Source organism: Phoca vitulina, unplaced genomic scaffold (assembly GCF_004348235.1).
Source record: "Phoca vitulina isolate PV1807 unplaced genomic scaffold, GSC_HSeal_1.0 scaffold29, whole genome shotgun sequence".
NCBI classification, from domain to species: domain Eukaryota; kingdom Metazoa; phylum Chordata; class Mammalia; order Carnivora; family Phocidae; genus Phoca; species Phoca vitulina.
In genome coordinates this window covers 9,516,157-9,660,335 of record NW_022589732.1, presented here as the reverse complement: position 1 = coordinate 9,660,335, position 144,179 = coordinate 9,516,157, and the positions used below count along the sequence as shown (strand labels likewise).

Genomic DNA, 144,179 nt, shown 5'->3' with positions numbered 1-144,179 from the left:
ACTGAAACTGGACCATATCCTTACACCATACACAAAAATAGACTCAAAATAGATGAAAGACTTAAATGTGAGACAGGAATCCATTAAAATCCTAGAGGAGAACACAGGCAGCAACCTCTGTGAACTCGGCCGCAGCAACTTCTTGCTACACACTTCTCCAAAGGCAAGGGAAACAAGGGCAAATATGAACTATTGGGACTTCATCAAGATAAATAGCTTTCGCACAGCAAAGGAAACAGTCAACAAAACCAAAAGACAACCGACAGAATGGGAGATGATATTTGCAAATGACATATCAGATAAAGGGCTAGTATTCAAAATCCATAAAGAACTTATCAAACTCAACACCCAAAGAACAAATAATTCAATGGCCAACAGACACATGAAAAATGCCTAACATCACTGGGCATCAAGGAAATACAAATCAAAACCACGATGAAATACCACCTCACACCCGTCAGAATGGCTAAAATTAACAAGTCAGAAACGACAGATGTTGGTAAAGATGCAGAGAAAGGGGAACTCTCTTACACTGTTGTTGGGAATGCAAGCTGGTGCGGCCACTCTGGAAAACAGTATGGAGGTTCCTCAAAAAGTTGAAAATAGAGCTACCATATGACCCAGCAATTGCACTACTGGGTATTTACCCCAAAGATACAAATGTAGTGATCCAAAGGGTCACCTGCCCCCCAATGTTCATAGCAGCAATGTCCACAATAGACAAACTGTAAGATGAGCCCAGATGTCCATTGACTGTTGAATGGGTAAAGAAGATGTGGATATACACACAATGGAATACTGCTCAGTCATCAAAAAAAATGAAATCTTGCCATTTGCAACGACGTGGATGGAACTAGAGGGTATTATGCTAAGCAAAATAAGTCAATCAGAGAAAGACAATTATCATATTATCTCACTCATATGTGGAATTTAAGAAAACAGAGGATCATAGGGAAAGAGAAGAAAAAATAAAACAAGACGAAATCAGAGAGGGTGACAAACCATAAGAGACCCTTAATCATAGGAAACAAACTGAGGGTTCCTGGAGGGGAGGGGGCTGGGGGGATGGAGTAACTGGGTGACAGGCATTAAGGAAGGCATGTGATGTAATCAGCACTGGGTGTTATATAAGACTAATGAATCACCTGACCTCTACCTCTGAAATTAATAATACACTATATATTAATTAATTGAATTAAAAAAATAAAAATAAAGGGTTTTACACCTCCCTGGAAGGAGCCCTCCACCCTTTCTCATGTGATAGTTAGATGACAAAAACTAGATTGGTGACAGGTGCCTGGAGGGTTAATCAGATTAAAACAGAGCCAACAAGCTGCTAAAACCCCTAGACTTAGAAACTCTAGTGGCAACCCTCTCGGGTCCCCTCCCTCTTCAGGATCTCTGTGCTAAAGCTCAATAAACTTTGCTTTGCTGCCCACCACTCTTTATCTGGTCTACCTCTTCATTCTTCGTGCAGTGTGACCAAGAACTGCGAGAACTGAAGGAAAAGAAATCTTGCAACACGTCCCCTTGGACATTTCAAGCACTTCATTAAAAACATAACCTAAGCTAGTTTGGCTACTCTAAGAAATGATATGATTATGTTCTTAAGTATACATTCAGTATAAATATCAATGCAAAATTTGAAAATTAAATATCCTATTAATCCAGTATTTTATTTTATTTTATTTTAAGATTTTATTTATTTATTTGACAGAGAGAGACACAGCGAGAGAGGGAACACAAGCAGAGGGAGTGGGAGAGGGGGAAGCAGGCTTCCCTCTGAGCAGGGAGCCCAATGCGGGGCTCGATCCCCGGACCCTGGGATCATGACCTGAGCCGAAGGCAGATGATTAACGACTGAGCCACCCAGGCGCCCCTCATCCAGTATTTTAAAACAAATTCAATTTAGAGACTTAAATATTAGGGGATCACCTATCTTTAAATGTAGGTGTACTGGAGTCATTGCTTGACCTGGGTCGTTGGTTGCTTCTGTACACCAAGTAAAACATTAACTTCCTGATTTTTTGCAACAAGTAGAAGTAGAGCAGGGTACCAGCAATTTTGAGAGCAAGAACAATGAAGCTCCCTGTTTTTGTAGTAGATGCATTTACAGCAAAAGCATTTCGTGGGAATCCTGCCGCTGTTTGCCTCCTAGAAAATGTAAGTACTAGGTTTTGAAGTGCAGTATCTGAAATTCTAGATTCCTGTAGAACCAAATATTTCCTACAAAAAAAAGAAATTAGATCCACCAGTTTGTCTTTGGTTCGTGTTCTTTGTCAAATGATATCAGCAATGTTCATGCCTGCGAGTTGATTTTGACCAAACTGTATGATGAGAATGCTTGCACCCAGATACTTCAAGTCTGGAAAAAGAAAGATTTATGTAAGGAAGAACTAAAACCAATTAAAAAAAAAATACACAGAACTCTTTGCTAGCCATCAGGTTTTCATTTAGCGAGCACCAAATGTGAAGGCAAATGAAATTAGATGAGTTTTATGTGACTGAACATTGCTGATATTATATTTAACGTAAAAGATTTTAGCTGGATATCTTTAACCTTACCTATTTCAGACAATTAGAAATTCTTTTCAGGACAAGCAAAAAACATTTTGCAAGGAATTAAGTTATTAAGTAGAAGGAAGGAATTAAGCTCTAATATAGGGAGAACTGTTTCCTGAAAGTCTCATTTTTAAAAATGGCTCTTGAGGGGCATCTGGGTGGCTCAGTTTAAGTGTCTGACTTTTGATCTCAGCTCATGTCTTTTTTTTTTTTTTTCAGCTCAGGTCTTGATCTCAGGGTCATGAGTTCAAGCCCCGGTGGGGCTCCATGCTGGGCATGGAGCCTACTTAAAAAAAAAAAAAAGAAAAGAAAAGAAAAAAAAAAACAGCTTTTGATTAGGATAAGTATTAACAGAATAGTTAAATATTCATTTGTGTTGGTACCTGGCTATTAGGAAACAAGCCAAGGAGCCCTTCCACTCAGAGCAATTAGTTCAAGAGTAGATTATCTGAGAATTATTTCAGAAATACAGTAAGCAATTGATGGTTTTAAGTAAGTTTTACTAATTTGGGTAAAGTGTGTGTTGGGGACTTCAAGTGCAGTGAATGTCAAGCTGCACATGAAAATCACCCAAGGAGCTTTAAAATTCCTATGCCAGACTCTCTGGGGGTGGGAGCCAGGCAGCACTGTTTTTTAAAGTTCCCCAAGTGAGTCTAGTGTGCTCTCAAGACGGTGAATGGCTGGGGTTTTACTGAGATGGATGAATACTGTTGGTTGAGTCCTTGGTACACTTATTTTCTCCCTCAAGCAGAGCAGCAAAATGGTGATGAAGAGTCCTCGTCTCACCTTAAGAATACATTCATTACACAACCTTGCAGCTGGCATTTTCCAACCATAAAATGTGGAAAGTAATAAAGTTAATAGGCTTTATCAAGTAACACAAGAGCTTGGGAGGATTAGTGAGAGAATGATTAACAAGCAGATTCTGAATCGTGAACATTCTTTAGAAACAAGCTGGCAAACAACTTCATGTCAAGGAATTGTGGAAATGACTGAAATTGCTTGTCAAGAGTCTTAGTATATTTGTTGCATGTCTCCATGTAGTATTCTTGAAGAGTTCTGAAAATAATTTCAAGTGATTTTCATATTCAGTTTTCACCAGATGACAAGAATTAGCATTATTCTTCAACTTATTCCTTTTACTTTCAGTACACTCACTGCACACCAGAGCCTTTCTCTCTCTCTCTCTCCAAATATATTTTATATGTTGTTTATATATTTGGAAAAACTAGGATACAAAAGTTTTTTTTTTTTTTTTAAAGATTTTATTTATTTGACAGAGAGAGACACAGTGAGAGAGGGAACACAAGCAGGGGGAGTAGGAGAGGGAGAAGCAGGCTTCCCGCCGAGCAGGGAGCCCGATGCGGGGCTCGATCCCAGGACCCTAGGATCATGACCTGAGCCGAAGGCAGACGCCCAACGACTGAGCCACCCAGGCGCCCCAAAAGTTTTTTTTTTTTTTAAGATTATTTATTTATTTATTTGACAGAGAGACACAGCGAGAGAGGGACCACAAGCAGGGGGAGTGGGAGAGGGAGAAGCAGGCTTCCCAGTGAGCAGGGAGCCCGACGCGGGGCTCGATCCCAGGACCCTGAGATCATGACCTGAGCCGAAGGCAGATGCTTAACAACTGAGCCACCCAGGCGCCCCAGGATGCAAAAATTTAAGCAAAGAACTTAGCATAGTTCAAAGCGATCTGCCTCAGTAAGAATGGAAGAAAGAAAAAGAAAATAAGGAAGTCCATGATTCAGGGATACTTTCTAGAGAGTCTCCCAATTCACTTCCGAGCTTTGGATCTATGGTACCAGGCTAATTTGGTGGCCTGTCAGGGACAACTGAATAGATAATCTTTGGTGGCCTGTCAGGGACAACTGAATAGATAATCTAAAGAATAATTCACTAGTTTTCAATTCTGTGGATATGAGAATCCTGTTCTCCTGGAGGCTAATTTGGCACTTTCCCCAATTCATAATCAATAAAAATTCTAGTGGAAGGATAAAATGTGGTTTATGCCCTTGGATTCTTTTTTTTTAATTTTTTATTGTTATGTTAATAACCATACATTACATCATTAGTTTTTGATGTAGTGTTCCATGATTCATTGTTTGTGCATAACACCCAGTGCTCCATGCAGAATGTGCCCTCCTCAATACCCATCACCAGGCTAACCCATCCCCCCACCCCCCTTCCCTCTAGAACCCTCAGTTTGTTTTTCAGACTCCATCGTCTCTCATGGTTCCTCTCCCCCTCCGATTTTCCCCCCTTCATTCTTCCCCTCCTGCTATCTTCTTTTTTTTTTTTTCTGGGCACAGTGGACGCCTGAAACACCTAGAGAGAACACAAGTAAACTCAGGAAAATATCAGAGACAAATAAATGCTAAACCTTATAATGTTGCCCACAGTTCAGTAGGTGTTTAGCCTATCATTACCGTATTCTACAAATATTTATCGACATCTACCACAAGCCAGCTTTGGGGTAGGGAGAGGAAGTACAAAGATTAGTAAGTTTGTCTGCCCTTGAGGTGCTCAAAGTCTAGTGAGAGAAACAGACACGGAAACCTGATCATTATTCAATAGTTACCACAGAGGTTAAAAGATCTAATGGTACCAGGTACAATAGGGACTCAGAGAACAGAACAGTGTTGGATTTTACAGAGGAGAAACTACTTCAGATTCTAAGTGAAGGGCTTCAGAGGAATATTCTTTTTTTGTTTTGTTTTGTTTAAAATTATTTAAAAATTTGACGAGATGAGACTAATCACAAAAAAAAAACTTGGTGGGGGCGCCTGTGTGGCTCAGTTGTTAAGCGTCTGCCTTCGGCTCAGGTCATGATCCCAGGGTCCTGGGATCGAGCCCCACATCGGGCTCCCTGCTCAGTGGGAAGCCTGCTTCTCCCTCTCCCACTCCCCCTGCTTGTGTTCCCTCTCTCGCTGTCTCTCTCTGTCAAATAAATAAATAAAGTCTTAAAAAAAAAAACAAAAAACTTGGTTGTCAGACTAAAGACAGGCAATTGCACTTTGAGTTGTTTGAATACTTGAAAAAAGGACCTCCTCCTCCTCCTCCTTCTTTTTTGATAAAAGACTTCTGGAAGGAAAGGAAAGTAAAAAATTCTGGGTAGCAACATTCCAAGAGCTTCTAGGATATTATAAAGCTTGTTCTGTTTTCTTTTCTAGACAAGTCCATTTTTAAATTTTCACATGAGTAACATAACACTGTACATTAGCTGAAAATAAAAACAGATTAAGGGCTAAATGGAACATGGAACAGATATTTGAAAAAAAAATTAAAACCTTAAAAAATTGATGGTGTCCTCAAGTGCCTGAAAATCTATTTGACAGTAAAGATCATGTAGAGGCATGGAAAATATATAGAAACAATATTTAAAAAAAATATTTTTTAGGGTAGGAGGGGCAGAGGGGGAGAGAGAGAATCTTAAGCAGGCTCCATGCCCAGCACAATGCAGGGCTCAATTTCACAATCCTGAGATCGTGACCTGAGCCAAAATCAAGAGTTGGACGCTTAACCAACTGAGCCACACAAGTGCCCCTAGAAATGATATTTTAAAAAAATATTTTATTTATTTATTTGAGAGAGAGAGAGCAGGAGGGAGAGGAGAGAGAATCTGAGGCAGACTCTGCACTGAGCTCAGAGCCCGACATGGGGCTTCATCCCACGACTGTGAGATCATGACCTGAGTCGATACCAGGAGTTGGAGGCTCAACCAACTGAGCCACTAGGTGCCCCTAGAAACAGTATTTTTAAAAAGGAAATAGATATGTTACTTTGAAGGCTATATAAAAACTACAGGAACTCATGACCAACTACTTGAATAGGTCAGAGGGCTGGGGTAATGCTAAAGGGTGATATGTTGTTTACTTCTCTGTCAACCAGCTTTAATCAGTGAAAATAACAGGGGTAGGGAGCCCATCTTTATTCTTCATATTCTACAAAGCCTCAAGTTGTTTTGTTTTGCTGTTCTTGTTCTTGCTGTTGCGTGTCTGTGTTTATGTATATGTAGGTGTGTGTTTAGGGTGGGGTTTCTCAACAGCGGCGGTGTTGAGATTCTGGACGGGGTAATTCTTTGCTGTGTGCGGCTGTCACGGGCAATGTTGGCGGAATCCTTGGTCTCTGCCCACTAGATGGCAGCAATCTTCCCTTCTCCCTCCTGTCACGACAACTAAAAATTGCCTCCAGCTGAGAACCACCGTGTCAGAGGACCTTTTCTTTTCTTTTTTTTTTTTTTTTTAAGATTTTATTTATTTATTTGAGAGAGAGAATGAGATAGAGAGAGAGAGCATGAGAAGGGGGAGGGTCAGAAGGAGAAGCAGACTCCCTGCTGAGCAGGGAGCCCGATGTGGGACTCGATCCCGGGATCATGACCTGAGCCGAAGGCAGTGGCTTAACCAACTGAGCCACCCAGGCGCCCCGAGGACCTTTTCTAAAGATTTTATTTATTTACTTATTTACTCATTTATTTAAAGAGCATGAGCACGGCAAAGGGCAGAGGGAGAGAGAGAATCTTCAAGCTGACTCAGTATCGGGCGCGGAGCCTGATGTGGGGCTTGATCTCAAGACCTTGAGATGATGACCTGAGCCGAAACCAAGGGTTGGACGCTTAACCAACTGAGCCTCCGGGGCGCCCCTCAGAGGATCTTTTCTAAACACCAGTTTATTCTTGGGTTTTCCTGTTAAAATTATCCATAAGAACAACTTCGCTGTGTGCCTACTGTATACATTTGTCCCAATTCAGCTGGCATTTACTGGCTATGTACCATGTGCTGGTCGCTACGCCAGGATCAAATATAATACTCACATCTATGCATTTTTATTCTTTGAAACACTAACCCAATAATTTCCAGAGACAGCAAGGAGGATTGGCTTTGCACTTTTAGAGGAATGCCTAGTTTTAGTTCCTAAACTACTTGCTGTTCCAGTTTTCCTGGTTAAATTTAGAGAGTAACAAAAGCCTTAAAAAAAAAAAAAAAAAAAGCGTCTTTGCAGCTTGGTATGTTACGTATTTAAGGAAAACCGAGTATATAGCAACACTGTGTTCAGTTTGTGCTTTAACTCATTTGGGAAAGCTTATGATGCAGTGGCTATTTCCAAACTTGGTGCCCTTCCTTAGAGGATCCCTGGCTCTGTGTGCTTACACTGGGTCAGAGGCTCCTGGAGGTTCTAGGGGGCTTCAAAGTTATATCCCATTTTTATGCCCAGAAAAGGCATGATGAAGAGTGCAGAGAAGATTTTTCCAGGGCATTGAAGGTTTTCTCTTGCCCAGTATTTGAGGAAAAAGAGCAGTGCAAGGGAGGGGGAGATGCTGATGTGGGAATTTACTTCACTGGCTTCTAGAACATAACTCTCAGCTATGGCTATGGGAGCAATGACTTCAGGCAAGTTCAGCCAGATACTGTGCTAAAGTGCTTTTTATATGTTATCTCATTTAACCCTTACATCGACTCTAAGAGAGGGTCTTTTTTGTTTTTTTTTTTTAAACTAATCTCCATGCTGGGCTTGGACTCACAACCCTGAGATTGAGAGTCAGACGCTCAACTGACTGAGCTACTCAGGCACCCTTAAGTTTAGGTCTTATTATTATTATCATCCCCATTTTACAGATGAGAAGACAGGCAGAGGAAGGTTAAGTGGCTGACTTCAGGATCCCACCACAGGTCTGTGTGACTGCAGATCCCATGCTTTTAACCCATTGTACTTACTACCAGACTAGGTGTCCTCCCCTTTTATGTTCTCCCATGGCATCCCTTACTTTCCAGTTGGTAGCATGCGTTGCTCTTGGTGTAATTCATTCAGTGCCTGTCTTCCTCACTAGACTGCATATTCTATGAAATCTTACCCTATTCTTATTCCATGACACATGGCTTAGCACATGAGAGGCACTAAATAGCTATCTGTTTAATGAAAGTAAATCTATTAATTAAATTATGGCAAGATCTCTTTCTAAGAGTTCTAGCTGACTAACAACTACTGATCTTTTATTGTCATTGGTGAGTTGGGGTGGTGGGGTGTGCAAAGTGAGTACAAGCTTTGAGTTCTATGATGGAGCTAGAGAGACTAGGCACCCATAAGAATCATCAGGAACCACTGAACACGGCCTGCAATTTGAGTGCTGCGTTGTATGGACATAACTTCAAAATAGGAAATCCAAGTGCTTCAGAAGGAATTTTCCATTTCTTCCTGGATGATTTAGATCTTTCTATATCCAAGTGCTTTTCCTTTGCTGGGATCTATTTATAGCAGAGGGACAAATGAACAAGGACTGATAGCAGGACGGTCATGTTTAGGCTGTCATATTTCCAAGCTGCCACAAGATGGGAGTATTTTAAAACTTTGCTCTGATTTTCTGATCATTAATGTTTGTGGGCCATATGATGATGAAACCTCAGTGTCCCAATGCAGCACACTGGAACTCAGAAAAACAAACATGGCTCTGTCTTTGCTGTCGGAAATTTGACTCATGAGATTGCCAAAGGGAAATGGATATTAAAGCAAGAGAATTCACAGTTGTTGGTGTGTAACTGTTATGTGCTGCATTTGAAAATAAACAACTTTAGTGTAAAATGAAAAAAATGACTGAAACAAAAATTTAGTTTTTTGCCTGAATGCAGTCTCTTTTGTTTCTCAAGCTCCCAAAATTGAAGCAACTTTAGTCTTCTAATGATTCACCATTATCTTGGCCTTTGGTTCCAGTGTAGAAATTCGGCTGCCTGTGATGCATATTGAGGACGGCTACTATCAAACTTTCTACGGTGTCTCTGGTCCCTCAGGCAAATAGCAAGTGCGTTTTAAGTGTCCTGGGACAGAGATTAGTTACAGAAATTCAAATTGCAATTGGTACAATACACCAAGGTAGAGAGGACGGAAGAGCTGATGGCCAGTGAAGTGTGTATTCTAGCCGATGTGCAAAAAAGCCCAACTGCAAAGAAATCCATTAACAATAGACGGTGAGCTTGGCTACAATGGGGGATGCTTTAATGCTTTTTGAGACTCTTGTCCTAAAGGTGGAGGGAAGCAATAGACCAGGAAAGGAAGGACGAGGATAGGGAGTTTGGCCAGATCACAGGAAGGACTAGCAAGCACTGCAGGTTCCTGCAGCCACAGCGGCAAATCCAGAAAGACCAACACAGGCTTTTATTTATCAGCCCTTCAATCACCACCGAGGCCTGTGATTGCACACTCTGCAGGAGGGACTTAATTGGCTCCCAGCTTCTCTCAGGTGTTGTATGCCCAGGCACGTGGGCCAGGTTCCACACAGAACATTCAGTGAGCCGAGAGAAGTGCTTCTTAACATTGTTGCCCTGTTGGCTGGGATGCCCAGCAGATCCCAGCCCCTCTACTCAGGGGGGACGACTCACTCCCCGGGCCCACAGGTGTGGCAGATGTTCATGCCGCTTCATTCCTACCATCCTGGTTCTCCTTACCTCCGCTCACAGAATCCTAGCGTGTCAAAGATCTAACAGAAGGAGAACAGAAGCGAGGTCAAATGACTTGCCCAAGAAGCAACCTCAACTCAAAGCTCTCTGCCCACATTTTCCTGTCCAACTCAGCCAAATATGCTCTTTTTCTAAGTCCACCTCACAGCTTCATCTTTAAAGTCCTAGAGTATTTATTGTCAAATCTATGTGTCTCAATTACATACTCTCTGGTGTTGCTCACTGGTACTTTCTGATTCCCTGCAAGATGCTAAGCCCCTTGAACACGGGGTCGTATCATAACCACCAGGGCTTCTAAACTTTAATGTGCACATGGATCACCTAGAAGTCTAGTAAAAAAAAAGGAAATTCTAAATCAGAAGGTCTGGGGTGGGGCCTGAGACCCTGCTTTTCTAAGGCGTTCCTTCCGTAGTGGTGTTCTACTTAGCACAGCACTTGGTAGCTGACTGCTGCTTTCCTTTAGAAACGCTGCAGGAATCCGTCTTATCTGATAGACATTGGTTTTCCTGTCTGCAGTGTGTTCAAGGGGTAATAAGAGTTTGTCTTTGTTATGGGGAGGCAGAGTGGTGTGGCTGCTTAAAACATGGGTTTTGAGCCACTCGAAGTAAAAGCTAATATTTACCAAGTACTTGCTTTGTGTTAGGCACTGTGATGAGCACTTTATATGCATTATTGGATTTAATCTTTTGAAAGAAAAATGCTAAGTAAAACACAAAACCATTGTGTTATGTTTGGGCTTTCAGACAGTAAATATCAGTTGCTTAAGTCATTTCTCTCTCTCTAGGACTCCACATCGTCTATAGATTTTGAAGACAGTGCCCTTTTAAGAAAAGCTTAGTAAGTCCGCTAGGATTTTTATATCAGCTGATAGTTTATTTATTTAAAGATTTTTATTTATTTAAAGATTTTTATTTATTTGACGAGAGAGACAGAGTGAGAGAGGGAACACAAGCAGGGGGAGTGGGAGAGGGAGAAGCAGGCTCCCCACTGAGCAGGGAGCTTAACGACTGAGCCACCCAGGCGCCCCTCAGCTGATAGTTTAAAAATCATGACTGATTTGTCACAATAACCAGCGTTTTGTGCCTTATATGAATATGTGGAAAGTGTTTCAAAAGAATTTGAATCAACTGAAAGATAATGGGTGTTTAACTTGCATAAGTCAGTTAAGTGAATTATGAATTTATTAGTATAAAGTTATAAATCTTATTTCTGGGTTTCAGGGGCTCAAGAATACTAAACTTGGCCAAAGCAAAAAGGCATTTGTCTTGAGACTTCTTTAGAATTCAAAATATAACTAGCGAGTATTTGTTGATTAAAAATTTGATTTTCGGGGCACCTGGGTGGCTCAGTCGTTAAGCGTCTGCCTTCGGCTCAGGTCATGATCCCAGGGTCCTGGGATCGAGCCCCGCATCGGGCTCTCTGCTCAGTGGGGAGTCTGCTTCTCCCTCTCCCACTCCCCCTGCTTGTGTTCCTGCTCTCGCTGTCTCTGTCAAATGAATAAATAAAATATTAAAAAAAAAAAAAAATTTGATTTTCATTCTCTAAAGGAAAACTCATATTTCTGACCCATTTTTTTTTCTTGAGTTAAGAGGAATGTGTGTGCATGTATATATATGTATTTGTGTGTCTCCACAGGAACTCTTTCACCTAAGTACTATTGTCCTCATTTTAAAGGTGTGGAAACTGGAGCTCCATGAGATTAAATGACTTGCCCACTCTTGCACTGCTACTAGGACCTGACCCAGGATACAAATTCACATTATTTTCTTAACCATTTATTTTGAGAAATTAAGAACTACAGAAAAATTTCAAGAATGGTACAATGAACATCCTATACCTTTCCTCTAGATTCACTGGTTGTTACCATTTACAAAGCCCACATTCTTAACCACTCTACCATTTATTTGGCATATTGTGACCTTAGGATATTACACAACCTCTCTGTGATTGATTTCTTTATATGCAAGCGGATAAAAATATCTATATTGAGAGTTTTATTTTTTTTTAAAGATTTTATTTATTTATTTATTTATTTATTTACTTATTAGAGAGTGAGCGAGAGAGAAACAGCATGAGAGGGGAGAGGGTCAGGGGGAGAAACAGGCTCCCCGCTGAGCAGGGAGCCCAATGCGGGACTCAATCCCAGGACCCTGGGATCATGACCTGAGCTGAAGGCAGTCGCTTAACCAACTGAGCCACCCAGGCACCCTATATTGAGAGTTTTAAAGATGAAGATGAAGTGGGGTACCTGGCTGGCTCAGTCGGTAGAGCATGTCACTCTAGATCTCAGGGTAGTGAGTTCAAGCCCCATGATGGGCATAGAGCTTACACATACAAAACAAGTAAAAATGAAGATGTAGTGAATAATGTATTCTCCCAGCAAATGTTTATTGAGCTCCTACCATTCTGGGATGAATACAAGGTATAAGTCAGAAAAAAGCAAGATAGTACATTGTATGCCCTCATAAACTCAGATGTTGGGGGACAGACAGTGTAGGGACACAGTGGGTAAATTCAGGTGGTCTAAGCACTGGGAGGAGACAAAGCCTTTAGACAGAGCAGCTGGAAGGCTTCCTGGTGGAGGTGACCTCTAGCCTGAGGCTTGACTCATAAAAGGGAGTGAACCGTGTATAGATGGGAGCAGAATGGGCCAGCCAACCTAGAGTGGATGCTGAAGATCTTTTTATTCCACAAAAAAGGGAGATTGTGGAGTTTCCCTTTGTGGAGATTGTTTAGAAGAGAACATATGCTCTCAGGTAGACGAGATAATAATCTGATAAAAGATAGGGCTGGCCGGTAGGTTTTTCAGAGTCTGTTCTAGCTTTGTGCATCTACAGCTCTTCATGGAGAGCTACAAGCATAGAGTTCTGAGAAACAATCTTTGTAAAAGTGTCTTGACTTCCTTGTCAATTATTTCCTTTGAGGCATGTAACTTTTAATATTAATAAGCTGTGTTATTAACTAATGGCAGTTGCTGTCCAAGGAAGTCTGATTTGTGTTTCTGGAGTCTCAGTGAACTTTTGTTTCTAATTTAGAAATTGGATGAAGACATGCATCAAAAAATTGCAAGAGAAATGAACCTCTCTGAAACTGCTTTTATCCGAAAACTGCACCCCACTGACAACTTTACACAAAGTAAATATGCTTTTTTTTTTTTTTTAAGCCATTCTTGGACGGTACCAGAAACTGCTTTTCCAGTGGGGGAATGATATTTCAGAGAGATTTGCATGCAGACAGGAGAGAAGGTGGGGAGATTCTGATTTGGTTTTCAGTTCGTCTGGGGAGAGCAGATGTTGAGTAATTCGAATGTTTCAGCTCCAGATCTGGCACCGGGGAGCCCTAGGATGCTGGCCTAGACTTCACTCTTCCTTCACAATGCATTTCAGCTATTAATCATGCTAGGGAAATATTGAGAAAAGAATAAGAAAATGAAAAGTTTGTGACCCACTTGTATGGGAGTGATCTCGTCTCTCGTTGGCTTTTCCTCCTCTGAAGGTTCCTGCTTTGGATTGAGGTGGTTTACGCCGGCGAGTGAGGTTCCCCTCTGCGGCCACGCTACCCTGGCTTCCGCGGCTGTGCTGTTTGACAAGATAAGTAATGTGATTTTCTTTTATGAACCTGTCACTGAGCAAATAGCAAGTATTTTTTAAAATTCTCACTCTTTGTGATGAATCAAAGTCCCTGCTATCAAGACATTACAGAGTCTATTCATGTCATTCATGATGCTGAAACAAATACAGCCCCCTGAAACTTTGGCCTTTCTGACTATGTGCCAGGCCTGTTGGAAAGCTCTGGTCGTTGCTCCCTAGAATGCCATTTTATTCTGAACGGGAGCTCTCTGGTCTCTGACCAACCCAGGAGGGGAGCTTGCAAGACACAATAGGCGTCTCACATGATGTGGCATCGGGGAACCATAAGTCACATTTTGCTCCAAATATGTCCCCACCCACACTGAGATTCATTTCACAAGAGCTGCTTCTTCTTCTTCTTCTTCTTTTTTTTTTTTTAAAGTAAACTCTACGCTCAACATGGGGCTTGAACTCACGACCCCAGGATCAAGAGTCACATGCTCTATGGACTAAGCCAGCCAAATGCCCCTCACAAGAGCTTCTTTACTTTGAAGTTTAAAGATTCATGAGCCATGGCTATATACATTTCCCTTGTGAAGAGAGGATGCTGCACCTCAGTCCTACCAGTTTTCATCTTCGCTACATTTAGCATAATAAAGATCAGGGCTCTGTGGCAATGAGGCAGAGGAGAGATGCCCAGAAATGCCCTAAAAGTGGAGACGGAAGCAGCCATGAATAGGTGTAGACTACAAACAGAAAGTTAAGCAAGGAAATATACAGGATGATACGACAGAGTGTAAGAGTGTAAGGGAGAGCGGCATTGGAAAAGGAGGTTCTCTGGGGAGTTACTTAGATGGGGAGGGTACGGGGAGGTGTTACAGGGCAAGTTCCCCTGGGAAGCACATTGCACGCTGGGAGAATTGTGGGCAGTATTCTTGGAGTCAATATTGGCAGGGAGAAAAGAAAGCAGAATAGAACAGAGGGACACGTTGAACTGCGAAGTGGTAGCAACAAAGAAAGGCGCAGGCCAAAGCCACAGGGAGATCTGAAACTGCAACGATCCTTCAAGTAGTATAGTTCCAAATAGAAACAAAGGTGCAGGCCTTTATACCCTCCATTGATCAGCCTCCGATGCCCAGAAAAGCAGCCTGACTTTGGGTAAAGTAGCTCTACTCACCCAAGGGCGATTCGCAGAGTGGGACTCAGCTGAGAGCAGTCAGTCACCAACACCCCTGGCAGCTGGGGCAGGGCCTTCAGGCTGCGCCTGAGAGCAGGTGCCTCCTTAGATGCAGGCCTCTGTATTTCCTTGCCTCGCTAGTCCTGGCCTTCAGAGGGGAAGGTTGAGATGCTGGACCGCAGCATCCACTAGAGAAGGGGACCGTCAGGCTGAAGAATATCAAGCCATGTGTGCAAAGAATTCGAGTGGGAGGAGGAGTATTTGGGCAGAGGGAGCAGCAGCAAATGCAAAGCTCCTGAGGAGTAGTCTGTATACCTGGAGAGGCTGGAGTTTCCCTGGGGTGGGGGGGGGGGGTGACCGGCAGGAGATAACATTGAGGCCCCTCTATAATGTAATCCATGATATGTCTTAACAAGATAATTTTGGTTTCTGTGGATAGGGGACAAGAATGAGGGCAGGCAAATACCCTGAAATATTGCTTAGGAACTCAGTCTTGAAAAAAGATTTTACTGAAGTTGGATTGAGTGCCTTTTGAAAACCCCACATTGTTTGGTGTGGGGCAGAGATTTGGAATAATAGCCTTCAGATCGATCCCCCACAGGGTGGTCTTAAGGTTTGATAAGATAAAATATGAAAAAATGAAAAATTGCAAATAATGATGTCTTCCACCATTTATAATGAGAACAATTAAACTTTGGGCTCTGGAGTATACATTTTATATTCAGTGAAAGTTAATCAACAATGCCAAATTTCCTTACCTTTTAGATATGGTTAAGTTTTACAGAAATATTAAGGGGGGAAAAAGAATTAGGTCACAGATCTTTGTTTTCACTGAAAATGTTACCCACACTGAGGTCAGATAAGTGGTCCAAGTTGTATCAGTAACATGAAGGGCTAGTATACCAGCATTTGCGGTCCAATTTTTAAATAAAAATTTTATGTGTAGCTTGGTTTATTTAGGGTAAGCTTGATTTGTTTCTAGTAGACTGTCATTCATAATTTGTATATTCTATTTGTCATCCCCTTGGCATATTTTAGACTGGTATTGTTTGTAACAATCTAGTATTATAGGTGGATATTTAAAATCTGCATTAGAAAACACTGTTTCATCCCTATGAGGTAGGTTTAATTATTACCCCATTTTACTGATGAGGAAATTGAGGCTTAAGGAGGTTAAATGATTTGCTTAAGGGCACAGTTAGTCAGCATAAAGGAGCTGGCCTTTGAAGCCTTGCAGTATGATGTCAAGTCCAACCAGTTTTGTTCTTGGTTCTCAAGTGAGAAGCTGGTGGGGGCTATCTCTACTCTGGACCCCAGTAACCCAAACCTGAACCCCTCCTTTCAGGAAAAGCCAGGGAATCTAAGACAATGCAGTAGTGATCAAAACAGATGTGCAAATATATAACAAAGTTTATTTTCCTATTTCTTGATTTCCTTTCAGAGAGTTTTCTGATTGACAAAGTAAGACTTTTTTTTTTTTTTGCCAGAAAACGTGAATAACACTCTAACCTTTGTCACTCTGAGTGGGGAACTGAAGGCCAGAAGAGCAGAGGACAGTATTATCCTGGATCTACCTGTTTATCCTGCCCACCCCCAGGTCAGCTCTTTCTAACTATTGCCATGAACCGTATTAACTGACAGCTTGCGTGCCTTACAGTGGTCTTGTCTTTTTCCCCACCTAGGACTTCCATGAAGTGGAGGACTTGATAAAGGTTGGTGAAAAGAATTAAACCTAAGCTCGTGTGATTTGGTCATTTATTGTTTGAACACAAAGGTTCAGTACCATTTGGGGGCACCCGGGTGGCTCAGTCAGTTAAGCATCTGCCTTCGGCTCAGGTCATGATCCCAGGGTGCTGGATCAAGCCTGGGTTGGGCTCCCTGCTCAGCAAGGAGTCTGCTTCTCCCTCCCCCTATGCCCCTCCCCCTGCTTGTGCTTTCTTTCTTGCTTGCTCTCTTTCTCTCAAGTAAATAAATAAAATCTTAAAAAAAAAAAAAAGATTCATGGCACCTGGGTGGCTCAGTCGGTTAAGCGTCTGCCTTCAGCTCAGGTCGTGATCCCAGGGTCCTGGGATTGAGCCCCGCATCTCCCTCTGCCTCTTTCTCTCTCTCTCTGTCTCTCATGAATAAATAAATAAAATCTTAAAAAAAAAAAGATTCAGTACCATACGACCCCCAAAGATAGGCCTTCTATCAGTATAAGCGTTCCAGCCTAAGCTTGGATGAAAAGTGCATGGTGCATTTGAGGTGTGAATTTTAATGTTGAATCTATTTGGTGAGAAGCTTGAGCAGTCGTCCCTGGCTCTTCATTGCCAGATTAGCCTCCATGAAGGAAGGGGGAGGAGAGACTGCTGTGTGGTGGGCCGAGCGTGAAAGCAATGGAAACTGCTGGGCAGGGCGACCTGGATTTCTGTGGTGGAGAATGAGGCTGAGGTGAGGGGCTGTGCTTTGATGGAGGAGGACAGGAAAGCTCGGGCAACTTGATAGAGAAGGCGAGATTCATAGCCTGGCTTCCTCAAGAGGTCTAGGAAGGGGTGGGCCTTCATGAGAATAACAACGATCATGCTAATGAACATTTTTGAGAGTTGCCCCTGGGCAGTACCAGGTGCTAAGCTTTTCACATGCATTATCTCACTTAATACTGTCACTGGGTGAGGTAGGCACTACAATCGTTCTATGGGGATTCCAAGGGGCCCGAGCAGCCCTGCATGACCCGGTTCTTAGTCTGTAGAGAAGGAAGGGCCCCATCAGGATCAGGGCAAGGGCTGCAGTGAGAAAACCAATTCTCACTAAATGGTCTACCCTGGGTACCGCTGGGGTGTTTCTCAGTGAATGTTCAACTACAGCATTTATAATCTCTTTAGTGTCTTGCATTATCTATGTTTTTCAAAGAGTAGAAGCAAGCATTACAGATTCTGATTTTACACTCAGCTTGGGTTTTGGAAGACAAGCCAACATTCATAAATGAACTGCTTTAAGCAAGTTGACAAGAAAATGGACAATATTCACAGTACAGACCTTGTTCATGGTAGAAAGAACCTAATGCGGTGTCTCTAAGCCTCAGGGTCAGCATTTGTAAAGTGGGGATGATAAAGGGTTATGTATCTTGAGTATTGTTGTTTTGTGTTCCTAGAAACTGGTCATAAGATTCTCAGCTGAGAATTAGACTTTCAAATTGACATCAGAATTCATGCAGAGGAGGGCTGAATGACCCCTTGGAGAAGCTGAAAGGCCCAAGAACAGACAGGCTCTGGCTGCAAGAGTTTCCATTTCCAGAGGGAGGGACATTGTTCAGCTGTGGTCGCTGGGGTAGACAGCCGAGGCACCACCCAAAGCGGAGGGAGTCTTGGCTTTGGGACCCGGAGCATCTCAGTCCCTAAAGAAGATTAGAGAACCTGAAGCAACCTAATGATAGCCAGACAACTACCATGTAATTCTCACCTGCTCTGCCTACAGCCAGTGGGGGTGCCAAAGGGTGACTTGGAGGGGCTTCCCCCACTCATCATCCCCCTCAGCACTCCAAGTCAACAAGCAAACAGACAAACAAGTGAGCAAGATTATGTGCAGTCTCAGGTAAAGGGTGAATCCAGGAATCTTTAGAAAATGTTGCTACATTACTGATTTGCAGCATACAATCTAAGTGAAAACAGTGCTTGCCACGCAGAGCAGCATTAAGATGTGTTCTAGTCCCCAGTTCCATTCAAACTGCTGGCCCTGGGTCCTTGCCATGTAGAATCTTCTAGTTACTGCTGCTGCGACTCCACATATATTATTTCATTTAATCCTCACAACAATGCTAAGAGGTGGGCCTGAGGCCCCCATTGCTACAGACAGTAGACAGTAGTGATTCAGAGCTTTGACTCCAGGGCCCCTCAGACCTGGGTCAAGGTGTGTGTGTGTGTGTCTGTCCCTGTCCCTGGGCCTAAGTCTTGCTCCTTATTTGTGAGGAAAATGCCCATTTGAAGGATTAGCGTGTTGAGGCACATAGTAATACTTGTGAACAATGCTTGTCTTCGGCTCTTAGAGGGTGAGCTCAACCCCCTTAAGGGTCTCTGGTCTCCAGAAAACTGGCCTTCCTTGGGCAACACCTTGAGTCCTGAAACTGAACTAAAACTCTTGGGATTGGGGACATTGGGTATGCCTGGCACACAGGAGATGCTCATGAGAGGCTGTTCCCCATATAGAAGATCAATGATTTGACCCAGGGCGCACTCCTGAGGAGTTTTTGGTCTGTCTCCACAGACTGCCATAGGTGATACCCTAGTCCAAGACATCCGCTATTCTCCAGATACCCGAAAGCTCCTTGTCCGGCTCAGTGATACTTACAAGAGGTAAACAAGATTTTTGGCTTCGGCAGCACTTTGGGGAGGGCTGAGAACCCAGATTTATAGCCCTGGCTTTGTCTGGCCGTGCTAGGTCCAGTCAAACCATGATTTATGCAGTCAGAGAGTTTTGTTCCTAGGGAGGAAGATATTCTACTTGTTCTCTCCTCCCCTCCTGCTGAGCCCTTTGGGCAAAAGCTGCACCCTCGCTTGCTCTACAGAGTCTGTGTAGTGGTCTGTGAGATGGGTTTGTCCTAATCCATCCCATTCATGAACCAGGTCATTCCTGGAGAACCTGAAGGTGAACACACAGGATCTGCCGCAAGTGGAAAACACAGGGAAGGTGAAAGGACTCATTCTCACCCTTAAAGGAGAGCCTGGAGGGCAGACCCAAGCGTTTGATTTTTACTCCAGATATTTTGCACCGTGGGTTGGTGTGGCTGAAGACCCTGTAACAGGTACTTTTTGACTTGGGTCCTGGGGAGGGTTCAACAGTGGAGGAAAGTAACAAATAACTCTTTAAGTGCCCTTCACACGACCTTTCAGGTTGTTTGGGTTTTGAGCTGTTTTTGTTTCCCTATCTTCCCCTCCCCATTCTTTCACTGAATTCTCGAGTGAAAACTACAGAATTAAGGAGACAGTATATATAGCAGGGTTAAACCTTCACGTCCGACAGCCTGGGTTTTCGTCCTAGCTGCCGAGCTGTTGACCTTGGGCAAATGACTTAACTTTTTTTAAAGTTTCTATTCCCCTTGTTGTGATGAGCCCTGGGTGTTACATGTAAGGGATGAATCACTGAATTCTACTCCTGAAACCAATATTACACTATATGTTAACTAACTAGAATTTAAGTAAAAAATAAAAAAATAAAAAAAACAAAGTTTATATTCCCTCCTCTATAGAGTATGAGTAATATTTCATAAGGTTATGTAAAAACAATGCATGGTAAATGCTTACCACAGTGCCTGGCACATGATAAGCACCCAATAACTCTTAGCTATTTTAATAATAATGACAGAACTGGTTCCCTGAACCAACGCTTCCAGATCTGCCATTTGCAAAATTCAGGGGCCAATTTCCACTATAGTCACAAAGCCTTTTGTTTTTTTTAGTGACCAGCCTGTGTGATCATTGGCACCTAAATAAGATTTATTTTTTGAAGGATAAATTCCTGGGTCGTAGGTGGGAGATACAGACAGGAATAGCTTTCCCAGACCTGCCCCCAAAGTGGGTGGGATGGGTTTGGGAACATAGGTATTCAAGATCTACCAACCAGAAGCAGAGGGATGAAATCAAAGACGGGCAAGAATGTGAAGCTTCCTCCTTTCATCCTCTTAGAGAAGAGTGGGCTGAGCAGAAAAGGGGGGGATGCTTGATGAAGGAGGTTGGCGGATGGGATGGTGGTCAGGGCAGAAGGAGGCTGGGAAGAACCTCTGAGGCTCCTGCTCTGAACAGAAGACAGAGACTGGGATTGTTTCAGGACTTTGACCTAGTTACTCTCTGAGAAACAAAACATGAAATTCAAAGCTCAGCAAAGCATTTTCTTAAAGACTCAGGAAAATGCCCAATGACATCCAAACAGTACAGCTTGACCCTCCCCCATGGAAAAGAAGTTTTGAGTGGATTTACATATGCTTCACAAAGATTTTAACTGCTACAGAGAGAAAGTGTTTTCCCCTGTAATAATGCTTTTCTAAAGTGGGAAGGTCTTTGGACAGTGGTGATCAACCATCTCAGCTTGCTTGAGACTGAAGGATTCCCCAGCATACAGGACCTTTGGTGCTAAAACCAGGACAGTCTTGGGCGAACTGGGATGACTGGTCATCCTAGGTGGACCTCCCATAATATTTAGTAAGTTTTCCTGAAGAAAACCCATCCTTTTCTCCCAGTTATGACTTTACATTTTGTTTCTTCATTTTAATATCTATTCACTGATCTAAAACTAGGGCACAATCAAGTGAAAAAAAAATGCCTCACTAAAATAAAGTTCTTTTGGCACTAAAAGCCTAAAAATGTTGGGTTGGTGGAAAATTGAACCTTTTGTCAGAGTTCCCAGTTTTCCTTGCATGTTCATCGTTGGAGGAAGGAGATATTTCCCTTGAAAGATTAGAGAAAGATTTAGGTGAAGCACTTGATCTTCCTACCATGGCCTGACAATGAACTGATAGACAGGACAAGAATTAAAAACTGCAGTTTAACTAATTCAAAAAGATATGTGCACCTCTATGTTTATTGCATTATGTACCATAGCCAAGATATGGAAGCATTATGTACCATAGCCAAGATATGGAAGCATTATGTACCATAGCCAAGATATGGAAGCATTATGTACCATAGCCAAGATATGGAAGCAACCCAAATGTCCATCGATAGATGAATGGATAAAGAAGATGTGATGTGTGTATATACACATACCTACACACACACTAGAATATTATGCAGCCATAAAAAAGAATGAGATTTTTGCGATTTGCAACAACATGGATGGACCTAGAGGTATTATGCTAAGTGAAATATGTCAGACTGAGAAAGACAAATACCATATGATTTCACTCATGTGTGGAATCTAAAAAGCAAAACAAATAAACAAAAAGCAGAATCAGACCTATAAATACAGAGAACAAACTGATGGTTCCCAGAGGGAAAGGGGTTAGGGGGATGGGTGAAAAGGGTGAAGGGGAGTGGCAGGTACAGGCTTCCAGTCATGGAATGAATAAGCCACAAGAATAAGAGGCACAGCGCAGGGAATACAGTCGACGATATTGTAATAGCATTGTATGGTGACGGATGGTAGCTACACTCGTGGAGAGTATAGGATAACATACAGAGAAGTTTAATCACTATGTTGTACACCTGAAACTAAGGTGACATTGTGTGTCAACTAGACTCAAATTAAAACATTAGAAAAAAAAGACCCTGCAGTTTAATTCGGCCTGCAGAAAGTATAAAACATAGCAGATACATTATTTGGAGGAACTTATCCATAAACTCTGTGTCTTCCTTTCTATGTCCATTCATAATTCCACACTCTGCTGTGGCCCTGGCCAACATCATGATCAAGTCATTTAAGGTTTAGTCAAACCAGATAGTTGGTTGTAATTGCTTATAAATTTACCACAATGCCACCCCTGTTTTTGTATCATAACTTTTCACTTCTTTTAAGGGTCTGCACATGCTGTTCTCAGCAGCTACTGGTCCCAGCAACTGGGGAAGAAAGACATGCATGGTAGGATAGTTTTTTTTTTTATTTTTAAAAAAATTTTCTAACTTTAAGCTAGCATTCCTTCTCATATGATATGTACTATTGATTTGAAGATGTAATAAAATGTCATGTATCACCCATATGAAAATGAAATGTTTTATATTGCTTCACTCTGAATCCTCTACTCAGAATATCTTCCACCCCTGTCCCCCCCAAAACACAGACACACTTCTAATACAGTAAGTGCCTAAGTATTGTTTGTTGAATAAAATTAACTGGCTGTATAACTTTGGCCCAGTGAGGTTATTTAGAATGTCACAAGTTGAGATGGGATGATCGCCAAAGTTCCTTATTGCCATTGCTAGTCACGGGATTGAATCAAACAAATTGCTTTTGAACCAAGTCCCCTAATGACTTTGGGGGGTGGAGAGGAAATAGATTGCAGCCAATAGAGGCTACACAGTTCCAATAGTCAAAGTAGGAATCTGACCCTCCGGGATGGGAGGTCTTACCTAGTGGGAGGGTCAGGCCTCTGTGACTCTGATTTGGGGATAGCAGGTTGGCTGGTCTTTCTTTGGTGAGCCTAATTTCTCCCTTATGCCCCGAACTCCAGGAAGGTGGAGACTGGTCGGTTGCTTGATAAGCACAATGAGTAAACAAGCTCCCTTTGTCCTCTTCAGACCTGGAAAGATGGGGCTCTCTCAGGAGGGCCAAGATCACCCCTCTTTATCTTTTTAAACTTCTAGTCCGTGCCTCTGTCTTATCACAGGTCCTCACTTACTCCCAGACAGAAGCGGGAAGGAAGCTATGCGTGGGGTGTGTCCGGGACATTACGGGAAGGGACAGAGGAAATGACTGAGGAAGAGAAGATGTGGAGCTGTGTGTTTTGTGGCTCAAATTGCGTTTGTGGTCCCTCGGTCCTCAGAACAGGGCAGGCTGAGCAGTGCTACGGACAGAGGAAGGAATTTATTCTTTCCACTGAGCTGGGAGGGTTCTGGAGCTTGTAAGAAGAGAGAGGTCTTCCACTATGTTCTGTGAATTAGAAAGGGTGAAGACGAACAATATTAACTCGTGACTTGTTTTATGTTTTCTTTAGCCTTTCAGTGTTCCCACCGAGGAGGAGAGCTGGAGATTTCTCTGCGTCCTGATGGGCGGGTTGACATCAGGGGCAGCACTGCTGTTGTTCTAGAGGGCACGCTGACAGCCTAGAGGTGGCTGTGGTTCGATGCTGTGATTTTGAATGACTAAGTGTTTTCTGCACAAAAAGAAATGGAAGCGGCTGCCTTTACCAAACTTGCACAGCAGTTCACTTCATCCTCACGTTAGAAATAGAAAAATGAAGACATATTAATGGAAATTTCATCATGCTTCCTGACTAATTAATTAATGGAGTTTTGGCTTTGCCCGCGAGTGTATTTGACATAGAAGTAACCAGTAACAAAGAATGATGTTGTCACCTTCAATTATGACTACCAATCACAGAATGAGGAGTACATTTATGAGGAGTAAGATCAAACCATTTAAACTTAGGCGTGAGTATCTGATAGACAATTTTGTAGCCGTTAAAAAGACGCAATAACTATGTGGAAATATTGAAAAGTATCTCATGACACAATACTAAGAAAGGGAATTACAGTGGACTACAAAATGTTAGCAATGTTATATCTATGGACAATATGAATATATATATGGACAAAGATGGGTCATGAAGATAGAAAGGTGACAACTGTTCATGTGTGTGTGTGGGGGGGTAAGATTGGGAGTCATTTTAAGGCACCTAAAAAATTATTTCCCTTACTGGAACACACTCATGTTCAATAACTAAAAAATTAGGACATATAACAGAATAACCCAAAAACCCACATATTTCAAAAAATGTATATGTATTACTGTGGTGATAAAATTAAACTCTAAAAGCAATATAATATCTTTATCTTGATGTATAGTTTTAGAGTGTAACTTAAAAAGCATTCTTCTCTTACCTTAATAAAATTGGTTCTAACATATTTTCAATTCAGTTAAATCTGTAATGTTGAATACCTATAGTTGACTTTGGGATGGGGACTTTTTCAAGTCATTAACAGTGTTTGTTTAAGGTGATCTCATTGATGGCAATTCCCAGCCATATCAAAAACTGCAAGCTAATCAGTTAGAAATGCCCGTAGTGTCCCAATTTTTGTCACCTTACTGCTACCACGCTTTCTATTTTTATTTTTTTGCTAAGGCATGTGACAGTGAATTTATTCTAGCAGTAATCTTGTGTTTCCCCTAATATGCAATGAAGTAAACAATTCACTGGCTTCAGGGCTTTAGCTTAATGAGTAACCAATGACCTGCCACATAGCTCACCCCTTCTCCCAACTCATCAGTGGGTTACACCACGGGTAAGAATCACTGGAGGGTTTTCACAAAGTGCAAAGTTTTCTCCACCTTGAACTGAACTGTATGAATGATTTTATATAAATGCATAGTTGTAAGGGTCTGAATTTTATCTCCCCAATGTATGCTAAGTTCTTTTCAAAAATTATTTATTTTTAAAATTCCAGTATAATTAATATACAGTGTTATATTAGTTTCAGGTGTGCAATATAGTGATTCAACAATTCTATATACCCAGGGCTCATCACGATAAGCATACTCTTAATTTCCTTCTAAGTTCTTAATAGATATTTTTGGGATACAAGTCCCTGAGGTGATTCTGAATTCTTTTTGCATGAAAGTTGCTATTTCAAACATCTGAGTTGACTTTTCATCCTGTATTTTTAAAGATTTTTATTTATTTATTTGATATATAGAGAGGGAGAGCATAAGTGGGGTGGGGGTTGGGGAGGGGCAGAAGGAGTGGGAGAAGCAGACTCCCCACTGAGCAGAAAGTCCGACTCGGGGCTCGATCCCAGGACCCTAAGACCTGAGCTGAAGGCAGATGCTTAACCGACTGAGCCACCCAGGTGCCCCTTCATCCTATATTTTTAAACTCTATATTCACTTTTGTAAGTGACTTTTAAAAAATTGTCCATTTAGAAATGAGCAGTTGAGTCAGAATAGCCAGGGCAACTGATCATACTTACTGTGTTACTGGGTCAACCTGGTCAAAGGTTGAGAGGCTGTAGGGGCCATAGAGCTCCAGAAGTAGCAGCCGAGGAAGCAGGGGTGAGGGCGGGAGAGGCATACCTAAATAGATAAATAAGAAGAAATGAAATGACATCTATGGGTAGCAGGAGCAAAGAGCTTCTAGAATTAGCATACTGTGCAGAGTGAGTTTTTTGCTGATATAAGTAGGGCGGGTTTCAGGGTACAGTTTTCCCCTGTTTCTTCTGCTTCTGCCCACCTCTTACCTACCTGATCTTACTAAGAGTGGGCATAGGGGAATGTGTAGGGAGATTGTTAGAAATGTATCCCAGCACTCAAGTCTAATGTTGCCATTGCTTGAAAAAAGTGCTCCCATCAAAGTCGGCATCCCCTGGCGTATTGAGTTAGACTGAGTTACCTCCATGTAGGAAATACCTACAAAATCACAGAGGCTTAATATAACAAACTTTTATTTTCATTCCTATCACTTGTCTAGTACAAATCAGGAGGGGTTCTGTTCCATGGTCCTGCAGGGGCCCAGGCTGATTTTGCCTTCTGCTATTTCAACATGTGACCTCTGTGGGTGCTGCGGTAGGAGGAAACAGTGTATGGAAGTCTCACTCCGTTTGCCTCAGAAGTGATAGGTGTCAATTCTACTCATAGCTTATTGGCTGCAACTGGTCATATACCCCCATCTAAGCGCAAGGGAACTGAGAAATGTGGGGGAGCTCGTGGATATATTCTGCATATGGTAAATATAGCTGCCACACTTGGGGGAGATTTTTAGGCTACTCAGACAGTACCCGCTAGGGTGGCATTACTTAGGTAAATTCATCACAGTCCAGGGGCTCAGGGGTGCAGGCTTAGAAGGCTATTATGTAAATGTACCAAGAGCGAATCTATCTTTCAGGCATAGATTCACATTTAACTAGCGCATAGAGACTGATGTATAGAGCCAGAATACCAATATTTTATATGAGAAGTGTAATCACAGAATGGATTAGATTAGAGCATTTTCTCTCCATTTGCATATCTGTTTGGGAAGCCAAATTATAATTATAAATAAATAAATTATAATCAGAAAGCGGCTTTATGACTGAGGAGCTGAAATGAGGAGAGTCAGCAAAATGGACCTAAATGGCAGATGTCATCAAGACATAAGCTTCCCCACTTTAACAATGCATTAGAATCCCATCATAATGCAGTTAATTTACTTGAATTTAACTATATATGCTCATGGCATGGCCAAATGTGATTTTAGTTTTAAATACATTTATTTTTGGGGGCGCCTGAGTGGCTTAGTCAGTTGGGCGTCTGCCTTCGGCTTAGGTCATGATCCCAGGATCCTGGGATCGAGCCCCACATCAGGCTCCCTGCTCAGCGAGAAGTCTGCTTCTCTCTCTCTCCCTTCTGCCCCTCCCCCTGCTTGTGCTCTTTCTCTTTCTCTCGAGCGTTGTCTCTCAAATAAATAAATAAAATCTTTTAAAAAAATAAAAAAATACATTTATTTTTGGAACAACCATGGTCCATAATTCAAGCCAACAACTTTATCTAGTACTCAACAAAACAGTGAGGTGTTCCAGCACTAGAGAAAAACCTGGCAGTATTGGGCTTGTGCACTGGGATATCACTCTACTATGCTTTATAGATTATTTACAGGATTTTCAAGGATAACTTGGACAGCACTCAGTTTTTGCCTTATGCACCATGTATGGTAGCTTGCCTCAAAAATGGCTCTCAACAATCCCACCTTCTGCTGCTCAGACCCTTGTGTAGTCTGCTCCCACGTTTCACCAGGGTTGGTCTGTGTGACCAACAGAATATTCAGCAGTGACGGTATGTTACTTCTGAGATTAAATTATAAAAACTGCATTTTATGTTTTGGTAGATGTGTGTGTGTCTTTCTCTCTCGTCACTTGCTCTGTGAGAAGACACCTACCCCTTGTGAACTGCCTTAAGGAGAGGCTGATCAATAGCGCCATGAATGGGCTTGGAAGCAGACCCTTTAGCCCGTCAAGACTCGGATGCCTGTAGTCCGGCTGACACCTTGACTCAGCCCTCTGAGACCCTGAACCAGAGGCACCAGCCTAAGCTGTGCCAAATTCCTGACCTACAGAACCCGAGATAATAAATGTTTATTTTAAATGACTACGCTGTGAGGTAGTTTTGTAGCAATAGATAACTAATACACATACTGTCTCTTTATTCATTTTCTAATTTTATTCTGAAAATTTCAAACACATACAGAGATATAGAGAATATGTAATGAGCTCTGATGAACTATCACCCAGGTTCAACAATTTCTCACTCATGGCCAATTATTTATGCCTCCACCTACTTCTCCTCCCCCTCTGGATTATCATGAAGCAAACCCATTGCTTTGAAGCAAACCCATTGACAGACATCATATACTTTCATTGGCAAATATTTCAGGATTTAGCCCTAAAATACAAGGGTTCTTAAAGAAAGTAACCATGTCAACTATACTTCAATTAAAAAAAACAAAGTTACTTTAATACCAGTATCACATCTATGGTACGCAGACTCTAAATGTGACCCCATAATTCCTGCCTCCTTGTTTATGCCTTTCTATAATCACTTCCCTTTGAGTGTGACTTGCCTCTAACCAAGGAAGTATGACAAAGATATATCCCATTGGGATATATGTGATTACATGTACATGATTCCACGATTGTGCTACTTACATAAGGCTGTTGCGCCAGTCTTGCTGGAAACTCTCGCTTGCTCACTCAGAGGAAGCAAAGTACCATGTTGGGGAAGCCTCTGCAAGCTGAAGGCAGCCTCTAGCCAATAGCCAGGACCAGAGGGAGGCTCTGAGTCCTAAAACAGCAAGGCACTGAATTCTGCCAACAACCTGAGTGGCTTGGAAGCAGACCTTTCCGACCAGTTCAGAGAACCCAGCCCTACCTAACACCTTGATTTCAGCCTCGCAGAGGATACAGCTAAACCATGCCTGGACTCCTGACCCACAGAACCAGTGATAGGACAAATGTGTGTGTGTGTGTGTGTGTGTGTGCTTAAGATTTTATTTATTTGACAGAGAGAGGTGGGGGTGGGGGAAGCGCACAAACTGGGGGAGAGGCAGAGGGAAAGAGAGAAGCAAGCTCTCTGCTGAGCAGGGAAGCCCTGTGTGAGGCTCAATTCCAGGACCCCGAGATCATGACGGGAGCCGAAAGCAGACACTTAACCACTGAGCCACCCATGCTCCCCAAATGTGTGTTGTTTTACACCATTAAATTTGTGGTAATGGTCACACAGCAATAGAAAACCATTACAGCATTTAAAAAATTAGAAAGTTACTTAATATTTTTGAATGTCCAGTTAATGTATCTATTTCCCTGTCTTACAAATTTTTTTTATAGGAGATCTCTCCTAGATCCAACTTGGCTGGGCCTTGCTGATGCTTGTCTCCCTGAGCAACCTTTAACAGGGCCTCCATTGCTGACCAGCCCTGTCTTTTCACTTCGATCAGATCAGATTATAGTCAAGCTATTCCATTCCTTTAATGTTGTCAGACATTGCCCAATACCCTTGAGGTAGGGGCAGGGGGCAAAATCAATCACCCTGGTTGCTTTAAGTTGACTTTGTTTTTTCCTTCTCTGATTTGCTTTAAAATTTTTTAATTTATATATATATATATATTTTAAAGATTTTACTTATTTCTTTGAGAGAGAGAGCATGAGCAGAGGGGTGGGGGAGAGGCAGAGGGAGAGGGAGAGGGAGAAGCAGACTCCCTGCTGAGCAGTGAGCTGATGCAGGACTCCATGCAGGGCTCAATCCGGGGCTCAATCTGGGGCTCGATCCCAGGACCCAGAGATCATGACCTGAGCCGAAGCCAGACACTTAACCATCTGAGCCACCCAGGCACCCCTTATTTTATTTATATTTTTTTATGGTTTAACTCTCAGAGGGTAGATTATTTGCCTCTTTCCAAGTTCTTCAGGGTGGAAATCCCCCTCGCTGTTGCTCCTTATGCATTTTCTGCAAGTTAGGTGCCCAGCAGGGATCTGATTTTGCAGCCTGTGGGTCAGATCTGCTGTGCAGCAATCTGACATGGTTGGTAAAAAGCAATTTGCTGTCTCCTGTGTATAAAACACTGTGCTAGAAGCTGGCGAGGTGGAGAGCGGGGGTTGGGGGAGCAAGCTGCAAAGGAGATTAGAGAGGGAGCTTACAGAGCTCTCTGGGGACTCTAACTGGGGAGACCGGCTCATCCTTTCATGACAAGATAATGAGCACTTGTGCTGGTCTGTGATTAGGACCTACATATGGCACAGACCCCGAGTGCTACGGCATAGCCAGAGGAGTATTGAAGAGCAGGGCTTAGAAAGACAGGGGCACGAGCAAAGATTCAGAGATGAATACGCAAAGCATGTCCGCATTTTGTCGACAAGTTTCTACATCTAGAAAGTAGTTGTTAGGTTTTGTGGGGAACAGAGAGAGAAATAGAAGAAAGTAATTCTTACATTGTCAATCCAGTTGAAGAGATAGCATGTAAGCACAAGGACAGATAAATAATATGGAAAGCTATTCTTGTTGTTGTTGTTGTTTTAAACTATTAAAATCTATAGAAAGGACTTGGGGGTTGTGGCCATTGTGAGTCATCCCCCGTGTATGAGAAAGTGTAGAACTGCGTTCTCCAAGTGTGGTTCCCTGGACAAGCGGCATCTGCATCACCTGGGAGCTTGTTAGAAAGCAAATTCTCCCAGCCCCCTTCCCAGACATACCGAATCAGAAGCTCTGGTTTTTAACAGGCCCTCCAGGTGATTCCGGTGCATACTGAAGTTTGAGAACCACTGGTGTTCAGGCTTCCAGACGTAGCCACTGCTTTCTTCCCGCCAAAGCGGTAACTGTCTACGCAGCTCAATCACATCCCTTGCAAATGTACGTGGCTTCAACACCCCCTGACCGTACCAATATACTTGCTGCTCTGTGCAGTTCTGGAGGAGCTGTTGTGTGGTGGTGGCTTTAGTAGCTTCCCGTTCTGTTCAACATAGAAAAATTAGCTGTGCTCAGGTGGGAGCTGTTCAGTAATGTGTTGGTAATAAACAGATTAGTTAATCAGCCATGATTTATTAATGATGAATTAATTATACCTGATTGTGCAGTTCTGCTAGCCAAATGGAGCTTTAAAGGAGTTATTTTATTAATCATCACCGTGCTAATTGCAGACACTTACAGAAGGACCGCTAATTAAACATGCAACCATATGCAAAACAAGTTGGGCCGCTGAGACCTGCAAGAATAAGAAACACCGAGTTTTAGGGGATCTAAAACAAACTTTGTTTTATGCAATATCAGGGGGTTGGCTTGGTAATGTTAATCATTCATTGCAAATAAATATTGTAATCTTTTCCAGCAGGAATTGATCCTCCTATCAAAAAAGCGTACAGTACTCTAGTGAGATTCTGTTAAAGGGGAAGACTGTTCAATCTTCTCTTCTGTTTTGCACACATGCAAACTGCTATACTGTACCAGTCCTTTGTGCCAGAGAACATCAGGTGAGTGGGGGGAGGTTGTGAACTCTTAGAGACCAGGAACACCCTGTGTATTAAATCACAGTAAGCAGATTCACAGCCTTGTGCTATTGGAGCAGAAAAAGAAATGAGACTGTTCAGTCAAGGGGGCATCAGGAAAAATTAAGGATAGCTAAATAAGGGGAGATGGTTTTAAATTTTTAGCTCAAGATTGATTAAAGCCATTTCATGACTTTTTGCTGTTATGCAGCATCCGAACACCATCCTCCTTGGATGGGAAATTGTCATCATGAGTGGTCAAGGAGGTAGTGCCCAATTTTCACCAAGGAAGCCAAAGTGGCCAGATGCTACCTCTCCCTGCAAATCAGGCTGTGGGCATGCTGCTCAGGCTCAGCCAAATCCGAAACGATCTCCTGGGAATTTGGATCCTGAACAAAGGCAGCAGTACTGTGGAGGTGGCTGGAAGCCCTGGTCCCTGCAGTGGCTGCTCCATGAGCTCATCTAGAATTCTGACAGTTTGGAGAAGGTGCTCGGAGTAATGGCTACAGGAATACTTGTGTAATTTTGGCCCCATAGGTAATACAGACAAGTCTGTATGGTAGGATGATAATGAGGATGCTGATGACACCATCAGGTTGTCCTGATTTCTTGGACACCCCCCCGCCCCCCCACTTCCTGCACATTCCCTAGTCTGTTCATTAGATTAGGATTGAGCATGTGATACAACTCTGGCTAATGAGACACGAAGGTAAGTTTTCAGTTCAGGGTACATAGAACCTGGAGTGGGGTGACCCAGCATTTGGCATGCATAGGTTTACTTAATCCCCCAGGTTTAGGTATGGCATCCCTCCCTCATCTGTGCTTGGTGTCCCTGAGTTCAGAGATCTTCTGTTTTATATTCTCCAAAGAAAAAAATCACCAAGTTTTCCCAGAGTGGGGAGAGGGAACTGCCCAGTGTGTGAAATTGCGCACATCCATATTACATGTTTTTGATTTTATTTATTTTATTATTATTATCACATGTATTTTAACGTATGTATACAATGTGTATCTACCATCTAGATCATGACATAAAATATTTCCATCACACAGAAGATTCCCTCATTCCCTTTCTCAGTAAAAAAAAAAAATCTCTCATTCTTTTTTTTTTTAAAGATTATTTATTTATTCAAGAGAGAGAGAGGATGCACACAAGCAGGGGGAGCGGCAGGCAGAGGGAGAAGTAGGCTCCCTGCAGAACAGGGAGCCCGATGTGGGGCTCGATCCCAGGACCCTGGGACCATGACCTGAGCCGAAGGCAGACACTTAACCAACTGAGCCACCCAGGCTCCCCTGCTTTTTAAATTAAAAAAAAAAAAATTTATTTATTTATTTGACAGAGAGAGACACAATGAGAGAGGGAACACAAGCAGGGGGAGTGGGAGAGGGAGAAGCAGGCTTCCCACGGAGCAGGGAGCCCGATGCGGGGCTCGATTCCAGGACCCTGGGATCATGACCTGAGCCGAAGACAAGCGCTTTAACGACTGAGCCACCCAGGCGCCCCCAACTGGATATTTTATAACCACTTTTTTTTTTTTTTTTGAGATTAGGAGCGGGCGCATCCCTGAGGTGGGGGAGAGGCAGAGAGAGAGAGAAAGAGAATCCTTTTTTTAAAAATTAATTAATTAATTAATTAATTAATTTTGATGTAGTATTCCATGATTCATTGTTTGCGTATAACACCCAGTGCTCCATTCAACACATGCCCTCTTTAATACCCATCACCAGGCTAACCCATCCCCCCACCCCCCTCCCCTCTAGAACCCTTAGTTTGTTTCTCAGAGTCCACAATCTCTCATGGTTCGTCTCCCCCTCCGATTTCCTCCCTTCATTTTTCCCTTCCTACTATCTTCTTCTTTTTTAACATATAATGTATTATTTGTTTCAGAGGTACAGGTCTGTGATTCATCAGTCTTACACAATTCACAGTGCTCACCATAGCACACACCCTCCCCCAATGTCCATCACCCAGCCACCCCATTCCTCCCACCTCCCACCACTCCAGCAACCCTCAGTTTGTTTCCTGAGATTAAGAATTCCTCATATCAGTGAGATCATATGATACATGTAGAAAGAGAGAATCTTAAGCAGGCTGCACACGCAGCAAGTAACCCGTCATGGGGCTAGGTCTCAGAACCCTGAGATCATGACCTGAGCCAAAATCAAGAGTCTGACGCTTAACCTACTGAGCTACCCAGGCCCCTCTCTATAACCATTTCTGAAACACCTTTCAACCAGTCTTGTTCTTTCAGCACCCTCACCTTATCTTATTTACAGCACTCCCACCTTCAAATTTCACGGGTACTTAGTGCTGCTGATTCCTGAGCCTTTTGAGGATCCAGTCACGGTTCTTTTCTTTCCCTACTGCCAGTATAGAATCTGACCCTCAGTTCATTTAAGTTGATAACCACTTGTTCATTTTTAGCTTCTAAATTTGTATTGTTGTTATTCCTCACTATTCTCTTGATCCTTGTGAACTTTGCCTTTAAAAAAATTATCTTTCCCATATGACCCAGTAATTTGATTCCTAGGTAAGTACCCCTAAGAACTGAAAACAGTGACTCAGCACATACCTGTATAGCAATGCTCATAGCAGTATTGTTCACCCTAACCAAAAGGTGGAAACAACCCAATTGTGCATCAGCAGATGAATGGACAAACCAAATCGGCATATACAGAAAATGCAATGTCATTCAGTCATAGGAAAGGAATTAAGTTCTGATATGTGCTACAGTATGGGTGGACCTTGAAAATATTATGTTAAGTGAAATCAGCCAGATGCAAAAGGACAAATACTGTGTCACTCTACTTATATGAACTATCTAGAATAGGAACATTCATAGTGACAGAAAGTAGGTTAGGTTACCAGGAGCCAGGGGAAGGGGAGAATGGAGAGTTATTATTTAATGGTGACAGTTTCTGTTTCAGGGTGGTGAAAGAGTTTGGGAAATAGGTAGTAGTAAAGGGTTGCTGTCTTAATCATCTGGGGCTGCTGTAACAAGATATCATAGAATGGGCAGCCTCAAGAACAGAGGTTTATTTCTTCCAGTTCTGGAGGCTGGGAATTCCAAGATCAAGGTTTTGGCAGATTTGGTTCCTGATGAGAATTCTCTTCCTGGCTTGTGGACAGCTACCTTCTTGCTGTGTGCTCAACATGCCTTTCTTCCATGCATGCACATGGAGACAGATCTCCCTTCTTCTTGTAAGGGTGTTAATCTCATCACGAGGGCCCCAGCTTCAAGACTTAATCTAATCCTAATTACCTTACACCCCAAATACCATCATGTTGCTGATTACGATTTCAACCTATGAATTTGGAGGGAACACAAATATTCAGTCCATAACAGTTACACAACATTGTGAATGAATTCAATGCCACTGAGTTGTACAACTAAAATGGGTTAAATGGGAAAGTGCCAATGAAGTGTGCAAAATAAACATTCTTTAAAAAAGAAAAAATGGGGTAAATGGCAAGTTTTATATTTATGTTACCACAACAAAATATTTTTTTTTAAATATTTTATTTATTTATTTATTTGAGAGAGAGGGAGTGAGAGAAAGAATGAGCAGGGAGAGCAGCAGAGTGAGAAGGAGACCACTCACGGAGCAGGGAGCCCGAGGCGGGACTCCATCCCAGGACCCTGGGATCATGACCTGAGCCGTAGGCAGCCGCTTAACCAACTGAGCCACCCAGGTGTCCCTCAACAAAATATTTTTAAAAATACCTTTATTCTAATTTAGTGGAGTTTGGAATTGAACTAAATTAGAGGCCTCTGTTTGTTATTTTTCCCTCTCTTTGGCATTATCCTTTTTCCTGTCAAAATAAACTTACAGAAAAGTTTGTAGTATAGCAGAAAAATGTTCCCCCTGGGGAGGCTGGGTGGCTCAGTCAGTTGGGCATCTGCCTTTGGCTCAGGGTGTGATCCCAGGGTCCTGGGATTGAGTCCCGCATCAGGCCCCCTGCTTAGCGGGGGTCTGCTTCTCCTTCTGCCTCTGCCTGCTTGTGCCTCTCCCTCTCTCTGTCAAATAAATAAATAAAATCTTAAAAAAAAAAAAGAAAAATGTTCCCTCCATGAACTATTCAAGAATTAATTTGCTAATCTGATACTCCATTATCCCAAATACTTTGGTACGTATTTCCTGAGAACAAGGACATTTTCTTTTTTCTTTTTTTAAAGACTTTATTTATTAATTTGAGAGAGACAGAGAGAGCACGGGGCAGGGGGTGCAGAGGGAGAGGGATAAGCAGACTCCCCGCTGAGTGCGGAGCCCCTGTGGGGCTTGATCCCAGAACCCTGAGATCCTGACCTGAGCTGAAGTCAGACACTTAACCGACTGAGCCACCCAGGCGCCCCAACCAGGACGTTTTCTTAAATACATATAATAAAATCGTCAAAATCTGGAAGCTAACTTGGATACATTACTACTCATTCATCTTCAGACCTGATTCACATTTCAACAACAGTCCTTTATAACAATATGCCCTTTATAGCAAAAAGGATCCAGTCCTAAATCACATGTTCCATCGGTTTTTCAAGTCTCTTCAGTCTCCAGTCTGAATAGCTGTTCAGTCTTTCCTTGACATTCATGACATTGACACTTTTGAGGAGTGTAGTCTAGTTTTTGTGTGGAATGTCCCTCAGTTTGGATTTGCGTGAGGTCTTTTTGTGGTTAGATTCAGGATGGGCATCTACGGCAGCAATATTGCAGAGGTGACACTGTGTCCTTGTTGCAATCCTATTGGGTGGCACATGATTTTGATCAGCCTTAAGACTGATGACCGTCACTCTGATGATTTGATTAAGGTGGTGTATAGTTACTCTTTCCCGCTTTGCAATTAATAAGCATCTTGTGGCGGAATACTTTAAAACCACTTAAATATTCTGTTTCTCAACAAACTTTCAACATATTCATTCATTTTTTAATATTTTTATGGATTCCTGGTTTTCTATATTATACGATGGACTATAATTTATTACTGCTGGTATTTGCTTTGATGCTCAAATTATCCCAAATTTGGCCAGAGAGAGCCCATTCAAGCTGGCTTTTGTCCATATCATTCTTTGAGCACTTCCTTGCTTTTTGGCACAATAAGACATTCCAGTTCATTTTGTACATTCTATGCCCCAGATTTGGAATCAGCCATTTCTCCAAGGAGTCTTGATTCCATCAAGTGCAAAATTACATTTAGAAGCCAGGATCTAGTTGTTAGGTCTACTGGGTATTGCTGCTTCTGCCTCTCAGTGGACAGAGTTAGGGAATAAATGTCCCCCCCCCCCAGTTTTACTGATAATTAACATATATCACTGTATAAATTTTAAGTGTATAGCTTGATGATTTGATTTACACATATTGTGAAATGATTAAGGAATATATGTTTATACATACATATTTATTTCTGTATCTATATATGTTGAAAAGCATGCAGTCAAATGAATACTTCCAATTCTAATCCAACATCACCAGCCCTTTCTGTATTTGTAACTCCTTTCACCAACTGAAAAGTTACTTTCATTATCCTCAATATATTTATTTATTTGATCAGTGCCCCTGTTTGTAACCATCTCCTATCTCTCCACCCCATATCCTGCAGGGAAGTCCCTGCTTGGACTCTGACTCCCATTTCAGGTTACCACCTTTATTACATGGATACTCTCCTTCCCTTGCTTGGATTCTGAACCCTGGGTCCCATCGGTGTCTCTGTGCCCTACATTAGGCATATGTCACCCATTTGTAGTGACTTACCTCCTTCTTATCTCAGGGCTTTTACTGAGTGCTGAGTGCTTAGTTTTGTACTCATGTACTTGTTCAATGTTCTATCTGATAAATACTGAGTTGTTAGAAGGTGGAGGAGGGTCAATAATGTATCTTTCAGACTGAGAAGTCACTTTAATACTGAAAAACGAAGCAAGTCACTCCACATCATTGACACAGAGTTTTATTCAGGATAACTTAGTGACGGGGCAATAGAGGGGGCAGATGGATGATTGAGGGCACTCTGAAACCATTCTCTGTCCCTATTCTCTGCTACTATCTGGACCTTAATCCCCAGCCTTTATGGAGTGAGAGGCTTGGTGGTAAGGTCATAGGGTAGTTATCTGAAGTGGCGCCATCTGTGACCCAAAGGGGATCTCTACTAGTTATCTAAAGTGGTGCCATCTGTGTACCAGAGGGAGCCCAAGAGAGGGCCAAAGATGGAGTCAGTACTGTCAGCACTCCTACATGAATCTTCTTCCTTTTCTCTCCACCTGTCACTCCTTGCTTCCCCAACTAGTACTCCTCCTTCCCCATTCCCCATCACAGGAAATTGTTATTGATAACCTGGTATATTCTTCCATACTTTTCTCCATGATCATATAATCCATCAGCTTATGTACACACACATATATAATTTTGGTTTTGTATGTTTGTTTTAAAATAATCTTATACCCCTCTGCATCTTTCTTTTTTTCATGGAACAGTCAACTGCTTTAGATCTTTTAGCTCATCCTCCAGCTTATTCTTTCTAATGGTTGAACAATTTTCCACATAATAGCTGTTCCACAATTTATTTGATCAGTCCTCTCAATCTCCTATTGAAGACCTTTTACTTTATTTCCAGATTTTTACCATTACAAGCTGTATTACAGAAAGCAAATTTATTTTATTTTTTATTAAATAAATTTGGTACCTTTGTTTCTTGAGGGTAGGTTGAGAAAGGCAATTCTGGTTTGAAGAATGTGTGTATTTTTCATTTTAGTAGATATTGTCAGATAGCTTTCCAAAAAAAGGCTGTAGCAGTTCACATTGCCACTAACACTGCATCCTTTTTACCACAAGCTCATTGGCAGAATTTTGCTAATCTGATAAGTGATAGCTCATTGTTACTTAATTTGCATTTACCTGATTAGGGAAGTTAAGCATCTTTTGATATATTTACTTGCCATCTGTACTTTCTCTTCTCTGAACTCTCTGTTCATATATTTTGCCTATTTTCAATTGCATTTTGTTATCAGTTTGTAAAAACCCTTTGTATATTATGACTTTTACCTGTCATAGGTATGGAAATCTTTTCCCCAGTATTTTGTCTGAGTGACTTTCATCAAACAATTTTTTAAAAGATTTTATTTATTTGAGAGAGAGAGAGAAGGATCAGGGGGAGGGGCAGAGGGAGAGGGAGAAGCAGACTCCTCAATGAGCAGGGAGCCTGATGCGGGACTCGATCCCAGGACTCCAGAATCATGACCTGAGCTGAAGGCAGATGCTTAACCGGACTGAGCTGCCCAGGCGCCCCTCATGAAACAATTTTTAAAGTATTTATGTAGTCAAATATGTATTGCTTCTTTTACAGTTTCTGAGTTTCCACTTTTGGTTAGAAAAATCTTCCCTACACTATAGGTGGTATATATTGTCTCCTAAATTTTCTCCCAAGGTTTTTTAATATTTTAATTTTTACATTCAGTTTTTAAAAATCCATCTGACATTTATTTTTGTACATAGAGATATTTTATTTTATTTTGGCTGATTGCCACTTGTGCCAGTAACATTTACTAAATCATCCATCCATCCATCCTGAACAGTTTATCCCACTGAACAGAAATTCCTCTTCTGTCATATATTAAAATTTTCTGTAGATTCTGTGTTCTATTTCTGGGCTTTAAACTTTTTCACATTTTTAGCAACCCATGTGTCCCCTGATAGATGAATGGGTAAAGGAGATGTGTACACACACACACACACACACTGAAATATCACTCAATAAAAGAATGAAATCCTGCCATTTTTTGCCAATCTGGCTGGTAGGAGGGTTACAATATCTCATTGAGGCTTTAATTTCCATGTCTAGTTTATTAGTGAAGTTTAACATATTTTAGTTTATTTATTAGCAATTTCTACTTCCTTTTATTGTGAAACATCTTTTCAAATTCATTGCTCATTTTTCTATTGGGCATTTTGCTTATTGATTTGTAGGAGTTCTGAATAATAAGTTTTCCTCCCACCTCTGATCCTCACTAGTCTGTCTACCCTCCCCCTCCTCAGGGATAGCTGGACTTCCTCCACACCAGCTTGGTCCCCCAGGCCCTGAGAGAGTCAAGTGGAAGCTGTATTACCTTTTATGACCATATTAGTCACATGGTTTTACTCCTGCTACATTCTACTGGCTGAGGCATTTACAAAGGTATGCTCAGGCTCATGGGGCAGGAACACAAATCCCACCCCTTGATGGCGGATTGTTAATGTCACATTATAATAAGAACCTATGAGATGGAATATATTTGGCTACAGCCATCTTTGGAAAAATACAAACTATCTACCACATGGGTGTTTTGGAAAATTTCCCATATTCTTGGGGAAATTAGGACATAAATGGTTAGTAGGAACAGGAATACCTTCATTTAAAGGAAGGAAACTTGGTGTAAATCCTGAATCCTAAAAAAAAATTTTTTTTATATAGAGGAAAACCAACTCATTGGACTATCACCAACTAACCTATGGATGTGCTTATAGATCATCATCAACGACTTTTGAAAATGTTCTTAGCCTACTGAACCAGAAGATACTTTCCAGGAACCAGAAACAAACACTTAAGTGTCAGCTTTTAAGGACATCAGGCCTGTCAAGCATACTCTGCAAAGTGGATGGGCCAGATTGGATTTGTACCACACTTACAGAGTGAAGCAGTGCTCCTTGGCTTAGCTCTTTGTCTGGTTTTTTTTTTTTTTTTTTGGCTGCTGTAATAAAAATGCCATAGACTAGGTGGTTTACAAACAGCAAACATTTATTTCTCATAGTTCTGGAGTCCAAGATGAAGGTGCTGGCAGATTTGATGTCTGCTAAGAGCCTGCTTCCTGGTTCATAGATGGCAGTCTTCTCATCGTGTCTTCTTACTGTGTCCTCACATGGTAGAAGGAGCAAGGGAGATCTTTAGGGTCTCTTTTATAAAGGCACTAATCCCATTCATGAGGGCTCTATCCTCATGGCTTAATTATCTCCCAAAGTCCTCATCTCCAAATACTATCATATTGGAGATTAAGTTTCAACATATAAATTTTGGGGAGACACAAATATTCAGTCTATAGCAGACCTTTTTTTTTTTTTTTTAAAGATTTTATTTATTTATTTGACAGAGAGAGACACAGCGAGAGAGGGAACACAAGCAGGGGGAGTGGGAGAGGGAGAAGCAGGCTTCCCGCAGAGCAGGGAGCCCGATGCGGGGCTCGATCCCAGGACCCTGGGATCACGACCTGAGCCGAAGGCAGACGCCCAACGACTGAGCCACCCAGGCGCCCCTATAGCAGACCTCTTAAGGCAATACCTTGAAGTCACTGTTTCCTGATGCTCTCAAATGCTTCTGGAGAGGCCAGAGCAGCTTCTGTCAAAGTTGAGTGGTTTATGACTTTGTGCAAGAGGCAGTTGAGGTTATCACAATACCTTTGGGCCAGGTTATTTTAAGTTACAGTAGACAGTTTGTGAATTTCATCAACCAACTGGAGGCTCTTTCTAGCTAAAATCATGATTTCAGCATAAAAGAAAAGAAGAGGTAAGTTAAAAGTGAACACCTGTTCTTCTAAAATTGCTCTACTGCAGGTACCAACCCTAGAGAGTTGGCAGATGGTTTTGTGTTTCTAAGCCTGACCTTAGCAGCCCTTCATCAATCTTGCACTGATTGATTCTCAGGAAAGGGGAGACTCCGACTTCCCAGGGTACCCAAGACACCTTTGATTTACTTACTACCTGAAGACCAATTAATTAGCCCACACTGGTTCTCTCCAGTTTCCCTAACAAAGCTGGTTCTCTCCAGTTTTCCTAACAAAGCTAGGAAACACTGGCTGGGGCAGCTTTCTGCTAGCTCATTAATTGCTGTCACCCCAAACATGGATACTTCTAAAAGATAAAGAAAAAAAGCATCATTTTGTATGAGGGATGATGGGTGATCTCCAAAGTCTGCAGCTATCGTGTACTATAATTCCTGTAGCCAAGGGGCTCCTTGTCTTTCAGAAATCTCCACCTTTAGGACTGAAGCTACCAACTGCTTCTCCCATTGCATCTTAACTCGTGGAAGCCAAGGCAGGCTTGTTAATCATGAGAGAATTTACCCTTGACTATCAGGCACTTTTTATTTTTAAAGTTTACTTATTTTTCTTTTCTTTTTTCTTTTTTTAAAGATTTATTTATCTCTTCTGAGAGAGAGAGAGAGAGAGAGAGACAGTGTGGGGGGCTGGTGGAGGGGGAGGGGCAGAGGGAGAGAAAGAATCCCAAGCAAACTTCCAGATAAGCGCAGAGCCCACGACCCTGAGATCATGACCTGAGCTGAAACCAAGTCAGATGCTCAACCGAGGTGCCCCAAGTTATTTTTCTTTTTAAGTCAAACGGGATTGTATTGGTTTTTTATGACATAGAATTAATTCATAATCAACTCTCAGTTCTCCTCTGGATAGATTATCTGGGGATCTCACTTTCTTTTTTTTTTTTTAAAGAGAGTGTGGGGGGAGAGGCCGAGAGAGACAATCTTAAGCAGGGCATGGAGCCTGAGGTGGAGCTCAATCTCATGACCCTGAGACCATGACCTGAGCTGAACACTAGAGTCAGACACTTAACCTACTGCGCCTCCCAGGCTGTCCTGGGGATTTCACTCATGATACCCACTCAGCCAGTTTCCCCTTGTCCGTCTCTCACCTGGCCCCATTTCTCTCCTAGTCTTTCCTCAGTGCTTGCTCTTCATTCCCAGCTAGGGCAAAACTAGGAAGAGTCAGGGCTGGATGTGGGGATGTGTTGGGTGTGATAAGAAGTACCAGAACAGGGGCACCTGGGTGGTGGCTCAGGTCATGATCTCAGGGTCGTGAGATCAAGCCCCGAGTTGGGCTCCATGCTTAGCCAGAGTCTACCTGACATTCTCTCTTTCCCTCTCCCTTTGCCCCTCCCCCCACTCTCTCTCTCCATAAATAAATAAAATCTTAAAGAAAAAAGATGTACTAGAATAGCATACTCATTTTTAGGATTAGTTACTCTGACTCTTCTCCTTTAAGAGTAGAACCATTAAGTTGATTTTGGCTACTAAGAACTTCCTCCTCGTGGTGGTAGTTACTTTTTGGTAGTTTTAAAGGATAAACTGAGGCATATTAAAATTTTAAGAGTTTGAGCAAAAATAAATTCCAATCTGGCAGTGCCAAACCAGAAGTGGTTAGAAATGCTCCACCAACAGGAGCTACGGGCCACACTTTTATAGAAAAGACTTGGAAGCAGAGCAAGTAAATTATTTGATTGGCTATAGCTTAAGCAGCTGCATTATTTGGGAAAGCCTAGTTGGCTGTTTATGATTGGTTGTCCTTAGGTTTTGGTTTCTTAACCTCGAGACATTTACAGGCTTAGGTCTTGGTTTGCTTATATAGGGGGCTAAGGCATTAGAACCATCTCAGTCTTGTGGCCTCTGTTTAATTAATTTAACAGTAGTGTATGCATTAAATTTTTTGTATTATGGAAAATTTCAAAAGTGCACAAAAGCAAATTAATACTATAATTACTCCTTCCAGTCCCCTCCACCCCGTATTCATTATGCAGCTTTGACATTTATCAACTCATGACCAATTTTGTTTCACATACACCCTCAAACCCAGGTGTTTTGTGCTCCGCGTCTGGATTCATCTGAAACCCTGTTTCCTCAGCTGAACCTGCCCAGGAGGTGACCCTGGGTGCTGCAGACTCCTGTTGGTCTGTCTTCCACTCCATCTTGTGGACCAAAGCTTGAGAACACCTCGAGTGTCACATTCTATTATACTTGATGGGGAAACTCGAGGCGTCCTGGTGGTGGGTAGGACAAAAGGACAGCTGTGCCGGGCTGACCACAAATTAGGGCATCTTTGGAGGTTGTCCTCCAATTCCCAATTAATTTTTAGGAGAGCTTTAATTATGCCATCAACAGTCCTCACTTAAAACAATCACAGGCACTCTGGCTAGGGGGGACATGAGTGGCAGACTAGATTTGCATAACCATTTACCCTAATTAGAATGTCAAAAGTTGGTGGCAAAGAGGCCAAGTTGTGCTGTGACTAAGTATCATTTTAATTTAGTCCAATTTCCTATTATTACAACTGTCTTCCTCTTTGCCTCTCAGGTCCTCTTTCCTTTCAAGTGATTTGTAGCAAAAACAGAATGGAAAATGGAGCAACTAATAACTCACTTGTATGCTGAACACCTGAAAAACTCTAAAAGGTTTCTTTCCTTAATCCAAGCCATGATTTTAGTTTCTAAATAAACATAATTGCATGGACATTTAGATGTAGCACTAGTAATTTAGGTAGACACTTAGCTTTGAATCCAGAAACCTGCTCTTTGTGTACATGTGTGTGCACGTACAAGTGTGCGTGTGTATGAAGGGGTAGAATCATCTTCAGGTTGTCACAGGAGAAAAAATAGTGTCTTTGAATAGTCACTTTTATTCCAATGCTTTAACACAAGGATTGGTGTGTAATAACAACTGTAAGATACACCCATTAATAATTTTATTTTTAATAACGTGTAAAGCTTCTGTAATAAACGTTTTGGACTATAAGATTTGAAAACTACAAAGCAGCCTGAGAATAAACAGAACTCCAGGTCTCAGGCATAGGAACCCCCCTAACCCATTAGAGACCGTTTAGTCACGCATCGGTGATTTCTGGGTCCGGGCGACTGAGCTACTTACCCAGGTCGTAGTTAAATCAGGCATCCTCTGTCTTTCCGCCCTCATTCCCTTTTAGCAGCAGGAGGCCACCTATTTAATTAGTTGGGGGTGGGAGCGTCTGTAACCTCCTGGGGGCAGCTTTAGTCCCAGGGTTGGATAAGAGGGTGAATCCAAACCTGGGCGTGGCTGGCCTCTTCCCTGCAACATATGGGGAACCCACCATGCCTTCAGCCCAAGTTCCAGTGGCAGGCATTAGTGGAGAGGCCTTCCCTGCTGGGAACACACCCTGTAAAGCCAAGGGCAGGTGGCGTCACTAGTAGAGGTCAAGCAGTTCTTAGACCAAACAGCATCTGGCGAACTATGCCAATTGGAAATCAATGTCCCTCCCTGGGTGGGTTTAATTTTATGGTTGTTTGCACAAACTTACAGCCCCTAATGGGAAGGGCAGAGCTCAGAGCAGCCTCCCAGGGTTGTTCCAATGGACTGATGTCTTCGCAGCCCATCGATAAATTGAATTAAAGAGTTTGTTTACTAGAGGCTAGGGTTGGAGCCTGGTTTCAGGCTAAGCCAGACTACAGTAATGGTGGGGTTAGCCACTATTTATCCAAGGCCTGGAGGTCTGACCACAAATGCAATACATGTAAGCCCCCAAAGCCTACCACATCGCCTCCAGCCTGAGGGAGACATGTGGGTTCCTCTGCGTGTGGCAATACTGGATCGTTATGTTCAATGTTCTGACGCCAGGTTAAGCAGACCAGTATTCTTTGGACTGACACAGATTTTATAGTGGTTAAGACGCTATGTTCTGCAGTCAGACAAATTCAGGTTCCATCACTCACCAGCAGAAGGACCTTGGGACAAGTTTCTAACCCCTCTGGTCCTCATTTTCTTCATCTGTAAAATGGGGACAATAATAGTACCCATCTCGCTGGGGTGCTGAGAGAATGAAATAACATAATATGTTGCAAGGGTTTAGTATGGTACCAGGTACATTAGTGCACTTCTAATAAATCTCAGGTACTAAAAATGACAATAAAGATAATAATGAAAATTCCAGCCAAATATGAGTAAGACAGACATGTTAAATAAATAGGCAGGAACCAAGTGAGTAGTGCTGGTTTAAAAATCTTGAATGTTAACATTTTTACAATGGAAGTCCATAGTCTTAAAGTTGTATGGGGAGTCTTTTAAGTTGCTCGTTTCTCCCGTGTTCGGACTCACTAGCCTCTCTTGTTTTTCAAAGAAGAGATGAAGATCCAGGCACATATTTTGATTTACCCTGTAATGAATGGGTTCTTGCGTTAGGAGCACTTCATGCCAGTCTCTGGTCCTATCAGAACCAGAACTCCAGGGAACCCAGCAGTAGTCATGGCAACAACTTCTGTCGTAGATCTCAGGTAGATCACTCTCCCGAGAGAGCTGGGTAATCAGGATCAAGTGATGACTCAAGGGAGAAAACTTTTGTGTAGCTGGGGATGGGGTTGCTTTCTTCAGGACCAAAACTCTGCTGGAGGTGGGCCTGCCTGGCCATCTGTACCCCAAGCTTTCCTTCCCCCTATCAGAGGCAGTTTCATTGAAATGGACACCAAGGGAACAGGGGCGAGGAGCCCTGCTTCTGGGTGCGGCTGGGGGAAGAAGACAGGGGAAGAAGGGCCAGTTCTCCCAGATGAACAAAGAGCAGGGGTGGTCAGAGAACTGTGCTACAGCCCAAACTGCAGCTTTCCTGAGATGCCTGGTTACTCTTCCCCTTTATCTGCAGCTTCAGCTGAATCCCCATCACTGGGGCAGGAGGAAAGGGTACCCCTTTCTCTAACAGACACAAACTGCAGTGGCTTCTGGCTCACAACCAAGCCCCCGATGACCCCGTTGCTGTTCCCTAGCCATAGCTAGAGACACTTGACAGGCTGGTCAGTCCAATTCTCTCTCCCTGGTATTTGAAAACTTGACTGGAATAGACACGTGGGCTGGAGCACGTGTCCTAGTGTTCTAGGACCAAGAGCAAGGGCTCCTCAGGTCTCAGGTCACCCACATTCATTCATCTGCCAGAGAATTGGTTCAGCTTCCTTTGATTTAGTCAGCTACTCCTCATATCATTTCTTGTCTCCTTTTCACTTAAAGACTGGTTCTGTTTTCTTTTTTTCTTCTGCAATAACTTTAAGCGATGCTGTTTCCTACTGAAAACTTTTTAAAAAGAGGTAGAGAGAGGTGAATTTTGTACAGCAGGCTTGTGATGTTTGCAAGTGGTTTAACTCAAAACTTCTGGGTTTTCCAACCTTGAGAATATCATCATAACACAAAATTTCCCTCATAAAAGGTGTCTTCAGCCATGAGACCTATAAGACTACATGGAGATGCATGTACCAGGTGGTTAACCAGCTGGACTTGTTCCTTGGCTAAGTGACTTACATCTATGTCTGGAAACCTGGGATTTAAGTTTGTGCTTACACAAAATGACCAAGCTGGCTTCCTCAAGAATAGGTGACATTGGAGTGTTAATTCTTCAAATGTCAAAGATCTCTGAAAAAGGGTCTTAGACTCATCTAAGCTGCACAAATGCATAAAACCACGTACATTAAAAAAAATTTTTTTTTAAAGAAAGTTTTTTTTAAGTAATCTCTACACCCAACATGGGACTTGAACTCATGACCCTGAGCTCAAGAGTTGCATGCTCTTCCGCCTGAGCCAGCCAGGTGCCCCCATTTTATTCTTTATGAACTACAATATTACCTTCAGTGATTAACTGGGACAGTCTCAGTATGCCAATCATCTAGTGAAGCAGGCCATGGGTTTCCTACAGTTATTATTAGAAATGGCTTCTTCCATAGGATCCATCCTTCTAATCCATGTTTGGGTGTTGATTCAGACTGGGAAGGCTCTAGCCCCATCTTCTCCAAAGAGCTTCCCCTGAGGACCCAAATATGAGTTTGGGTCCTTTTATGAATGACAACTCTGAAGCTAGGTAATATCCCAGAGCAAGAGATCAAAGTTTCTCTCCCAGCTCCCTCAAATAGGGAGACTTTCCATACGATATCACTAAGGGTTGGTTAACTCCGTAGCACAGCTAAAGACACAAGTCCCTGTTGGGGCCAGTTCAATCTCTTCTCTTTTCTGGCCGTGGAGTTCATCCTCTCCCCATGGCCATGATTAGGCTCCTCCCAGATGGTTACCCTTGGCACAATCCATCCTCACTTCTGCAGGAGCCACTCAGAATATCAGTGATACTGTTTTAGCTTCCCATAGACCACATGATTCACCAAAACTTCCTCCACGCTTCCTGGAGTTTTCATGTTTTCATGTCATGAATTAGCAGTTAGAGCCCTCTTAAGGAGCTCCCCCCTTGATGACTCCAGTGTTCCATTTGTCTGTCTCCCACCCTCCCTTTCCTCCCCACATGGTAGATAAAGGGATTGGGAACAGACCAGGCAGCTAGGTGCATCTCCAGGCAAGTCACGGGTAAAGCCAGAAAAGGGTTGGATTAACTTCTGGGAATCCAGAAGCAGACTCTGTGGTTTGAAGTACAAAGAGGGTCACCTCCTTGACCCCAAAGTACTGATGCTGACCACCAGCACCTAAAGATACACACTACTCCTGTTCTGTCCCCATTTCCAAATATTCACCCAATATAACCCTGAAATGGAAATTTTCTACTGACTAATTTCTTTCTAATTTCATGAGCTCATTGGGTGTGATCAACTTGTGGCACAACCCCCCCCCCCCCCGTTTTTTAAGTCTGTATTTTGCAGAATTTCAGACAGGAAGAATAGTATAATGAACCACAATATGCCTATCACCAAGCTTCAATAATTATTAAGTCATAGGCAATCTTGTTTTACTTACACTTCTACCTATTTCTCTCTGTCCTAGATTTCGAAGCAAATTCCACATATTATATAATTTCATTTGTATTTCAGTATGTATCTCTAAAATATAAGGACTTAAACAATGTAGCCGTGATATCTATTACATCTAAAATAACTTCCTAATAATAAATTATTATTAATTCCTTATTATTAAATATGAAATCAGTGTTCAAATTTCCCCCATTGCCTCATAAATATTTGGGTTTTTTTTTTTTGCCTCATAAATATTTGTAAAATTGGTTTATTTGAATCAGGATCCAAACAAGATCCACACATTGCATATGGTTGATATGGTTCTAGTCTCTTATTATAATTCCATAGATTCCCACTTTGATGTTTCTTTTTTTTTGGCAGCATATTTGTTGACAAACCAGTAATTGTCCTATTGAGATTTTCAATTCTGGATCTTGCTGACTGCCTCCCCATGGTATCTCTTAACATGTTCCTCTGTCTTCTAATTGTCATGCAAATGGATTGCTAGATATAGAGGTCTCATAACATTCAGGTTCAATTTTTTAGTAGATATACTAGGTGCTGTGTTTGTCCATCAGGAGGCATACAGCGTCTGCTTCTGTCTCTCTTAACTTTTTTTAGTGGGTTAACTGGATAATAATTAGAAGCACTAAAATAATAGAGGCAGGTTATTCACAGGCAGAGGTCTACCAGCAGGCTTTGGGCAATAAACTGTGGGTTAGGACAGTTTGAATCTGACCCTGCCACCAACGCCCTTCTCTCTACTGGCACTGCCTTCCTTTCCTGGGTCCCTTCGTATACAGTCAAATTCCGACCCGGCTGAGCAGTGAACCTCTGATCATCCTCCTTGACAGCTAGTTTTTTGCCCTGAAAATTTTCCCAGCCTCAACGTACTTCTCCCAGCACATCCATCTAACCATTGGCATTGCCAGAGAATTTGCATACCCCCTAGTAACTATAAATCTTCAGGATTCAACAGAATGACCAGAATATAGTGGAGAAGGAATTAGTTCATTAATTTCAAAATTGCAAGTTAGACTTTTGTGTGTAAAGATATACAGATTTTTAAAAGATTTTTATTCATCTGAATGAGAAGGAGAGAGCACATGAGTGCACAAGTGTGGGGAGGGGCAGAGGGAGAGGGAGAAGCAGACTCCCCACTGAGCAGGGAGCCTGACTACTCGACTACTCGGGGCTGGATCCCAGGACCCTGAGATCATGACCTGAACTGAAGGCAGATGCTTAACCGACTGAGCCACCCAGGTACCCCAAGATATATAGATATATATTTTTTAAATCAAACACTAAAATGTTTTAAGATGGCTTTTTCCTTAAATGTAAGATTATGAATTCAGCTTGCATTTTCCAAAATTTTTGTGTGTGGATACTGCTCTCTCGATATCCTCTGAGATGAAGAGTTTTCCATGACCACATAATTTGGGAAACTCTGTATATCTCATCCGGAGAAGGACCACGATCATAGTAAAAGGTCTGAAAAGTCCTGTAGTAAAAAGCCTATATAGCTTTGTTTAAGCCAGAATTTCCTTTTCTTTGTTGAAGGGTAACAGTTTCAGAATACTCTTTGGGAAACCAATAAAGCTGATCTTCTGGGTAAAGTGAGGCATGAAAGAAAGGGGGTACTGGGGGCTAGAGTCAGCACTCTGGAATTTCTCTGACACACTTGAGTCTGGGGACACAGGGGAGATTGAATTGGTAAGAGGTTCTCATAATGGGCTTCTGCAGAAAACCTGTGTTCTAGGGGTATTTCTTGGCCTAAAGTTATCAAGTATTTCAGTAAACTTTTGGTTTCCATCTGAGATGACTTACCTGTATCCTGCATACCATCAGAGGGCATGGAGGCATGGCCACAAAATGAAGATTATAACACCCCCTACTCAAAGGGTATTGTGAAGATAGGAATTAACACCTGGTAAGCATTTGGCATTTCCTGAAGGCATTACTTTATTTATGGTGATATTGGTTTCTTTAGCTTAAGGTCAGCCTGAGTAAAAACTTCAGTAAACCAAGTAGCAAATACATATTTATCGAACACTCTAGCAAGACCCAGGTATCTGAAATTTGCCCCTTCCCTCAAAGAACTTATAACCTAGGGGCGCCTGGGTGGCTCAGTCATTAAGCGTCTGCCTTTGGCTCAGGTCATGATCTCAGGGTCCTGGGCTCCCTGCTCAGTGGGAAGCCTGCTTCTCCCTCTCTTGCTTCCCCTGCTTGTGTTCCCTCTCTTGCTGTCTCTCTCTCTGTCAAATAAATAAAATCTTTAAAAAAAAAAGATTTTTTTGTGCCTTTATTGAAATACGGGGATTTTCCAACATTTAAGGAATAACAGGCATGAGGTACTTGAGCCAAACAAACCCAGGAAGGGAATTCAGAAGAAAGAATGGTGGTAGCAAAAGAAAACTTTAAAGAAACTATAACGAATACCTCAGAGATAAAATACAGGATGCCATTTTTAAAAGGAAAAATGAGTAAATAAGGACCTGCTGAATATTAAAAATATGGTAGCAAAGGGGCGCCTGGGTGGCTCAGTCATTAAGTGTCTGCCTTCGGCTCAGGTCATGGTCCCAGGGTCCTGGGATTGAGCCCCATGTCGGGCTCCCTGCTCCGCAGGAAGCCTGCTTCTCCCTCTCCCACTCCCCCTGCTTGTGTTCCCTCTCTTGCTCTCTCTCTGTTAAATAAATAAAATCTTTAAAGAAAAACCTTATAACCTATTTGGAAAAACAGGCAATAAATTCATAAGAAGATACCAATGATACCAGTTTTAAATATCCACGAGGGTAGGGATTTTTGCAGTGTGGTCAGTTCTATTTCTAGTACCTGGCACATAATAAGTTCACTAAATATTTGAATAAATGAGTGAAAGTTGGAAACAATGAAACAAATTGGTACATGGCTGCCAAAGGAATAGAAAAGCACCTATACTCCTATGGCTACCAGTGTTGGATCCCATTTAGAGACAGCCAGGAATCTGACTGGTACAGATATCTGATCAGCTAGGCATGACATATTCTTGCTCCTGCTCAGTGAAGGTCAGTAGGAGCCTGGGGCACAGACAGGGAAGTAAGAATCGAACGTGATGGTGAGGAGGAACAGGAACACAGAATTAAAAGACCCAAGTCTTCAGACATTAGAAAAACTTGTTCAGCCAAGCTGCTGAAATTGCACAAGGAAACAAAAAAGCAACACCAACTAAAATCGAGAGAAAACCACTTCCCCCTGGGGCAGGGAGCGGGTATCAGCGGCTGGCCTGGGCCAGTAAGGCCTCTGGGCTTTGACTCTGAGCTGACTCAGGTACTGCCTGAAACCTGGATTGTAATGAGAGCCACCCTTTGGGGAAGTAAGCCACCTGCTCCCTGTGAAACAGCAAATACCACAATTTCAGAGCAGAAACAAAAGCAGCAGGTCTGTTGCCACTGCTTTTGGAGGGCACCCTCAGAAGGGTCCATATGAGGAGGAAGAAAAAGAGCTGTGTTCCTAGGGGAACAGTGTCTACTCTCCCTTTGTGTGTGGGGTCCCTTCATCTACCTTTTCCTCCTCCCTTTTTTTCCTTCAACCAATATTCCTTGAGCCTCTGTTATGTGCTAGACACAATTCTAGGTACTGGAGATACAGCTAGGAATAGTATAGAGGAAACCCCTGAATTCCTGGACTTGTCAAACAGCTAAGGACATAAAGCATTGGGTAGAAGAGGAGCTGAATGACACAACCAAGCCAGCCAGGGAGGATCTGGGGAAACTGCATTTGAGGCCAAGGGAGCAACCAGGGAAGGAGCCCCAAGGTGGGGGGAAGCATGGGAAGTGGAGGAGGAGCAGCCTTTTGAGGGGGCAGCAGTAAGAGATGATGTCAGAGGAAGGGGTCAACAGCCGAAATCCTTCTTCCTCCAGAGCACAGTAAAATCTCTCTGCTCTGTGCTCCTCATGGCACTAATCATGTATTGTTTCATGCCTAGGACAGTGGTCCCAGCTTTTCTGATCATGCACTCTTACCAGAAAAAAAAAAGGACTAGTATATACTCATATATAAATATATGTTTTTGTATTTTGTATGCTACAAATACACCCCAAGATAGAAATTTTAAAAATGAGATAAAATAAACATCAGCAGAATTTCTAATCTTTTCACATACTCTAATGGACTATCTTGTGTGCTGTTTGGGGAATATAACCCTGGTTTATGACTCAGGGTTAGCTTTTTGATGGGTGTTGGGTCTTATCTCCACAACTGGATTGTGAATTCCATTAGGCTAAAGGCCATCATTCCTGATGTTGTCTGGCACAGGGCTGAACAGATGGAAACAGTAACTACTGGTGGACACACAGACAAGGAGGCACCCGTGTAGAGGGTCTTCGCTGGGAGGCAGGGATTTTGCTGTTGCCTGGAGAAAAGATTCCTTGTACCAGTCAGGGTTCAGCCAGGAAAACGGGGCCACTGTACGGACTATGGAAGAAGGAATGTATTCTAAGGATGAGGACTTACACAATAGGGGAAGGAGCTAAGAATGTAAGGGTCCAGAAGGGGTTGCTGAAGCATCAGGGCATAGTCACTAAGCAGCCCTGGCTTGGGTGAGTGAGGAAGAGCTTGCAGGAGGGTCTGGGAGGCATGTACTTCCAGCGGCTGAAATAAGACTGGGTTGGGGAGGTGCTGTCAGCAGAGCTGGCAGTCAGGAGGGAGGAGTAGATACACAATGAGAAAGTTCAACAAACTGGAATCCACCTGCACCCCTGTGTCTGTCTGTCATGGCCTCTAACCTGCAAATGATGTTCAGAGCATGGTGGCTTCACTTCTGCTTCCCAAAGCTCATATAACTTCCTTTTGCCCACCTCAAATCCAGAACGACACAGGGAAAGGCATTCTGAAAAACACAGCTTCTGGTCCAAATTTACCATAGAACAGTGCAGCACATCCCTCGGATTGATTCCCTTTGTTCTGCTTCTAGACTCATGAAAAGAAACCGTAACTGATTTGTCTTCTCAAAAACCTCAGTACCAGGAAGGGAAGGCCCTGGATGGTGAATGCAAATATTCCAGTCACTGGAAAAACAGAGCATCCCCTGAAAATTAACGCTTTAAAATATGTGTCTATAACTATAAAACTGAACCTCAAACTATAATGCAATCCCTAAATTTACTACCCAGTAAGGCCCTGAGCAGCAAAAGGGAAAGGGAACTCCTCTCAATTTACTCTTCTCTCCCTGTTCCTGCTCCCTGTATGGAAGAGCAGGAAAATAAAGCAAAAATGAGCAGAAAGGAGGGGTAGCTAATCTACATCTTGAACAATTGCCACAGGTCATTTTACTTACCCAAACAAGCGCCTATACTGCATTTAATTGTATGTCAAACACAGATCTAAGTGCTTACAAAGAGTAACTATCTAATCTCATACCAAATCAATAAGATTGGTTCTATTATTAAACCTCTTTTTAACAGATTAAGAAGTATAGAGAAGTTAAGCAAGTTGCCTAAGGTTGCGCAGCTGGGATTCGCATCATGACTAACTGTAGCTTTATGTATAAAAGATTCAAACAATGATTCATTAAGTTTTTCATTATCATTGTAAAATTTTCATTATCATTTGTAAAAACTACTCACAACATGTAGTATTAGCTGTCATTTAAAGAGTGACTTCCTTAGGGACCAGGCAGGGTCCTTTACAACTACAGTCTCATTTAATATTCTCTACTGCCCTGTAAGGTAGGTATTATGATTCCACTTTGCAGATGGAAAAATAGAAGTGATTTGTGCAAGAGCACAAAGCTAGCTGACAGGAGATACAGGACTCAAAACTGACTCCAAAGATGGTGCTTAACCCAGACGCTAAGAGGAGGCTAAGATCCACTATGGAGAAGAGTAAATGCAGAGTCCAAACCATGCAAGTCAGTCTGGCTCATGGTGACTGGAGAAACGAAATCAGGCTGTCAAGCCAGAATTCTCAAGCAGTGTGTGAAGTGATGGGGGTTGGAGAATCACCTGGGGCACTGTGGTGAGCCCATACTTTCTGGAGATAAGTGATCACTTCTGGGGCCTGGGACAGGAACTCCTGCATCCTTGTCATTTTTCCTCTAAAATAATATTGCTCCTATTTTTCTACTCCTACAGGTGTAAGCTCCTTCTACTTCTCCTTCTCCCCCCCCATCTCCATCTGCCAGTTTTGATTTCTGGCCAACCCTGAGATATACAGTAACTGCCAGTTCACCTGGTAGGATCATACCTTCAGTACAGAAACATTGTGGGAGTTTCTGACACGCATGTTCTCCTGACTCAAATGGCTGTATTTTTTGGTAAGAAAGAATTAATTTTGCATTCAAAATGTGGAGCTAATGTGTGTGTTCTTTATAAGGCGAGGGAATGCAAATCATTCATATGGGTTATTCACTAGGAATGTACTCATTCTGTAGCATCTCTCTCTCATTTACCTGATTTATTTTTCTAGCCATTCAGTTTGTGTCATGTATTACCCTTCATTGTCTAGGCACTGTGCTAGACATCAGGGTTATAAAATAAGTAACACTGTCCTTTAAGCACAAAATTTCTAATTTTATTCCTGAAAACTTTACTAGTGACTTGTCTGACTTTGGGAAGTCACTGGTGGATCTCAGTTGCCCCACTGTAGACTGAGTGGCTTGTATTAAGTGATTTTATAATTCGAAAGTCTCTAAAATCAAAGGACACAGGAGATTTTAATATAGTCATTAAGTTGCTCAATACCTCTGAGCGTAGTGTTTAGTTTCTGTATCTTACCTTCTCCTCTATAAAATAAATGGGAGGTACTAGAGCAGGTTTGAAAAAGTGTATTCCAAGGAACTTTGTGAACAGGATTTTCTAGGAAAAAAGCATTCTGTGTTCAAAAAGGTCTAGGAAATGCTAGAGTCAGTAGGTTTCTTTACCTTAGAACTTCTCAGAAACTTTACTATACCAATTTTGCTTCATGTCTATCCAAGCAGGAGGCAGTAAACATGTTTCCCAAACTTACTTGACAATGAAATCCTTTTCCCCAATAGCCTCTTCGTAGTACTAATAAATTGCCCTTCAGAATGCATTTGGGAAATGTCTTACTGTACACACTATACTCCTAAGGCCCTTTATTATAGCAATGTTCTCTATCCTGGATCAATTTCATGTCATAGATATCTGCTAGTTTATGTTTTTTTTTTTTTTTTTTTTTTTTAAAGATTTTATTTATTTGACAGAGAGAGCACAAGCAGAGGGAGAGAGAGAGAGAAGCAGGCTCCCTGCTGAGTAAGGAGCCCAGTGTGGGACTCAATCCCAGGACCCTGGGATCATGACCCGGGCCAAAGGCAGCCGCTTAACTGACTGAGCCACCCAGGCGTCCCTGCTAGTTATGTTCTTATGTGCTGTGTGCATACTGCTATTTTTCCTTTTTCTCTCTTTTTTTTAAGATTTTATTTATTTATTTGACAGAGAGAGAGCGGGAGAGCACAAGCAGGGGAGAGAGGCAGAGGGAGAAGCAGGCTCACTGAGCAGGGAGCCCAACGCGGGCGGGGCCCAATCCCAGGACCCTGGGATCATGACCCGAGCCGAAGGCTGTCGCCCAACCAACTAAGCCACCCAGGCGCCCCTCCTTTTTCTCTTTAAGTTGTGCTTTTGCTTTTCTTAGTGCACAGGCTATAATCTCTCCAAACATGAATATATGGCCTGCAAAATCATGCATCTTATTAGCACTTTGATCAGTAGTGCCCAGAACAAGTGCACAGTATGTTTTGTGAGGGAACATTCCAAAGAGTATCACAGAGAAGGCTCCTTCGGGGAAAGGGATGAGATAAGTGAACATGAGAAAGAATAGGATTAATAGGGCAGATTTCCATAAAAATTCAAAAAGTATATTTGACATTTTGATGATGAAATAACATAGCCTTTCCTGTCACAGGACTACCATTCCTGACCAAGACTATTAGGACTCAGAGTAACAGAGCTGAGTGGCTCCATGTAAAAGTCTGTGTTCAACATCTGTCATGCTGGAGACCATTAATGTTCAATTGCATCCTATTGTCTTCATGTTACTCAACTTCATTTCACTGTCATTGTTTCAGCTGGGGATTAATCAACTATTTATGGGAAGACTGGACTTGGGAGTCAGTCTGAGGCAAAGGTGGGGGAAGAAAGTTACAGTAAAAAGACTCCTGCTTTGTGAGAGGTTGTTGAAAATTGAATTTAACAAAAATATCTGGGAATAATGCTGACACAATCCCATTTCAAAAGGAGAAAGAACATACTTGGTGTTCCTGAAGAATCCAGAAATGATCCTGGCTTGAATCTATTTGGATCTGGTTTCTTTGCCACTTCACTCTTCCTTAAGAACCAGAAAAAAGTTGTGATGAGAGAATCAAGTTAATGGGTTCTCTGTATAAATCAGATCATTATCAATAGTGGAAATCATGCTTCGTTATTGTTCCTGAGGACAGCTGATACAACTAAAACATCCATGGAGTATGAAATATTTATAGCTTTATGAGATGGGGATAAATCTTCCATTAGAAATTATTTTTAAAAATCTCACAAATTACTTAGATGTTTCCATTTTGCACATATATGTGCATTATGATTAGTTTTATTAGATTTAAATGTCAGATTAAATAATTATCATCTCAATATATGTCCCCAAAACATTTATGAGCCTCTTTCAGGGGAAATGGAGTATAAATTCTGAGTTAATTTGCCTAAGTATCCAAACTCATGCAATCCAACTATACAACTAGAATATTTTTTTGATATACCATTAATATCTTTTGATATGTTACAGTAAGTTATTCTGCAGAAAACAGCCAAATTATTTGCACAGTAAAATTCCAGGTCTGCAATATTAGGACCTACTAATTTGTCCCAACTTATTTAATAGCTAAAAGAAAAACATCAATATACTAGATCGGCATTAACCAAAATTGTCATTCATCTTGACAAAGGTAAATCTTCTTAAACTTCTAATATATCTCATAATTCCAAGACCAACATGTTCACACAAATAATTTCTAATAATTGTAAAACCTTGGTTAAGTTTTTGATATGTAAGCTGCCCGTTGATATGGGAAAGGATGGACCAAGCTCTTTCCCCACCCCCCACCCTGTTATTCTTTTGGGGACAGCCAGGCCACTCCAGATGGTGTGTTACTGTTGGACATAGCTTTGGAGAAACTTCAACAGACGATGGCTGTAATGTCAGGATTTTGCTGTGCGTCGTTCCCCTTCCCCCCGCCTGCAGTTCCCAGGGTAGGAAGGTGCTGAGATGGAAGCCGAGGGACGCCCGCCCACCTGCCACCACCTGTTCCCTCCCTCAGCCCTCTGCTATAAATTCTCCTCCTTCAAAGATTCATCCAGCACTCTCCGACAGCTACTGCGGAAAAAGCGCTCCTTCTCTGAGCATCTGAAAAGATCTCGTCTTCCTGAAAAAGAAGTTTCGGGCTTTCCCAGAGGACTTGAAAGACCTTGCCCAAACCAGCCACACCAAATTCTGCAGCAAGAAGGTTCCCTTCTCTTTTCCAACCTCACGTTGGGAACATGACTTTCTCTTCAGCACCTCAGTTTCCCCTAAATTTGAGCAAGTGAAGAGACATCAATCTGGTTATCCAGTAGGACGGAAGGCGGGATCCCGTACTCCCCACTGTAAACTCTGATTCCACACGAGTTGCTTTGTGTATGACTTACTCGCTCAGAAGAGCCACGTTGGGGAGCGGCTCGATAGACCGGCTCGCGCGCAGGTTCCTAAACGGGCGAGTGAGCTCAGCGCCTCCCTCCTTCCGGCGGGGGATGAAGTCCTGCAAGCCCAGCAACCCGGCGGCGGGAGCGCGCGCCGCGCCCCCGTGCGCAGGCGGCGCCGAGTGCGCGGGTGCGTGCGCCGGGGCTGGACGGCTGGAGAGCGCGGCGCGCAGGCGCCTGGCGGCCAACGCGCGCGAGCGCCGTCGCATGCAGGGTCTCAACACGGCGTTCGATCGCCTGCGCAGGGTGGTGCCCCAGTGGGGCCAGGATAAAAAGCTGTCCAAGTATGAGACCCTGCAGATGGCACTGAGCTACATCATGGCGCTGACCCGTATCCTGGCCGAGGCCGAGCGATTCGGCTCGGAGCGGGACTGGGTCAGTCTCCACTGTGAGCACTTTGGCCGCGACCACTACCTTCCGTTTGCGGGCGCGAAGCTGCCGGGTGAGAGCGAGCCCTACGGCCAGAGGCTCTTCGCCTTCCAGCCGGAGCCCTTCCAGATGGCCAGTTAGGGCGCGCGGCCCTGCCGGGGGGAGATGCCCAGTGATCGATCGAGCTCCGGAGCCGTAGCCCTGTCCCCAGTAGGTGGCCAAGGATGCAGTCATAGAATAAAGTAGCAAACTTTCAGGTTACTTTTATTCGCGTCAGCGGTCTTACGGACACGATTTTATTGCCTTTCTCTTCCTCCTTATCAGTATTTTGTAGATTACATTAATGGATCTTGTGAATGGTTTTGATTGCTGTGAAAATAATGCCCCTTCCTCCTTTTTTGGGACGACTTTGAGGGAAAACAATCTTAAGAAAAAATAGGATTAGGCTATACTGCAGTTTTAGTCCTCAGAGAAATAATAACTTTCTTAAACTTTGTAAGTTTGACCTGTTCGGGTGAAGTTACAATATGCATTACTTGTGTACGCTTAAAACAGCTACCTACCCGTCGTGTAAATGCATTTATGCTTAGTGCATTGTGTGTGTATGCATGAAGTAGTTATAGTTTTTTTTTTTTTTTTCTAGAGTACAGGGCGTGAGTGCTCTGTATTTTTAAATGTATACGTTATTAAAATATAGATTTTGTAATATATAAATAAAAATGTGGGTTTGTTCTTCGTGCCAAGTGCCCTGCTAGTTTCCTGATGGCAATAAAGGCCTCTTTGGGAACGATGATTTGAGTGCTTCTCTCAGTGAAGATATGGAATGTTGAAATCTAATTGCACTGATTGGCAAATGTGCACTTTCGTAATACTTCGTTTAAAAAAAAAAAGACAAGCTGATGAGAATACAAATAATTAATTTGAAAGCTTTCTCTGTGAACTTGGAAATATAGATACATTTTTCATGCTTTTTTAAAGGTTAAAGTAGTTGAAATAACATTTAGCTTTTAAGTAACTAGATATACAATTCCTCAATATTTTATTTAAGCCAATTACTACTAATTCCTTACAAGTACCCAAATATATATATTTGTTCCTATATAGGAATATATATATGTTAATATATATATAAATGTAACTAGCACTGAGAACTTAAAAAATGTTGCTTTTGTAAGTGATTTCCTTTAATCAGTACAAGCTAGCAAAAAGGGCATCACCACCATCAAGACTAATCAAGATTAGAGCAAAATAGTATGCATGGTATTGGTTTGAATTATTTTTATAAATTTGCTTAACCATTGGATGAATAAACCAAACCCTTAATGTAAAGAGTGACTTGGTGGTCAACAGCTCTGCGTGCATTATTAGAAATAGTAATTAGAAATAATAACTAGAAAAAACAAGACTCTAAGTTATGTGTGCATTTGGCATTTTTCACAAGTCAACAGAAACAATAGTGACATTCCCCAAACTTATGGATTCCAATGCCTAACATCAGAGGCAGCCACCTATTGGCAATTTATATTTATTTCTATAGAAAGTCTCCATAGAAATTTTACTTTCTTAGTTATCCCTAATTATCAAAATCCATTTGGTTTGTAAGGAATGAAAGTGTCTTCCCCAGGGCATAAACTTAAACTTACAAAATCACAAGTGTATCTCTAGAACTCTTTGAGAAACCAATGCTGAATTTCCCTTTCCTTCTAATATCCGTTAATAAGAAACTGAGGAGGGCTCAGGGCTTTGCTTCCTCACTGCAGATTAGAGGGTAAAATGTTTAGCCTCTTAGAAGACACTATAGTTTACACTACACAGCTCTAGAAGAGACGATGCCAGGTTCTCTTTCTGGCCACACTCCACACTGCAGTGTGTACTTGAACTAACGGCAAGGCTCTGGGCATCTGCCTTTCTTACTATTTGGGCACAATAGTTAATTGTTTAGACTCATAAAGCTTCATTAATAATCCCCGTAAATTTGTAGAGTTTGAGAATGAATAAAATCAGTACTAAAAATGTATTAATTAGGACAGTTCTCAAAAATGTATTAAGATGAGTCCTTTTCCCAGTAGGGTTCATATCCCACTCTCTAGACTGTAAATACCTTGTAAAAGAGAACTGTGCTTTTCGTTTTATCTCTATAGCTTTTAGTATAGAGGGATAGATAGAATAAACTCTCAATAAATATTTTTTTTGATTAACAGTAGTTTCTTAATGAAATCGAACAATTTAATTAAAAAGGTAGGATCCTAATCCTGTGTCTCTTCTTCCCCATCCCCATTCTCCAAAAAGAATGGGAATCTGTCCTTTAAATATTTTGCCTATAGCTGCCTGTTCTGTGTTTTTAAAATCTCTGGAAGCAATTTAGCTCTTACCAAATCCCTAAGCTATCCACCCCACTTGATGTACTATCTTTTTCTGGAAGACATTTGAGGGAAAAGTAAATGGGTTTCAGTGATCAAATCCAGTCTTTGATAGGGGCGCCTGGGTGGCTCAGTCGTTAAGTGTCTGCCTTCGGCTCAGGTCATGATCTCAGGGTCCTGGGATCAAGCTCCGCATCGGGCTCCCTGCTCAGCGGGGAGCCTGCTTCTCCCTCTCCCACTCCCCCTGCTTGTGTTCCCTCTCTCGCTGTGTCTCTCTCTGTCAGATAAATAAATAAAATCTTTTTTTAAAAATCCAGTCTGTGATAAAACTCCAAAAACTGTACATTGGGAAATCCATTATGTTTTATGGAGTAAGAGCTTGGATAGCATAAGTGCAAAATCTTTTTGAAGTTAAGATTCATGTATTATTATACATATAACAAAACACTTAAGAGTTGCTACAGTACTCTATACTGTCCACATTTGAAAAATCTGTGTCCTTTCTAGTTTGACAGCAGGGCATATTGAAATTCAAAAATATTCTTTTACCTGGGTTCCCTTTTTAAAAAAATCAACAGGGGTGCCTGGGTGGCTCAGTTATTTGGGCGTCTGCCTTTGGCTCAGGTCATGATCCCAGGGTCCTGGGATCGAGCCCCGCGTTGGGCTCCCTGCTCAGCGGGGAGCCTGCTTCTCCTGCTCCCCCTGCTTGTGTTCTCTCTCTCAAATAAATAAATAAAATCTTTAAAAAAATCAACAAATATTATCAAGCACCTACCCACACCCAGGCTTGCTTAACACCACCCTTGTCCTTGGGTATGCAGCCAAGAAGAACACACATGTACTAATCAAAAAGCAGTCCTAAACAAAGCAGAGCTGAATGCTTCAACAGTGTAGTACCAGTAACCTATGACATAAGAACTATTAAGAGGGGACATTAAATGATAAAAGAAGACTCCCCTGGGCAGGTTTTCAGTTTGACTAGTTATTATATCTGAGCTCTTCCTAGGTGCTAGCTGGAGGCTGAATACCCAAACCCCAGGATCAGAAGTCTTGAAGAACCATATACAAATGAACAGGGCTATCAAGATGCAAAAGACCATCCAAGCCAGTGGTTCTCAACCCTGTCTGCTCATTAGAATCACTAGGATCATTAGGAGTCTTGAAAAAAAATACCAAGTCTGGAGCCCCCAGCTCAAGAATTGATTTAACTGCTCCAAGATGAGGCTTGGACATAGTTTAAAAATTTCCCCAGGTGATTCTAATAGGATGTCAGTGTTAAAAACCACTTAACTGAACAATATGTACTATAACACCGTTAACCTCATTACAAAAAAGTGATTATATTGACTTCCAGCTTCTGGTATTTGCAGATGTTAAGAGGATTGGGCTATCTTTTTTAACATCCAGTACAGCCAGTTTCTTAGTTAATGAGGTGGCCTTTATATTAATGAAGATCTAAAATTTCTGTTAGATGTGAACCAGATAGAATATATTTGTGTTGTGGTTAATAAAACTGTAGGATTCAACAATTGAGGCTCAGTTACTTAAATTTTGCCAACTTATAGTAAAAGCATAGTGCTGTTTTTGGACTGAATTTGGCTCACCTCTGCTCTCTGCTTTTTGCTACCTACGGGTGAAAACAATTTCAAAGTGCGTATAAAACCATAAATATATGACCTGTCTTCATACATGGATATAACCCATTCCGCTCTCTGGTCATGAATACAAGTGGGTACAAGCTCTAACAATTGTTTTATTAAAGTAAGATAGGTCTTTAAGATTGCTATTTTAAACTGGCAGTGTATCCAAAAAATACCTGAGCTGAAAGAAAACCACTGAAAACAAGAATTTACCTATCTCACATATATAGTCTGGAACCAAGATACAAAGCAAAACAAACCCAACAATTAATTGAGAATAAATAAAATTTTATTTAATGAATAAAGAAACAGTCCATCACATCCTCTAAATTGCTTTTTAAAATATCCAGGTTGAATTAAATACTGGTTCTTAATTCTTATTTTTCTTCTTCTAATTGCAAAGTTTCCAAACAAAACACAACCCCCAACAAATCCTTAAGAAAGCACGACTAGGAAACAGTAACAATGTCATGGAGATGCCTGGTCTATGGGAATACAGTACCACATACCTTTTGAAGAAAGACACAGTTTATGCTCACAAACATTTGGGCTTAAGCGATCACTTGTTTTCAGTTCCACAGAATATCTAACATGCATGATGCAGAAGAACAGGAGTAAAAGCCAAGATCCATTAATTGCTTTTTAGTAATGGAAGCAAAACATACAGTTTATATAATTCACACATTTTAAAATGGCTGCTATAATGTTTTTTCCATTAGGATTTCAATAACCAAAAAAGTACTTTAGAAAATAAGTTGACTCAAGCTTCCTAAGATGGACGCATACCATGTTTGTAAGAAGCATCTCTTGATTCTGATTGAATTATGTTAAGCTATGGGTGCTCCATGCCTCAGCTGAAGTGTGTGTGTGTGTTTGTGTGCTGATTCTGATTGAATTATGTTAGCTATGGGTGCTCCATGCCTCAGCAAAAGTGTGTGTTTGTGTTTGTGTGCATGTGTGTCCATGCCTGTGGGCATATGTACATCCTTTGTCAGTCCTCATGGCTGAAATGAATCATTGGGGTTAAATTCAGACTTGATGTAGCCAAGAATGCAAAAACAGTGGCCAAAGGCTATGCTCATTTTTGTGGGTCCATATCTATCTGTTATTGTAAAGTTGATTCATTTCAACATAAGGCCATTGACATGCTAGCATGGAACAAAAGTTTTTTCACTGGGGTCTGGAATAGTTCAATGAAGTTGTCCTGAACTGCTTAAGCCAGAAATGAATACAGGAACTCCTTTGCTCTTTCTTCGTGGGTTGCAGTCATTATTTCCACTAGCTTCAATCATGGACACAGGAGTCAGAATTCCTGTAGGCTATTCTACCTACGCCAAAATAAATTTTCCTGGAATCTGCCACAGAAAGCGCATAGAATATTTCTTGAATTCATTTGATTTTTCTCTAGATTCTTCTTTTAACTGCATACCATCTTAGAAGAAGATTCCACCATTTTGTACTACTCCTCTAAAGAAAAACAAAGTAGTGGGGCAGGAAAGAAATATGAACGTTTAAAGCAAATTTAACTACTTACTTCGGAGAAAAATATTTTAAATGTTTCCTTTGGAATAAAAAAACTGCTATTACTTTTTTTAGGGTCTCCAAAGTAAATTCTTCATAAACGTTTATTTATCCTAGCCTCCATCCTGGAAAAGTTTCAATCAAGTATTTTGTTTATTTTGCAGATAAAGAAACAAGAGACCTCAGAGTTATAGAAAAATCAGAGAATGTGTCTGAAATTCATCTGAATTATTAAAATCCCCCTTGAATTCCTAGGAATTCACCTAAGAATGCCTAGAAATAAGGAGCTTTCCTAATGCTATTAAGTATTTTACAGATTTTAAAAATCTCAACAGAAAGGTAACAAAGGGAAAGGGTAGGTTTAAGAAACTTAATGCTAAAGGGGTGCCTGGGTGGCTCAGTCGTTAAGTGTCTGCCTTCGGCTCAGGTCATGATCCCAAGGTCCTGGGATTGAGCCCCGCATCGGGCTCCCTGCTCCATGGGGAGCCTGCTTCTCCCTCTCCCACTGCTTGTGTTCCCTCTCGCTGTGTCTCTCTCTGTCAAATAAATAAATAAAATCTTAAAAAAAAACAAAACTTAATGCTAAAGATTGGAAAAGTAAGTGAAAATCAGAAAAGAAGATAAGGTGTCTCTGAAATAAAAATACTGAAAAAGTAAAATTTAATTTACACATGTGCATTAAGACAATGCAGTTGCATGCAAATGATTTCATTTGAATTATTTTAGGGTTTTAACTCTCCTTAAACACAGTAAAACCATTTATACTCTGTACACATGTACATTTAGTAATCTTTTGGTAGTGACTGCTATAGTCAATACTAGCATATAATTCACTGAATTCTCGCGCTACTAATTGCGGGAAAATTACAAGAATCTGCTAGTTTGCAGATAACTCACTGAATCTGTGAAAAACATCAGGATCTCTGGAGTTTTGGAACATTGTACAATTCAGTCTTACCATACTATATGAAAATAACTTATGTTTCTTACGGGTATTAAAACAGCTTTTTTCTTTTCTTTAAGACTTTATTTTTAAGTAATCTCTATACCCAACGTGGGGCTCAAACTCACAACCCCGAGATCAAGAGTTGCATGCTCCACCAACTGAGCCAGCCAGGTGCCCAAAACACCTCTTTATTGTATCTCCATTAATTTTCAATCTAAACTGGTCAAGCCTCTCTACCCCTATCTTTCCCATCTTTAAGTTGCATTTTTAAATGTGTCTCTGTTTTCAGTAAGGAGGCAGAATGAATTTTTTTTTTAAAGATTTTATTTATTTATTTGCTAGAGAGAGAGAGCGTAGGTGAGAGAGAGTGAGCGAGAGTACAAGCAGGGGGAGCTGCAAGCAGAGGGAGAAGCAGGCTCCCTGCTGAGCAAGGAACCCGTTGCGGGACTCGATCCCAGGATCCTTGGATCATGACCTGAGCTGAAGGTAGCCACTTAACCGACTGAGCCACCCAGGCGTCCCCAGAATGAATTTTTATCTTAGAGAGTTAAAGAACATTTTATAAGAAGTCTACTGGATTTGCTGGATATTTTAGGAAGATTAAAACCTAGTTATCTTTCTGTTGTTCTGTTGATATTTAACCAGATTATAATTCATGTTGTAATTTATACAATTTGAATAAGAATAATTTTTAAAAATCACTTCCAAGTGTCAAATATATTTGTACATTAAAAAATTGGTTGGATCTTCATCAAAAAGTTTAAACCTGGAAACTAGAACTGTTTTCTTCATTTTAAAGAAAAATATACATTTATTTCAGCCTTGAAATATTTATTGTCAAATAGTGTTGAAATCTTTTAATTTCTATTCCTAGGGAAACATTTTCTATTCACTCATATGTTAAAATCTTCTAGTAAATTAGTATTTATATGCCTCTACAGTACAGCCATTCTCTTTATGCTTTCAGCATTTTTGGCACAATTCTCAGAGGATTGAAAAGTGTGTTCTTTCTCTATTTCTTGCGATTTCAAGGCTATTGCTTTTTGGAGTTTGAGGTGGCCATTATTTACAGATTAACAAAAGGCAGCCTGTTTATCATTCTTTAATACCAAGTATGCTAACTAATATAATTAGAAATAAGAGGCAAACATATTTTCAAAAAATATGCGTTTTTTTGCACTACAAAGATTTTTAAAAACATGGTATTAGCAACTATTTTTAGCATACTGATGACCACTGCATTGTCAAAGTTGAAGATGCTTGGCATTCTTCAAGCAGTGTTTCAGTAATTAACTTTCTGAAATATTGATCCACATAAAACAAGAAAAGGCAATTAGTGATGAAAAGGACTTCAACAAGCTTATTGTAATCTAAGTAACTGTTCATCTTACTGGTAAAGCACATTGATTTTCTACTCAACCATCAGCAGAAATGCTTTGAGGCCAGGTTACCCAAGGACCCTGGAAGGGACCTTGAATAAAGGTCATTATTAGGAACTTTGCCTTTGAGTTTACAACCAATTCATAAACAGCCCAGATATAAACAGACTCAGGCCAGGATCTCAGCTTGGAAGGTACTTTGGGAGTTTGTGGGGAGGAAGAGGACAGAAGGAGGCTGTGGTCAACAAGAATTTTGATGTCTGACCCAGTTAGTTTTCTAGACCTCTCCTCCCAACCTGATTTTTTTTTTTTTTACTTTGTCAACAATTCTGTCAATTAGAAGTTGATGGGAGTAAGAAGGCAACTGCTTTAAAAAAAATGCAGCCCCTCTGTGAAGTTAAAAGACTCTCAGGCATTCAGACTTCATTCAGTTGGACTGCTTTCTTCTGACCATCGGGCCCAGATGCCTGGAACTGGAGTCAGGTCATTTTGGAGCATGAAGCATGCTGACAGGCTGAGATGGGACGGGTTACCACAGAGGGGGATTATAGAACATGGAGCGCAAGGTATCTGGGGAGGAAAACACAGAATGGGGGATAGATGCAAAGGACCTTAGACACGCTTTAGCTTTGACACATCATAGATACAAAAAAGGAGGAAGTAGTCTCTCTTTTCCTCTTATTGGCTGCTTTGCCTGGATCCTGTTCTTGGGACCATAACCCAATCAGGTGTAATGGATATTGTAACTCAGTCAATTAGTAAAGTACAATTACAACAAGTAGACCCAATTAAATGGGCTTTACTGAGTTCACTTAGGAAATCTAGCTTTGTGTGTTGTATGTGTAAGGAAATATATTTGGAGTTTTAAACAACCAATTTATAAGTGAACATCTGGAAAGCAACCCATTTGTCATTTGAGGATTATCCAAGTTAATCTGTCCCTATAAAAGTCAGCTTTTGACTCCTCTGGGAATTATTCCCCATGGTATGTTTCCTTCAGAGTTCTGGCTCTATCTACGGCTAGTCTCTCAACTATGTGATTTCTCATTGGATGCTTACAAAAGTTAAGTTAGGAATAAAAAGAGAAAGATGCATTGAAACCAGTTCCACTATTTGGCAATTCTGATTAAAACCTTCCTTTAGCGAAGGGTGCGATGTTTCAAAAAGGCTATTTCATTTAAATGGTGCATTTCCTTTCTCCATTTTCCCCTTTGATCCCCATTTCCATGACTAATCAAATTATGAAAAGCCCTTCGAGTTGTTTGGAGAGAAGAGTGCTTATGGGACCTGTATGGCTTTTAGAAACAAAGGGTCAGACAAATTGCATCAACTCCCCCTCTTTCCCTGGTCCATTTTTGCAGGTTTTTGAGCTTCCTCTGGGGGCTTCATGAATGCTACATGTCTAATGAGTGTTGCACAAAATAGTAGGGTCCAATAAGGCCAAAGTGTGTGTTTATTTCTACTTTCTAGGCATGCACTGCATGTACCACAAGGGGGGGGGAATATATTCTTCACCAAGTGCCAAAACTACAGCTTTATGCCATCTGCATCCCTTTGGACCTTTATGGGTAAGTTCTGAAATTATTATTCTTAATCTCAGCTGCTCTTTGGAATCACTCGGGAAGCTTTAAAAAATACTGATGCTTATGCCACAATTCCGGAGCTTATGACTTAACTGATTTGGGGTTGTGGCCTGGGTATCAAGATTTTTAAAAGCTCTTTAGGAGATTCTGATATGCAGCCCAGGTTAAGAACTACTGCTCTAGACTCAATTCACTTTATATAGAAACATACCGATTTACATAGACATGTAAAGTTCAGTTTAGGTCAGTGGCTACTTACTGAATGCCTGCTCTGTATAAGGTACGTGATGAACTTTTGACACAGCCCATACCAACAGCAGCTAAAACCTAGTGTGGGCAAGACTGGCTAGTGCAGGGGGAGGGGACAGGCAGGTGCACAGAGCCTATGTTTTATATAAAATACTATACAAGGTCATCTTTTTTTCTTCCAGATTCAAGAAACTTGCTGTAAGTTTTCAAAGAAAGTAGAATTGTGTTTGGGTGGGGTCTGGGGGATCAGAAAATAGTTCGCAGAGGCAGAGGCATTTCAGATGGGCTTTAAGGAACAGATAAGATTGCCATAGGTGGAGGCTGGGGAGAGAGCCTTCCAAGCAGAGGCAGCAGAAAAGCATGTAGCTGGAACCAGGGGCCTGTGTTAGGTCTGTTGCCGTATTGGGTGTGTTTTCTGAGGAATGGGTTGAAAACTTTGGCATCACATTGGAGTGAGCCTTGACTACCACAGAGCAGAAGAGTGGGTACCTGATTTGGCTCCGGGGAGCCACTGGGGGTTTGAAATTGGGGAATAGTAGACATGGAGCAGTACTTCAGGAAGAAAGAGATGGCACTGAGATCTGGGCTGGATTTGGGTGGGAGAAATGGCAGGAACAGAGGCAGAAAGGCCACTTAGAAGGCCTTTATTATGGTTGAAGTCAGAAATATTGAGGGGAATTAATAAAGTAATGCAAGTCTGAACTGGAGAACTGCAGGGGGATGGAAAGGAAGGGCTGAATGTAAAAGAAATAATAAAATTAATGGGATCTGTTGATTGATTGGCTAGAGGAAGCAAAAAATGACTTGGATGCTTTTTATTTGGATTGCTAGGAATGTGATGGTGCCATTAATAGAAATCATTAAGCGAGGCTGAAGAATGGTTTATGAAAGGGAAGATGATGAATCTGATTTTGGACATGTTGAGTCCAAACATATCCAGCAGAACCAAAATTTCTTATATAAGTATCCCTCATTATAATTGATTTCTAATGGAATTCTTAAAGCAGGGCACTGATTCGTTCAACAGGAGGATTCTGCCTCCTAGGAAGCATATGACTGTCTGGAGACATTTTGGGTGGCCACAACCTGGGGATGGGCCACTAATAGTACCGGCATCTAGTTAGAGGCCAGTGATGCTACCAAACATCCTACACTGCACAGGACAGTCCCCTGCAATGAAGAATTATCCACCCCAAAATGCCAACGATGCTGAGGTTCAGAAAGCCTGCATTGACATAATCCAGTATCTCCAATTTCAGGGATTTTTAGGTTTCTTATATTTTAGGTTAGACAGCGCCATCCAGTGGTCAAATATAATATTTATCCTAATTCTCCGGTGAACACTAGAAGGCAACAGATTAACAAGTATCCAGAAAGCTAAGACATATAGAGGTGAAAAATATCCTTCCATGGGAGGACTATTTAGGGTTTACAGAAATAGATGTGATGGGTAGGTCAGGTGAACGACCAAGAAGGCACAATCCTGGAGTTAGAAAATTCTCTTTGGCTAGAAGAGATTTCGTAATAGAAGCCACCATGGCAACAGAACATTTTAGAGGACGTATTGTGCATGAAACATACACTATTTCATTACAGTTGCCTGTATTTTTGGTATTTTTCCTGAATACATGAAAAAAGGAAACCAAATCAAATAATTTCACTGCATAACTGACTGAAACCTTCATTTCTTAATGATGTAACCTACGGCATTTTGTTTCATTAAGAAATAAAGATTGAAAATATTAAGATGATTTTGGAGTCATAAAAACATAGGATGAAAAGTACGAGAAACTTCTATTTGATAAAGAATAGATTCCCCCCACCCCAAAAGCAGCACTCTTTATGCCTTACATCTTACCTCCCCTACTAGATTGTAAGCTCCCTGAGGTCAGGGACTGTGTCTTATTCATAAGTCTCTAGCATAGCATCTTATACAGAGTAGACACACAAATGATTTTTTTTTTGAGTGAATGAATTTATTTTTGTACTGGAAATCCTTGCCTTGAAGTGAAGAAAATTTCAAGCCTTTCTAAACAACAACTATTTGTTCACTGGAGTAAGATGCCAGTTGAGGGTGCCTGGCTCAGAGAACACCAGACACCTGGGCACAGGGAATTGGTAACAGACACCTCCAATTCATTTCACAGGTGAGTCTGGAGCAAGCTGTGCTGTGATGACCATTCCCAAGGCAATTTTTGGAGTGCTGTGTGAATTGCAGATTTCCCTATCTAATGTAAGATTCATTCATCCAACAAATATCTATTGAATGTCTATGCGGTGCTAAGCACTCTTCTAGGCGCTGGGGATAATCGCAGTCAACTTATGTCTAAAAATTGCTTAAGTTAAGAGGCTTTTGAATAGGTGGGTTAGAACAAAGATGCACATTCCCCTTTCCTCCTACTTTCCTGGTTAGCATGATGTTTTCTATATAGAAAATGCAAATTAATTATCTGAAAAACAAGACGTCTCCTTCCACACCCACTGCTCTTCTAGGGCAAGTGAAAACAACACTCGCCCATCACTTCCTCTCCTTGTTTGCATCTCTTCCTCCCTCACTGCCTCATACACTTCCAGACTTTTGGGGAGTGGGGAGGGGCAGATGATGACGACTCTTGCATATTTTGCAAGTGGCAATTGAAGCTAGTAGTTTTAAAAGCGACCCCACAGAAGATTTCTTTTTGGTTGGTTTACTAACAACCTTTTAGTTCTAGAATTTCGGGATGTATAAAGTCAGAAAGAAAAACCACTCACCATGATATCCAAAAGAAAATGGTGCAAACAGGTTAATGGGGCCTTGTTTGGCTATAGAACTAGTGCACTGTGCAATATTGAGTGTTTCAGTGAATTTTTTGTATCTCAAGCACATTTTGGCACCTTATAATGTGGCTCAGTACACTCAGGATAAGTAAATCAAAAGTGCTTCTCCACATCTGTGAGTTGTATGGCACGATCTCTTAAGCTTAAGTAGAAGCTGATTAAATGAATCCATCAAAACTACTGCTATGGATGTAATTGATGAAAGGTGATGGAGACCGCCCACCTTTTCCCTTTGCATTGTTTGGTGAGTTGGTGATACCTAAGGTCACTACTGTCTACCTCCTTTCAGCCCAAGCGTATGGCCACTCATTGCTCCTAGTAGGGCCTAAATATCCCTAACATAGCAGGGGGCAGGGATCATGCTAGCTTTTTCCCAAAGCAGTGGATGACTTCATGACATCTTTGGTTCATCTGTATCGTCTTCTCACATTTTTGTTGGAATCTTTAAAAGGCACAGCCCTACATCTTTCCCCCAGCTGAGACTGCAAGAGTCCCCAGCTGACTTATTCAAAGCACTTCTTGCCACGGGTCCAGCAGCATGGGAACTTACTCAAATCCAGTTGCTTGGAAACCACTATGTCTGGCTTGTCCTCCTTCCCCTCCACAGTCTGCCCCCTTACGCAGCAGGCACCCAGACATTCCTAAAGTTCATCACTCTCCACTACACTCCGAGAAGAGCATGAATACACCATTGTGCTTTCCATGGAGGAAAAGGCAGAGAAAATGTCAAGTCCTTTACTGGTGAGAGATCCGTAGCGACTGCCACTGGGCCGGATGGACATGGGCGGTGGGATCTGCTGGTGCCACTGAGCTGGAAAATGGACCAAATAACATGTTACAATCAAAGGAATGCAGTCAAGTGGGTACAAGGCAGGGGTATATTCTGTCCTCATTCAAACCCTTTCTGTGAAATATATCTGGGTCTGAAATGCGTCATTTGCAAAAGAACAATGAAATCTCTCCTCTCCTGCCAGGAATAGGCAAACTGGGCTGGCGAGCTCTTATGCTCCTAATTCCAAAACCCACGATCTGGGACTATAAGAGTAGCTGTAGTGGGATGCCTGGGTGGCTCAGTCGGTTAAGCATCTACCTTCGGCTCAGGTCATGATCCCAGGGTCCTGGGATCGAGTCCCGCATCGGGCTCCCTGCTCGGCGGGGAGTCTGCTTCTCCCTCTGCCCGCTGCTTCCCCCTGTTGTGCTCTCTCTCTCGCTCACTCTCAAATAAATAAAAAATCTTAAAATAAAAAAAAGAGTAGCTGTATAGGGTGATTTGTCAAAATATCTCCTCTTATGTTCCCTCTCACTGACCTAGCATGGAGTCTCCCAGTGGCAGTGTAGAAAGAGCTGCAGGCTCTCAAGGGCAGGTATACCTCAGAAGGTAGAGACAAGAAACCTGAGGTAATGGAAGCCAAAAGATGGGTCCAGAAGTACCTATTTCACACCCTAATCACTAATCAGCCACTACCTACCCACCACCCTAATCAGGTTCTAATGCGTTGTAGCAAGAATACTGAAACATAACTTATGTGCAATCAACCATGGTTCAGGGACAAAAGAGAATGCATTAGAATTTTCATGTTCAGCAAGCACTGTCTAAAGGAGACCTTGTTTTTAGCAGAGATGATCCTTAGACTTGAACATGCCTGAATGAAATATCCATCCAAACTGCTTTGTCTTGCTGTTGTGTCTGATTCAGAAATTACCAAGCAGTCTTCTGATTAGGTTTCTAGGGACTTGGCGTGGAAAAGGGGGAGCACCACTTGGGGAACATGGATGCTCTGGATCCTAGAAAGCTATGGACCTATTTAGCATTCTTATTTACAAACTGGACCTTTGTTGATTTCATTATTTTGAATCAGTTTTTTTAGAGTCTAAATACCTCTGAATGGATTGATAAAATCAAGTTTTGAAAGCTACAAAAGTGAGGACAAAACTTACAGTGATTCCACTAAAGAGCAGGCACTCAGTGAGGCCACTGAATAGTCAAGTCTCTGCTCCAGACCCCTTAACCAGACTACTGTAATTGCTTCTATCAGAAGCCCTACTTTGGATGAGAGAGGGGAGCCCATCTGCTGTCCCGGTTCCTTGGACAGGCAGGAAATGGTAGTGGTGGTGGTGGTGAGGGGGTAGGGGATTGATTTTAGCCCAAGTCCTCCATTCCCTCCTCCACTCCCAGTCCCAGTCGAGGAAACAGCACCCCCTATTGTTGGTGCTGCTCAATCAAGACAGGAGCCTGGGAGAGGTGAGCCCGGAAAACTGAACTGGGAAGTGGAGAGCAGGATTGGGACAAGACTTACCAGTTTCAGGGCTTGTTGGTACTGAGTTTCTTAGCTGGAGAACTATTTCCCTCTGACATGGGAAAGTGGATGAAATGAACAGGGGACTTAGACTAGGTTAAATATATCGATGGCCTCTCTCTCCCCACTCCCTCACCAGGGAAAAGTACATTAGAGTCAGCGTCCCTCACAGTTGAATTTCTTTTCAAGTCCAAGGATAAAGGAAAATAATCAGAAACCTATGTATTTCCTCCAAATATTAGACCTAGGGAAAAATGGAAGGCCAAGGGCCCTCCTGTATGGTATACCTAAGGGTGTATCTAGTATGCACCTATGAATAGCAGGGACCTCAGGTTCTAGACACAGTGACTCTTAGTTGTTATTCTGGTTAATCATGTTGAACCAGTAATGAGTAAGAAATTTATTAATTATTAAATTATTTTTAAAAAAATTTTTTAAAGAAGAGGAAAAAAAAAGAATCACCCTTTTGGATTAAGGAATATATCTCCAAAAATACCAGTTAATGTAAAAAGTATAGAGGAGAGGAGCAGGATACATTACATTACATTAATAAAGATTGACTTGTTAAATTCTTTTTTTTTAAGATTTTATTTATTTATTTATTTGACAGAGAGGGAGACAGCGAGAGAGGGAACACAAGCAGGGGGAGTGGGAGAGGGAGAAGCAGGCTTCCCTGCAGAACCAGGAGCCCGACGCAGGGCTCGATCCCAGGGTCCTGACCTGATCATGACCTGAGCCGAAGGCAGACGTTTAATGACTGAGCCACCCAGGCACCCCTAACTTGTTAAATTCTTTTGAAAATTAGAAATACGGCTCAAAGGAATGATACAAAAACCTATTTGCATCCTGGCTATAGATACTTAACCTCCCTGAGTCTCAGTTTCTTCAGCATTTAGATGAGGGCGACAACAATTACAATAATTGTTTGGGGGGGTCTAAGGGTACCATTTTGTAAATTACAAGTCATTATACAAACATCATTTGATATTAGGACAGCTCTCTATTATTAGTCTGGTTGTTGGATTGGCACAATAAATATTTGTGAAATGAATTAACAGATGAATGGGGGCAGGAAAATTCTGCTGGGTGGAGGTATGTCTGGGGGGAATGACAGGCAGTGAGGAGGGAATTCCAGTGGGTGGCCCATGGTATTAAGGAGACAGCATGAGATGTTGGATGATCAGAAGCATAAACACAGTTAAACTCTGAAAGAGCTGTAATTCCTAACATTATAGGACATTTTTTTTTTTTTTTAAGATTTTATTTATTTGCGAGAGAGAGAATGAGAGACAGAGAGCATGAGAGGGAGGAGGGTCAGAGGGAGAAGCAGACTCCCTGCTGAGCAGGGAGCCCGATATGGGACTCGATCCCGGGACTCCAGGATCATGACCTGAGCCGAAGGCAGTCGCTCAACCAACTGAGCCACCCAGACACCCATATAGGACATTTTTTTGAAGAAGCTTAAGCTCATAGTAAAATGCAAAAGTGTACAAAAGCCCTGAGGTGACTAGGATGAAGTGATTTTTAAAATCCATCGCTTTAGCACTAAAATATAATCCAACCAATTCAGTTATGGAAACACACTACACCTATCCTTTAAAAAACTGTTTTCAGCTATCTATCACACACAGATGTTTAGCCGAAGACATTACACCTACCATATATATCCAACCTCGCGGTGCACGACACGATGCCGGCTTCATTCTTGGCTGACAACGTGTACCATCCAGCGTCGGATTTCTTGGCTGGCTGAATGAGGAGGCAGACATACCCTGTTGTGTCCTGGTGCATACTGGAGAAAAAAGAAAACACATCTGCATTGTACCTGGGGGCAGAAAAGGTCTTGAGCAGTTCAGGGCTCAGGGAAACTCTTGCGGCAAATCCAGCAGTGCCGTGCATCCTCTCTCCTCCCTGACTCTACAGGGAGGGATGGGGGAATCGGCTTAAAGCAATTATCAAAGGCAAACTGAACAGTGGAAAGCAGTCACAAAAGAGCAGGAGTTAACCCAGTGAGGCCCAGATGAGGGTTGACAGCCTAGGCTGAGACCCGTTCTTGCCCTCCCCACTGCTTCACCTCTCTTGGAGTTGTACTCCCCACCAGAGGGGCCCCCACTTGTCACAACCAAAGTCCAGAAAAATCTCTCTTCCAAACCAGATTGGACATTTCAACGAGCACTTTGCTAGGAAGCTAAAAGAAAGTAGACCAAGATGAGAGTCATGTTGATGTACAGTTAGCATGGAGGGGTTATTTCTTAACGTAACCAATTGGGCATGTGCAGCATTTAGTTAAATACAGTTCAGGAGAAAATTCCTTCTGTTTCCTCCACATCATTAGTTCTCACCCTTGGCTGCACATTGCAATCTTGGATAATTACACTAGAACTTCAGGCTGGGTTTAACATGTTATGTTAATTATTATTATTATTTTAAATAAACTTTATGCCCAACATGGGGCTTGAAATCATGACCCCAAGATCAAGAGTGGCATGCCGTACTGACTGAGCCAGCCAGGACCCAACATGTTATATTAATTTAACCTGAAGCATTAACTCAAGAATATTTTCTGTGCTTGCTTTAAGTTTTACCAGAGAAAAATCTTGACCTGTATATGTAGGCTTCTTAGATGCCAAAATTCTGTAAAGTTTGACAGCTACAACATCCTCTGGGACAAATTCAGTTTACTGTGAAGAAATAATTCTCAGTAGAAACTTTTGTACACAAGTTGCTTTTGTTTGCTTGCCCCCTCGTGGCATACAACGGAAATGGCAAAGGTAAGGTTGATGAGAGGAAATCTAGCAAGGTACCCACTTTTGGAAACTGGATTCTTAGTTACTTTATTTTTTTTATTTTTTTAAAGATTTTATTTATTTATTTGACTGAGAGAGCGAGAGAGGGAACACAAGCAGGGGGAGTGGGAGAGGGAGAAGCAGGCTTCCCACTGAGCAGGGAGCTCAATGCGGGGCTTGCTGTGGGGCGCGATCATGGGATCATGGGATCATGGGATCATGACCCGAGCTGAAGGCAGATGCTTAAGGGCTGAGCCACCCAGGCGCCCCTCTTAGTTACTTTAAAAATAACCATGTCATGATGGATAGAAAAGGAGTTACTGCCTTAATATTTTGTTCTGCTTTATTTTATGTTAGCTTTTTACTGTCAAAGGGGTTTCCTGGGTACTAATATGACTGAAGATATGTGACAATATGCAGGATCTTCACAAATTCCTGATATATTTTTATTTTTATTTTTTTTATTTTTAATTTTTTTAAAAGATTTTATTTATTTATTTGACAGAGAGAGACACAGCGAGAGAGGGAACATAAGCAGGGGGAGTGGGGGAGGGAGAAGCAGGCTTCCCGCCGAGCAGGGAGCCCGATGTGGGACTCGATCCCAGGATCTTGGGATCATGACCTGAGCCAAAGGCAGACGCTTAACGACTGAGCCACCCAGGCGCCCAGCTGATACATTTTTAAATTTAAAAATTAAAGTTTTAACAAAATCAGAAATGAAAGAGGAGAAATAACAACCAACACCACAGAAATACAAAGGATTATAAGGGAATATTATAAAAAATTACATGCCAACATTGGACAACTTAGAAGAAATGGATAAATTCCTAGAAACATATAACCTCCCAATACTGAATCAGGAAGAAATGGAAAATTTGAACAGACCGATTGCCAGCAATGAAATTGAATCAGTAATCAAAAAACTCCCAACAAACAAAAGTCCAGGACCAAATGGCTTCACAGGTGAATTCTACCAAACATTTAAAGAAGAGGTAATACCTATTTTTCTCAAACTATTCTAAAAAATAGAAGAGGAAGGAAGGCTTCCAAATTCATTCTATGAGGTCAGCATTACCCTGACACCAAAACCAGATAAAAACATTACAAGAGAAAGAAAGAAAGAAAGAGAGAAAACTGCAGGCCAATATCTCTAATGAACACAGATGCAAAAATCCTCAACAAAATATTAACAAGCTGAATCCAACAATACATTAAAAAAATTCACCATGATCAAGTGGGATTTATTCCTGGGTTGCAAAGGTAGTTCAATATTCATAAACCAATCAATGTGATATATCACATAAACAAGAGAAAGGACAAAAACCATATTATCATTTCAATAGATGCAGAAAAAGCATTTTACAAATCATTCATGATAAAAACTCTTAACAAAGTAGGTTTAGAGAGACTATACCTCAACATAATAAAGGCCTTATGTGAAAAACCCACAGCAGACATCATACTCAATGGTGTAAAACTGAAAGCTTTTCCCCTAAGGTTAGGAATAGGACAAAGATGTCCACTCTCACCACTTTTATTCAGCATAGTACTGGAAGTCCTAGCCACAGCAATCAGACAAGAAAAAGGAATAAAAGGCATCCAGATTGGTAAGGAAGGAAGAAGTAAAATTTTCACTATTTGCAGATGACATGATACTATATATAGAAAACCCTAGAGACTACTAGAACTGATAAATGAAGTTGGTTAGGTTGCAGGATTCAAAATCAATATACAGAAATCTGTTGCATTTCTTTCTTTCTTTTTTCTTTTCTTTTCTTTTCTTTTCTTTCTTTCTTTCTTTCTTCTTTTAACAGTTTTTAAAGTCAGTTCTATGCCCAATGTGGGTCTTGAACTCACAACCCCAAGACCAAAATTTGCATGCTCCACTGACTGAGCCAGCCAGGCACGCCCCCCCTCATTGCATTTCTATATACTAGTAATGAAGCAGCAGAAAGAGAAATTAAGAAAACAATCTGATTTACAGTTGCACCAAAAATAATAAAATACCTAGGAATAAACTTAATCAAGGAGATGAAAGATCTGTACTCTGAAAACTGTAATACACTGATGAAAGAAATTGATAAAACAATGATGAAAGAAATTGAAGATGACACAAACAAATGTAAAAATATTCCATGCTCATGGGTTAGAAGAACCAATATTGTTAAAATGTCCATACTACCCAAAGCAATCTACAGATTTAATGCAATCCCTATCAAAATACCAATAGCATTTTTCACTGAACTAGAATAAATGATCTTAAAATTTGTATGGAACCACAAAAGACCCCAAATAGCTGAAGCAATCTTGAAAAGAAAGGCAAGGTGCCCTTGGGTGGCTCAGTCGTTAATCTGCCTTTGGTTCAGGTCATGGTCCCAGGGTTCTGGGATCGAGCCCCACATCGGACTCCCTGCTCAGCGGGAAGCCTGCTTCTCTCCCACTCCCCCTGCTTGTGTTCCCTCTCTCGCTCTGTCAAATAAATAAATAAAATCTTAAAAAAAAAAAGAAAAGCAAAACTGGAGGTATCACAATCCCAGATTAAAAGTTATACTACAAAGCTGTTGTAATCAAAACAGTATGATGCTGGCACAAAAATAGACCAATAGATCAATGGAACAGAATAGAGAGCCCAGAAATAAACCCACAACTGTATGGTAATTAATCTTTCACACAGGAGGCAAGAATATGCAATGGGGAAAAGACAGTCTCTTCAACAAATGGTCTTAGGAAAACTGGACATGCAAAAGAATGAAACTGGACCACTTTCTTACACCATACAGGAAAATAAACTCAAAATGGATTAAGGACCTAAAAGTGAGACCTGAAACCATAAAAATCCTAGAAGAGAGCAGACAGTAACTTCTCTGACTTCAGCTGTAGCAACATTTTTCTAGATATATCTCCTGAGGCAAGGGAAACAAAAGCAAAAATAAACTATTAAGACTACATCAAAATAAAAAGTTTCTGCACAGGACGCCTGGGTGGCTCAGATGGTTAAGCGTCTGCCTTCGGCTCAGGTCATTGTCACAGGGTCCTGGGATTGAGCCCCACATCGGGCTCCCGGTTCGGGGGGGGCCTGCTTCTCCCTCTCCCTCTGCCTCTCCCCCGCTCATGCTTTCTCTCTCTGTATCTCTGTGTCTGAAATGAATAAATAAAATCTTTAAAAAAAAGTTTCTGTACAACACAGGAAATAATCAACAAAACTAAAAGACAACCTACTGAATGGGAGAAGGTATTTGAATATGACATATTGGATAAAAGGTTAGTATCCAAAATATATAAAGAACTTAATATAACTCAACACACAAAAACCAAATAATTCAATTTAAAAATGAGCAGAAGACATGAGCAGACATTTCTCAAAGAAGACATACAGATGGTCAACAGACATATGAAAAGATGCTCAGCATCCCTCATCATCAGGGAAATGCAAAGCAAAACCACAATGAGATATCACCTCACACCTGTCAGAATGGCTAAAATCAACACAAGAAACAACAAGTGTTGGCAAGAAAAAGGAGCCCTCATGCACTCTTGGTGGGAATGCAAACTAGTGTGGCCACTGTGGAAAACAGTATGGATGCTCCTTAAAAAATTAAAAATAGAGTCACCATATGATCCAGTTAATTCCACTACTGGGTTTTTATGCAAAGAAAACAAAAATACTAATCTGAAATGATATATGCACCCTCATGTTTATTGCAGCATTATTTATACTAGCCAAGACATGGAAGCAACCCAAGTGTCCATCGACAGATGAATGGATAAAGAAGATATATATGTGCATGTGTGTGTACACACACAGAGGAATATTACTCAGCCATAAAAAGAATGAAATCTTACCATTTGCAACAATACCGATGGATCTAGAAAGTATAATGCTAAATGAAGTAAGTCAGTCAGAAAAAGACAAATATCATATGATTTCACTCATATGTAGAATTTAAGAAAAAACTAACAAAGGAAAAAAAGAGACAACCCCCAAAACAGACTCTTAACCATAGAGAACAAATTGATGGTTACCAGGAGGAGGTTGGTGGGGGAGGGGGGGCGATGGGTGAAACAGGTGAAGGGGGTTAAGAGTACACGTAACAGTAATGAGCACTGAGTAATGTATAGAATTTTCGAATCACTATATTGTACACCTGAAACTAATATAACACTGTGTGTTAACAAAACTGAGTTTAAAATAAAAAAAAAAAACCCTGCTAATTAATCCTGAAAAAAATTAACATTTTAAAACTGTGGGACATCCATACCATGGATTGCCCTTCAGGAGCAAAAAGGAATAAATTCTTGATACGCACAATAACATGGATGACACTCAAATGCACCATGCTGAGTGAAAGAAGCCAGATTCAAAAGACGACAGACTTATTTGGGTGCCCAGCAAGTCCCACTGAGCTTGGAAGTCCCTTTGAACATGGGAGCGGACATGGGAGCGGACCGTACCTGATCCTCTCTCGGGTGGAAGGGATGGTCTCGTTGTCCTTCTTCCAGTAGAACACGGGCGGCGGCATGCCTATCACCCGGCACTCCAGCCTCACTGGGTGGCCTTCGGGAACTCCGCTGTTCTGCAGTTTCTCCAGAATCACAGGGGCTTTCTTCACCTCTTTGGCTGAATGGGAGAAGGGCCGTTCTTGTTTGAATTGTAAGCGCCTTGGGGTTCATGCTTCCAACTCATTACAGTTCTGGAATTTAGCAGAGTGGGTGCCCACCCACCTCACCTCCTCTTCAGAGCACTTCTCACACCTCTAAGGGAAGATCATTGCTTTGATAAAAGCTCCGGAAGTGATGAAAAAAAGGAATGAGGGAACCTCTTTGCATATTGTGTGAGAGACAACACTCCAGGATCTGGGTTGCATACTGGGGGACTCGAATGGTGGGTGTGGAATAACTCACTCCTTAAAAGAGTCTCTTTTATTCCCAGCAGTAAATTTTGAGAAACAACAGATTTTATGTACTGAACCTACCCTTTTTCTTTTCTAGAGGAGTTGATTTTGTAGAAGGTATATTCATTTTCCCTCAACTTTTATTTTATTTTTTAAAGATTTTTATTTAATTTAATTAATTTATTTATTTGAGAGAAAGAGAGTGACAGAGAGAGCACAAGAGTGGGTAGGGTCAGAGGGAGAAGCAGACTCCGTGCCAAGCAGGGAGCCCGATGCAGGACTCGATCCCAGGACTCCGGGATCATGATCTGAGCTGAAGGCAGTCGCTTAACCAACTGAGCCACCCAGGTGCCCTTCCCTCAACTTTTATTTCAAAGAAGTTTATAACTACAGAAAAGAAGTACATTACTTTTTTTTTTTTAGTTTTATTTATTCAAGTAATCTCTACACCCGATGTGGGGCTCGAACTCATGACCCTGAGATCAAGAGTCACACTGTCCTTTGGGCCAGCCAGGTGCCCCAGAAGTACACGACTTAAAAAAAACAACCGCCCCCCCCCCCAAATTATGCTTCCTAAGGAAGACTTTTTGGGGGGAGGGCCAGAACCAGATAAGGCAAAGATACCTCATATTTCAGGATTCCAGAATCAATATTTGCAAAATATTGGGGGGAAAAGTAAAAGCTTGCAATCAATATATCCTTGCAGGATGAGCTTTTCCTACTCTGTTGGGCATGAGAAAATTAAGAGTGAGAAAAAGAAAAAGATATATGGGGCGAGCAGCCACCAGCCTATAGAGAGGATAGCATGCCAAAGCCCCCCTGGTTTCCGGTAAGGGCCACATATGGGAGAAAGCTCAGCACTAGAATTCGTATATTCTGAAATCTAATTCTGGCTGGACTCCTGGCCTGAGGGCGGTATCAACCAAGTGATAATGACTTGTCCTTTTTTGTAGCCATTACAGTGTTTTGTTCATGTCGTCTTATAAAGTAGAGGTTCATTTGTTTAGTTATCAACTCAACGTTTGTTGAGCACCGTGCATGTTCCAGGCACTGAGTCAGACACTGGAGATACACAGAAAAAGTCAGAATGTCTGACTTTAGAAGCTTTCAGTCTCTTCAGGAAGACAAAGGAGATAATAGTTACATGGAAGGCTGCAAGTGCTCTGGGGAGTCTCTCCTTTCCTAAGTGCTATGAAACAGAGGAGGATGTGCCTTGGTGGTGACATTTGAATTAAGCCTTAGAGAAGGAGGGCAAAGAAGGGCATTCCAGGTAGAAGGATCAGTGAAGCAAAAGCATGGGAGCTTGGGGTAGGGGCAAGATCCTGGTGTGTTCCAGCTGTGATGAACTGTAGGGCAAGTGACTTGAAGTTAGTGTAGTCAACATACCAATTAATTGATTAATTAACTATTACAATGGCTCCCATTTATTGCATGCATATATGCACCAGATATTACGTTATGTTTTTATTGATAGGTCTTTGAAAACAATGTAAGAAATATGGCCTTTACTACAGTGAAGGAGAAACTGAGATGAAACTTGGTGGGGCAAATGACTAAAGAATTCTGTCAGAAGCTGTGCCTATTTGGGCAATAACTTTAAAGGGAGTTATTCTTGGGGTCCCAGAAACAAACCTTACCTACTACAGTGAGCTCCAGACTAAAGGAATTCTGTCCGGTTTTGTTGGTAGCAACGCATGTATAGGTCCCCGCGTCACGTTGAGTGAGCGGGTCAATGAGCAGAGAGTGGACTCCAGTCTCCCTGACCAACATCTTGTGCGAGGCGTCTGGTAGCACCGGTTGGCCATTGAGCAGCCACGTCAGCTCTGGGGGCGGTAAGCCACTCACCTAATAAACAACAGGACAGCTGAGGCAAATGACAGACTGATGACAGGCAGATTTATTTGGCGGCTGAATTCTTCATCCTTGTCTGGCACCAAATAGATAGTGAGAAAAAACATGGGGTGGAGGGAAACCTCTCTGCAGGGGCATCAGGATAAGAGGGGCTGGATGAATGGCCGCATTAATTTAAACTGTATCGTATTTTGACCCCAATTCAGGTGATGATTATATTTTAGATTAGAATAAGTAAGAAATAAAAACAAAATGAGTAGATAAAATAGACCTGCTGAGTGAGTTTCACAGATGATATGTTGCTTACATACCTGAGAAGCAAGAGGCAACCAAGGAAAGGGCAGACATTAAACTAGAGTTCCCAAATCTTGCTGTGTGTTATAATCATGTGGGGAGCATTTGAAAATCCCAATGTTTACTTACTATATTAAGTCAGAATCTCTAGGGATGGGGCCTGGAATGGGTATATTTTAGGGTTTAGGGTGGAAGAAGTAACAATCAATCCCAAATATTATTTAGGCAGCCATTGGCAGAGCAAGAACCACCTAGAGAAGTGGACTCTATGAATGTTTAACCTCAAGCCTTTACCAATTAGCACCTAAAATTTCCATAACATTCTGCATCTTTGTTTGGAGTAGAAGAGGTGACTTAAGTTTCTCTTCATACTGAGAGATATCCATGCTGCTCAGCTGAACAGTTTCTGGTTGAAGAATTAGAAAGTAGAATAGCTAAAGCTGGTGGATGTTGATTAGTACGAGAAACCAACTTCCGTTTTCATAAACCACCTCGAAGCTATCTTTTCATGACTGTAATTTTTTCAAAGTCTATACATCCCAGAAACTCACTTCCAGGATGCAAAAATCACACTTTTGGCTTCATAGTAATAAAGACTTACTCCGCACCACATGGAAAATGTCTGAATTATATCACTTCTTTGGTTGTCTTTTACGAATGCAGAGTTAACTTGATACAACACCAATGTAATTTTATCAAGGTATAAAGACTTAAAAATTTCATCAAATTCTTTTGTCTGGTATTAATAAACGCTCTGAAAAAGTCTTGTGAGAAAAGAAGTGATCTCTCTCCCTTCCCCAGCCCCCCTTTCTTTAAACAAAACATAAAACAAATACAAACAAAAATAAGTCAAACAAATGCAAAATGTGAACAGATCTGGAGCCAAGGATGAGTATTAGAGTCTACCTTACAGTCCAGCCGACAGAGGCGCCCCTCGTGAGCTACCATATCCCCAGAAGCCTGCAGGAAATGTGGTCGGAAAAAGCGTTCCTGTAGGGGCTCTTTGTCTCTTTCTTGTACTCGGGACCTTCCTCTATAAAAACAAGCATGTTCAGGCATTAAACATAGAAACCAATCTATAAACCTAAAACAGCAAGCATTTGGGCATGGCTATAGAGCCTAGAGAACAGATATTTTGGGGGGTGGGTGGGGAAGCAGGTTGCTGGACTATAAACAAATAATAAAATAATAAATAATGGTGTGAAGCATATGTAAAAAGCAAGGTGGTAAGCATCTCATACACTGTAGGATTATCTTATGAGATCTTTAATCAAATAAACAGGCTTTAGCTTCTTTTTCTCTGAAGTCATTCTGGGTTAGGTGGCCCAGCTCCCCTTGCCTTGGCTTAGACCAGTTGTTCAAAAGTTTCAAAATAAACAAATAAATGAGTATTCAAGCCGAATCTCAAATGAGAGCCAACAGACAAGTCCTGTTTATTACCCAGAACAATGCAGCTGCAATCCCTGTGTCTCTGAGTAATAAAATTTAACCTGGCTATAAATTATGGCAGACCATCAAAGATGATCATGAACTTAAACTGGTTAAGACTGACCAACAGTAACAGCTGTTCTTAAAAAAAAAAACGAAGAAGAAGGTATAGTTGCAGCAGTGATGAAATACTGTATCTGAAACATGGGTCACTATTTTTGCTCCTTTGGTAAGTCAAATATAATTCATCCATGTCAGCAACTATGGAATGCTTTGCTAAGACTTTGTGGCACCATAAGACTCAAGGGGAAGCCAGGCTCTTAATTCTTAGTGGTTAGTAAAATCAGAGAGGAAGAAAGCCAATCGCTATGTTAGAGACAATTGTTACACTGGGGACAACAACAACAAAAATATTCAATCTATAGACATATAACCACTAGCAGTTTCTGTTTTATTAAGGAAAATATGGTCATTTAATTCAAAGACTCTGGTTTATATATTATCTGCACAGGTACTACTGAGGGTTACAAATTTTGAGCCATTAAGAGTGTGCAACAGACCAGTGCATCTCAAAGTTAATGTGCTTATGAGTCACCTAGGGATCTTATTAAAATGTACTTTCTGATTCAGTAGGTCTGGGGTGGGGCTTGGGATTCCACATTTGCAACAAGCTCCCAAGGGAGGCTGATGCTGCAGGTGCAAGACTACACCTTAAGAACAATGTGTAGACCCAACACTTTGATGCTTAGTGTGGCAGGTGGATGCTTGGGAGTGGCTAGAGAAGGGAGATTCTTACTGTTTTTACCTGTGAGACTGACCAGCGGATGTTAGTCGACTGCGAATGGGCAAACTTTGTACCATCAAGTGGCCAGAACAGCTGATTCTCCCCTGAGAAACAAAAATGAATTAAAAATAAGAGAATTTGGGCGCCTGGGTGGCTCAGTTGGTTAAGCGACTGCCTTCGGCTCAGGTCATGATCCTGGAGTCCCGGGATTGAGTCCCGCATCAGGCTCCCTGCTTGGCAGGGAGTCTGCTTCTCCCTCTGACCCTCCTCCTTCTCATGCTCTCTGTCTCTCATTCTCTCTCTCTCAAATAAATAAATAAAATCTTTAAAAAAAAAAATAAGAGAATTCTCCATTTTTTTTTCAATTTATGTAAATTTTTCTGGACTGGAACAGTTTTGAACTTTTTGGCTAAATATTATGAGAAAGAAAACTTGGGGGTGGGGAATGAAAACAATAAAATGCGACTCCTTAGATCACTGTTAATATTCTAGGGGGGAATTTAAAGAATATTGTGATGACTTTCACTTTGAGCTGAGAAACGAGCAGAGCACAAATGTAAAAAAAAATTTGAATTCTGGTGCAGCCACATGCAGAGACTATGGCCAAGTATTTTATACTTTTCTTAATAGAGATTTATCCTCAAAACTAACATTTTATTAAGGAGAGTGGGTGAGAGTAGAAATTATAGTTCTATATTTTGTATTCTAATAGTAGTTGAAGATATTTGTTCTGCCGTATCTTTTAGGGGAATTTTAAGTCTTGATCCTTGATCTTATTCAGAAAAGAAAAGTGAAAGATTATGGCTTTCCAACTTTTACCAAAAAAAAAAAAAGGGACATTATGGATTTGAGGAATGTTTACAAGCCTTTTTGGAGTAATTTGCTTATTCTCTAAAGAACAAAAACAACAAATCATTCTTTGATAGGATAATTTACAGACTCTTCAAGAGAGTCAATGAGTTGATAAACATAAGATGTAGCCTAATACATCTGGGACATAGTGAACAGATACTACTAACGTCCTTTGACAAAGGCTCAAGGCTTGAGTGAGCCATCAATGGCTAACTGGTCTTTTAAGCTGTGATACTGCGCTCTAGTTAACACACAATCACAGTGCTTCTCATTCATTTTCCTCAGCAATCCTTAGCAACTCGCACTTCTCAAGGTCTCATTCACAATGACATCAAGTGCTCCTTCCTCAGAGTGCAGCACAGCACAGAACCCTGCTTCTCCACCTGGGGGTTGGCAGCCATGATGGTGTAGTTGCCATCATCATCACTGGTGGTGGAGTTGATGTGCAGAGAGCATGTCCCATCTCCTTCTCGCCTCATTTTGCAGTGCTCATTTCTCTTTGAAATCTGCTTTCCATCTTTGAACCAGTAAACCTGCAATGAAAGATAATCAAGGAGAACATACACTGTTGTGCACATCTTTTGAGGATAATGAAGTAGGGAGTAGGTTGAAGCAAGGGCTGATTGCCATCTCTACGAGTGCCCCATCCCTTATAAAGCACTTTGAAAAAAGTATTTTAAAAATGACTGTAGGGGCGCCTGGGTGGCTCAGTCGGTCAAGCGTCTGCCTTCAGCTCAGGTTGTGATCCCAGAGTCCTGGGATCGAGCCCTACATCGGGCTCCATGCTCATCGGGAAGCCTGCTTCTCCCTCTCCCACTCCCCCTGCTTGTGTTCCCTCTCTCGCTGTCTCTCTCTCTGTCAAATAAATAAATAAAATCTTTTTTAAAAAATGACTGCATAGCATGCTCCTATGCTTGTACATATACAATACTTAAGTCAAAAATTCTGTATAATTTAGGATTGAGATAAAGCTTTCGACTTTTTTTATTGTACTTCATAATTACTTAAAAAGTCACCCCGAGGACCGGACATGTTTTCAGAGGCAAAATAATGAAAACCAGGAGCCTGAATTTTTTTCCCATTATCCTATCTACAAGCTCAAGTCTTCTGCAGTCCACAGATCTCAGGGTCCACAATAGCTCACCCTACTTGAAAGGATAGTATGGTTTATTATACCATGTGGAAGGAGGCCAGGATTCACTTGTGAAATTTCTCATCTGGCGAACATTTAAATAAATAGGTTTTTCATGTTGAGTTCTGCATGTGTCAAGGAGATCTGTCAAAGACGGGGGGTTAAAGTACCGGCTGCAGCTGTTCTCCACATTTCCTGGTTACCTAACCATACATGATAACACCATGCTAATGTTTGTGAAAGTAGAGCGGAGAGATCCCCTACCACAGCCATACCGGGTGTAAATCCTTCTTTCAGCTGACTGCCAAAAAAATCTGGTGACTCATAAGATTTTTCTGCAGCCAGTGATAACGATATGACATTTTCAGCATAGACCAACCTACTAGTAATGATACAAATATAGCTCACTTTGTGCAACAGCAGGCACTTTGTGGGTATTCAATAAGTGTTAAAGAGAAAGAATATCAATTTGGTGAGTTTGGTGGTTGAGAGAATCAATAGCCCAAAATGGAGGATTATGACTAAGAAGTCTATTTTAAACTTTTATTAAAATTCTAACTTACCCATAAGTCTGATTTATTTTGGGCCTAATTATTTAATGGTCCTATCCCTGACAGTCTCTTTTTAGTAAAATTATCTGGGCTTTGTTAGTTTTTCTGGTAGTGGTTTTTATTCCCTCTGTAGACACATCCCTAGAATCTGATAAGACTTTCTTGAAGGCATTGTCTACAGTTCTGTGTTGTTGGTTGGTTGCCCATTCAGCTGGTCATCTTCCCCTACCTTTGGAACAGGAATCCCAACAATTTTGCAGGTAAATGTCACTGGAGAGCCTTCTGTAACCCGGAAATGCTTGAGTCTTTTGTCAAAGATGGGAGCAATACACTTGCCCGTGGGGATCTCGTCATGTTGGACTTCATCATCTGACTCATCAACAGGTGTACGTTCCAAGCGAAACTCTATTTCATTCATCAGCCTCTGCTCAAAGCTTGAAATTTTGTACTCCTGTCAAAATGTCAAACATGTTTCAATTTCAATTCTATGGGTGAGAAAGAAGAAGGTGTCTATCAATATAATTTGAGGATGGAACTTTTTAGATTTAGATGGTAAATATATATCATGGAAACCCAATAAACCAGGCATGTTCCATTTCCAGTTCCTCACCATGGAGCACTAAAGGAGATGCCAATGTCTCTACTATAATCCCAAACTGCCTTAGTGAATCCTGATTCCTCACCTTGAGTATGGAGCCCCAGTAGCATCCTGTAGAGAAATGAAGATGGAATGTGATTTCCATTACTACTATTAATGTCCATTTCAATATGTAGAACTTCCTATCTGGTAATATGGCAAAACTATTCTGAATTGCATTCTGATGCATGCCTGCATTACCAGCTTCCTGTCTCTACTGGACATTCCCATCTTGATGAAATCTGTCTTGAATAAATCTCCCTCGACTCCATATCCATCTTCATTGCATCTCTCTACTCCCACCACAACAAAACTAGTTGAAATATTTTTGTATTGTTACAGGATCATTTGCTTGTCACCCACTCTTTCACTAATGGACTCCAATTAGGCTTGTGTTCTCACTGTCCCACTGAGATTACTATTGTCAGGGTCTCCAAATTTGCCAAATCCAGTTGTCACTTATCTGTTCTTACCTTACCTGATATCTCAGCAGCATTAGACAAGGATGGCTACTTTCTCCTTTTTGAAACATTTTCTTCTGTTTGCTTTCATGATACCATATTGGTTTTCCTTCTCTTTCTTTAGTTGCTGCTTATCAGTCTCCTTTGCTAGCTCCTAGTCCTAGGTAAGTGCTTTCAACCCAACCTACAGCTTCAGATACCTTCTGTATGCTGATGACTCCAAATACATATCTTCAAGCCTGATCTTTCCACAAAACTCATATACCCGATGACCTACTGTACATCATGCGAGTCATATACCCAGCGACTGATTCTATATCATGGCTTGGGCACCCAACGGGCACCTCAAACTTAGCATGATCCAAACAACACACACTTGATTTCTGTCTCCCAGAGATGCTCCTACACTGCTCTTCCCCATCTCAGAAAATGGTGCCACTATTCACCCACTTGGTTAAGTAGTTAAGCCAGTGTTTCTTGCACTATCTTTGGTGAAAACCGGGTTTTAAAATTTTTCCAATATGTAGTTTTGTAAAGTGAAATAAAAATGAATGAGTAGCAAAATGAAATTTAGGAGGCATGCAGAATTATTGTATTCAATAGGCATAAAATTTTTCTGTCAAATTGCTATAAAAATTTCTTAATGGTTACTCTCAGTTTCTATGCTTATGCCAAGGTGGAGGGGCGATAGTTTGCAGATTGCCACACGTCCTCGGACCACACTTTGAGTGTACCAAGTTAAACCCTAAATCTAGGACTTATCCTGAATTCCTGTCACTCCCTCTCCCTGCCGAATTCTATCAAGCTTATACGTCACCTCCCCAAAGTAGCCTTTCCAGGCCACTTCATGTAAATGAACTCCCCATTCTAATACTCTACACAGTACCGGTTGCTATCTAGTATATTTCTTGTTTGTTTGTTTATTGATTGAGTGATTGAATATCTCTAAGGATTAGAATGTTAGCTCCACAAGAGCTGAGAGCTTCTTTATCTTGCTTCTCACTGTATCAACAGCACCTGGAATAGTGTCTGCCTCATGGCAGGTGCTCAATGAGTATCTGAAGAATGAGTGAAGACATAGATGACATGGGGGCAATCACTTGTTCCAACTGCATCTTTGAGGACTTCAGAGCCATGGCTTTGGGCTGAGGGTAAGACCTTCTGTTAAGCTTGTGACTCTAGTTAACCAGTTTCATAATTTAGATGAGCTCCATGGAGATGGCACTAGGATGTTCCTGAAATAGAATTTGGAAGCACATGGCTGATATACATCTGTCCCAGTCTTAGGCAGAGTGAGTTCAGGACTCATAAGATGTATTCTCAAGCTATTAAATCACATTACTCGTGTCCTTTAGTTATTGTCTTACACATATTATCACCTGAATTTGTGTAGAATTGGAACTTATGAAACACGGAAATACAGAAATCAGATGTTTCTTGGTTTCAATTTCTTGAAAACAATTTTAAATCCTCTTCTCTTGGCCGCATCTCACACTGGGTAAGCAAAATAAATCCACAGCTCTTTCAGGGTAGAGAAAATGATTAATCTCCAGTTACCTTATTATTATTATTTTAGATTTTATTTATTTATTCATGAGAGACAGAGAGAGAGAGAGAGGCAGAGGCAGAGGGAGAAGCAGGCTCCCCGAGGAGCAGGGAGCCCGATGCGGGACTCAATCCCAGGACCCTGGGATCATGACCTAAGCCGAAGGCAGATGCTTAACCGATTGAGCCACCCAGGTGTCCCTGTTACCTTATTATTTTTTAATCAGATAATTCAAACCAGTTAAAGTAAAAAATTGTTCACTTCTATTAATCTGAAACCTAGTTTAAAAGTATTAAGAAACCTAGTTTAAAAGTATTAAGACTATTTTCTACATTAGAGGAGTTTTTAAAAAGTTAATCATTAGGGGCGCCTGGGTGGCTCAGTTGGTTAAGCGACTGCCTTCCGCTCAGGTAATGATCCTGGAGTCCGGGGATCAAGTCCCACATCAGGCTCCCTGCTTAGCAGGGAGTCTGCTTCTCCCTCTGACCCTCCCCCCTCTCATGTGCTCTCTCTCTCTCTCATTCTCTCTCTTTCAAATAAATAAATAAAATCTTAAAAAAAAAGTTAATCATTAAAGCTTCCAACTATCTACCTATTAGGTTGAATTAAATGAAACTGACATTTTTGTAGGTCAAAAATGTAGACTTTCATATGATTCAATTTAATACTTCACAATGACTATATTTTTCCTTACATACATTAAATGCTCCCCCAAATTTGAAATATTTCTTAGTCTCGCCAGTTTAAAATCCACATGAAGAGTATATATTTCTTCTTTCTTGAATTGCATTTATGCTTTTGAATATATACTATTTTTCTCTTTAACACATTTGTTTATTTTCCTGGATATTTAGGAGTAAAACCAATGAGTCATTTTATTCCCTTACCATATGAGGTAGGTATTAAATAGAAGCTTTATTATTTTAAAAATTACGTCCAAACAGAATAATTCACACAGTTCTCAAACCTCATACACAGATCCTAGGGGTTCAGGAAATACCAGAGTTTTTTGTGAGGGTGGCAGGAGGTCTTAGCCTTTTACAGCTTCTCATCTTGTTTCATTTAAGTCCCCAAATTCCTAGTCCATTCCATACCAACTCTAGCCATTGTTCTAAGGGAGTCCTTGCTCTAAATTAAAGAGTCTTCCCTGAAGCTTCTCCTATTGCCTGACCTATAAGGGCTGTAACCTCCTGGCTAAATACCTTGTCAGAGTTATTGTAGGGAAAGATGAATTCCTGAAATTCTATTTTGAAAGTATGAAGTAATTTTCCCAAAGAAGTATTTTGTACATAGTGGTAAGTTATGATTACGCCTAACCTTCAGGAACACAGTGAATGATATATATGAGGGCCATAAGTGCCTGCCCGAGAATATAAATACCACATTGTCTCCATGTATTCCAAACTGGATTTTACCAAGTTGGGGCCTGATTTTACAGAATTTATCAATGTTTGAATTGATTTGATCCAAGGAGCTACAGAAGCAAGATGATGAAAATATGCACATTTTGTTTTACTATAAATGTATGCATATTGGTTATACATTTATTACTTAATCAGTACGACAAATTGGGAGGTGATGGAAACAGAACACTCAATGAGTTATTTAAAAAATACTACTCATAACTAGGTACTGAGGATACAGTTGCAACCAGATCTTAACTGGAAGTTCTTATTGAGGCACTAAGATGGGCTAGATATCAGAAAACAAGTGAGTTGGCAGACAATTTCAAAGCAGGTGCTTACAGACAGGCTAGACCATTTAAACCCCTCACCTTCACCAGAGATACAAAGGAGTGAGGGGGGAGAAGCTCCAGTGAGAGGACTTTGGAGAGAGCTATTGTGTCTCTGCATCTCCTACCTCCCCCTCTACTCCAAGGGTACCTGCCTTCACTTCAAGCTCAGCGAGGGAGATTAAATGGACTCGATCGGAGACCTTGCTTTGTTTTCTGCAGTGGGTTAGTATCTGACTCCTGCCTAAAAAAGCTGGAGTGAGGAGTGAGGCAGCTTTTTGTCAGTGGGCAAGCTGAAGGCTACTTTGACCAGCCTTCATGCCTGCACTGTTTCAGGGCAGCGGACCCGTGATGGGTCCCGTCAGGCACACGTGGGCCACATACAACACTAAGCCACTGTGGGGTCAGCTTTCGTCTCTTCCATGGCTGGGAAAGGGAGTGAGGACAGTTAGTAAAGTGGGGGAGGAGGGAGCAAAAAAAGAGAGCAGCTGGCCACACTTCCCTTCCTGGCTTTAGGTTCACCATTTGTAGCAGTCCCTGCGCTGTGGGGTGTGGATAGGGGTGTTCGTGTGTGGGGTCTTATTTTTGAATAAGGAAATTTTGTACTACTGGATCAAGATTGTATTTTGCAACAAAGTTACCACAGAACCTTAAAGGTACTAAATGTGGCCAAAACTGTTTTGAGATTGCCTTATAGTTGAGATTGCCAGGAGCAGGAGAAGAAATAGTCCCACAGAATAAATTCAAAGGGATACTGGGAGAAAAAAAAAATTCTTTTTAGACATATTTGTTTAATATACCATGTATATAATGTGTAAATTGCAAATGAGCAACAAAATAAGAATACTGTAGATCAAGGAATTTCCATGAAAGATTTCATAAATATTTTGGAGATCGGAAACAGGAACAAGGAAACCATGCAGTTGTGCGGCAGGGGTATGTGGCTTGTTGCTAAAGCACTGAATCTTCACTTCTGAGCTGTTACTGAAGATGTATACCATCCCCAAAGCAGAAACTGACATCTTTTTGTAGTGTTTTGAAACTAAGAGTTGGTTATCCCAAGGATAACTACCCCGATTACACATCAGTCAAGATTTTCATTCCAAGTTATGACTGATGAGACTCAGATTTTGTAAAGAAATTTGCAAACAAAAGCAATAAGTTTACGTTAAATGTAGGTGCTTTCTGCACTGTTCTGTACAAAGGCTGTACTACACACAGATCCACTGTTGCTAGACACAGGCTTTGAATTTCCGGGACTGAATTTATGTTGCATTCTCCATTTCCCCTTGCCTTACCCCTTTGTCAGTAAAAGCAGCAGTTTCTGCATTAGCTGCTTGTAAGTGATGGCTGTGCTCAAAGGAGAGAATGTTTTTCTGTGTGAAGCTGACATTCAGTTAACACCAGAGTTTTGCTTAATTTCAGTGTTTTCATCTTTTTAATCTATTGATTGTAGTGGATTATTGTCATAAGGTAGTATCCTCAATTAGGCATAATCAGAATCTATATAGTCAAGTGAGGTATTTTCCATAGATAGGCCACAGATCCAAAATTTTCTATTTGGTCAAAAGCTTCATTATCTTATCTGAAACTAATGTAAATCCCATAGCCGTGTGCTAATTCAGGAAATATTATTCATGGAGGTTTTTTCCTACCTACTCTGTGCCAGACACAACAGGGTGCGGCAATGATTAAGACATCCACCGATCCCATCTCCCATGGAGACTGACTGGTGCATTCTGGTTGGGTCCACAGCCGATAACACAGGGACACTTCACTATCCCAAGGTCCTACTGTGCTCAAGGTAAGCAACCTAAGGTCAACGGCTGTGTGGAATTCTCATTAGAAAAGGAATGGATGGCAAGACTCACAAAATAGGATTTTCATAAAGAGTTCATAGTAAGAGATGAAAGAGGTATGCTTTAGATAGAAGAAATGACTAAGCAGCTTAGAGAAGAAGATTAGAGGAACAAAAAGCATAGCAAGAATTAGGTGCATATTTTTTTTCTTTTGTCATACATAGCAGTATCTGGGAACCACAGACAGTTTTAAAGAAGCATTAATTTAAAAAAGTATGCTGGAGGTGGGGAGCAGAATAAAGAGATGGGAATGTTTCCAGAGAAATGAGGTCAAGGAGGAAAGCTGAAATAAGACACTGTGTGTGTGTGTGTGTGTGTGTGTGTGTTTAGAAATTAACAGTCACCAAATAGTTACTGGGTGTAGAAATCATGTTAAGTCATGTGTGAATTAAAATCATTGGTCATGAAACCTTCATTATTACATTTTGTGATCCTGGGTTGCTCTGACCTCTCAGATTCACCTTGCTATCCTAAACCATTTAAGTTTTATTGATGTTCACTGCAGATTCACTGGTGGTGAATTTCAAAATAAGAAATGATACAGCCTAAAATCTAGAAGCTGGGCACCTCTCTTGGTTTATCCCCAACTCAAAGAAACTTCACTGTCAGTTTAGAAAGCTAACCATTTTAATAAATATGAACATCTGAAAGGATGACACCTTTGTGTCACACAATGTTCTAAGAATCAACAAGCAAATGTTAATTGCTATTTAGAAAGGTTATATAAAATGAGGTAGCAAGTAAATGCTGAAATATTATAATAGGGAAATACAAAGTGGTAGATATGTCAAAGAAAACCCATTTTCCAAAACACTAATTTAGGAGTTTGAGTTCTGGGGAGGAAATTGCCTATAGTCAATATTCATTGTTCAAGGACCTCTGATTTATTTTCATGCTCAGCATAATGGGATAAGGCTAGCCCACACACATGTTCTAAGAGGTTGCTGTTCTTCATTGGCTAGGAATAAAACAGGGTCAGAGAGTTCAGCTTTTGGACCTAAAAGTTTTCAAAGCAAAATAAAACAACAACAAATCTTCAGAAGAAATCATTTGCTTCCCCCTCATATGGGCAGCCTAATATGGGAATGAGAAAACTGATCATTTTGATTCCTGTGTCTCCAAACTACAGATATAGATGACTAGCAATATGCAAGTGTTTCTTTATGATTGCTTTTCCACTTTCCCAAGCAAATTTTCTTCTTCTAATGTCACCAACAGGCCACAATACATTTTAGACAGTGCTTCACAACATCTTCACTATCATTTCCCAAGGCAACAATGACAAAGCAGTATTATAATGTGGTCATCATTTTATTCCTCAAAACTTAATCAGAATCAACATCTACCAACCTAATGCAAAGTTTCCATCTTAGTATCCTGAATTGCATTTATACAGCTTGGTTTTCTTATCCATGGCATAGAACTCCGTCTAGAACCAATTCTGTAACTAAACTACCATAGCAATTCTCAGAATAATGATTCTCAGAAGAACATTGATGCATGTCACAGATATTCAAATGGAGAGTATGGAGATGCTTTTTGAAACTGATCCTAGGCCCTGCTATTAGCCCTGGAGCTAATAATGAGCTCTATCAGGTTTATGACACTCAACTCATAGAAGTTCATGTTCACATATACTCACATTTCAGCTAATTAGGAGAAAAACCCCACTTTGCCATGAATTGGGCGGGGATTAGCATCGATCTACCTACAGAGTAACTATGAAAGTGACATCACACAGCTTGTGTGCTGACCTGGTATTTATTTTTACAGGGTTCTAATTGCTCCCTCTCTGAGTTGCTAAAGACATAGGCTGAACACAGCTCTGATTTCAGTGACACTTAGAAGGATTAACAACCACAAATGTGATGACAGTATTATAGGAAAGCAAATCTGCATCAGACAGAGCAATATTTATGGGGACTTAAAGGTAATTGTCATAAAACTGACAGAGACTTCACAGTTTCAGGGAATATGTGAAGTGTCCTGGAGACTAGGGCTCTAGTTCTAGTTCCGCCACTGACAGTTTGACAACTGTGCCCCCATTTCTCGGTTTCTAGAAGATGGAAGGGAGAAGAATAGTTGCCTCAGCATTTGCCTCCTAGAAATGTATGTAACTTGGTGAAATAATACGTGAAAAGTGTCCTCAATTATAACAAGCTTAAATGTTCTTCTTCAGTTCAACAATTTAAAGTCAATTTTAAGATTTTAAGCAGCAGATTTTCAAAAGAACCTACTTAGTAAAAATTGCCCAACATATCGCACAGTTGTCAAATACTGCATATCCATGTCTCCACTGGAGGTAAAAGACAGAAACAAAGGAAAACAGCATATGGTCAGGGAAATCTGGAGCCTTGTTTCCAGGGATCACTTATGCTACAAATTCCACAATATTTGGCATGTAGTTTTGACTGAAATCTTATGTTATGTTTCAAAATAGACTTTTTATCAGTTCCCACCGTGGGAAATAAACCAAGAGTTAGGTTATTAAAATGTAAACTGACATTTACAAAATAACCACATTATGAAATGCAAAAACAAATGGCTCAAATAACAAAATACTCAGTTTATTTTTCTTTTATTTGATGCTCACCCATGGCTTTCCTTTTTCTCTTTCAGTGTGAACACTTACTAGTAAGTAAGGAGTTGTATGGGTTGAACCACAGGATATTGACTATTGATGGCTATTTCACATGATTCAAGCTAATGTAAAGATTGAGAGGAACTGGTGAACAGACCTCTAGCACATTAGATTGTAGGAGTCAGATAAAGGACAGCGTGGTGTCCCAGAGTTCCTTTAAGTCTAGATCTTCTCATATATTGCAGTATTTCAAAGATGCGATGGTGTTTGCCTATAGTGAGCTGAGGATTGCTGGAATTGCCAACATACTAGCTAGTCCCTCTCTTTCTCTAACATATTCCATTCTATGTAAATGCATATAAACAGTTAAATTGAATTAACTACTGGGGTAATCAAGAACTGTAGATCCATGTGGATGAGTTTCCTATATGACCCTCAGTTAATCTACGGTCTATCTTCTAAGACTGCAGGGTCAGGCTCACTGAGGTCTGGTGACCTGACCATCCAAGGACTAAATTAAGTGAAATGATATTTCTTATTATGAAATTCCAATAAACCATTTGAGTGCAACAATCTTACCTGCTGGTTTGATCTGATATCACTGAAATTCATTTTTTTCCCCAAGTCTAGAATCACCGCATTCTTAGTTTCACGAATGTAATCATCATTCATTGGTTGAGGAGACTTTGTGTTTTTCTTCATTAGTCCCTGGGATGGCCTGTAAAATAAATTCACACCTGACACACCCATGAGAAACCCTTGCCAGTGTCCGAAAGCCTAGAAATCAGAGTGGCTGAAATGGTGGTCAGACACCAGGAGTCATCGGGCACTTAGGGAGGACATCTTGTGTACCAAAGTTGAGCACTGCACAGAGAATCTGTGTTTGTAGGGGTGTTTTCAATATTTAAATTATTAAAAATTATTTAAAGTAATCATGCCCTTCGCCGTAAGGTGTTCAATATCCGTTTAGTGCCTAAGAGATAGGATTATCTAGGAATCCACTAAATGAGAGTCCTATTCCAGACCAAGCTATTCCATGCATATGTCCTTTCTTAAGTGACAACTTTTTCTTGAGAAATCTTAATGACACTTACATGGATGGTGCGCTTCTGGGCAGCCCCATGGCATTGGTGGGTGGGATGGCGGGGAGAGAAGGAAGAACGGAGCTGAGGAAAGCCACTGGGTTCTGAATCCGGCTGGTGGGAGAGACAGGAGCTGGGGAAACACAGCGGGGCTGAAACTGGTTTCCACTGGAGATGGCAAATGTGAGTGGCGATGGCGTTGGCTCTGCTGGAGCTGGAGGGGGTGGCTCGTTTTGGAAGGAAACTCCTCCTAGAGACTTGTTTTGCACGGAGGGGTGGGGAACTAAGAGGCTCTCTTTGCTCACTGTCCTCTGAATGGTTTGAGGAGTGCTGCTCAGGGTGAACACTGGAGAGCTGCAAGGGGACATGGTTGCTGCAGTTGTATTTGAGGAGGGGAAGAAATGCTTTGGCCGGGTCAAGCTGAACGTCTGTGATGAAGGGGCCTTCACCTGCTTGCTGGACATTGTCACCACCGGGGAAGCAATGGAGTTCAAAACACTCATGTTGAAAGGAAACTCCTTGGGAGAGGAAGGAGATGGGTTTTGCAACTGCTGTTGTTCCAGTAAGACTTGGTTGTGAAGCTGTTGCAGCTGACTGGAATCACTGCACACAAGAGTAGGGAGAGAGAAGGGAAATCTGTCACCATCGAGCTCACCCGGCAGAAAATGTATGACAGGCTGTTTACAATTCTATGCTGATTCAGAACACACAACCAGGGTTGCCAGAAATGAGCCAATCAATTCCTTGTGAGCTGTTTCTCCTTTCTAAATCTGATTTATTGTTGGGAAGAAGGGGGAAAAGCCACCACAATGCACAACTCCAAAAGGCATCGTTCACATGGTATTCTTTGTGTTGTGACCCTGAAACATGGCAGCACAATTTTAGAATGTTTATGAATTAGAAAAAAGAAATAGAAACCATGGTCCTCTGTTGGGAATGCCTCAAGTTCTGATAGGAGCCGGCTGTATCTCAGCTTTGGGCCAGAAGGCAGTGAGCTACAGACTGATGTAAGTAACTGAAGGCGTTGTAGTCTTCATTCTGTAAAGCAAGCCTTAATAAAGCCCCTGGATGTGTCTTGGTATTTCTCATCCTCTCTCGACAACAAGGCATTATAGATAAGGTGACCATATGTCTCAATACATCCTGGGCAGTCTTGGTTTATGCCTGTTTTCTTGGCATAATTATCAATACTACTCTTTTACTCTCAAAAATGTCATGGTTTGAATGGTAGATTATACGGCCATCACAATTAGAAACATTGCCTTAGACTTTTCTTGTTCCTAAGAGGACAAAGAAGATCAAGCTGGGAATACTTTCTTCTTTTGTACGAAGCTGAGTCACAGAAGCATTATATGATTTGCCCACAGTCTATTTAATTTATCTTAACAAAATGATTAATTATAATGGGGCGCCTGGGTGGCTCAGTCGTTAAGCGTTTGCCTTCGGCTCAGGTCATGGTCCCAGGGTCCTGGCATTGGGTTCCCTGCTCTGCGGGAAGCCTGCTTCTCCCTCTCCCACTCTCCCTGCTTATGTTCCCTCTCTCGCTGTGTCTCTCTCTGTCAAATAAATAAATAAAATCTTTTAAAAAATAATTAATTTTTTTAAAAAAGATTTATTTATTTGAGAGAGTAAGAGAGAGAGCAAGTGAGCACAGGGGAAGGGGCAGAGGGAGAAAGAGAGGGAGCGAGCTCAGAGTGAGCCGGATGCAGGGATCAATCCCATGATCCCAAGATCTCTACCTCTGCCAAAATCAAGAGTCAGACGCTCAACTGACTGAGCCACCCAGGTGCTCCTGGTTACTTATTTTTTAAGAAAGAAAATGGAAAATGAAAATCTCTAAAAATCTTATGTGCATAAAGTTGTCAATGCTGCTAAACTTTGTTGTTTAGAAGAATTTACTCTCACATGAGTAACTACAGGAAGATCCACAAGGAAGACTGTGGTGTTTCAAGCTACGAAGGTTTTATGTTCTTCGGAAACATAGGATGCTTCTGGAACATAGAAGGTGATCTGCCGAACATGAGATCTATTAAAAATGAAAGCTTCAGTATTTTCATAGCATTAGGAAAGTCAACACCAATGGTAATAAAGTTGAACCAGGAGGTTCTCCAAACCTTGATTTTTCTTAATTCTGGAAGTTTAAGGCCTTTCTCCTTCCTTTCATTAACACTTCTGATACATGATATATGGAAAAGTAACTTCACAAAACAGAGTCCCATCTGTTGTCAAATGGCTATATAATATGCAATCCTTCTTTGTTCATCGATGAAAATTCTTGTTTTGAGTTAAACTAAGAATTCAGAAGCATTAGCCACTTGGTACAGTAACTTTCTTAGAAGTGTTTAAGCTGAGAGAATAAAGTAATATAATTAAAGATTAATTAAACCTTTTAGTTTCATCATGGATGAAAGATTGAGCAATCAAGAGAAGCAGAAATATCTTTGTTAGATTATCATTAGAAAAATATAAAATATATACAATTAATACTGTTTCTGTTAGGGTTAACTTTCCCAACGGCATGAAAATACAAAAATCTTTAGATTTTAATGGATTTCTTAATTGTCAGGTTACATTCTGTGGTTGCTATAGCCTGAAAACAATGCTATACAATTTTCAGGACATCTCTGTACAGAGTAGTCTACACAAATTTTAGTCCTATGATTTTGCAGAAATATTTTCTTGTGGCTATGGAAATAAAAAAAGTAGTATATGACAAGTAAGTAATCTTAGAAAGATAAAGATGATAAAAAGGGGCAGGAAGTCATTTGGTATTGATTGATTCTTATTTTCCTTTAGTTCCCATTGAATAAAAACCTAAGAACTAGCTTTTTACTTTAAGACTTCCAATGGCATGTTAGCCCTTAGCATTCAATGCAGTATATTGGATTAGAGAGGGTTACAAACCGTAAACATAATGATATGTGAGATACAGTGTCAAATTGTCTTGATTATCCAAGTTTCTGTAAGAATTCATTTGAGAATAATGTCTCTTTCTGTTTGAACAAGGTTGGTTTTTTGTTTGTTTGTTTCTCATTTTATCAGTCTTGTTTCAGAAGGGATTTAAAACAGCAGTTTGGATTCGCTTATTCATTACATCAGGTGTCAATTCCATTATTCGACAAACTTTTATTGAATCTTCTGTGTATACTTTGCTAGGCACTCTAGGATATATATATATATATCTGAGATAGTACAAGCTATTCAGGGCTCAAAAATCTTACTATACATACATACATACATACATACAACATAAATAACCACCGGTTATTTAAGAGAGCATGTGGAACTTACTTACTGCTTTAATAATGAAGTTACAAAGGGCAATGAAAGAATAAAGGAAGAGAAAATTAATTACAAAGGCTACTAGTTCTAAAATCCCCAGTAACATCTCTAATTCAAAGTAACAGCCTGTCATAAATTGCTATAAGCTCAGCTGCTCTTTTCTTGTTGCCATGAGGATTTCTCAAATCAGGTTTATACTCAAGCTTTCTTTTATCAGCTTTCAAGCTGACATCAAGCTTTCTTTTACCCAGGCAGATTTATCAGCTCTCTTGGGTTATCTGAATATATCTTCTCCTTTGCCACAACACATAATTTAAGCATGATGCTCAAGAATATGGTTAGTGCAGACAGACAGACTTAGGTCCTAATCCTGGCTCTCCCATTCATTGTTTGTGTGGCTTTGGGTAGTTTCTAGACTTTTTCTGACCCTGATTGCCTCATAAATAAAATAGGAATAAGTAATATCTCAACATTGTTGTGAGAATTGATCAAATCACCTAAAACATGTAAGTCATCAATAAATGGTGGCTATTTTATCTTTAGTTTTTGAACTACAAATATCAATTTCAAGATTTGTAAGAATGAAAATTAAGAGTTTCAGAATAATAAGGATGTTTCTTGTGGTTTCTGGAATTTCTTAGGGGTTTTGAACTGTTGAGATAAAAGGCTTAGTGACAAAAACAACAAAACAAACTGGGGATGGTGTATCAAGTACTTTTGAAAGCAGTTTTGGCAACAAGAATTTGGGGCAGTGTGTGCTGGAGCCAGCTCTCGATTGTTCTGGAGAGCAGATTGTGCACATCTCATTCCAATTCCCAGTCCAATGACCTTTCTTTAGTAACTTGAAATAGAACACGGTGGGAGAAAATTGGCAAATGCTACAAATCAGGGCTTCCCCGTCTCTACCCGTTAAAACCTCTGCCAGCACATCACTGATTAGGATAACTAATTCTAAATACGTCTCTGCAATTGGCTTCTAGCTGTGGTTTTAGCAGGGGCTACCATGCTGGCTGCACGTTAGAATCACCCACAGAGCATAAAAGACAAACAAACCTCAGTGATTTAGGCACCATTGTCCATAGAGTCAAGTGGCCTGGGAAAAGATCCAGGCTTAGTTATTATTTTCTTTTAAAAAGTAGGGCAGTGGTTCTTAAACTTTAGTGAGCCTCAGAAGTCTCTGGAGGGCTTGTTGAAACACATATTTTGCCCTCCCCGCCTCCACCCCCAGCTTCGGATTCAAGTCTGGAGTGGGGCCTGAGAATCTGCATTTCTGTCAAGCTCCCTGAGAAGCTTGAGAATCTCTGTACAGAGATGTCTCAAGCCTGAGAATCTGCTTTCTGTCAAGAGCCTTGAATAGCAAGGCTCTAGGTGGTTTTCGCATGCATCTGGGACTGAGAACCTCTGCTCTAAAGAAACACTTGTCCCCAAAACAGGCTTTCCCAGTACATGCTGATTTTTGTCTGACGTTTTCCCCACTTTAAATGTTAATTATTGTGTTCTCCTGGGTGTGCAGGGGTGTGTGTATGGGGTGGGGTGGAATGATAAAAAGTGTTGTAACCCAGACTTTCCAACTTTAGACCAGTAGTTTCCAAACTGGCTGAATGTTAAAATAATCTGTGGAGGGATTCTGATTCAATTGCGATGGAAGGCATAAATATTTCTTAAAAGCTCTACATTTTATTAAAGAGTGTAGCCAGGATGAAGAATCACTGCTCTAGACAATCTTGAAATTCAGGTTGAAAATCTCAAAGTCTGAATTATCTAGGCTTTGATGACACAATGTTTAAAAAGGACAGTTTCTCTTTCTGTTGCAGTTTTAAGATCTGTAAGAGTTATGTCTATTTTCCGTATGAGTGGCAAATTGAAGGAATGAGCAGAAAAGTGTATCCTCAAGAAGATTATTCAGAGAGTCGATATATTTTAATGCGAAACCTAAAAGGTTAAAACCAATGAGGTCAAAACCAGAAAGAAAAGGCTGCAGACATATGGGTGCACAAAGGACTGGTGTGTGTGTGTGCGTGCACACGTAGGTATATGTTCATACCTCTACTAATACAAACCTATAGACACGCAAGAGAAGCCTTAAGGAAGGCAAAAAAGATTAAAGAATTATATAGTGCTGAGGACTGGATTTGTAGAGGGTGTCATTACATAATTTAATAGCAGGAATTATTATTATTATTATTTTAAAGATTTTATTTATTTATTTGAGAGAGAGAGAATGAGAGAGAGAGCACATGAGAGGGGGGAGGGTCAGAGGGAGAAGCAGACTCCCTGCCGAGCAGGGAGCCTGATGCGGGACTCGATCCAGGGACTCCAGGATCATGACCTGAGCCGAAGGCAGTCGCCCAACCAACTGAGCCACCCAGGCGCCCAATAGCAGGAATTATTATATCCATTGAAAGTCTGATGTGGCAGATGCTGCTGGCTGACTACTTACTTCTTCCCTTTGTAAAAGAATTTGATTTTATTCATGGAGGCAACATATACAGCCAAAGACTACACTTCCTAGTCTCCTTTGCAGCTACTAAACTGTGTGACTAAGTTCTGGCTGATGAGATACAAGCACAAGATTTTGGGGAAGACCTAAGAAGGCTCCTTAAAAGGAGTCTGACATCAGGCCTTCCACCCATTTGCCCGTCTTGCAGCTTGAAATCAGACGTGATGACTAGACCCCCATCAGCCATCCCGGACCATGAGGGGAGACCTGGAGAAGAAGCAAGTGCTGAAGGTGGCAGAGCAGAAAGACAGGAGACTGGGGTGTCAATGACTATGGAGCCAGTCTAATGGCCCCAGACTGCCCAACTAATTCCATTATTTAAGAGAAAAACCCTCATGTGTTTAACCCACATTTATTTGGGCTTTCTGCAACATGAAGCTAAATGGAATCCTAACTGACGTACCTGATCGCCCCTGAAGAGTCCCTGGGTAGGAGGAGGCTCTGTAAGAAGGCAGTTCCTAAGGAAATTGTTTTGGATTACCTGTTCCCAAAACTCCCTTTTCTGAGAAATCCCCCCACCCCCCACCCCACTGCCCTTCACAGTGTTGATTTGATCCATTTGACTCTTCTTTCCTCCAAACATAAATCCTCTGCACCTGACCAGGCTGGACCAGCTGGGATTTGGAATTGAGTTGCTATGAATGATTTAATTAACAGTGGAACTTGACACAAATTGTAGAATGGGACATGCCATGATGGGCCTGGTGTGAGGTGATGAGTCTTCAGAGAGGGAAGAGTGGAGAGGATATGCAAAGAAGAAACAAGGAGGTGCTCCAAACAGAGAGCGAGTGGTGGACAGAGGCTTGGGTTATCCTTCTCTAGGCAGGACCGGGCTGCCTTTGGGTTCCCATTCCTGCCTATTTCCCTACAGTAACCTCTTCCCTCTTTTTACTTTAGCGGATTCCTATTTCCTGTGACCAGCAGAACTTTCAGGGGACGGAGACATTTTTGGACGTGGTTTTCCAAGAGGCATGTTTTGTACATTTAATTTTATGCCCAGGATTTTGCCTTATGTGGTAGTGAGAAGAATATAAAACTAAATGACATGCCCTCCTTCCAATGAACATCTTGCGTTCTGCACTGAGAAACACATGATGGGATCACTGTTACTACAGATTTTATTTTATTTTTTTTATTTTTTATTTTTTTTAAAGATTTTATTTATTTATTTGACAGGGAGAGACATAACGAGAGAGGAAACACAAGCAGGGGGAGTGGGAGAGAGAGAAGCAGGCTTCCTGCGGAGCAGGGAGCCTGATGCGGGGCTCGATCCCAGGACGCTGGGATCATGACCTAAGCCGAAGGCAGACGCTTAACGACTGAGCCACCCAGGTGCCCCCTGTTACTACAGATTTTAATGTTGACCTTTAAAAGTTTATGTAATTATAAATGTAATTTTTATAATTTTGACATGTGGATCAAACAGAACATAGTAGTAGTATTATGTTCTGTGTTTGCTTTGTTATGGATGAACATTAAACATTGCAACATGGCTCCGATGGAGGCTCTCTGGGGGGTTAGGGTGACACCACATCAGGCCCCAAGATGAGTCTGAAAATTATGACTCCTCATTCTTTCATCTCCATTATATTATATGAAACCTACTGTGGATACTATAGCATATCTAGCCATAGCAAAGAACAGTCAAAAAAGTACTAAATATCTCTTCCACAAAGACTACAAAAGCTTTAGTTGAAGCAGAAATGGGAAACATATGGATGAAATTATAGACTATAAGGATTATTAGATGCAAGAAAAGGCTTTATAAGAAGAGTGTAGAAGTGCTTCAGCTGGAGCCTCTAATGTTAGACAAACATCTTTATCAGCTAGTTTAGGGGTAACATTAGGTGTAACATTTTTCAGAGGTAGAATATTTAACAGTAAGGATAGTAGTGATAGTACACTAATGTTGATGTAAGGATTTATGGTTTGCAAAGCATTTAAATTGTATCTTCCCATTCTGTAATTTCCTTTTCAGCCCCATTTTTTTTTTTTTTTTTTAAGTAGGCTCCACACCCAGCATGGAGCCCATTGCAGGGCTTGAACTCATGACTCTGAGATCAAGACCTGGACGCTTAACCAACTGAGCCACGCAGTTGTCCCATTCAGCCCCATTATTTTTAAGGGCAGATTCAGAGAAGCTCACAGGCATCCTTGGTCATCCATTTTAATTTTTACTTACAGTTTGGGTTTGGCCAGAACTGGAGGGGGTTCTTTGATGGGTGAAGAAGGCTCAGGGATTCTTGCTGCCTGTCCGTTGAATCTCTCCGGGAAAGAATCAGGCCTGGTCTGGTTGGTGGTCACCACGCCACCCTCAGAAGATGCTTCACTTCCTTTGTCATCTTCAGGCAGGTTGAAGTGCACACGGAGCCCAATCCTTGAGCTGGACCGGGGCTCATTGTGGTTCACCAGAACTCCTTCGAGTTTGGGTTTAGGGGGATGTTCCACAGAAGGGGGCTCTGGGTTGGGTGAGGATGGTTGTTGCTCAATAACAGCCAGGTTGGTGGTGGAATTGGCTGAGTGAAGAGACCCATTATTTCTGAGGTCTTCATTTCCTGAAAGGACAATAACAGGACCTGAGCTGTCAGCCTTACTCAATAAAACGGAGGTAGGATTGTAACTGTGAGCTGGGGCGTGTATCCAAACCAGATGAGCATGTTAATGGGAGAATGCCTGTCAAAAACAGTGACCACAATCTGGGGCATTAAAGAATGGTGAAGATATAGGAAAAAAAACTAAACTAAAAATCTAAGTACCATTTTGGAAAGAATATTAGAAGTTTATAGAAGACCAAAGAGATGTTTTCTTAGGGAATATCAGAGATAACAGCAGGATAATGGGTGGTGGTGGTGGTGATAAATGCTAAAAGAAATTGAAAATCGGATATTGTTCCATAGTCTAGACTGTTCGGCCTTCCAGGCGCCATTACCTCTCACATCGAGCTGTGCAATGCTCGACACTGTGCCGTATTTGTTGCTTGCAGTACACGTGAAGCATCCAGAGTCTTCTGCAAACACCTCAGCAATGACCAAAGTACAAATCTCCTCTAAACACCAATAAAACAGAACAGTTGCTGACTTAATTGTGGAAATGGAATTATAAAATTTACTGATATCAGATGATGATTCTACAAAAGTCAATATAAGAAGTTGATTCTATTAATTGTTTGAAAATAATCAGTTCAAACAATTATTTGATTGGATTGACTGATGAGCAGTCTCAATGAATCAAAGGATGTAGAACAAAAAACTCCACATAGACTACTGGCAAGAGGATCTTATGATAATATAATATCTTAATATATTGTGAATTCCCAGATTATTTTCTGTTTTTATGTCATCACTCCAGATGACAAAAATAGAACTGAGAAACAGTAAACTTACAAATCACGAAAACAAGTTAGGAGTTAACGCAAAAGGAGATTTGTGTGAAATAAAAGGATTAATAAAACATTTTAAAATCTAGGTCTCTTATTATGTCTGTGGGGAACTTTTGCACTGAGGTAATTTTAAATGAGGGCCACAATTTAAAACTGGGCAAGAAATATTTTGATGAGCTAGTAGTAATTAGCTGATAGAGTAATTTGAAATTCCAGGTAAAAGAAGAGTGAAATGCAGCTTTTCCTTTGCAATGTTATGGTAATTCTTATGGATTACTTCAATACACAGCATGAACCCCCTTTGAATAACTACAAAAGCGATTCCCAGATTGAACCACGTGATTATAGCTTAAAATTATTATAGTTAGATACTCCTTGACGTGAAGAGAAGTATAGGGCAGTAGCATAAACTGTCAGTTATCACTCAGTGGACCTGACACTAAAAACAAAATTAACAAAAACATAGTTGTATTAGGAGGGACTTGGCATCTCACTGTTTCATGATAACTGAATTGAATTAGCTGGCCAGCCTCTAGGAAAACTGGACAGGAGGCCACGGCAGACGATATTGAGTACCTGCTCCATAGCTCTTCATCCTCCTTCCTCCTTCCTCCTTCCTAATAGAATTCCGGCTTTGTCCACCCTCCTTGGAGCGGTCATGTGCTTCAAGGCAACTTGGCCTCTCCCAGTCTCAGGTGGCAAACCATGACTGGTCATGCTAAGCTCTATTCTTGCTAAGTCATGGCATGCACTACACAATTCCAATCAATGAAATAGGAAGGAAAGTCTTTTTTTTTTTTTGGAAGGAAGGAAGGAAAGTCTTTTGGGGAGTTCATGAGAAAGATTTCCTTGCTCTTTGAAGAGAACAAAAGAGAGTTGTGTTCCCTAATTTTGCCTCTGCAGTGTTGTCTGCATGCAATACTCAGAACTGTGGCAGCTGTCTTGGGTAGATAAGTAAAACAAGCCTAAGCCTGAAGACAGTGAAATGGGAAATGGGAAAAAGGCTTGGCCCCCGATGATCTTGGAGACACGAAATCACCCAATCTCAAGACATTTCTCAGGACATCTTGTTATGTGAGAAAATACATTTTTCTTAATGCTTAAGCCACCTTTAGTTAGGTCTTCTTGCTGCCAAGAATCCTAAATGATGGAGAGGCAAAGTTTGGTTTTGGTGCCTCTCTGTACTTTTTCTGAGCACTTGGACTATGTTTCCTTCTCTCTCTCTATTCCTCTTCCCAAACATTTCTACTCTCAGCCTTCAACAACCACTTTCAGAAAATGATCTGATTAATTTATTCACACTACACTGTACCTGCCTGATAAAATAAAGTATTCTGCCTCCAAAGGGTATTTGCATGTACTAGATGGAGGAAGAACTCTCTGGCTATGAAATTTTAGATCTCAGAGCTGGGAAAGGTAGCACTTGTTTCGGGAAGGGACCCCTTTTGGGTGACTCAGATGATTTTGTGTATGAAATTGCCTGGTGGAAAAGTCTGCTCTGGACAAAAGTGTCAAAACCTGAAAGATTTTCAAGGGGAAAAATACCACTCCATTACAAGCAATGCAAGAGTAGGGCTGTTCTGTTCTTTACTTATGTATCCCCAAGGCCCTAGGGTAGGGCTGTGCCATATGGATGTTCCATGTCTACTTCTGGAATGCCTTTCCATTCAGTTTTCAGAAGAGAGAATTATAATAATGAAATCCCAAACCATCATTCTTACCCAGGGGTACAAATACAATCTAATTTTCCAGGGTGATCACAGAGAAGACTTTTCAGATGTTTACACTGTGGTTTGTGAGTAACTTGCATTTTCTAGAGGTAAAAGCTTCACCTATCATCACTCCCATGTCATCTTGGTATCTTCCCATCCAAATCTAACAACACCATGGATGTTTTATTGATTCTGCAAATTTCAAAATCTGATGGATAAGTTTTGAGACACATAAGCTGTGGAATTGGAATTGATCTAGCATCATGAAAATTGCTCTGCCCAGTTTTGGGAGGTCATGTGTAGGGGCCAAAAAACAGAGGGAAAATATTCCTAAGAAACATCCCTTAAAAACCAGGAACTAACTGCATTCATGTTCAGTATCGGATATAAATTCCAAATTTGCATGTGCTCCCCTCCTTTCCTTCTCTTACAGTAATAGCTAGAGAGGGTTGGAATCCTGTTTCTAAAACCATATTTTTCATATTTTTCTTGACACCAGTGTAACAGCAATATGTTTTATTATTTATATAAGATATATAAATTCACTGATTTATGTATATATATTTTATATGTATGTAAAATCACTAATGCTAACATGCTAACACGCTAACAAATTAAAGTTAAAATGATCCTTACCTGGTTCTGCCATGGATCGAGGTTCTAAAAGAAAAAAAAAAAAGAAAAGATTCTAAGCATTTCTTTTACCGAGAGGCCATATTTTCATCAGAAGCTTCCTATAGAATTTCAGTCTCTTGTATACTCATGCGTGATTTGATAAGGTTAATCTGTAAGTGTGGAAGTAAAGCACCAATGACCTTGACAGGGACAAGACAGTTGTCACAGAAGGGCAGCAAGAGAGCTGCTAAGCAGATGTTGCCATATCTCAGGACACACCTGGATTCCACTTGGGACACATAAAGCCTTAGGTGAGGAAAAGTGACTGAGTTAGGGATTCAGGAACAACTTGCTTTAACTGGTACCCATTCAGCTGTACCTGAAACAAGGTTTGTGAAGACTGAGAGCTCATTCTTGGCTAGGCTTCTCACATCCTAATAAAACATAGACTATACCTCCTGCTCTATGGTTTCCAGATCTGATTAATTTATTCACACTACATTGTACCTGCCTGATAAAATAAAGCATTCTGTCTCCAAAGGATATTTGCATATACAAGATGGAGGAAGAACTCTCTGACTATCAAGTGTTTTCATAGCCAGAGAGCCTCAGGATAGATAACAAGAGAGCAGGTTCTTTATCTTAAAATTCTTTGACATTCCTGAAAGTGCCTGCATGGTACTGAAAACAGAATACAGGTGTTCAATTGCAGGCATTCAGTAAGAGTGTGGAACTTAGTTACAACCTTCCACACTGATAGAACTATTAAAGTTTTTCTTCTCAAGTTTAAATGGTATTCAGATTATATTATTGTTGCTGCTACTGTTAAAACGTGATAGCTCAGTCGTTAAGCGTCTGCCTTCGGCTCAGGTCATGATCCCAGGGTCCTGGGATCGAGCCCGCAGTGGACTCCCTGCTCCGTGGGAAGCCTGCTTCTCCCTCTCCCACTCCCCCTGCTTGTGTTCCCTCTCTCGCTGTCTCTCTCTCTCTGTCAAAATAAATAAAATAATAAAAAAACTTAAAAAAAACAAAACAAAACCTGATAGCAGTTTGACTCATATATCAGTGATAAGCAGAGACAAATTAACAAAAAAGGAAATAAATTATAATGTATTTTATGACTAAAATGGGTCAAGGTGAAAGCAGTATATGATAAGAAAAAGGAGAATTGACCACTTGCATATATAAATAATTCTTACAGTAAAAAAGAACAAAACTTCAGTATGAAAATGAGCAAAGGATATGAACAGGTAATTTTAAAAGTAAAGAAATACAAAGACCCAATAAACATGAAAGACGTTCCACCCCACATTTACTTAGTGAAGTACAGATTAAAACTAGTGTTCTCATTTTGGACCTATAAAATTAGTGAAAATTTAAAAAATGTTTAATACCCGTTATTAGTGAAGGTATGAGACAAATGGCATTCCCATATATTGTTGGTTGTAGTAGAATATAGCTAGGACAACACGTGTCCCAGTTCATTTGGGATAGACCTGTTTTATTCCTGGGATCTCTGTGTAATTATTAATAGCAGTCTCTTTCACTCCCAAAGTGTCTCAGATTGGATGATCAATTATGTGATTATCCTCAATTTAGTTCAATCTTTTGGGTTAGGCATGTTGGCAATATATATTGAAAGCCTGAAAATGGGTGAATTTATAATAGCAATTTCCGTACTCTTTATTCTTTTTTTTTTTTAAGATTTTATTTTTAAGTAATCTCTACACTCAATGTGGAACTTCAAACCACAACCCCAAGTTCAAGAGTCATACTCTACTGACTGAGCCAGCCAGGCAGCCCTAATACTCTTTATTCTATAGATAAAAGTATATTCATTAACAGGAAAAGATGTTCATGATATGTTGAGTGAAAAAATCAATTTACAAAAAAGCATATGATTTATTTTATTTTTATTTATTTATTTATTTTTAAGATTTTATTTATTTGACAGAGACACAGCGAGAGAGGGAACACAAGCAGGGAGAGTGGGAGAGGGAGAAGCAGGCTTCCCACTAAGCAGGGAGCCTGATGCGGGACTCGATCCCAGGACCCTGGGATCACAACCTGAGCCGAAGGCAGACGCTTAATGACTGAGCCACCCAGGCGCCCCTATTTTTATTTTTGAAAAACATATGCATGGAGAAATTTTTGGAGAATAGACAAGACAATATTACTAGGATTTATTTTGGAGGATTATGATTACAAGTAATTTTTCTTTTATTTTTTAAATTAGTTGTTAAAAAGTTATAGAAATAAATGAATACCATACATTTATAAAAATTAATTATCAGAAAAATACTTTAAAGTATCAACTTACTTTTCTGTAAAATTCTAAAATCTGGAGAATCTTCTATCAAGGTCCCTTCTCTATACCACTCAACTTTAGGAGATGGAGCTCCTTTTACTCTGCATTCAAAGACAACCAGCTGACCTTCAGAGGCTGATAAATTTTGTAACATCTGTAATGAGAAGAATATTGTTAGAGCCAAAAAGTACACATTTTTGGAATCTAGTTACAGTGCTGAATTTTAGAAAAAGATACTATTGCCTTCATATCTGGATTTTCTCCAAATCTTCTAGATCTCCAGCAGTTTCAGTTCTGTGGATATTCATTGAGTCTGTTTTTGGAGATAGAATCATCTGAGCCCATATAAAGCTTTTCCCTCACTATCCTCTTCCTTTTCCTCTCTGTTGCAGTGCCAGACAACTTTATTAAATACTAGGTGACACATTTGGAGGGTTTGGAAAAATGCTGACTTTTGGTAAAGTACTTCTGTTCTTAAATGCCCAAGTGGAGTTTGGTTTCCAGAAATAATAACAATTTAAGAAATCTGCAGGAGTATCTATTAGGTGTAGTCAACATGGGAGTAATGTATTTTTCACACAAGAATGTCACTATTCATGAGGTGGAACATCTCTGTGGCTCAAGTAACTGACTCCATTTTCCTGGCTTTGTCTTGTTTACATACTGTAGTCCTGGAAATTGACTTTTGTTTTGTTTTCCTGTTTTCCTTATGTGTTCTTTATAGTATAACTTCAATGATCTGGTGAGGGATATAAACAATGACAATCTCTATAAAAATCATAGTCACAAATGGAGTCTGATATCATGGTAAAATATGTTGTAATTTTGTGAAGGCATCATTAAATGCTCTTCCACACATCCATGATAAAAGGTTTACAAAACCACTTTGTTTTTTTTGTTTGTTTGTTAAAAGTAGGCTCCACGCCCAGTGCAGAGCCCAACGTGGGGCTTGAACTCACGACCCTGAGATCAAGATCTGAGATGAGATCAAGAGTCAGAAGTTTAACCAACTGAGCCACCCAGATGCCCCTATAAAACCACTTTGAACTGTATCATATAATATATTCTATAATAGATTCTACTAGAGAATGGCACTCACAGTCTCCATTCACAGCCAGTCTTTCACTCATGATTTGTGAGCTTAAAATCACACATTCTTTTGTGTAGTTGGTACTTCATTTGATTTGAGAGAGAGGGAGAGAAAGAGTACAAGTAGGGGGAGGAGAGAGGGGCAATAGAGGGAGAGAGAGAATTTCTCAAGCAGACTCCAAGCTGAGCATGGAGCCCGAGACAGGGCTTGAAACCAGGACCCTGAGATCATGACCTGAGCCTAAACCAAGAGTCCAATGCAACCGACTGAGCCACCTGGGTGCCCCTGGTACTTCATTTGATTATGAAATTCTTCTTTGGCATGTGTGTGGGCATATTATTTTTTTTTCATATTATTGTTTTTAATGTTGGACGAAACATTATAAACATGGAAAGATTATGATTAACTTCCTCCACAAGCTCTATTAGTAACTAATGCTGCAAGGCTTTCTATTATTACTATTTGGGGATCTGTATTAAGGAAATATTGGCTCCTGCATCAGAGAAAGGAAAAGCCGGTATTTAGTTAATTTTTTGCTTTTGTCATTCACTCTTATAAATATCCTGTGATTATTTATACCTATTTTATGAACAATTTATGATAATTTGTGCATGGCATGGCCCCATCATATTTACGACATTTGTCTAAGGAATATAGGGGTGGGGATAACCACACAGCTTGAGCTATACATAGTAGATGACTTTTACCTCAGAGGTATGTAAGTTGATATTGGAAAGCCAGGGGGCACTGTAATTCAACATTAGTGTTTTGTTTTTTTTCCACTCCCAAATTTGTTTGCTGAAGTAATTCAAGATGAGATTTGTACAGAGGGGTCTCTGAATTAATAAGGAACTATTTGATAAACAACAACAATAACAAAAAAATACCCCAAAACACCTTCTTATTCTTTATCTACCCCAAACTACAACTTCTAGTGACAAGAAAGGAATGTTCTTAGTAAGCAGGGAACATCAAGGAGTCTCGGGTGCTCCTGGCAAGTTGGTGGATATGCCCTCCACCCTGACATCTGATCAAATTCTGTGTAACATGGCAGCTTTGAGGCCTAGTGAAAATTTTAATGGCAGTCAGACATCTCCCTGGGATTCATACAAGATAGAGTTTCATTCCTTGAGGCAAACAAATTAGAAAAACAGACCACGAAAAAAAAAGTGGTGGCAGAAGGGATTGAATAAATTAAATATGGCATCCTTTTTAAGGGGATGTGAGAAGAATGAGGTCAATCTATATGTTCTGACACGGCTTGCAGTTCAGACACATGAGCCAATTCTCAATCTGTAGAGGTTAGACCGAAGCCCTGCTTGCCAAAGGATATCCTTGAGAGAATATGTTGCTCAGAGTTGAGACCAACTTTAATTGGTTGTAATTATTCACTTGACATTGAAGGTCAAGACCTGCGTTCTATTTGAGAGTCCAGCCAAGGTATGTCAGATACTACAGTGTATGTAATATGCCTGCTAAATGTCTGTGATATGAGATGCAACCTCATTCCAGTTGACACATCATCAATACTCAGTAAGAGAGGTGCCGAGAGTCATCTTACAAGCCACTCAAAAGAAGTTGTTGAAAGTCATAGTTGGAAGGATGATGATAGTTGTTATTGCTGAAAAGTGCTTTTCTACAAAAGTCTCATGAGAAGGAATTGACTCACACCAGGGTCCAAACCAATCGCACCATTTGAACATAGTGCCGATGGTGCCATATTCAACAGAGGAGTAGGTCTTAGGCTGTTATTAATGGCACAGTGTCTACGGACCTGATCATAATCATCTTGACTTCACTGAAAATGAATAAGATAAATGAAATATTCCCCAACTAACAAAGATTTAATTAGTCTTAACTAGGAATTATGGATTTGGACTAAAGTTACTAAGCTGAGGGTCTACAACCTCCTGAGGTAAAGAGTATCCAAAGAACAAAGTCTTGTGTGTCATCACCATACTGATAATCTTGGAAGACATTCTTTGAAGGGTGACTTGACAGCATAGAGCCTCGAGAAGCATTTCTTCCATAGCCATTTGATATGGGATTTTTTTTCTCTATTCCTCCTGAAGATACTCTGAAGCCACAAAGCAATGAAAACAATAATTCTTTATTTAGCTGAAAGGGAACTTATTCACCACAGAATAAATATTACTATGTGCCTGCCTTATGTCAAGCACTGTGCCAGGGGCTTTAAATGTGAGTTGAAAGGACATAGTTTGTGCTCAGATTTATACCCACAAATATAACACAGGGATAACCTTGAGAAAGGACAGCTCCCTTATTGGTTAAAAGATGTCAGCTTTAAGGTTCATACTGTCATTTTATTCCTTTTTTTTTTTTAAGATTTTATTTATTTACTTGACAGAGAGAGAGCGAGTGCAAGCATGGGGAGCAGCAGAGGGAGAGGGAGAAGCAGGCTCCCCGCAGAGCAGGGAGCCTGATGTGGGACTTGATCCCAGGACCCTGGGATCATGACCTGAGCCGAAAGCAGACGCCTAACTGACTGAGCCCCCCAGGTACCCTGTTTTATTCCTTTTTTAATCCAGTTGATGTTTGTGCACCTTGGGAGAGAGCGGCTGCAAGTGAATGTGTACAGTGCTTTAGGCTGGAGTTGGATCAAAGGAGTTCTTTATGGATAAAGAACTGTTTGACGGAGGACCTTTTTACCCCTTGGTGGGCACAGGTGCCCAGAGCAACAGTTGAGCCAGAAAAGTTTCTGGCATTGTTGGGCTGGGAAGAGGGGCCCATGTAAGCTTTAGAAATCTGGATCCAGCCACTGGCCCAGTTATTTAGGGTTTTCCTGCTTCTGCTGTTATGTAATGAGGTGCTCTTCAAATTCTCACTTCCCCTGCCCCCTTGCACTCTTCAAATTACTGCTGAAGCAGGTGGAGCCAGGGCTGCTGCAGCCTTGAAAGCCGGCCAGGGCAGCTGCTGCTGGACTGGGAGCACCCATAGCAGTAAGATTCTAACCTAATTTGATCATCCACCTCCCTTCGCACTCAAGAAGTGTGAGCGCTATTTTCTCCCCCATAAATAGAATGAAAGTGCTTTTGATACTGTATAGAAGATGGAGGATAGTCTATCTCCATAAAATACTTTAAAATATAGGTGTTACCTAGAAGTAGAGCAGTGAACTAGATATGGTAGCTCTTCTCTCTAGCTACCACTGTTTTGCTGGGCAACCCTCCTTTTCATTCTAACCTTTAAAAAGAAGATAATGTTAGTACTTCCCTATCACCAAAGGAGGCACAAGGAGTTAAATAAAACTCTGCTGTCTAATTTTTGCTTTAGAAAAATGGCTTCTTGCCATTACTGGCAAAGAAATGCTTTGCTGGGCAGTATAGAAAATGATCACAGGGGTTGGAATGCCAGGAGTCCCTAAAGAAGTAAATAAAGCAGGAATAACCCAAACAAACATATGCATATGATCAGTTATCATGGCTCATGCCATGTGATTACCATCATCAGTGGGCCCTGACTCAGAAATTTTCTGCCACTGGCCATGACTATGACCTCAGTTCTGCCCTCACTGGTGGTAACTAATACAAGCACACCGTTGCTGATAAGTCTTTCTGGAATGTGAGCCACAGCCTATCCCATCCCTGTGCCCTATGTCTGAACAATCCTGAGCCCATTTATGGAGGCAAAAGCACATATCCTGAGGGCTGAGAAAGCCTGTTCAGAGTTTGGGTCTTTGTACTAAGGACTGTTTCCCCACCACGGACCTAATGTTTTTGGAGATTTATCTAAGTCCCTGACTTAGGATGGTTCAACTTACGATTTTTCTACTTTATGATGGCGCCCAAGTGATACACATTCAGTAGAAACTGTATTTCAAATTTTGAAGTTTTGATCTCTTCCTGGCCTAGCGATCCTCGGTATGATCCTCTCTTGTGATGATAGACGGGAGCAGTGAGTCACAGCTTCCCGTCATCCACGCCGTCACGAAGGCAAACAACCAATACCCTGACGACCACTCTGTACCCATCCGATCTTTCTGTTTTTCCCTTTCAGTACAGTATTCAACAAATTCTATGAGATATTCAACACTTTACTGTAAAATAGGCTTTCTGTTAGATGATTTTGCCCAATTGTAGGCTACTCTAAGTATTCCGAGCATGTTTAAGGTAGGCTAGGCAAAGCTAATGTACTAAATACATTTGGATCTATGACATTTTCAAGTTACAAAGCGTTGACCAGGATGTAGCTAGTGATTAAATCATTTTCCCACTTTTATTTGTCAAGGCAAATATGAATCTGCCCATTAGAGTATCTAATTGTAAGGAGGTATCAGTCAGCACACAAAAGCAGCTAACCCTGTTCTTTGAACCAGTCCGTGAAAATTAAATGTAAAGAATAAGTGCTAAAGTACTATTGGATTTATTGGAATAATAAAAACAGTTTTGGACCTATTGTTTCCCTCGTAGACTTCTATCTAGATATTAGAGATAGCCTTCAAGGTGCTTGGCAGAGACAGAAAAGCAAACAGCTTTATTAGTGTGCTAACTGTTGTACCAAAGGTATCCACTAGGGGATTCAGATGCAGGGAAGAGAGAACACCTGGGAAGATTTGAAAGTGAGCAGGAGGCAAGGACGCCTGTCTGGTGTCTGGCTGGGCAGGTGGCGGTGAGGAAGAGGAGAGAGGACACTTCAGCTAGGACTGGGTATAAATTATTCTGTGGTTTAGTTGCTTTTGAAGAGTCAGCACTGTCTCTAGGGTGTGACAAAAGGGCATGAAAAATTAAAATGTCCTGATTCGGGGTGCCTGGGTGGCTCAGTCGGTTAAGCGTCTGCCTTCGGCTTGGGTCATGATCTCAGGGTCCTGGGATTGGGCCCGCGTTGGGCTCCCTGCTTGGCGGGGAGTCTGCATCTCTTTCTCCCCTTACCCCTCCCCCCATTCATGCTCTCTTTCTTGCTCTCTCTCAAATAAATAAATAAAATCTTTTTAAAAAATGTCCTGATTCTGTGGCACTTAAACTCTGTTTTAAGACTAGGTGACTTAGTAGTGAAAAAAGAGACAATTAGAGGTAGCTCTATTGGCCATATTACACACGTGCACGTGCACACACACACACCCCTATACAAAGGTCCACTTATAACTCTTCATCAAAATCTTGTATTCTCCAAGTCACAAATATGTTGTTTTCCTACCTCAAGTCTTTGAAAATAGCAAGGCTGAAATTCCAAAAGCAGATTACAAGGAACAAACCTGATAAATCGAGAGGCATCTTGCTTCACATAAGAATGTCTGCCCAACTGATATGGATATGGATAAACGTGTCTCACTCTAGGCTCTGCTTGATTTTGGAAAACCATCTTAGATGAGCCTAAATGATGGAACTTTCCTAAAACTTATGTTTCCGTGGAAGTTGTGCCTTAAGCTCTTCCCTCAGGGTTCATACTCTCTGGCAAATATGCCATTTTCCTCTAAGCCATGCTTTCTCTGCCTCAAGACTATTGATGATTTGGGCTGGATAATTCTTTAACGTGGGAGGTCTAGAAGCTGCTTTTAGGCCACAGGCTTGAACAATGGAAACTTGAGCAAGGCCAAAGGTCCCACAGCAACCACCAAGCTAAATGCAAACAGGCTCATTAAGCCACAGTTTCTAACCGACCAATGGGCTACTTACTACCTGGGATAGTTCCAAGATAACCATAAAAGGGAAAAGTCCATACATCGGCATAAGGCCTCACTCCACCCTATAACTCTAGCCCCTCACCACTGCCTCCTAGACCCTCTCTTCTTTGCTGTCCGGCCTAATGCTTCTCTGCAGTGTAATCAGCTACCGTCCATCTCCTTTGTTCTGCCTTGGGTGAATTTGTTTTACCACCCACACCCACTGGCCCCCACCGAATCAGGACACCCCACAGGAGGCTGTCATTCTATGCATTACAAGATGTTTAGCAGCATCTCTGGATGCCAACAGCACAATCTCCCAGTCGTGACAACCAACAATATCTACAAACATTGCAAATGTCTCTTGGGGGGGGGGGGGCACGCAGAGTTAACTCTGATTGAGAACCACCGCTCTAACTTAAAGCATACTTCTGACAGGACAAAATCTCTTTGGGCCTAAGTTTGGCATTCAGATAAACAATAAGCTATAAATCCAGGTATAGATTTCATCCATGTGGTCTTCATAATACCAAAAAAAATATGTGACTCAATTTTCACCTTTAAATTTGTTGTCTTGGGCAACACATAAATAACGTATGTTATATAAAGGAAAGAATAATAGATTGGGAATTGGAAGAGCTTGTTTCTAGTCCTGATTCTGCCACTAACTCATTTTGTGACCTTGGATAAACTGCTTCATGTCCCTGGCCCTCCCTTGTGTTTTCATTTGTAAATGAAAGTGCTTGAGTAAATTTTCTAGTTCTGAATACAAAGACTCTGAGACTCGGAATTTGACGCCCCCGCAATAGTTGGTATGTGGAATAGAAAAAGAAAGTTCTTTGTCCTAGAGTGTTCCTTTATGTTAAGCCTCCTAAGATCATTTAACTCCATCTCCTTGAACACAAGAGACATGTGCCTGCAACGTGATTCTTCTAAAAGTCCGGAGAAAACTTTGGAGTAGAGAGTGGCTGGAAACTTATTACCTGACCCCTAGGTGTGGCTACCCCATTTAACAGCAATAAGATGGCCATGTAGAGATCAATGTGGTGAGTGGGGAAGACATTCCTCTCATTATGCAAACTATTATTCGAAATCTGGGACTTGAAATGACGTGGAAACAACTACCAAAAACCCCAAACCTTATACAGTACTTATAAAAGACCAAAATCCTGAGCTAAATCAGTAAATCGTGGATCCTACAGTTTTGTGTGGGTACTGTGTTATGTTTAAAGCCATGACAGAGGGGCGCCTGGGTGGCTCAGTTGTTGAGCAACTGCCTTTGGCTCAGGTCATGGTCCCAGGGTCCTGGGATCGAGTCCCATATCGGGCTCTCTGCTCCGCGGGAGGCCTGCTTCTCCCTCTCCCACTCCCCCTTGCTTGTGTTCCCTCTCTCACTGTGTCTCTCTCAGTCAAATAAATAAATAAAATCTTTAAAAAAAATAAAAAATAAAAAATAAAGCCATGACAGAAAGAAGTAGTATTTTGATTACCTTTGTAAACACAGGAGCTGCAATGATCGGTTTTCCATCCAATCCTTGCAGATAGTTGGTGGGGCTCTGACACTATTAGAAGGGAACAAACAGTAGATTCATTGTCACTATGATTACTACCTAGATGACAGGTAAATAGAACAAATCTACAGAATTTGGTACATGCGATTAATCTAAAACCAAAAAACCGACATTTTCTAAGTCTATGAATTACAGACTTCAAATTTGATACTGAATTGATTGTATTTCTTTCTAGGTCATGGTGGTTGTAAATAAGTGCTGTCTATCCCCACAGCCTCAACACAGAGAGAGCTCTATTGGTTGTAATTAACCCTAAACCCCTGAGGAAGTTCCATAAAACCTGAGTCTCCACAGATCACAGCTTGAAAACTACTGGATTAGAACTAAAATGTGACCCCTGGGCATTACTAAATAGATTAAATAAGAAACTCTGTTTAAATTTTTTTTTTAAGTTGTAGATCAATATGTTTACTTATACATAAATAAATATATTAATAACATATTAAAATACATTTAGATTAGTATGTTTTCATATTTTTAAAATATTATATATATTCATATACATGCATAGAAAATGCCTGGAACTATCTGCTAGCAACTATTAACAAGAGGTACCTCTGAGGAGTCGGGGCATGGGAGCAGTACCTTGACCAAGGTTTTTAGTGAGTATACTTCTGTATCTTTTGAATGTTTTTACAATAAGCATGCATTATAATCATCATCATGATCATCATCATCATCATTAACTTGAAGGATGAGAGCATTTAATGCTTTCTAAAAAAATCATTTCATGGTTGTTGTATCTTAGAAAGTAGAATTATTTGCCACTCCACGAAACTGAGTTTCATGATATAGAGTGTCCTGCCTGGGCCACTGTGAGAGCTGACAGCTCTTTGTATCCCTAATCAATACCCTTCATTAAACTGGAATATCAAGACTAATTAGTAAAGAGTTTCTTTTCCTGTGAAATTTGCCTATGAAGCTAGAGAATATGTTCCCGAAACAATAAGAAACGCTGATATCCTACATCAGAAGTACAAAGCCATTATCATGACAGTGGAAGTGTGTTGCCCAAAGTCATGAAGTTGCAACAGAGAATACAATCATGCCATACAAGATGGCCATGGTCACGGTGCCTGCCCTCCACAGTCCATGGCACCTGTGTTTCACTTAGACTCTTGTACCTGTTGGATGGTTGACACCCTGGGCTGGGCCACCACATGCTGGGCTTGGGGTGCTGCTGAAGGAATGGCTGCAGAAGTAGTGGGAGTAGATGACATCTCTTTTGGCTTCTGGATTCTGAGGAATGATTAAAATATAGATTTTAAAACAGACTTATCATTGTTTTTGAAAATTCTTTCAGAAAAGCTAGTAATGTCATCAGTTCTTACAAGTTAGATGTAATAAAAATTTTTGTTCAACAATATTCCACAAATGCTTAACTTCTTTAAACACACTTTTTAAAAAAGATTTTATTTATTTATTTGAGAAAGAAGGAGAGAGAGAGTGCACAGGGAGGGTGAGAGGGAGAAGCAGACTTCCCGCTGAGCAAAGAGCTGGATGCAGAGCCTGAGATCATGACCTGAGCCAAAGGCAGATGCTTAACCAACTGAGCCACCCAGGTGCCCCTCTTTACTATACACTTTGATAGGCAATGTCAACAGGAAGATGATAAGATGCCACTACTGTCCTTGAGTTAGTGGCTCTAAGCTGAGGACTCAAGAATATTCATAACTAACTGAGATTCAAGACAAGTGCAGAAGATAATTTTTTGAGATTTTTGTTGTTGTTGTATTTTCCTCTGTATTTGCCCTCCCCCTTTCATTCCAAGTAAAAGGCGAGGCTTTATAAATGTTTGCTTCTGGGATTTTGGCTTGGCATGGCATAAAGCAGAAATAGCCTGAGTCAACAAGCTCAAGTTTACACAAATTAAATTAAATTAAATTAAAAAGCTTATTTAAAGGGCAAGAGAGCCAAGAAGTATTCACAAGAAGACTGTGGAAGGGAGATTATTTTAGTTTTGCTGTGGAGAAGAGAGAGGTCTGAGGATCTTGTCGGAGAACCAGAGTTCAGAGGGGATGGCAACCCCTCTAGTTAAAAGGCTCCTGGTCTTACTAAAGCTATCAGTACCCACGCGTGTCAGGAAGCAACAAAGTGCTGGACTTGAAGGGATCTTGGGGTCTGGGAGATAGGACTCCCTCCCATATCCTATAGGGATAGATGACTCATGACAAGATGGGCTTCCTTTTTGTCCAGTTGTTACTTCCCTCTGCTGCAGCTTCTTCATCTTTAAAATGGGGAAATAACAATTCTTACTTCAGAGGGTTTTTGTAAGTGTTAAATAAGGTAATTCATGTAAGATGCTTAGAGCAGTGTTTAATATCAAACACGATGTCTATGTCTATGTCTGTATCTATCATCTTTGTACAGCCATGGGGGGGGAAGGGACGCCCAATAATGAGTGATTGAATTTTTTCCCAGACAAGAAGGATGGCGTCTCAGAAGCAGAATTATGTAGTGATGCAGAGGCTATCAGTGTCCCCAAAGCATCCATCTTCTTCTTCTACAATAATAGAATTGCTGATTTCTTTACATGGCTATTCCAAATAAAGATTGCATTTCCTGACCTTCATTAAGCTAGGTGTAGCCATACGACTGCTCTCTGGTCATGGGATATGAAGGATAGTGATGTATGTTGATCTAAGAGAAATGACCTTAAGAAGGGGGCGGGGAATGCCCTTTATTCCTTGCAATCTGAGACTAAGATGAGGCTATTCCTTAAAATGAGTTGAAGCTGGAAGCCAACTGGAACCCAGTGAGTTGTAGAGCCATTCTACCAGCCAAATCCATATGTTTATGTAAATGGGAAATAAATATCTGTCTCATTTAAGTTACTGTCATTTGGGGTATCTACTACACAGAACTGAAGCTAAATCCTAACTACCAAAAGTAGATTTAAAGAAAATAATCAACCGAGATATTTCATGCTTATTTAAGTTTGTATATCATATCTTGCTTATTCAGGTTTGTATATTCCAAATGTTGCTGTTTGTTTCAGGTAATCTTAGGGAATGGAATTTGCATCTGTTTCAGGTCCCATGCCTTCTGTCCACAGCTTCCTCTGCCTGAAAATGCTTTTTCCTTCCTTGTTTGGGGGTGTCCACCTACTGTTCTTTTAAGACTCAGCTCAAGGTCACCAACTCTGCAAAGCCTTTCCTGATCTCTCATTCCCTCCCCAACCAATTAAGAGACGTTTGTGCCAAGTCTGATACACTCTGCCCATGGTTACATCATAGTCTATTACACTTTATTACTCTTACTGTCTATATGCTTGGTATACATCTCTTGCTATATTTGCTATGTATTTTCCTCGTAGACTGTGAGCCTCTCAAAGGTAGGAAGCATCTGATTTTTCTTATTAACCATTGTGTCTAATGAAGTGCCTGGTGTAGAGTAGATAAGTTGATGGTTGGGGAAAGTAAAGAATGGATGGATGTAACTTTGTTCAGTACTCAGTGTAATTGTTTAACAAAAAGGTTATGACTTATTCAGATCACTCACATATATAATTTAGGGTAACCAGGTTTTGTGTCCTTATGAATACTATTATTTAGTCACAAAACACGAATTTTTTTTGGACCACTGGGCTATTTGCTTTTTACTCTGTAGATGTAAGTGTGATGATAGGTGATACCTCATTTTTAAAATATTGGGAATATTAAAATTCTTCTTCTAGGTAAGACTTAAAAGAAGTAGAGTTCTCCAAATCCACTCAACATTTATTTTTTGAGGTCATATCCTGGAGCCACACTTTTCAAGTTCTACTAAACCAATTAGCAGCTTTCTCAGGCTCTGAGGTTGCTAAAGCCATAGGATAGAAAATTAGAATTACCGATTCATCTCTTCCTTGTTAGGGTCCCCTTCTGAGTCAGAAGAAGAAACCCCTGGAAAAGTAAAAACAAGACATGAAATCTTTAAGATGATAATTTCTTAAACTAGTTCCTAGGCATTTGAAGGCCTATAGAACTTCAGACCTAGATATGAACTCAGTGATTTCCTACACTAACACCCAATCTTACAGATGAGAAACAGACCCTAAGTAGTTGAAGGGCTTGTTCAAGGTCACATGGCCAGTTAGTGACAGAGTTCAAATTAACCAGCCTAAATGCCAAATGTCCTTGTATATAAAACACCTGCTGATGCCTCTAACAGAGCAGTTTTTGCAGATATTTTATGCTGTCCATAAATCCTCTTGCTCTTGGCCTACACAGATTAGATAAAAGGAGGGATTACATTGGATTCTAAACATTGTAGGTGTAGGTGGATGCTCTTCCGCCCAACCCTAATATTAACAAGTCATATTTCATCTTGGGAGTGTTGATGTTTGAAGCTCTGTTGCCACAAATTTAAAAAATCGGCAATCCAATCTCAGCACTGCTAGCAAAGCTTTGATCTCGGATTTACTTCTCAAGATAGTGAATTCCAGGAAGGCATAACTGAGCTAAATCTGGAGGTATTTATTGTACTCCAAAAATTTGAGGATAAAAACATACAACACACTTCTACCATGCACTATTCATTATTATCATTATTCATGCATCTACTCAATAAATGTTTATCAAATATTCCCTATATATTTGGTACTACATAAGGTATTAAAGATACAAAAAAGAATGAGACAGTCCCGCTTTATAATCTAGGTGGTGAAAGAGAATTTATACTAAAATAATACAATATTTAATGCTAAAACCAAGGCATACATAAGGTATCCTAGATGATAAAAGTGCTAAAGAAGAGTCCTCAGAAAAAACTCAGAGACGAGATAAAATGGAACAAAAAACTTAGGTAGATATATAAGGAACACAAATTGATTTCTTCCCTAAAATTAGTCATATAAGTTTGGTGCCGATGTAAATGCCTGTCCAATGCTCCCAAATGGTCTCCCTGCTTCTACCTTTTACTCCATGAGGTATATTCTCAATCAGGAGCCAGGGTGACCCCATTAAAAGCTAAGTCAGATCATATTACATTTCTGCTCAGAATCCTCTACAGCTTCCTATCTCCCTCAGAGTAAAAGCCAGAGTCCTTAAAATGACCTACAAAGACCAACACGATCTGTTCACCTGCCTCCTCCCACCTCTACCCCATCTTGAACTTCTGACTTCATCTATTATTTTTTCCTTGTTTCCTCCCTCCAGGCCACATTGGTTCATCTCTATACTTAAACACAGGCTCACTCTTACCTCAGGGTCAGGGTACTACTGATTTCTCCACCTAGAGTGGTTTTCCGTTGAGTATCATTGTGGCTCCCTCCCTCCCTTCCTCCAGGTCTTCACTCATATGTCACCTGATTAGTGAGGTCTTCCCTGACCACCGTATCTGTAGATCTACAGCCCCCCTCCCCCCACCCACACACCCATGCATGTGCATGCTCACACAAATATACATATGTGTACTTCCTATCCCCCTTTTTCTTGCTTTCTATTTCTTCTGTAGTGTTATATATACTGTGAGATACAGAAAATACATATATTGGTCTCTGCCCCCAGTTCCCAGCACAGAGCTGCTAAAACTTGTTATTTCCTAAGTCATGAGCATATCTTGTTCTAATATTTGTCTTTGAACTGCATGGGGCTCTTAAAACTTATAAATTCTTAAGTGATAAGAGCGCAGGAGCATCTTTTGTTCTAATGAGGTGACTCTGGATGGCTCCTAAATGGGGGCTGGTCACCAGAAAGACCAAGCCATGATTAGAAGCTTGGAATTTTCAGCCCTACCTACCATCCTCCTGAGAAGGAAGAGGGGTAGGAAATGGAGATGGTAATTGATCATGCCTACATGGGGAAGCCTCCATAAAAATCCCAGTAGCATGGAGAGCTTCTAAGTTGGCAAATGCATCCACACTGGGAGAGTGACACACCCCAACTCTACGGGTATAGAAGCTCTTGCACTCTGGACCTTCTCAGACCTCACCTTATGCATCTCTTCCTTTGGCTATTCATTTGTATCATTTATCACATCCTTTAATAAACTGGTGAATGTAAGTAAGTGCTTCCCTGAGTTCTGTGAGCCACTCTAGCAAATTAATTGAACCCAAGGAGGGGGTTGTGGAAACCTCCAATTTGTAGCCAAGTGAGACAGAAGCTGTGGGTAACCTGGGGGCCTAATACTTGTAATTGGCATCTGAAGTAAGGTAGGAGCAATCTTGTAGAACTAAGCCCTTAACCTGTTGGATGTGACACTATATCCAGGTAAATGGTGTTAGAACTGAGTTAAATTGTAGGACACCCAACCCCACACACCACACACAGGTTAGAATTGGTGATCAGAACCATTTCATATACTTATCATATTACATATTTTATTTATTTATCTCAATTTCTTTTGGTCTCTCTCATCACAGTGTAAATTCCATCTGTCCATGAGCCTTTGTCTATTTGGTTCATTACTATTGTCTCCACTGCCTAGAAGAGTGTGTGGTATAGTAGGCCCTCGATAAATATTTATTATAAATATATGTCTTACCAGTAAGGGCCATGTTCTAAGAATATTTTGTTTTACCTTCTATATAAATCTCAGCAGAGGTTGAATCTGTCCCATAGATGTTAGAAGCAAAGCAGGAATAGCGTCCTGTGTCCTCTTCAAAGGCTTCAGCAATGGTCAGTGAGTGCAGATTTCCTGCCTGGACAATATGAATGTCTGGGGAATTTTCAAGCTCCTTGCCTTCACAGTACCACCTGCAAAGAAAGGAATATTGCACATGACTGAAGTGTGAAAACTAATTACATAGATGCTCCAGATGTTCCCTAAGAACAAAACCGTGACAACTTAGAATCAGGACAGTAAATGGTATAATTTGATTGTAACAGTGAGAAGAGTTGGCAATATTCAAATAAAGTGTCAGTATTGACACTTTATTCAAGAAATTGGGAAATGGCCTCTACTGAGAATGAAACAACTGAGTGGGGTGCCTGGGTGGCTCAGTTGGTTAAACGCCTGACTCTTGGTTTTGGCTCAGGTCATGATCTCAGGGTTGTGCGATCAAGCCCTGAGTTGGGCTCTGTGCTCAACAGGAAGTCTGCTCCTTCCCCTGCTCTTGCACTCTCTCTCTCTCTCTAAAATAAATAAATAAAATCTTAAGAAAAAAAAGAATTATACAACTGAGAGAAGATGGATGAGAAAGCAAATACAGCCAACCACAAAGAGCAGGGTCTTTGAGGAGGAACTTGGCTTCTCCTAAAAAGACGTAGCTTTCCATACTATGCATTAAGTAAGTGCTCCTTTGCTTATTTGGAGAGAACCTAAGGGATATTAAAAGTTCATGAGGTTGAGTGCACTCATTCTCTACTATGAAATTATATCTGACCTAGCTAAATGAAAATTATTTTGTTGGGTTACTTGAGTCGTCAGAGTAAGGGTCATATTCTTCAGTAGTGGCCCAACTTTGGCAAAAACCTAAGTATGTTTCCATAGATTATGGTATTTCATTTTGATTCTATATCCTTGAAGTTAGAAATTTTTATTATAGTTTTTTGGCCAAAAATTTACATAAAATAATACATACAATAATGTTTAGGGGCGCCTGGGTGGCCCAGTTGGTCAAGCATCTGACTCTTCATTTCCGCTCAGGCCATGGTCTCAGGGTTGTGAGATCGAGCCCTGCAATAGGCTCCACGCTCAGCTGGGAGTCTGCTGGAGATTCTCTCTCCCCATCCCTCTCCTGCTGCCCCTCCCTGCCGCTTGTGTGCATGCCCTCTCTCTCTTTCAAATAAATAAATAAATCTTTAAAAAAAATAATGTTTAAAATGTGGAGGTGCATAAGAGAAAAAGACATCAAAACTACACAGAAATACAATTTCTCATGTTACACATTAGCAGAACTCTAAAAGTTTGATGAGTGTCATCCACTGTTAGTAGGAATGCAAAATGGTGCAACCCCTATGAAAGGAATATGGCAATATCTGCCAAAATTACAGATGTGTTTATCTTTGGACCCAACAATCCCACTGGCGGGAATCTCTCACACAGATACACTTGCATGCATACAAAATGACAAATGTACACATTACTCATTTAAATAGTGAAAGATTGGAAACAACTTGAGTGTCCATCACTAGGGGTCTTATGAAATAAACTATGGGACAGTCACATAATGGAACACTATGCAACTATGAAAAGAGATTGGGAAAGATCACTATGCATTGATATGGAAAGAACTCCAAGATATACAGTTAAAATTTTAACAGGAAGGTACAGGATAGAGAACATGGAGTGTTGTGTAAAAAAATGTGGGTTGTTATGGGTTGAATTATCTTTCCCCAAAAGATATGTTGAAGTTCTAAACACCAGTACTTGGGAATATGACCTTATTTGGAAATAGGGTCTTTGCAGACATAATCAAGTTACAGTGAAATTACTAGGATGGGTCCTAATCCAGCATGCATGGGGTTCTTTAAGAAGAGAAAAACTCTATGTGAAGACAGAGACACACAGAGAGAATGGCATGTGATGGCAGAGGCAGGGATTGGAGCGAGGCTGCTGCAAGACAAGGAATGCCAGGGACTGACAACCACCACCATGAACTAGAAGAGACAAGAAAGGAGTCTGCCCAGAGTCTCAGAGAGAGCATAGCCCTGGTGACACTTTGGTTTTGGACTTCTAACCTCCAAAACTAAGAGTTTATTTTTACCCAGTTTGTGGCACCTTGTTACAATAGCCCAAGGAAACTAAAGCAGGGGGCAAAAAATAAGGTATAGTCATGTTGTTTGCATCTGCATAAAGAAAACTGGAAAGATTGAAACGAAAATCAAAAGTGGCTCCCTATTGGGAAGAAGGGAAAATAAGGTGGATGAAGACAGATAGGAGCGAGATATCTCAGCCTATCCCTTTTTATATTGTTTTCATTTCTTGAAATAATAATTATTCATCAACATCATAATAAAAAGTGATTAGGTGGGGAGGTGTTACCACTATTCAATGTCAAAAATTAAGGAGTCCTGGCAATTGCTAATCTTGACCGTAATTTCAGATCTAACCATTCGGTGTTTTAATCCCTCCCTCCCACTATTGATAAAGCAAGATTCCAAAGCAAATTCATCCATTCAACAACTTCTCAACAGTGAAGATTTTCTCTACTTTTGCATAAATTTGTCATATTTACCCCAACATTCAAGTCTCTGCTCATGTTTTTCTATCTGAGATTCTCTTCCTCTGCCTTTCAGCTGCTGCAAAGGTAACTCATCCATCAGTTTGGCTCAGATATCACCTCCTATACAAAAAACCTTTTACCATTAATTCTCAATGATTGTTACTTTTTTCTAACTTCACTTACTTTTTTCTAACTTCACTTTTTTTTTTTTTTTAAACCGGAACTATGTCATGCAAGGCTTGATGATGCACTGTCTTTATTATTCTCGATTTGGGGGATTTGTCTTCTCCCACCAATTTCACCAGATTGTAAATTCTTTGAAGGTAGGGAACTGCTTCATATGCTCTTGCAAGCAGGCACAGCGTTTTGCACAGTTCTCTGTATGTTCTCTCCTTTGGCCATCTTATCTCATCCCATAATTTCAATTATCACCTCTATTTGGGATTACATCCAAATCTGTCTTTCCAGCCCTGACTTCTGGATACCTTCTCCTGCCACTCTCTCTTCACTATGTTCCAACCACCTTGGTCTTTTTTCTACTCTGTGAACACATTAAACTCTTCTCCTTGTTAGGATTTTTGTTCTTCCTGCAATCCTCTTCCCCGGATCTTTACAAAGACAGGTCCTTCTCATCAGTCAGGCAGGCCTCAGCTCAAATGTCCCATCCTTGGAGAGGCCTTCCCCGACCCTCTTCCTAACATAGCACCCTTATCCTCAGACCCTCTATCATACTACCCTCTTTTGTTATCTTCACAGTACTTGTTATCTGAAATCAGTTCACTTTGCTATTTTTTGTGTCCCCCCCCCACCACCACTGGATTGTAAAGTGTCCATGACAGGACCTTATTAGTTTTATTCACCAGTGTAATCCCAACACCTACAACAGTGCCCTGACACATGGTAGATACTCAGAAAATATGTGTTGGATTTGTTGAAAGACCAAATGATAGAAAGAATTGACAGTTAATATTTTGTAAGAATTTTGTTATTAAATTCATCAAATTCTGTGCCAGTTTTTGATCTGCTGTGACAGCGCTATATGTAACTGCTGAAATGGGTTAATAAATCTCCTAGGCATAAATCTCAATAAGACCCAAGGAGCTTACGGGGCGCCTGGGTGGCTCAGTCGTTAAGCGTCTGCCTTCTTCTCAGGTCATGATCCCAGGGTCCTGGGATCGAGTCCCGCATCAGGCTCCCTCTGCCCCCCGCCCCCTGCTCATGTTCTTGCTTGCTCTCTCTCTCTCTCAAATGAATAAATAAAAAAAAAATTTTAAATAATATTGTGATATGATTATATTGAGGCAGTGAAGAAACAGAGGTGTTGGTTTAGTCAAGGGGTGCTGAACCCGCATCTTCTGGAACAGAAAGTCAATGGGAAATAGTTAACATCAGTATGCCAAGCAATAGTGGTACAAGTATATTACAGCAGTTCTCAAAGTATGGTTCACTTTCTATGAAGACAAAGCTATTTTTACATAATATTAAAATATTATTTGCCTTTTCACTGTGTTGATACTTACACTGACGGTGCGAAAGCCGCAGTGGGTAAAACTGTCAGTGCTTTAGCAGCACAAAAAGGTACTGCCGAAAATTGACTTGTGGTCATTGTGTCCCTCACCTCCACACTCACAGTTAAAAAAAATTTCAGTTTCATTTAAAAATGTCCTCAGTGAAGCAGTACAAGTAATTACTTTTATTAAATCTCAACCTTGAGTCCATATCTTGTTAACATTCTGGGTGGTGAAATGGGAAGTAACACAAAGCATTGCTACAGGATATGGACGAGCACTTGTGTGAGTTTTTTGAGTTGAACTAAGCATTAAATGCGTGGAACAATATTTGAACTTGAAAGAGCAACTGACAAATTATGGTTATTCAGACTTGGGGGTCTGGCAGATGTTTTCTCACAAATGAATGAAATAAGCCTGTTGTTTCAAGTGAAAATAACTGATACCTTTGTTGCCAATGAAAAAATTGGAGCTTTCAAGGAAAAATTAAAGTTTTGGAAAACTTGTATCCCCCACTGTGAATTTAGAGCTTCCCAATACTTAAAGACTTTTTGATAAAATCAAATAATGATATTAACACATGTGCCTTTTTTAAATATTAAATAATGAAATGTGTCAACATTTGGAAAATCTGAATTACTCATTTTCCAAATTACCAACGCATGATATTATCCATTTAAAGTTCAAGATGGACAGGGCACCTGGGTGGCTCAGTTGGTTAAGCGACTGCCTTCGGCTCGGGTCGTGGTCCCGGAGTCCTGGGATCGAGTCCCATATCGGGCTCCCGGCTCAGCGGGGAGCCTGCTTCTCCCTCTGACCCTCTCCCCTGTCATGCTGTTTCTCTCTCTCTCTCTCTCTCTCAAATAAATTAAAAAAAAAAAAAAATCTTAAAGTTCAAGATGGACAAAGGGTTTTAGTCCATCTTGTACTCTAACTTCACTTTTTGTACTCATGGTAGAGTACACCAATTTCAGAGTACAAAAGTTCATTGGTATAGTTTCAGGTTTCACATTGCAACTAACCTTTAAAAAAAACCACTGCTAGCTGAATTTTGATGTAGTACCAACAGGAATAGCCACATTACCTGAAAAGCCTATTGAAATGTTCTTCCTGTTTCCAGTTACGTATCTGTATAAGGCCAGATTTTAAAAATTTACTTCAACCCAAACAACATATTACAACAAACTGAGTGCAGAAACAAATATGAGAATCTAGCTGTCTTCCATTCAGCTAGACATTAAAGAGATTTGCAAGAAATGTGAAAGATTGCCACTCTTCTCACTAAATTCTTTTTTTGGAAAATACGGTTATTTTTCATAAAATTATTTATATTAGCATGTACATTATTGTTATTTAAGAATGAATAAGAAATGCCTACTTAAAACATTTCTCAGTTTTCATTTTAAATATGATAATTATAGATGTAACTCACATAGACAAAATTGCTTTTGGGCCTCAGTAACTTTTAAGACCGTAAAAGGGTCCTGAGAACAAAAAGTATGAGAACTACTGGAGTATGATTTGGAAATCTACAGGTAAATAGATAGGAAACTGCAAAAAGACTCGAAATTGGTCTGTTCTTTAATGTTATTTGACTTTTTAAGCACCGTACCTGTATTAATTTGACAAAGCAAATAGAAATAACTATTTCAAAACAAATAAACAAATACCTTCCCTTATGTAAACATTATAAGGTTACCTCATTTCTTTACTTAATGCTTTTCTTCCTTACCAAAATGAGAGTGGAAACATCTAGAGCAATTGGACAGCCAGAAGGCGATAAGTGGAATGGTTCAAATGCCCAAACTCTCTGTCAGAAGTGTTTTTGTCCTACTCGGATGGCAAGGATAGCTTCAACCCGTCCCAAAGAACAATCAGTAACCGTCACTCTGACTTTAACACTGTGACCCACTCAGAAATAACGCACCCATCAGGCTGCCTTCTCAAAAATGTATTAAACTTTATCCAGCTCCCCTGAAGACTTTTGAGGATAAGGAGAAAAATACACTCTCTTCAAACATCTATCCATGTTAGGGAATGCTTTCATAGAAATGCCCTGCCCAACGTGCGTGTCTTAGAACGCCAAAGCCTCATGACACAGAATGACAGTGGTGCCAGACGTGATTCATGGCTTAGCAGAAATGAGTCAGTGATCTGGGAAAATAAGGCAGGTCCAAATGAAAAAGAAGGACCTGGCTTTCGTGCACTAAGGATAGCTTGCCAGATCTGCTAATTTGGGTGGCTACCAAGCCTGGGAATGAAGACACTTGAAGAGACACATTTTTCAGATTTAACTGGATTTTTGGTTACTGCTGTTAGGTTACTATTTTATCAAAAATATGGCTTGGATAAATGTTATGACTCATTGCTTTAGCACATTAACAACTTCTAAATGTAATTTGAATGTGTTATTCTGACTCACCAGCAATAATGCTCATTAAAAGAATGATTACTCAGAGCATGTCTTTAGCCCTGCCCCAGCCCTTCCAATGTCCCTATCCTACTTCCTATTATTGCCTCTCCATGTTTGTTTCCTTTACTAACCTATCTATCACTTATAATTATACAGTGGTTGGTAGGTTTGTTTCATATTTCTGTCCCTTACCAAACAGTAAACACCACAGGGTGGAGATAATCATGTTTGTTTTGTTTATCACTTGTTTATCTGGTTCCTAGCAGTGTATGGTACATCAGAGCTGCTCCAAAAAATGTTTGCTGTATGGATATTAAATGAATGAATTCAAATTAGGATTATCAGAGCCTCAAGCCTGTTTTGTTTGCAATTTTCATGAAAGTTTGGGGGCTAAAAAAGAACTTTCCTTGAATTGCCTTTAACTAGCTTTGTCTAACAATGCCTGATCTCCTATGTGAAGGGTTGTAGGGCCTAAAATAGACAAAAGTAGTATAGTCAGTTTGTGACATCCTTAGCCCTCTCCAAGCATTAGAGTGACTCTTCCCTAGGCAGAGTGCATCGGACTCTGGAGTATATGGGACAATAAGATAATAGTAAACATTTTCTAACAAAACTCAAAGTTATGTTGGATTTTGCAACACAATTCGGTGTTTTGTGTGTCTTGTTTGCTACTGAGTTAACTCCAGTGCTCATGACCTGTGGCTGTATTTCAATCATGGGACTGTGGGAGTACAAGGGAGAGGATAGGTCTATGCTTGAAATTTTATTTTATTTTATTTTATTTATTGTTATGTTAATCACCATACTATGCTTGAGATTTTATTAAAATTTACTGAGTTCTTCCAGGTGGAAACTTCTTGGTAACTTAAGAGAAACATAAATAAGCACTTGGTTAATATCAATTTTAATAATGAAAGTGAGGATTAATAAAGTGAAAATGAAAACAATTCCTAAAATAATTTTTTAAAGGAGTAAATTACTTTGGGTGGGGCTGACTGGAAACTTTTTATTGTCCTTTTCTAGAATACTTACCTTTTCTTTTTCTCATAGTACTTATTACTAAATTACGACATAATTTAATTATTTATTAAATTTGCTGTTTATCATCTATTACCTTCACCTCAACTAGAGTAGAATATGGCAGGAAACTTTGCTTTATTTACTAATGAATTTCAAGTGCCTTGAATAGTTCTTGATGCATGGTGAGTGCTGAATGAATTTTTATTGAGTGAATGAACAAATGAACATATTAAATTTTTTCATTTTGTTGATGCAATGTACTTGAATCTTTGCAATATTGTATATTTTAAAGTATAATTTTTTCTTTTCTTCTGTTTTACTATGTTAATCTTTCTTTCAGAATAAATTCAATTTGGAACCACTCTGATGGTGTTGATTTTGTTTACCCCAAGAATTTAAGTTTGGCTTAACATTATAAAATCAATATTCTTTACCATATCAAAAGAATAAAGGGAAAAATCATATAATGATCTCAACAGTTGCAGAAAAATGTTTTATAAGATTCAACATCCACTCATGATTTAAAAAAACCTTAATCTTCCTAAACAAAACAAACCTACAACAAAATCTTATGTAAGGGTGAAAAATGGAAAGTATTCCCTTTAAGATTATAAACAAGACTAGAATACCCACTGTCACCATTTCTTTTCAACATTGTGCTGGAGGGCTTAGCCAGTTCAGTAAGTCAGGAAAATGAAATATAAGATACAAGACTGGAAAGGAAAATCACCCCTCCAAAATCTATAGAAAATCTCTAGAATGCAGTAAGGTTGTTGGTTAGAAAAACCAATATACAGGTGGGTAGGAGGATGGAGTAACTGGGCGATGGGCATTAAGGAGGGCACTTGATGTGATGAGCACTGGGTGTTATACGCAACTGATAAATTATTGAACACTATAGGAAACTAATGATGTACTATATGTTGGCTAATTGAATTTATATTAAACAAAGAAGGGCACCTGGGTGGCTCAGTTGGTTAAGTGACTGCCTTCGACTCAGGTCATGATCCTGGAGTTCCGGGATCGAGTCCCGCATTGGGCTCCCTGCTCAGCAGGGAGTCTGCTTCTCCCTCTGACCCTCCCCCCTCTCATGCTCTCTCTCTATTTCATTCTCTCTCTCAAATAAATAAATAAAATCTTAAAAAAATAAAAAATAAAGAAAAAGAAAAGAAAAAATATATAATAGTTGATTGCATTTCTCTATATAACTATCATAGAATGTAATTTTTTAAAAAGCTATCATTTATACAGTATGAAAATAAGATTCTTATGGATAAATCTAGCCAAAGATTTGTAAGACTCAGAGAAAAAATTATTTAAGCTTATTTTTCAGGTAATCTAAATAGGTAGATGGAGAAATATACTATGATCCTGAATATGAAACCTCAGTATTTTATTTTAAAAAAGATTTATTTATTTTGAGAAATAGAGAGAGAGAGGAAATGGGTTGGGAGTAGGGGCAGGGGGAGAGGGAAAGAGAGAATCTCAGGGTGACTCCCTGCTGAGTGCAGAACCCAATGCGGGGCTCGATCTCACAACCCTGAGATCATGACCTGAGCCGAAACCAAGAGTCAGACGCACAACAGACAGAGCCACCCCGGTGCCCTGAAGCCTCAATATTTTAAAGATGTCAAATTCTCCCTAAATTGATCTACAAATTTAATGCAATCTCCCAAATCTTAATAAATTAAAAAATTCTTATGGAATTTGACAAGATGATTCTAAAATTTATATTGAGAGCAAAAGGCCAAGAAGAACTAAAATTCCTTAAAATGAAAAAGCTGGAAATAAGAATTATGAAAACTCTTTTGCAATGAGATAAATAAACCACAGGAAAGGAATAGAAAGCCCCAAGCTGGATCTGCGTTTATGGAATTTTGACTTATGATGGAGCTGGCATTATAGATCAGTTGTTATTGATGAATATACTTTTCAATAAAGTGGAGCTGAAACAGTTGGTTATCCAATCTAAAAATAACTTAAATGGATTTTTCTGCTTTACACCATACACAAAAATCAACTTTAAATGGATGAAAAACTTAAATGTGAAAGACAAAATTATAAAACTTTCAGAAGACACTATATAAGCATATTTTACTTTGAGGTTAGGAAAAATTGTTTAAGCTAGACACATATTATAGAAACCAAAGCCATAAAAACATTAATTAATTTTACATAAAGTTAAAAATACCTAATTATAAAGATACCATAGAGAAAATAAGAAGGCAAGTCAAACCAGGAAAGGATATTTTCATAATATATATGTCAATATGTCATATGTATCTTAATCATATTTTTTAAAGTCTTACAAATCAATAAGAAAAGAACAAATTGACAGAAAAGTGAGTGAAAGATGTAAAGAGGCCCTTCATAGAAGTGAACCCTGAATGGTCCATAAACATATTTTTCAAAATTCTCAGCTTCGTCAATAACTACGGAAATGAAAATTAAAATCACAACAAGATAACACTGATACCTATCCGACTGGCAAAAATTTAAAAGTCTGGTAATATCCGTATTGGCAGTGATGTAGAACAACCAGAACTCTGGTTGTTGGCGGGAATGCAAGTTGAAAGAATTCCTTTGGAAAAAATTGGTATTATTATGAAGTTGAAGTTGTACAGACTCCCTCAGCAATTCCATATCTAGACACACTCATATACCAGGACAATATATTAGAATGTTTATAATAACATTGTTCATCTTAGGAAAAAAACTAGAAACAACCCAAATGTACATCAACAATACAATCCTCTAGCCTTACAGTGAAATGCTATATAGTGATGAAAATGAGTGAATCAGAGTTACATGCAACATCATGGATATAGTTTTTGGAGAAAAAAATTCAAGCAGCAGAAGAATATAAACATCATGATTCCACTTACATAAAAATTTTAAAATATGTAAATTTCACTAATATTATGTTTTTAAACTTTTTATTATGGAAGCTGTCAAATATACACAAACTAGAGACACTGTATAACGAACCAACATGCACATATCCCTTAGCTTCAACAAATTATCAACAAATGGCAAATGTATTTCTTTTCTGTTCTCCACTTTTTCCCACCTTGAATTATTTTAAAGTAAGTCCAGGGTTTTGTGTCATTTCACCTGTAAATGCTTCCATATCAATATTGTTTAGGGACGTAAAAATCTGTCGTAAAACTATGAAGAAAAATTCTTGACAAAAATTTAAAGAGAAAACACAAGATTTGAGCCAGTGGTTACTTCTGAGAGGGGAGGGAGGGATAGGATTAGGAAGACAGCAGTCTTAAAAATAATGGTAATGTGGGCACACAGATGTTTGTGCTATTATTCTTATCCCATGAACACACACACACACACACACACACACACACTCTTCAGTACCTATTCAAAATATACTTTAGAAAACAATTCAGACAATTCAGTCTGGCGATCTGTGTCCACTTTGGGAGTATATATGAAGTCAAGAGACTGATTAAAGGAAGCTGGTGGGCAATGGCAGGAACTTCTCTAGAAGCCCCTGGAGAGCATGACTTATAGCCTCTGGAGTCTGGGGGGTACAGAGGCTTATGCCCAGTTCTTGCCACAGAAACTTTTAAGGTGAAAGGATATTTGGTATTGCCCGGAAGGACAAGAGAGAGGGCTTCAATGCCTAGATTTCCAAAGTTTATGGGGGAAAGATGTGGGTTTTTCCCATGGACCAAGTGGACACCACAGAAACTAGACTGGTGTTCCACCTCAAAACAGAACTTGCCTCAAAGAACCACCTATGAGGGTGAGGTGACTCCAACAGAGAGAGTGTGAGGGTGTGCTGTTGGAGTAAGAACTGAGGAACAGGTACTAAAATGTTACCTGGAGATTGCAGCATCTGGGTCAAGGAACAGAGTGTGGGGAAGGTCCCTCCCACTGAGGAAGTCTCTGAAGAAATTGCAAAAATTCTCAGCACAGAGGCAAACAGCAGTTTGTTAAAACACTGATGTTTGGGCCTCACTTTTAGAGATCCTGATTCAGCAGGTATAAGGTGGAACCTGCAAATCTGCATATTCACCAAGGTCCAAGATGATGCTGACCAGCTGGTCCAGGAACCCACTTTGAGTAGCGGGTTCTAGGAGACTCTCAAAATGTAGCCTCTGCCCCGTCTCTGGACTTATCTCAAACCATTTCCTCCTCACTCTATGTTCTGGTGACATCAGTTCCTTTAGTTTCTTAAAGTCACCAATGGTCTTGCAGCCTTAAGAGCTTCGAATTTGCTGTTCCCTCACCCTGAGACACTTTTCCTCAAGCCCCACTTTGCTGGGCTAACTCTTTTATTTCTCAGCTTAAATACCACTTTTTAAGAAAACCTTCCTCAGCCTACCTATAAGGTTTGGTGCCTTCACTATATGCACCCTTCTTTATCACATTTATCACAATTGTAATTACATAATAATTTGGGGAATTTTTGTTTGTTGTCTGTGTTCCTTACTAGACCCTAAGCTCCACGAAGGCAGGGAATTTTTCTTGTTTTTGCTGTTTTAATCTTAGTGCTTATAACAATACATGGCACATAGTAGGCATTTGCTATTGGTTGGATAAATGAATGAATGAAGGCATCTAAATTTTCCCAAAAGTTAGAAGAAAAAGCCCCTAAAGATATTTCAAAATATTTGTATAATATTTTAGACTATGTATCATAATACAATTGTTTATAATATTTTTATAATTCCCCCGTGTCATTTAAAATATCCTTTGTCTTTGTAACGAATTTATTTCCTGAGTATGTCACTTGCAGGCTAATGTCCAGAAGTAACAATAGCAAAACTAAGCAGCCAAAGCAGGCATTGATGCCTATAAAGGGTAAATTTGTGCCTCTTCAGAAGGTTGTGTACAAGCAAACATACTTGGTGTGACCCAGCTGTACATTCCTGGGAAAAGAATTTGAAGTCAGGATACAAAAAGGGATCACGGCCATTTGCTGTGAATTCCTACAGACACTTTTATCTGTGGGTAATGCATGAATGTATTTCATTTTCTAAGGCACCTCCTCCAATGAAGCTATGCCCAAGATTAACAAGCTCTTCCAAAACGCTACCTTCAGTGATGGAGGATCTCCCCTCTACAAAACAAAGCAATTTCTGCCCAATTAATTTGGAAATCAACAAATACACCAAAAACGATTTTTCAGTTTGCTAAACCAGAGTTACAAGATCATGGATAACATACTGATTACACAGAGGGGTACCCAGAGACAAGGTTAGACCTCAGTTGCCAGGTACGCTTATTACATTTCCTTGCAAAAATAGTGAAAAGGATACTTTTCTTATTGACTGCCATGTTTCTATGTGGCAAACCAAAATGTCTCATTATTATTTTAATGCATTTTTAAGGTATTCTCTGGATCAAAATCTGTGCTTCTGGGTTCTGTGAAGATGCCTTAGGAGTTTTGGGCTTCTTCCACCCCAATGCTCTTCAATCTCAAAACCTCTAATTTTATCCTTAAAAATGTGTGTGTGTGTGTGTGTGTGTGTGTGTGTGTGTGTAACTTCATAACATGTAACAGATTCATTGCTGGAGAAAACTGGGAGGAGTAGTTACTGCTAAAAGAAGGTTGGAAAACACTACATCAGTCTTGAACTAGTAGAAGTTAGTTCCAAGTGTTACCTGTTTATATATAGTCCCTTTGTAATTACAGAGATATTGTGTCCAGATTTCCCAGTGTCCAGGTCATTCCTTGGAATGTCTCCAGTGCCACTACCCTCTCATTTGACCTTCAGTCCTGCATTTCCAACTGCCTATTGGATATCGTCCCTCGGTCTCCTCAGACTCAAATCATCAACCTCCACCATATGTCAGCCACATCTTCCATTTTCTTAGTCCTTGCCAGTGACCCCAATATTCTCTCAGGTACCCGGCTTCAAACATGTGGACTAATATTTTTTACTCATCCTTCCTATCCAGTCAGCCACCAAGTTTGGCTTGATTTCTTTTCTTCTAAATCTTGCTCACTCACAACTTCTCTCTGCTTTCCCACTGCCCCCATTCAAATCCGATCAGAACATCTGATGCCTGGGATATCTTCCACAGCTTCCTAAGCAGCTTACTCGCTTCATTCTTTTCAAGTCTAACTCATCCTTCCAGACTAATTCTACTTAAATGCTCCCTTTCATCTTGGTACTTCCCTATACGCAACCTTATAAATAGTTTCCAGATCGTTTTGCAACCAAATCTGAACTATTCTGTTTTGCTTTCAAGGCTCTGCAAAATCATCTGGCTCTACTGTCTTTTCAGGTTAGGTCAGTCTCCTCCCTGTCATATAAAAATATTACTCTTCCAGCGTCTTGTGCCTTTAGATGAATGTGTTAAATTAACCTGGCCTAAAAGGACCCATCAGTCTGTATATTTCTTCAATGTTTTCTCTCGTCTGTGCTCACTTGTTACTCCATGTCCTTCACATAGCCAAGTACTTGCGGTTCCTTGAAAACACTTGTCTTTAGACCTATGCACTTGCTTCCTTCTCCACCCTTGGTCTCTTCAAACTAAAGGCACCTCCTTTGTGAATGCTTCCTTTCTCCAGCACTCGAGGCAAAATAATCACATCTTCCTTTGAGCCGCTGTTGTGTTCTATACATACTTCTGTTATAGCCCTTATCATACAATGTCACAACATTTTGATTACATGCCTGCGTGATTGCTCTTTTAGATTGTGAGCTACCCTCTCAGAATAGTTTTAGACTTGGTTTCAAAACAAGGTCTTTGACCTCCAATAGCTCACAGTTGTTTTGTATTCCCAGTGAGTCACTTTCGTAATTCAATAGGTATTTGTTGAACGAATGAATGAATGAATGAATGAATAAATGAGTAGATTTCTTCCTAAATCCTCTCACTCCTTCTCACCCTACATGTCTGAAGCCTTCTTTGATCTTTCTAGTCCTCCATCCCTTCTCTGAAGACTGAGAGTTCTTATGGCTTTGTACTATACAAATTTGGATGATTCCTTTAACTGAATCACAAGCTCCTTGAGGGCAGGGACATGTCTTATATTGTCTCTGTCATTGCAATAATCAAAGTGCAGAGCACATAGTAAAAATATATTTGCTGTCCAGTTAATTAGAGTTATGTAGACTCTGGGCTTAGGACAATAATGACAGCTAATAGAAAATTCTAAACTTTTTGTAATATAATTGCTGCCATAAATTAAGTACTAATTCATTCAGAAAATATTTAGTGAATACCTAAGACTTTCCTGGCACCAAACCAGTGGTAGGAAAACAGGCATGAATTCTATCAGGAAAGAAATTCTTCCAGGTAAAATTAGTATTGTTACATAGAAGCTGTTTACATTTTTTCTCACCTTAAAATTTGTAAATTTGTATTTGGTTGATTAAGTAGTTTTTGAGTGACCACTAGATTACTTTTTTTGGGGGGGGGATGGGTATCTTATAATTCTTCCCGGCGAATTTTTATCACGGGAACACTGAATTCTTTTTTGTATCTGAGATTGTCACAGTCAAGAAATGGGGAGAATCAGTCCTGAATGATCTGGTCTAGTTTTTGTGGGTTTTTGGGGTCCATTCTATGTTCAGAAATTAGTGGGTTGGACAAGACTAATCTAAGTAAGTTGTGTGTGTACTATAACTTGAGTACTCACCAGCTTACCTAGACTGACCAGATGTCACTGAGTGATTTCCATCATGGTGCTGTGATGATATCTCACCAGCATTACCAACCAGACTCCTAGAGAGTGTCATCAGGCGTGCTTAGAATAGAAGGGTAGATACTGCCCTGTGTCATACAGTTTCAACCCTTTGTTATATCTTAGGCCAAATGACTCACTCCTGATTTAAACTGAAGTTGAGTTTCTTGTTTTCCTGCTTCTTTGTGCATTGGTTTACTTAACATTTCTTAATGACTACCATGGGCCCGAAAGATATAAAGCAGATACAAAGGCGTTCAAGATACAAAGGAAAACTCTTGTCCTCCAGAAGCTCATTTGGATAACTGGATAGTAGTGTATATGCCATTGTAGAAATAAAATTATGTTGCCTTTGAAAAGCAAAATTCAATATATGAATATGTCTTTGGGCTAGAATCTCTTGAATCAATAGGCAAATATAAATAGAACTATTATTATTAATACTATTACTGTCCTATAATATGAATACTGTGTGAGAAAAAGACAAGGCCCTGTTTACACACCTAGAATAAATGTTAAATAGTAATGAAGTTATTCTACTAGTAAATAAATGGTTAGGAAGGCAAAGTGATTGTTACAGGACTCTAAATACCAGTAATTCTCTACGAAAGCAACACACTTAAAGCACTTTATTCACATATTATTGCATTGTAATATTAGAGTTTGCAAATGTCACCTTGAGGCTGAGGCCAGATCCAGGTTTGTGGGGCTTGAAGCTTATAAATGTGGAAGGGCCCCTTAAAAAATGAAATAAAATAAGACCATAAAATTAGGCATAGCTTATGCAAATGAAGAACCCTGAAGCTTAAGCTTCATTTGCTTCAAAGAAAAGCTAACTGGTAGACACATAAAAGATTAATATCCTCTCTACTCATTAGTCATATTAGGGAAAGACTTGGGCATTAGGGAGAATAGTATTCATTAAGCTGCTATGAAAAAGTTTATAATAAATACAATACATGTAAAATGAATCTTTAAATTGATCTTACTTAGCTACAACCTTATTCTTTCTTTAGTCTATTAGTCTTTATTCTATCATTTGGCTTTCTTCAAAATTGAAAAAATACCTCAGGTATTCATTGAATATAGGTCCTAAATACTTTCTTGTTTTAAGCTTCAGGCTGTAGACCTGTGCTGTCCAATACCTTAGTCACTGGCCACATGTGGTATTGGGCACCTGAAATGTGGCTGCTGCAACCTAGGACTTAAATTTCAAATTATATTTAATTTTAATTAATTTAAATTTAAAAACTGATAATTCCGCTATTATGAAATTTTGAAGTATGTTTGGAGCAACTTGAGTATGTTAAGCTACTTTTTCAACTGTAAATGTTATGAAATAGAAATGCAGATTAAATATTTCCTAGGAAAACTTAGCAGTCAAATTGAGATGTGCTGTTGTAAGTGTAGAATTCACGCTGGATATCTTATTAATAATTTTTATATTGATTACCTGTTGAAATGATAATATTTTAATATATTGATAAAATAATACATATTTTAAAAGTTTACTTCACCCAGTTCTTTTTACTTTTTGAAAATGTGACTACTTGAAAAATTTCAATTGCGTACTATGGCTAATATTATATTTCTATTGGAGAGTGCTACGTTAGACTCTGACTTTTTCTCAAAAGGAGTATATAATTTTTGAAACCACACACTTAAAAGACAAACTTAGGAGGATCAGGGTAGATGGAAAGCAATTACCAAACGTTACTAATGGGATATTTTTTTACCTTACTTGAGGTGGTGGAATTCCTACCACTATGCAATCCAACTGTACTCTGGTTCCTTCTGGAACTTCTCTGCTCCGTAACTTTTGAGTGAACCGAGGAGGTTGCCCCAGAGGTTCTTCATAGTACAAAGATGAAGGTGAAGACTCGGGGGTGGTGTCTCCACCCGCAGCCTGCTCAACTTCGCGCCTCCTAGCTTCCTGCCTTTCAAGGGCGTGATTCACTTCATTATCCCTAGTATCTGCAGGGATAGGGATGGGAACAGAAGATCTTTCTCTTCTTTCTGAGATATCTGACAAACTGGAGCTATTTTCCTGCATAAGTTTGTTTTGAGATTCCAATTTACTCTTGTGGTTTTTGCAGGCACGAGGTCTAATCCTTTTGGAGCTATGGGCTTTGAAAAGGGAGGACAGCTCTTCAATGAAATCAGCAGCCTTATTTAAGAATACTTTTTTGGACTGGGTTTCAGAACTATACTGTGGCCTTTTTGCCTCCTGGGGGCTCTCTTCAGAGCTGGTAGGACCTTGAGAGTTATCCTGACAGAAGTTGGGGTCAAAACTTGATTTAGGTGAGTGTTTCATTTGATCAGATGAAAGATGTTTTCTAGCTTGAGCTTCATCTGCTTTCTCCAAAGGGTCGTGATTGATGGCCAATCTTGCCAGATTGACACTTTCATCTAATTCTTCTTGGCTCAAGAAGGCTGAGAGATCTGGAAGGTCATCTTGACCTCCTCCTCCTTCAGCAGCTCCAGAAGGATTGCCAAAATGGAAAGGGTTGGAGGAAGGTTCTGCTCGACTCCTCTCATTGTTTCCCCGATGTCTAGTTTCTGCTAAATAGCTCTCTCTTAGAAGTTGAGATATGGAAGTAGAAGCTTCTAGGCTGTCGTCTTGCATGCTGTCACAAAATAATAATAACAAAAAGTTGGGTCATTTCTAAAGAATAACAGATCTATAAGCATGATGGATTTTTTTAAAAAAGATTTTATTTATTTATTTGACAGCGAGATAGAGAGAGAGCACAAGTAGGCAGAGTGGCAGGCAGAAGGAGAGGGAGAAGCAGGCTCTCCGCTGAGCAGGGAGCCGGACGTGGGGCTCGATCCCAGGACCCCAGGATCATGACCTGAGCAGAAGGCAGCCGCTTAACCGACTGAGCCACCCAGGCACCCCTAAGCATGATGGATTTTTAAGAACTTAAAGTTTGAAATTAAAAAATTGCCTAATTTTGATACTTCTACAAAATTTACATTAAAGACTTAGAGATTAACCTTAAATTGTAAAATGAAGAGGAACTGAATGAGATTGCCCTGAAATATAAAATAAAAACATGGGTGATAACCACTCTATTAAGTTCTTTAATACAACAAATTCAATTGTGAAAGCTATGATGTAGCTTTTAATAGTGATATTAAATACAATTTCTAAGCATAATTTTGATAATATCTATAAAGGGCTCTTAATTATAAAGGCCTTTCATACACAGAGATTTGTTGTCCATAATCTCCCCTTTACCTTGAATGCAATAAAATATAGAAATTAAAAGATACTGACAACAGCAGTTTTTCATTTCATTCATAAAAAGCCCTACATAAACTGACATTATCTCCTATGGTTTCAAGACTTTTTCATTCAGCTTCACCCACACTGGTTTCTTATTATTCCTGAAATATTCTAAAGTCACATCTGAAATGCCTCAGAACATTTGCACTTGCTGTTGCCTGGACCTGGAATGCTCTTTCTGACAATGCTATGTGACTCACTTCTCACTTCCTTCAATTACCTGTCCATCTATTCTCTCCTCAGTGGTTCCTTCTTTATGGCCCAACATAAGATGGCAATCCCCTTCCAGCCTATCCTTTTTACTCAGTTTGGTTTTCTCAGTACCACTTATCTCCATGAGAAATATCTGGCATGCACATTTTTAGCAGCTTGTCATTTTCCTCCCACTAAAATATAACTTTTACCAATGCAAAGACTTAG

At 40.5% G+C, this 144,179-nt stretch overlaps 3 protein-coding genes across 4 annotated transcripts; 2 read left to right on the top strand and 1 right to left on the bottom strand.

Moving 5' to 3' along the window:
• The first annotated feature begins 2,079 nt into the window (after positions 1-2,079).
• On the top strand, positions 2,080-23,486 carry PBLD (phenazine biosynthesis like protein domain containing). The gene is made up of 9 exons (XM_032423892.1): positions 2,080-2,163; positions 13,046-13,145; positions 13,506-13,604; positions 16,244-16,353; positions 16,439-16,468; positions 18,996-19,084; positions 19,355-19,533; positions 22,239-22,301; positions 23,374-23,486. Exons 1-9 carry the CDS (start codon positions 2,080-2,082, stop codon positions 23,484-23,486), a joined length of 867 nt encoding a protein of 288 aa, XP_032279783.1.
• A 33,640-nt stretch (positions 23,487-57,126) lies between these two features.
• ATOH7 (atonal bHLH transcription factor 7) lies at positions 57,127-57,585 on the top strand. Its single transcript, XM_032423657.1, has one exon. The coding sequence runs from the start codon at positions 57,127-57,129 to the stop codon at positions 57,583-57,585; it is 459 nt and encodes a 152-aa protein (XP_032279548.1).
• An 11,904-nt stretch (positions 57,586-69,489) lies between these two features.
• Positions 69,490-143,096, bottom strand: MYPN (myopalladin). Of its 2 annotated transcripts, none has more exons than XM_032423702.1 (19): positions 142,207-143,096; positions 125,283-125,458; positions 122,614-122,665; positions 119,906-120,020; positions 118,701-118,772; positions 110,513-110,654; positions 108,214-108,237; positions 105,416-105,532; positions 104,669-105,041; positions 96,717-97,307; positions 96,202-96,340; positions 87,036-87,257; positions 85,507-85,656; positions 84,293-84,375; positions 82,966-83,092; positions 81,552-81,759; positions 79,475-79,640; positions 73,895-74,028; positions 69,490-70,750 (listed from the first exon to the last, which is right to left on the bottom strand). In XM_032423702.1, the coding sequence occupies exons 1-19, from the start codon at positions 143,094-143,096 to the stop codon at positions 70,581-70,583; spliced, it is 3,951 nt and encodes a 1,316-aa protein (XP_032279593.1). In that variant the 3' UTR covers positions 69,490-70,580. The 2 variants fall into 2 exon arrangements, with proteins under 2 accessions (XP_032279593.1, XP_032279594.1); XM_032423703.1 differs by lacking the exon at positions 142,207-143,096 and adding an exon at positions 131,110-131,129.
• Positions 143,097-144,179: the final 1,083 nt, after the last annotated feature.

Excerpts from the sequence above, each read along its gene's own strand:
- PBLD (XM_032423892.1), top strand. The coding sequence starts at position 2,080 with ATGAAGCTCCCTGTTTTTGTAGTAGATGCATTTACAGCAAAAGCATTT. Across the intron at positions 19,085-19,354 it reads CTCAGTGATACTTACAAGAG|GTCATTCCTGGAGAACCTGA; the intron begins GTAAACAAGATT and ends TTCATGAACCAG. Across the intron at positions 22,302-23,373 it reads GGGGAAGAAAGACATGCATG|CCTTTCAGTGTTCCCACCGA; the intron begins GTAGGATAGTTT and ends TGTTTTCTTTAG.
- ATOH7 (XM_032423657.1), top strand. The coding sequence starts at position 57,127 with ATGAAGTCCTGCAAGCCCAGCAACCCGGCGGCGGGAGCGCGCGCCGCG.
- MYPN (XM_032423702.1), bottom strand. The coding sequence starts at position 143,096 with ATGCAAGACGACAGCCTAGAAGCTTCTACTTCCATATCTCAACTTCTA. Across the intron at positions 96,341-96,716 it reads CCCAGAAGCGCACCATCCAT|GCCATCCCAGGGACTAATGA; the intron begins GTAAGTGTCATT and ends TTTATTTTACAG. Across the intron at positions 79,641-81,551 it reads TCTGGAGCTCACTGTAGTAG|CCAAAGAGGTGAAGAAAGCC; the intron begins GTAAGGTTTGTT and ends TCTCCCATTCAG.